The following is a 138,299-nucleotide window of genomic DNA, read 5'->3' on the forward strand; positions in this document are numbered from 1 at the left end:
AGGGTCTATTCCGTGCCTCCCCGTCACAGCGCCCGGTGTGAACAGGACGCCCAGCGAGGTGACAGGGGCCAGTCCCCCTGTGCTTTTCTTTGCCAAAATAGCTCTGTTGGCCGTGGGGCCGGGAAGAGAGGAGACAAGGGAGTGTGGATCCCCTCTGTCTTGTTCTTCCTGGAGTCTCTCCCGAATCCCGCCAGCTGTTTGAATGCCACATCTGTAAAGAGGACAGTCTTTCCCCTTCCGCCCACCCCTTCCTCCATCTCTGGGGACATGAGCTTCTGAGCTTTTGGTGGTGGTCCCCAGGGGATAAAAACAGCGATTTCCAGGAAATCAGACTTCACAGCAAGAAAAAAAAAAAATACTGAATCGGGTGGGAAACTCAACCCCCAGGACTCGGGAAGCCTCGGACAGCTGGTGAGGCCGGTCGCCCCGCAGAGGCCCGGGATGACCAGACTCCAACCTTCAGGGAGATCAGAAAGAACCACCCTATTTCTTTAAGAAACAGTCGAGTCTCCGATGGCTGCTGACCTTCTGAAATCTTTCCGCGTTCCAGAGAGTAAACAAAAAATCCACCCCGAAGCCCAGGGGGACGCACCCTGGGGCTGCCCGTGGGAGACCCTCCGAGGCAGGCAGGAGGTCAGCGGCCTCGCTGGGGAGGCCGGTCCTGCTCCGGCTCTGGCCCCAGCCTCGGACCAGGCTGCAGGCTTGGCGCTGCCTCCCGCCCTCCCCAGAGCCTCCCCTGCCCCGTGCCAGGGGTGACTTCAGCGCGGAGACAAAGGGGCCTTCATGTTCAAAGGCCGCCAGACGGTCCATCCTCCATCCTCCACAAACCAACGGGCGGCTTTGATCTGGGTGGGGGTGGAGGCAGCAGCGCCCATTAGGAGATGAGCCCGTGACGGGGCTAAAGAAAGTTTGTAATAAAATAAAGGATCTAAGTGGCCGTCATGAGGGGTAAGAGGAAAGCTGTGTCCCCTGGGATCCTCTCCGAGCTGCCCCATTTGAAGTGGCATTGACCAGTTGGTATGAGCGAGGGGACCAGGGCCCGGCCCCCGGGGCCTCTCCTGGCCTCCAGCGTCATGTCCATCCTCGGGTGGGTGGCACTCCTGGGCGCACATACGGGCCACCAGAATGGACAGCGGGACCCTGTTCCCGGAGCAGGCCCCACACCCCCCCGCCCCGGCCACAGCAGGTGCAGCTCCTGGCTCCACGGTGGCCACCCGCTCCACCTGGTCTGTGTGAGTCCAGGCCATCGCGGTCCCTCTCCTTGGGGAAGGTGCTCCTGCTGCTTCTCCCCAGAGTCTGCTCTTGTACCACACAGTGCTTGGGCTACTTCCTGCTGCAAACTTGTCCCTCAAGGACAAGGACTCTTGCGGGTTAGGACCAGCTTGTTCCTTTCTCACTTCCACGCCCGCTGTCCTCAGGACGGGGCGTAGGTAACATCTTTGAGTCACAGTCCATGGTTGGTTATGTGCCTTTGCACAGAGGGAGGCACCCGGATGGCATCTCCAACGTGCTGATGGCTTTATGCTTGTCGTCAGGACGGCTGGGTACGGTTGCTCAGAGGGTACACTGCACAGTCCTAGGGGATCCATTTACAGTCCATGCGTGATTCTTTCCCTGTCTCCATTCTCCTTCATGATCATGGGCCAGGCAGCCATTTCGGTTCTCAAATGGAGAAACCAAGGCTGGGGACTGGGGGTGGTGAAATGATATCCCCCAAACAAGATGACTGAGCCTCCTGGGCCCTGGAGCTCCTGTGTTTCCACCTCTTCCAGAGTGTGGATTTAGTCCCTGCCATTCTGCGGCTTTATGTATATGAAGCCGCTGAATCTTTATGCATCCTGGTGAGGTGGTTACCGTCATCACCATCTCCATTTTACAGATGAGGAAGTTGAGACAAGAGCGGAGTTCAAGCAGCTGGGCTCCCAAAGCCCGTGACGTGAACCGCTGCACCAGCGTGGTAATACCTCGCTTCCAGTTACTAGACCTGATACGTTGTTGTTTGCTTGTTTATTTATTTACTTATGGGGGGGCCTGGAGATTGAACTCAGGGGCACCCCACCACTGAGCCACACCCCCAACCCTGTTTTGCATTTTATTTAGAGACAGGGTCTCCCTGAGTTGCTTAGGGCCTTGCTTCTGCTGAGGCTGGCTTTGAACTTGCCATCCTCCTTTCTCAGCCTCCCGAGCCTCTGGGATGACAGGCGTGTGCACCTCTGTGCCCAGGTTACTTTTACCCCCTTTAAATTGGAGCTTCCATTCACCTGAGAAGCCTGGGAAAAGATGATTTATTCTGTCCGACTTCAAATTGGCTCCACGTGGGCCAGGATCCCTCGGCAGCATCTCCCTGGGGTGCTGGGGTCCTCCTGGTCAGCCCACCTCTCCCAGGAGCCACCTCCGATGGGTCCTGCGCTTCCGAGGTGGCAGGAATAATCCTCATTCCCTCTTCCTCCCTGCACGGGGCCCTGCTGCCAGCCTCCAGGGACGCTGCCCGGGGGCAGTCCGGACCTCCCTGTCCTATCTGCTGTAGAGGAGGGCCGCCCTGCCTCTGCATGGGGTTCCTGTGTGTGGGTCTGATTATCGGCTTCAACTCACTTGGTTTGACTCAACATCCACTGTTTCCAAATGGCACCGAGTAGAGGTTGGGACGCGGCCTTGCTCCTGTCTGCTCAGTGACGGAAGAAGTGGCTTTTTTTATAAGGAGAGACAAAGACTCCCAAGAACCGTCTTGCATCCTCCAAGTGCCGGGGGAGGGCAGGGGACCTGGAGCAGGGCAGTCTGCACTTGTGACTCTGATTCAGCTCTTAGAGCACAGCCCGGGAGGTCAAGCCAGCCTCATCCGAGCCGGGACAAGCAGATCCAGGAGGGCACCCTGGAGGCGACTTCTAAGGTCACATGCTTCGGAGTTGGGTTCATGGAGTCACACCTCTGCCCTGCTCAAGTGGCAACTCTGTTGCTGGATTAGATACAAGTAGATTGATTAGATCAGATACAGGGTACAATGAGGGTCCCTGCCCTTTCTGGCAATCTGGAGGGTGGTCAAGGCTCCCTTGTCTGCAGATCTAAGCTGGTGCTCATCTCGTGGGGATCTGCCTACGCAGCCCCTGGGATAGCAGCAGCTAAGAGCTACAAGCGCTTGCTCTTCTCTTCACAAAGGCTTCTAAGCTCAGACTCCAGATCAGGTTGAGATCCTGGTCCCAGGTCCCACACGCTGTGACAACGAGGGCAGCACAGAGGGCCTCTCTGAACCTCAGTCCCCTTTTTTGAAAAAAAGGAGGATAGTGATCAGTTCCTACCTGCGCAGGGTCAATGTCATGATTCAATGTGGTGATAAGGGCGAGACCTTAAGCAGTTGGTCGTCCTGTAAGCACACAATGAGTGTCACGCCCGGGCGTCAACGTTACCAGTATTATAGGCATCTCACGTGCATTCGACGCACCTATACATGCCTGGCCCCAAACAGGACAAAGTGAAGAGGACACTGTGTGTCCAGCATGGCAGTCACAGAGCTGCGCCCCTGGGCTCCCTTTGAGAGAACCCCGGCCCCAGCTTCGGGAAGCACGCAGCAGGCGCCTCAGCGCAGGGCCTAGGATTGGCCTCCGCTCTCAAGTCAGGCCTCATCCTTCCCAGGAGGCTCCTGGCCAGTGGCCAGCTCCCTTAGGGGGCAGTGTTTGGAGTTGGCTGAGACGCTGTGGCTCTGCGTGGTGACCGAGTCTCCCCGGCCCAATCCTGCTTCCTTCCCTTGCAGGTGCGGCCGGTGGGCATCCGGGGCCTCCCCAGAGCCTGCGTCCCCCCATGGACCTTCCAGGACATGTCCCCTGGCAAACGGTGTGTGCTCCTGACTGCAGTCCAGCTTCACTCCCTGGGATGCCCAGTGACCCAGAGGGTGAGACGGAGAGACACCGAGAGAAGAGGAGGACGGAGGCCGGGCAGGCCGAGGCCGTCCGCAGCTCCGCGGTGAGGCCCTGCCCAGCAGGTGCGAGGCTGGAGTTTTTAGCTATTTTTTTTTCTGCCGCCACTAGACACCTGACAAGAACAACTTTAGAGAAGGGAAAGTGTATCTGGGGGCTCCTGGTTTCCGAGGTCTCCCTTCCCCGGGTGGGCTGGAGGTGACGTAGGACGTCATGGTGTGGCAGAGGAAGCGGCTCACAGGACCATCAGGAAGCAGAGACTCCACTCTCCACATACAAAATGCATACCCCAAGCCACAGCCCCGACGCCGCCTCCTGCAGCCACCCCCACCCGCCTTCGGCCCCCACCCAGTTACTCCCACCCCGGGGTCGACTCACGGACTGGGCTCAGGCCCTCACGACCCAATCATTTCTCCTCTGCATGTTCTTGCACTTTCTCACTCAGGATCCAAACCGTCACACCCGGGATTGTCCCCCGCACACCATCCCTCCAAAAAGGAAGCGGCAGTGGAGAAGCCTGCGCTCCAGAGAGAGCGCGAGCACAGAGCGGGTCCCGCCCTGCCTGAGTGCGGCTCCTGTGTGTGATCACAAGGCTGCGTCCGCGGTAGGCGCGGCGGTTCACAGAAACAGAACCAAATGCACAAGTAAGGAATCACTTCACACAAGTGGAAGGCGGAGGAGCCGGGTGCAGATTGGTGGTGTGCAAACTGGAGACCCCGGGGGACCCCTGTGTCACTCCAGTCTGAGCCTGAAGACCGAGGACCAGGAGAGGCCACGGTGTGGGTGCCAGTCTGAGAGCCAGCAGGCTCGAGGCCCGAGGAGAACCGATGATTTGGTCCAAGTCTGGAGCCAGGACGTCCAAGTCCTCAGCCTCTCTGCTCCATGGGGGTCTCCACTGATCGGACGAGGCCCACCCACACTGGGAATGGTGATCTAGCCACTCAGCCCACCGAATCCTGGGCTGATCTTATCCCACCCTCGCAGCCACCCTCAGAATCATCTTTGGTCTCCTAGAGGCCACCGTCAAGTCCTGTACCCACCAGCGAGGTCCTCATGGGGAGGGATCATGCGGCAGAGGCAGTTATGTGCCCCTCGGGGGCATCTGAGAATCTTCTAGAGTAAATCTGTTCAGCACCGTCACCGTCCTTGTGGATAGCACATCCTTCACCCCCGAGTCATCCCTCCTGCATGCCCCACCCCCTCAAGGTGTCCCCTCACTGTCACATCCAACCCCGGGGCCTTGGCCCTGGGGGTCCCAGACCCCCGCACCCCGTGGTGGACACCCGTCATCTCCTGCCTGCGGAGGCCACTCTCTCATCTTGCCTGAGCTGCCCGGGTGCCCCGTGCCCTTTCCCTGGAGAGCCCAGCACGTTGGGACTGGCAGAGCGTTGACGGAGGAGCGGCCTCCCGATCCTCTTCTCCCTCCACCGAGGTGGGAGCTGAGCGCTAGATGAGAAGGGACTTCCCAGGGTGGCTGCCCAGGCCCTCGGGCCCTGGTCTTCATGTGCGTCCCCAAGGGACATGGACGTGGCCAGGTGGTGAGCAGAGGGCGGCGGACTGGGCGGTGAGGAGGAGGATCTGAGTACCAGGTGGGGGCCGAGTGTGGCTGTGGGTGGCGGCAGCGTGCGCACCAGCCCCCCGCAGTGACTCAGGCCGTGGAGGCTGCATTGGGAAGGGCCCGGCCGTGTGGTCAGTGAACAAAGCCCCTTCTCCAGGAGGCTCCTCATGAGGAGGCTGCGGCCTCCACCCACGGGTCTCGGCGGCTCTCACGCCGACCTTGCTGGGGCTGGAGTGGGCAGTCGTGCGTCCAGCTGCCCTGGGAGGGCTGGGGTGGGTGTCCAGGCCCTCCTGTGGCCGGTGCCCGGTCTGCAGAGCCCTCTCCAGCTGTGTGCCGCCCCGGGGCTCCCCCCGTGCGGGCAGAGCTTCTCTCTTCTGCACCAGGAGGGGCCCATGGGGCTGGACGCGTTTTCCAAACAGCAGCCTCCGGGCCAGCCTCTGCCCCTGGCCACAGAAGCCGGGAAGCGGAGGACAATGCGGTGAGCTGTTCCTAGCGCTGAATGCCCCCATGCTCCTGAGGCACCCTTTCTCCCTAGATGACGTCCTTCCTCTTTTGATATTCAGATGCCCTCTCAAAGGTCACGTGAGAGAAGTCCTGTGGGCTCGCGTGTGTGTGCGCACGTGCGTGTGCGCACTTGGGTGCTCGTGACAAAAGGCAGCGCTCGTCAAAGCGTGGCCTGGGAATGCCGGGAGGTCCCCGCGCCCTCTGGGGCGCACAGGCCAGGGGTGTTTCCATCACAATGCCCAGACGGTGTCTGTCCCTTTCCTGGGGTTCATAGCTGCCAGGGCGCAAGGACAACGGTGGGCACAGCTGCTAGTGTGGCAGCACGTGTCAGGCTGGGGTGCTCCTGCCGTAAAGCAAGACCCAGAAGAAGAGGCAGTGTCCCCTGAGATGTCCTCGAGGCAGGGACATTCAGGAATGTGTTCATCACTCCACGCTCGGGGACCGTCTGTGTCTGTGTTCTGTGGGACCAAGAGGTGGTGAAGCATTTCCCTGCGTCCCAAAGGAGGACCGTGGTCCCTAGGAAGGGACCGATGGCTGTTGGCTTTCGAGCTTGACCGGACCCGGTGACCACACACGCTGTCACTTGGGCGGCGGTGGGAAGACTAAGAAAAATTCTGACCTTCCCTTTCAGGCACCGCCAGGCGTTTCCTCAAGAACGGATGAAGCGCCTCGGTCACTTCAAGGTTCGTTTTCAGTGCCAACATCCAAGCTCTCAGGACCGTGGACACCGGTGCCTGGACGGAGAGGGAGAGCAGTCAAGGCCATCGCTCCCTGCCTCGCCTCCCTGCCTTCCCGTCTGCTTGGTGGAGATTAGCCCCCGTCCTGCCTGGTGAGGTGTCTGGTGTGAGATGAGGAAGAGGCGCTGCCACAGTCAGGGACAAGGACAACCCTCCAAGCCCAGCCACAAGGTAGAGCATTGTTTCTTATGTGTGAAACTCCAGGGAGTGGTCTGAGGGGGGGTTGACTCCAGTGCAGTGTGTCAGGGACTCAAGTGAGATGTGCAGGGGGTGGCCGTGGTGAAGGGTGGAGGGAGGCCACGCAGAGTCCCAGGGGGTGATCTTGGCCCAGTTCCCTGGGGGAGCTCGGGCCGTGAGTGACAACTCGGCTTCTTGGGTGAGGAGCAGGGAGCTGGCCTGCCGTCTCTGAGGTCTCCTGGTGCCAAGCGAGGCCCTCGGGCCGCGAGACTCGGGCCCGGCGGTTGGTGTCAAAACACGCCCCGGGGAAAGGGACGGAGGAGATGTGGGGGAGCACCCCCGGGTGTCACTCACCCCCAGAATGGACTCGAGTGGAAAATGGCCTTCACAGGGGAGGAGGGCTGGCATAGGCGTGCTGGCGGGCTTCGCGACCTCTCCCTTCTGAGTGAGCTCGCCCTCTTGTCCAGGGCGCTCTCCTTGGAGCCGCAGGTTTACTAAGCACTTCTGCGCACCCAGAGGCCGGCACACCCAGAGGCCGGCACACCCTGGGGCTCAAGACGCTCAGCTCCAAACCCGGGAGCTCTGGTTCACAGTCCCACCTGAGGATCAGGATTCCCACCTGGAGATCAGGATTCCCACCTGAGGATCAGGATTCCCACCTGGAGATCAGGATTCCCACCTGGAGATCAGGATTCCCACCTGGAGATCAGGATTCCCACCTGAGGATCAGGATTCCCACCTGAGGATCAGGATTCCCACCTGGAGATCAGGATTCCCACCTGGAGATCAGGATTCCCACCTGAGGATCAGGATTCCCACCTGGAGATCAGGATTCCCACCTGGGGATCAGGATTCCCACCTGGGGATCAGGATTCCTACCTGGGGATCAGGATTCCCACCTGAGGATCAGGATTCCCACCTGAGGATCAGGATTCCCACCTGAGGATCAGGATTCCTACCTGGGGATCAGGATTCCCACCTGGGGATCAGGATTCCCACCTGGAGGTCAGGATTCCCACCTGGAGATCAGGAGTTCCACCTGGAGGTCAGGATTCCCACCTGGAGGTCAGGATTCCCACCTGGAGGTCAGGAGTCCCACCTGGAGGTCAGGATTCCCACCTGGAGGTCAGGATTCCCACCTGGAGATCAGGATTCCCACCTGGGGATCAGGATTCCCACCTGGAGGACTTTGCACGGGGCATTTCACCAGCAGGCGCCAGGCTGGCCAGGCCCCGTTCACCAGCCCAGGCTCGCGCAGTGGGGGGAAGGGAGTGGTTTTCCTGGTGGCCCCCCTGGGAGGGTTTAAAGGCAGCTGGGGGTCACCGCGGGCAAAACTCCCACCTGCTCGGTCGGGTCTTCTCTGCTCTTCTGGACCCTGAAAGGCACCGGCGCTGACCTCAGCCCTGGGGGAGCCTCGGGCCTCCCACAGCTGCGGAGACTCCAGTTCCTGCTCTGTGTCAGTGAAAACGGGAACCCCAGTGTGTCTGGGCTGCTGGGTGCAGCTGGAGATCAGGGAAGGCCTCCCGGAGGGGGTGGCTTTCTAGCTGGTCAAGAAAAGGCCTGCATTTACTGAAACAGCTACCGAAGGGGCCTTAGTGAGCCCTGGACTTAGAAACAGCACACTACAGGGACACAGCCTCATCAATGTTTACAGCAGCACAATTCACAGTAGGTAGACTGTGGAGCTAACCTAGATGCCCTTCAGTGGATGAATGGATAAAAAATATGGCACATATACACAATGGAATATTACTCAGCAATAAAAGAGAATAAAATCATAGTATTTGCAGGTAAATGGATGGAGTTAGAGAAGATAATGCTAAGTCAAGTCAGCCAATCCCCCCCCAAAACAAATGGCAAATGTTTTCTCTGATATAAGGAAGCTGACTTATAGCGGGGTAGGGAGGGGGAGCATGGGGAGAATAGAGGATCTCTAGATCGAGCAGAGGGGTAGGAGAGGAAGGGAGGAGGCAGGGGGGTAGCAATGATGGAGGAATGTGATGGACACCATTGTCCAAAGTACATGTATGAAGACACGAATTGGTGTGAACATACTGTATATACAAACAGAGATATGAAAAAGTGCTCTATGTGTGTAATAAGAATTGTAATGCATTCTTCTGTCATGTATTTAAAAAATAAAACCAATTTTAAAAATTAGGATATATTTTGTATACTTATTTGAGAAAGATTCACATGGCACTGTCTAAGAGTCAGCAAAACTTTGAGCTTTACATCTGAACTCCGTTCACACGTGTAGGTAAGTGAAGCTTCGGGGGGTGTCTGTGGGGATTTGGGCTAACTGGCACGTGACCAGGCCCCTTCAGGAGTTGTGTACCTGCTCTCTTTCCCCACGATGGCCAGGATGTCACAGGGCCAACGGGTGCTTCCCTTCCCAAAGAAGCAGGGAGAGCTGGAGGTCCCCTGTCTGCCAGCAGTGGCTTCAGGATCCAGTATCAGGTGTGCAGCACCCAGGTGTGGCCTCTCTTTCCCCCATACCTGGGACCTCTTCTGGCCAGGTGCCGGACTCTTACTGCTCTCTGACCATTTTCTCAGTTGGATTTGACAGCCACCTCTGTGTCCCTTGGCTGTGAGGGTTGATCAGGGTTGGGGTCGGTGTTAGCACCCAGAACTGTGGTTCAGAAGCTGGGAGATGACGCTAGACACACACGGGAGCCAGACCTCAAAAGCACTTGACTGGCGGACTGTTTTTGGATTTTCTCTTTTGTCTCGTGGTTCTTGATCAGGCATATGCTTCTGGCCACCTGCTGTATCAGTCAGTTCTTATTGCAGTGATGCTGCATAACAGGTGATCCCCTGCCCCAGGGCCTGTAACAACAAACATAATTTTTCTCACTACAGGTCTGCAAATCAGTTGGGGTGACTCCAGGCACCTGACTAGTGTTGGTTGAGTGGTCCAGGACAGGGCCTGGGTTTAGGTCTATTCTTTATGTTCCTCATTGCAGGACGCAGGCTGAAGGGGCAGCGTCTGTCTGTGGCAAAGTCTTTCCAGCAGAATAGCAGGAGTGCAAGAGGGAGGAGAGGAACTATGCAATGTCACCTAAGGCCTCAGCTTGGAACCAGCACTGTGTCACTTCTACCCATAGTTAATTGAACAGAATGAATCTCATGGCCAAGTCCAACATACTGGTGTGAATGTCCCTTCTGCTCATGGTAAATCATAGAAGTAGACTAGGAAGAATTTTGGGCAAGTAATTTAATCTATCATGCCATTTTTTCCCCTCCACTACTATTTATTTTTTAATTTTTTTTGTAATCTGATACCTTGACCAAGTCTTTAAGTAGAATGTCTGTGTTCGGAAAAAAACCACCCTGGTGGTTCTGATGTGCATCCATGGGGGTAAAGACTGTGCTATGGACCACGAGAAGCCACTGGAGGCTCATGAGCAGAAGAATGATGTGATCGGTATTGGGCTTGGAAGAGAACTCTGGGGACGGGTGGCCGCGGGGTGGGGATTAGCTGGTTGGTAAACTGTTGTAACTGACATGGGCAGTGGCGAGAACTCGAACCTGGCATTCTGACACCTGCGGCTGTGTAGCCGACCACCACGAAACTCAAGGCTTCATGCACACCTGTTTTGTTAGCTCTTGTGACTTTGGGGATGGACCCTTCTCAGTGGGGTAATTCTGCTCCACGTCACGTCCCCTGGGACTGCAGTCACTTGGTGACTCGTTGGTGCTAGACGTCCAAGACGGCGCACTCCCGTGGCCAGCTCTGGTTGCTGGCTGGCTGCGGGGAGTTCATTTGGGCTGTTGACTGAAACACATCGGTGACTTCCCCACATGGCTTGGACTTCCAGCACAGCAGCTGGGATGTTCTGAGAGGGAATGTTCCAGAAATGGGCATTCCAAGAGGGAGGAAAATAAAAGCTGCCTTTCTCAGAGGCCCAGCCCTCGTTCAGTCTCACTTCTGTCATGGTCTGTTGGTCTGGTGGTCCCAGGGCCAGCCAGACCCAGGGTTCCACAGGGGGTGTGACGAGTGATTTAACTACTTTAATAATCACACCTGGGGAGTGGCCTACAGAGGGAGGGGATGCAATCCAAGAGGGAATCGTGCAAGGAGAATCGGGAGGCCCTGAAAGTCTCAGCATGAGGGCTTTTTTTTCTTGGATGGACACTTCAAACCCTAGAGTTAGCTGTGGGGTTTATGGGGTTCTAACATGGACAGCCCCTCTGTTAGGTAGTAAATTGCTTCCTGTGGGGGAAGGCTGGTCAGCACCTTTGCCCAGGATGCTAACCATCACCCAGTATCAGCGGTCAGCCCAGCTGGGCTTCTCTACAACACCAGCTGAAGAGGACAGGTAAGTCTGCTAGCAGAGGAGGCAGAAAGGGAAAGAGCGTTCAGAAGTCAGGAGAGGGTGCAGATGAACTGATCGGGAGATGGACGGAGACGGGCCTCTGGTTACCCTGAAGAGTTAGTTAAGCTCTTGCAGATGTCCGTGGAGAGGGAATTGTTCCCCCTTCAGAGGGCACTGGCCTCCTCCGAGCGGCGTCAGGTGATCCAGGTCAGTCTTGATGGCACACCCCTGGCACGAATGATTTCCTTCTATTCTTGGAGGCCCAGGGCCGTCTGGTGAAGGAGGTCCTCTGGTTCCACTTAATGGGTGAGAATCCAAGAGCCATCCTCCTGAGCCTCACTGGGGCTGGCCATGGAGGGCGGTCACCCTGGCCAGAATCCCTCAGACCAGGGGCTTTTGGTCTCAACGTCACCCATGTGTCAGGACCAAGGACGGTGGCTAAGTTGCTCCTCAGATTGTTCAGTGCCTCCTTCCTTTTCCTTGACAAGAGTCAGGGTGAATGGTCAGGTTCACCCAGTCCAAGACCGGAAGACCAGCTTGGTTCTGGGTGTGGGGGCGGGGCAGGCCGGCGGCCGGCTCCACTGCGGGAAACATGAGCACGGCCCCTGGTTGGTCTTTCTCCGTCTTTGGGGAAACTGTGGGGGCAGATACCTGCAGATTGAGCCCTTGCAGGGCCACCACTAAGAAACCCTGGGACCCTAGGCAAGCTCTTCTCTAGGTTGAGACTTTCCCTGTCCACCAATGGGGCTGATACCTCTCAGACAGACCCCGAGTCCTGTGCCTTGGAGGCGTCCAGTTCCGAGGACCGTCGGCCTTCCCACTCCCTCCTCTGGGGCCCTTGCTCCTGCTCATCCAGTGCTTGGTTGACGCGGGGCCCATCAGCTCAATCTAGCCACAGGGGCTGGGCATCTGATTCAAGTTGGACCAGTCAAACTCTTGTGGTGATTGGCCCAGGAAGGTGCGCATGACCCAGACTAGACCAATCAGAGTCCTTACGCAGGATGCTGCTCGCCAGAGCTGGGGAATAAGGGTTCTCATTTCATTCCCACGGCGAGATCGTTAGGTCATAGATCTGAACTTTTCCATGACGTGCCCTGACAGTCAGGCGAGCCCAGAAAGTTCCTTTTTGCTTGGGTCAGTTTCAGTTGACTTTAGTCACTGTACTTTATGACCAAAAAGTCACCAAAAAATGACGCGTTAACTGCACATAAAGATAACAACCACTTTTACTTCACGCCTGCTCTTTTCCAGACTCTGTGCCGAGCACTGCATACCTTGGCTCATTGTTTACCCTGATCTGAAATATGGGGATGTGTGCAAGGTAGCACCTCCCCGCTGCACCTAATCCCCTCAAGGTGGGGTTCATCTCGGCTTTGCTGTAAGCACACCCCGTTTGGTCCCTGCAGAGATGCCTGGAAGCTTAATGGAAGCCCCTCCCAGGGTCCCCCGTGTGAGGTGAATGGGGGTGTTCAGTGCAGTCATGGTGGGTACAGACACAGAGTGGGTCCTCTGGTCAGGGGGCTGTGGGGAACGAGCAGGGTGGGGAAGACCTTCTGCTTCTGCTAAACCCCGTGGGGAGCAGGTGGGACCTGGTCAGGGCTCCATCTACTGGTGGGGGGAGAAGCGGCCTCTCTGTGGGACTGGGGGCCGGAGGGAGTCAGGATCTGGGAGAGCAGGTTGGGGAGCAGCAGAGAGAGGACACGGACTCTGGAGGCAGCTGAGGGGCTGGCCAGAGGATGGAGTCCAGATGAGGGAGAGAGGGGACGTCCCGGCACGGGCTTTCGGTATTCTAGCACATTCCACAGTTTTTTAAGAACCGAAGAACTGGCGGCGCTTTCTTTGGCAATTAAAAAAAAAAAATTGAAATCTGAATCATTTTCATCTGGAGCTGGAGACACCAGGGGTAGGAAAAGGCTGAGCTGAGGGCAGAGAGCGCTGGTTTGAAAGGGTCTGCCGCTCTCCTGCTCCAAGCCCTGCCGAGGTCCCTCCCTGCTGTCTGGTTCCCTCGGTGAGGCCGAGAGCCTTTTCGAAGGTTGTCTGGCCTCCGTATGTCCCCCAGAGCTTCTTGGGGTCCCCAGGGCTCCAGAGGACCCTGACTGCATCCTCGGACAAAGAGGAAGGCTCAGGGTTTAGGGGAAGGGACGGAGCTTCACAGGGAGGACCCAGGCCCAGTCTCAGCCCTCCCCCGCCCCTTTTCTTTCTGGGGTCAGCACCATTCTTTTAGGGCTTGACCTGCCCGACCTTCAGATAATGCCCGGGGACCAGGCCCTGCTTCCCCAGCACCTCCCCTGGAGAGGACCGAGGCCAGGAAGGGGTCTTGACCCGGGCCCTGCCCTCGCTCCCTTCTCCCCGGCTCAAGGCACCGGCAACTGGGGATGGACGGGGCAGGCAGTGTGGCCCGTCTCACTTTAATGTCACTTTGCTTCTGTGTGGCAGATGCTTCTGGAAAGGTGGGCTGTCCTGCGCAGCCAGTGAGTTCCTGATGCCTAAAGAAAGTGGGAGCCATGGAAGTTTGTAGGCAGGCAGCCCCCCCTGAGCTCGGTTCCCTTTGTAGGAAGTCATCGAGATGATTATCGTGACAAGACCACACTAAGGCAGCGGAGCCTACTGAGAACCCACGCGGGACCATTTCTCAGCCGAAAGCAACGAAGGTGAGTGGCTGGCCGAGGTCAGCCAGCTGGAGGGTGAGGAGTCACCCACCGTCATCGCTTTGCTTAGCCTTGAATCGCTGACCTGTCATTTCAGGCAAGTTTGGCTCATTTTCTAGCAGTAACCTGCGAGGATAGTTTGATGGGCCCCATTGACAGATGAGGAAACCGAGGGCAAACGGTGGAGCCGGGAAGTGCCACTCTTCTTCAGGTTCTTTGCTTCTCTCGGACACTTGGGGGAGGCAGAAGGTCTGGCGAAGGAGGGAGGAATAGGTTTCTTTGCCAGAAGCAAAAGACCTGCGCTGGGGGGAGGGATCTCTGGGAAGCCCCGCCCCCACAGCTGGGGGGAGGGATCTCTGGGAAGCCCCGCCCCCACACTCGGAGGCTGAGCCCCAGGGCTTGCTATGCACCTTGATGGGGGCTCAATTTGTTGTGATTTGTCTGTCTGACCACAGGGTTGGCATCCAGGTTGACAGATTATGCACAACTGCAGGAGTTAAGTGGCATAAGGCTGAGTAATCCATCTTGCGACCTATGGGACAGTGGTCAGTGGTGGCCTTATTTGAGAGCTGGGCTGACAAGCAGTGGGGTTAGGATCTGGTCTCTGCTGCTTGGTTGAGACGCCTCATTACTCTCCGTGAGTCCAGTTCCTCGTGGGCGAGGTGGGGACGGCAGGCTAGTCCCTTCTCCCCTGGGGTTGCTTGGGATAACAGACCACGTTTAGCACCTCAACAGAGCCTGGCCCTAGTGGCCCTCAGTACCGCTTAGCTTCTTGTACGTCCATCTTCCTGGGTGGACCTCACGGTGCCTGCACCCCCTGTGCCCAGCCCCGCCGGCCCTGCTGGCTCGGGGGCGGCACCAGGCACCTCTCTGTGGAGCCTGGTGGAGCAGTGGAAGGCAGCAGGGTCCTAGAGGGACAGTGGGCAGCAGGTGCCAGCCTGGTATTGTCACGCCTATGTGGCTCATCAGCCTTCCCTGCCCCCAGGGGCAGCTCCCTCGAGCAGCAGGCAGAACAGTGCCCGGAGCTGGACGGTGCGTGTTCCGATGATCCACACCTCGACTGCACGTCTTCCTCACTCGGCTGCCAGCATTGGAAAATGGGGGGTGGCACTTAGGAAACTGCATTTCCAACTGCTCTTGAGAAGTCAGAAGACGGGGCAGCCGTGGGCCCTCAGCTGGTAGCTGGTATTCATGTTCCTGACGCTGGGCCGACTGTCACCCGGTCCATTACCAAGTCCCTGGCTTAGTGTCCCACCCCTTGTGGGGTGACCTTGAGACTGCTGGCGTGCACTCCTTTATGAGGGGTGCTGCTGACCTCTTGGGTCTCCGCTCGGCAAGTCATTAGGATGCCCGGGTCTTCACCTGGGGAACGGGGGTCCCTCACCAGGGAGAATCCTGGGGGTGCCCTCCACACGTGCCCACGCTCCCGACCCAGCCTCGGGGGTGCCACCTACCGACTCTCTCTCCCGCCCCCGCCTCCGTGGGCCCGCCAGGCTGCTGCCTTGCTTTGGGACACAAACACACGCGTTATTAGAAGCCCAGATCAAAGCCGGCGCCCCACAGCCCGCCTCTCAATGCTCCCTTTGTGCAGACGGAAGCCTGCTAGAGAGTTAGAATCCAGGGAGGGAGGGCGGGGGCTCGCACAAAGATACTTGTCACCCGGAGAAGTCGCAGAAGATGAGGTTAAAGAGGCTTCAGGTGGAGGACGCACCCGGGCTCCCTGCTGGGAGGTGCGAGTGGAGAATTCCTGCTTCTGCAGAGGAGAAAACCCTGTCCCTCTTGGTTTCAGAGGAAACGGATGACAGGGCCCGGGGGCCAGAGCAGCAGCCTCTGTCTGCCCTTCTGCCCTCGCCAGGGTGGTGTGTGCGACTCAGGCACGGGCAGCTTGGAGTGTGTGTGTGTGTGTGTGTGTGTGTGTGTGTTGGCGCAGGTGCTTGGGGGAAGCCCAAAGATGTCACAGGCCATGGTGTCACCTCTGGCCAGGCCTGTGGGTCGGCCCACTCAGAGCGACCTTTCCAAACCTTTCCAAACCCCGCTGCTGTGTGCCCGGCAAGGTGGGCACCGAGGGGAGGGACCTGGGGTCGGGCCCACAGTGCAGGGAGGGATGCTGCGCTGTGACCTCCGTCAGAGAGAGCTGGCACCCAGCCCCTGCGGGCGCCCCGGGTTCCACACACACATGGTTCCTCCCTCCAGCGCCACTTGGAACAAAGAAGCACCGAGACTTCAGATGGGCATCCAGGAAGCCGCCTGCCCAGGGGCTGCGGGAGGAGAGGGGTGGCCTGTGGGTACGGGGAAAGGGCTTCTCCAGGAGGGGACCCACGGCGACGGAATGCTGGGTAGGAGGCCACTGTCGTGCTGAGCTGCGGAGAAGATGGGCAGCGTGGCTGAATGGACCGGCGACATCTCCAGCCTTGCGGGGTCCCAGGGCTCTATTCCCACTCCCCAGGGACCACTTCTGGGGTCTGGATGTAAGTCCCACCTACAGCTCACGACACCTGCTGGCAGCGTGCTCCTAAGCAGCTGCAGACCCTGCTGCCCGCTGCTCACCCGTGCTCTCGGGGGCTCTGGTCCAACATGGTGGAGCTCTTCATCTGCCCTGCCTTGTAAATTGGCTCCCCCGACAGGCTTCTTCTGCTCAGTTAATGGTAACTCCGCCCTTCGGAGACTGGTTGCTCAGTCTCCAACCTGGGCACTGTCCTTGACTCCCCTCTCTCCCACCCCAGGTCCCACGTACTGCCTAATCCTGTAGCCTCCAACTTTAAGGCACATTCAGCACCTACTCCTTCCAGCCCCTCCGAGGTCGTCACCCTGGTCTAAACCATCATCATCCCAGGCCTGGCCTCCTACCATCACCCCTCTATCCACCTTCTGTTTTCAACGCACCAGTCCTGTTGCTCCGGGTCCCAACCCTCTCACCTGGGTAAAGCTAAAGCCTTGGCTGAGCCCATAGGGCTCATGACCTGATCCTGCCACCCACAGTCTCATGCTCCCCTCCACGCTCCCAATTATTTGTTCTCTCTGCTTCAGAACCAGTGGCCTGAATCATTTATGGCACGTGCCCACCCCAGGGCCTTTGCACTTGCTCTTCCCTGTCTGGACCTGCCTTCCCCTGCAAAAAAACGCCTATCATTCTTGGGTCCTTCCTCCCCGACTGCTGGCTCACCCTCACCTGCCCAGTGCTGCCATGGACACAGCAGCGTAGAGGCAACCCCATGACCTCGGTAGCTACTGAGAGAAGGCTGACCTTTCCAGAGCCCCGGGATGCAGGTGGTCGGACTCACCTGGGTCTGGTCAGGAACGCAGCCTCTCGGGCCCTGCTCACGCCCCATTTCAATAGGCCCCAGTGACCTCATGTTCAGTTCCAAGGAGCCCTTGACAGGCTACTTGACCACCAGCCCAGACAGGAGGACTGTGGGTCTATCAGGGACCCTTATCTGTCTGTCCACCTGGCTGGCCGTTTCTGTCCCCACCCCTGCTTCCTTCTGTTCGCTCATTACCCATGCGGACCCCAAGTGGCCGTAGCCCCGGGACTTCCGCAGGCCCTAGGCCTATTAAAGTTCTGCAAAGAGACTCTGACCATTCAGACTCAAGACCAGGGATCCCTCCAGCTGAGGCCGGGGGTGCAGGGGTCAGTGCTGCCCACGCGGCGGAGCCTGCTTTCCCCGCTCCTCCAGCCGAGGCCTTGAGAAGCCCCAGGGACTAGCCCAGAGGCAGTGTCCAGCTGCCCAGAGGCCTGGGAGTGGACACCTGTGCCCTCAGACGTGTCCAGGAGGCCCACGGGGGTGTCCACCTTCAGGGGGACCCTCCAGGCTGCTGTCCTCCCCGCTCTCCTTCCTTCTGGGCTCTCGGTCCCGCTCCTGGACTCACCCTTGGAAGGGATCTTAGAAGTAAGCCACCAGGTCCAGCCCGTTCTGAAGCCATTCCACAGAACACTGTGGTCACTGGAACGTCCCCCGAGGGTCTCCCCGTGTGGTGAGTTCAAGAGACCCTGCCAGGATGCTTGGTGGGTCACCGAGGCCCTCGCAGGCCTTCAGGAGAAGAGCGTGGCTCGCTTAGGCCAAGCCAGGGCTGCCCGGCGCCTCTTTCACATCACGGCACATCAGGGCACCGGGAAATGCCGACCTGCCGGACCCTTCCTTTGATATCTGGACGGCGACAAGGTGTGACGATCAGGCTGAGGTCAGGTGCACATAACTGGGAAATAAAGGCTTAAAAAGATAGTTTTTTGTTTTCTCTTTGTGAAACAAGTCTGGAAATAGACAAAGATGGGTACGTCGGCTGGAAGGGTCTCCTCGCTGAGCCCAGGAAGGCTGAGCTCCGAGCCTGTTAACAGCGGTCTCCCCGGGGCGGAAGGCTGGTGCCATCAATATCCAGTCCCACTCCACCAACATCTGGAGGAAGGCGAGCGGCTCTCTTCTGCCCCCCCCCCCCCCCGAATGCTCCAATGGCGCGGCTTGGGGATCCCCGGCGCCTGGCCTGGGGAAGTCCAACCTCCTGGCCCCCATCTCCAAGGACGGATGCAGGCAGTGTCACCCGGCTGCCTCCTGCACCCGCTTCCTCTCATGACCAGCGGCCCTCTGCAGACGGCTTGTGGCCCTAGCCTCCTTCGATGGCCTGCGTGGGGCCATGTTTCTGATTCCTTCATTCTGTCCTGTGCCACTAAAGCCGGGGACGTGGCAGGACTTTGCTGGGGGTGGAGTAACCGGGGCAGATTACTGCACAGAGCTGAGCCAAGGGCACCAGAGACCCCGCCGCCCTGCGGGTGCCTGGGCTCTCCCCACCTCCCCGGACGCACCCCTTCTCGCGCCCTGGTCTGTCACTCGCTCCCCACACTCCTGGGGGCCTTGAGAACTCCCTCTTCCCTTCCCTGGCTGCCGTCCCCCAAACCCCGCAACCTCTGTCACACAGAGCCATTTAACTTTCTTCTCCTCACCCCAACCCGGCTCCCAGGCCCCTTAAGGATGCCCAGGCTCCCAGAAAACCAGGAAATGGGGCACCTCCAGGGACTGGGAGCAACAACTCAGGTTGGGAATTGTTTTTTTTTTCTTTCCAAGAACAGATTTGGGTCTGGAGGCTCAGCATCCTCCTGGCCTCTACCCACCAGATGCCCACGCCCATCGCCCTCCTTGGCCGCTCTCCTACTGTCTTACTGACACCTTGGGGCTGAGGCGGACGGACAAGCAGGTTCCTCTCCTTCCCAATAGAGAACCCACCATGGGTTGGGCCCTGCAGCCAGCGACGCTAGTCACGCAAGCCCTTGCCTCAAGCGGGTCTCCTGGAGGGAGGCCTGGCCTCCTCATTTTGGAAAGAGGAGGCCAATAGGTGCTGGAGAGGGAGAGCTCAGCTGTCCAGAGCCGGGAAGAGTCCTTCAGGCTGGAAGCCGTGTCTGAAGGAGCCTGACCTGGTGGCTGGGCATGGGGTGGAAGCGTCCAACCAGGGTGATGTGGTTTTGAAACAAAACAAACCCCCCCCCCAAAAAAAAACCTCCCACTCTATATCTGACAGCTCTCACCTAAGCTGGCCTCCGTCCCCAGCCCCACGCAGCCGTTTGTTATAATCTCTCTCTCTTATCTCTTCCTTGCTTCCTCTCCCATTCTCCTCCCCCAAAGGATGGGAAATCTTCAAAGAAAAAGATGTGTCACTGTAAGTCTCCCGCCCAAGAAATGGGCCAGATAAATTATTAAAACACATAAAAAGAGTGAGTGGCGGGGGGCGGGAGGCCCTAGAGGACCAATAGCCACCCCAGTTGGACGGTGAGCTGAGGGCCTGGGGGGAGTCCGTCCTCGGAGTCCTGCACAGGCTGACGTGTACCTGGACGCTGGCTTTGTGACCCCAGGGCCAGGCCTAGGGGGCATCACAGTTCCAACCGCCGAGGCCCCCGTGTCTGCTGGGCTGGGGAGCCAGACCCCAGGTGGAGGGGCCTCTCTGTCTGGGCTGGACATTTGGGATCCACTTCCCCTAAGACTCGGGCTGGTAACTGCAGTTTTAGTTCTCGCTTTTATCTCTTTTTGAACTGTGAAAAGACATTCCCAGGGGGAAGAGGGGATACTGTTTTCTCATGAAAGAAGAAAGCCATGACCGGTTTAAGGAAGTAACCAACTTTCCGAGTGCAGTGAGACCATGCTCAGAGCTTTGCTTTGATTCCCAGGCGCCGGGTACCCGTGGGGGTGGGGCTGCAGGAGACAGCCACCCCAAGTGAACTCCCTTCCCTTTAGAGGGCGTCTGCGGGAAGCGCCCACTCTCGGCCGGTACCCCCAAGCCCCTGCCGGGCCTACTGTCTTATTGACCTCTGTTCCTCCATTTCCCTGCGGCTCCTGGGTTCTCGCTTGCCCACTTCTGACATCTGGGGCCAGACAAGTCCTTGGGGTGGGGTTGTGCTGGGCACTCTGGGATGTTCAGCAGCACCCTGGCCCTCTACCCACCAGATGCCCATGCACATGGACAAATGCCCCAGTGGGGGTGGGGTGGGGTGGGGCAAACCGCCTTCCAACTCACCGCCTTCCAACTCACCCCACTATGGACCCATTTGCGACCTCCCTTCCACCCAGCAGAGGGTGAGCTCCGTGGGAGGGCAATTGTCCATTTTATTCACTAATACGTCTTTGAAGTGCCTAAAGCCATGCTTGCCACAGAGCTAGCTGGTGCTTAATATTTCTTTCCAGATGGAGGACTCTCTCTCTAATGGTGGGCCACTAGGTTTGAAATGTTGTTGGGACAACCTGATAGAGTGAAATGAGCATGATTAATGGAATCAAAAGACTTGGGTTGAGTTCCTAACTGGGTCACTGATTAGCTGTGTGACCTTGGGCAAGTAACATCACACCTCTGAGCCTATTAGGCTCCCTCCTTTCTATAAGTCTGTATCAGAGTGACTGTGCTATATGTGGCATAGGAAAGTGGCATGTAAGAAGTACAGGATAAAGAACTGCAATACGTGACAATAGGAACGTTTGGGTCATTCCAGCACTCCTCCAATGAAAGCACTCTGCCAACAGCATCCATGTACTTGCTTATAAGATAAGGCTTCATTTTGTGCCAACGGTGTGCATAAAAGGAAGACAATATTGCTGTTTGAAGAGGTTCACAACTCTGGAGGGCATGAAGTTCCCAATGTTCTTTTGGGACACACATGCTCAGAGCTGTGCTGCCCAAGGCAGTAGCCACTCCCCACATGCCAAGGATCACCTGCAACGTGGCCAGTCTGGGTTGAGCTGTGTTTTGAGTGTCACCTAAACACTGAATTTTAAAGATAGTGCAAAATTAAGAATGAAATGTCTCATTATGTTGAAATTATATTTCGGTTATATTGGGTCATATAAAACATTAATTTCATCTGTGTCTTTTAACTTTTAAAAAATGTGACTGCTAGGAAATTGGAAAGTACCCACGTGCACGGTTACATTTCTGTGGGATGGAGGCGAAAGAGCAGAATTGAGTCTCCATTTCACAGACCATAAAACTGAGGCTCTCACAGAGAACTCAGGCAGGACGGGGTTGGAGGAGTCTTTTCCCACGCCCAGGTTGCCCGACATCAGGGCGAGCTTAACACAGATGCACGGTGTCCTGAGCAGAGCCGGCGTTCTGAGAGCCACGAAGGTGGGGTGGAACCCCTTGATGTCGCCCTCACCTCCGCAGAGACCTCCCCAGACAAAACAAATAAGCCTTTGGGTCTGACGAACTGCAGCGGGGAGCGGAAACCAGGAAAGATCAAAGACCCAGCGGTTTACCCCCTTCCGGGCGGCGTAGCTTGGCAGCGCGCCCCGAACCCCGGCGGGCACCCACGGGCCCTGGACCAGGAGATTCGAGGGGCTGGCGGACGGCTCGGGGCTTCTGTACACTTGTCGCCGCGAAGCGTCAGCTGGATACCCACCTTAGGGCGCAGTGGGGGCTTCTCCTGGACTCGCGACTGAAACAACTCAGGAGTCGGAGGAGGGACTTGGGAGGGAAACGCACCAACGTCTGCCACAGAGGGCAGATGGTGGGAAGAGGCCGCGCGGCGGGAGTGCAGGGGACTGGCACCAGAGCAGCGGAGGTCTCCACGCCTGACCTCAGTTTCCCCACCTGCAAATCGGAGCCCCCTCCTTGATCGCTTCGAGGAAATACCGAGAGGAGGAAAGACGCGGTCCCGTTAGCGGGCGGAGAGAATGCTCTACTGAGGGCAGCACCCCCAAAGGGTGTCGGTCCCCAAACGCCTCCCGATCACAGTCTCCGCACGGGTCCCCAGCCCCCGAGACCCCGGCGGAAGATCGCCGGGGCCATCAGGGCTCGCTGGGCCCCTCCCGCCCGCGCCGCGCCCCGCCCCCGGCCCGCCGGCCCCGCCCCCGCCGCGGCCCGCCTCGCCTTTGATGCGCCGCGCCTGGCCAATGGGCGCGCGGGGAGGCGCGGGGCCGCGGCGGCGGGCTGGGGGCTCGGCGCGCCCGGGCGTCAGTCGGGCCGCGGCGACAGCGGCAGGAGCGCGTCCCGGCGCCGCCTCGGGCTGCGATCGGCTCTGGGGCTGCTCCGGGAGCAGGGGAGCGAGGCGAGGCGCAGGGCCCGCGGGCCGCGCGCATGGCTTAGGGACGCCCCCGCCTGCCGCGCCCCCAGCATGGGGAAACTTCACTCCAAGCCGGGTCAGTGTCCCCTCCCGCGCGCCGGCCCCCTGGCCCCGGCGTCCTCCCCACCGCGGTCGCTAACTCTCTCCCTCTCCTTTCTTTCCGGCTCCCGCCGCCGCCGCCGCCGCCGCCGCCGCCGCCGCCGCCGCCGCGCGCGTTGTGCCTGCAGCCGCCGTGTGCAAGCGCAGGGAGAGCCCGGAAGGTAGGGGCGCGCGGGGCACCGACCCGGGGGATGGAAGGGGGAAGCACCGCGGACGGCTGCCAGACGGCCCAGCCCGCTGGATTTCATTACCAGGGCCACCCCAACCCCCAACGCCAGCGACCAGTCCCCCCAAACAGCTCCTAGAGCCATCTTCGGGCCCCCGCCTCTGTCCCGCCTACCCCCTCCCTGTGGTCCTGCTCTCCCACTTCTGACCCTAAAGCCCCACCCCTCCTGCGTCCCCGCCCTCTGGGCTCACAGCGCCCCTTCTTCAGACCCCCAAGTGCTCTAGCCCAGGATCCCGTCGTCCTCTTTCTGGCCCCCAGCCCCTTTCTTGGCTTCTGCGTCCACTGCTCCCCCTCTCCTGACCCTCAGCCCACTGCTGTCCTGGCCTCCTGATCCCCAACCCCCTCTTCCCCGGGTTCTGCCTTCCCTTGCCCCGGATGGGATCCTTGCTCTTGGGGTTTTGCTGAACCTGGTTCTCCTGATTCCCTGCGTGTCTCTTGGATCTTGCCCAAGCTCTTGAACCCCCAGAGAGTAAAGGACCCCTCGGTGCCTTTACTCTCTGCCGCGCCCACTCCTTCTCCTACTCTCGGGGAACTTTCCGGCCTGTGGGGGGCCCAGACTCAGAGGCTTCGTGTCATCCCTGTCCCAGGTGACAGCTTCGCCGTGAGCGCTGCCTGGGCTCGGAAGGGCATCGAGGAGTGGATCGGGAGGCAGCGCTGCCCAGGTGGTGTCTCAGGACCCCGACAGCTGCGGTTGGCGGGCACCGTTGGTCGAGGCACCCGGGTACGGTCCCCACCCTGTCCTCTCCCCTCACCCCTTTCAGCCTCAGAGATGGGTCTTCACCCATCCCCACTTTTAGCACCCTCCTGGCACGGTGTCCAGGTCTGAAAATCCTATCTCTACGGTCCCCTGCCCCAGCAGCACAGCCCTGTGCCCCCTGCTATGGGGAACCTGAGAGGTCTGATGGGCCAGTCTCCTGCCCAGTTGGGGGCAGAGGGCTGCCAGGAGGCAGGTCCCGGGTGAGGAGGTGGTAGAGGTCTAGTGGACGGGAAAGCTGGTCTGTGCTAGTGGGGTTTGGGGGGCTGCTTTGACTTCTACCTTGTTTCTGTGACCAGCATTCACAGGGGCGTTGCTAGGGGGAGGGGAGGCATTGGGACTATCTGGCTGGAGGGCAGGGCTGTGCTGGCCCAGGGTCTTATGGCCACTTCCGAATGTGTCTTAGTGTCTGTGGCATTCATTAGTGCCATCTGCCATCTGAGTGGAGAGCTTGGGGGCCACTGGGACCCAGCGTCACCCTTAGTGAGGCTCACAGGGCGGGAAAGGCCTCACTCACTCTGCTGTCGCCTGGCACGCCCCCGTGCCTGCAGCCCGTGGGTCCAGGAGTTGGAGTTGTTCCTGGAGGAGCAGTGATTGTGACAGGGGAATGAGTGAGTGCAGCCACAGCTCCTGGCCTGGGACTGGTGTTCACAGATGTCGTGTGAGCTCCAGAACTCTGCACGGGGCTTTCAGATGGTCTGCGTGGAACTCTCGCAAGCAGAGGATCAAAGGATGAATCAACTTTTTGATGTGACATTTAATTTTTTTTTTTTTAAACTTGGAGGGGAACAGACTGAGTCTCGGGTCTGGTTAGTTCTTTGGTCTTGCCCATGGCTGGGGAGAGGCTGGTGGAGTCTTCAGATGTGTGTGTGTGTGTGTGTGTGCATTTGGGTGGTGGGACCTGGCAGTTAGATTGCAGGGGCTGATGTTGGGGGGGGGGCCTGTGCATGTGTGAAGTAGCCTCTGCGGGTGGAGGAGTTCTCCCCCCTCCCCGCTGCTTAGCTGGGGGCTTTCTCTCCTCCGTTTCTCCTCATCTGTTGACTGGGTTGGAATCGGAGCTGCTAGCCCCTAGCAGAGGTCAAAACTTGGTGGGTGGGGGGCATTGCAGTCGGGCCCTTGAACAACACAACTACAAACTGCTTTTTCTCCCACCACTTCTAGCGTTTGATCTACTTTTTAAATTTAAAGGCCAATGAAAACGATCCAGTTGAGCCATATGAACAAATGTATTTGCAGCCTAAGACAGAGGCCAACTGAGTGGGTTTCCATTAATCAAGTTTTGGGCTTTTTTTTTTTTTCAGCCTGTTTATTTTTACAAACTATTCCTGCAGAATGACATTTATTTGCAGTCCTTTTTTTTTTTTTTTTCCCCTTCTTAACTGCCAGGCAGCTCTTGCTCCATGCTAGAGGGGAAACTTGAAATACAGCGAGGGCTTACTTCAATTGACTTTTATCTTCAAAGCCATAACAAATGTTACCCGCATGTTTTTGGTGGGTCTCCTTGGCATCCAGTCTGGGAGGATGAGAGGGAGGAGGAAAGAAGGAGAGGAAAACAAAAGTCTGTCGTTTTTAATTAAATAGTAGTGTTCCCAGCAAGAGGAATGCAAGCCAGTAAAGTTGCCATTGGGGGAAATGAGGGAGGGCCGGGAGGGGGCCCCAGCTTAAGTTTGCGGCTTTGGTGAAGTCACGGAATTTTGTTGCCTGGTTTCTTCCCCCCAGCGGAGGACAGTATGGGATGCTGCTTGCTCCCCTCCCTTCGTCCCTCGCCCCCCTCTCTCAGAGAAATGCTGTGGGGTCATTAATATTGGTTCAAAGTGCTTTTAAAGATGTGAGGCATAGAGCCATCAGTGGGACATGTGGCGGGTGGGCTCAGCCGCTGGAGATGTTAAGGGGTGGGGGGCGCTGACTCCCTGGGAGTTGTTCTTAGTGACTGGGATTTGGATTTCTGGGTTCTCACCTGCCTTGGTCCAAGATGGCCCAGCTTCTGAATCTGCAGAGGTGGGGCTGGTGAGTCCCCGTGGGAGATGGTCAGGGCACCGTCCAAGGTGTGGAGCAGCCGTGTGTGTGTGTGTGTGTGTGTGTGTGTGTGTGTGTGTCTGCGTGTGTGTGTGTGTGAGGTGTCTGACATAATTTCAGGTGGCACCTGAGGGAATATTTTTAGTCTTAATAGTTACTTCCCCCCTTATTTTTTTTTTAAATCAGAAAAGATAGCTAGGCCATGGAACCATGCTATCACAGGGTATTATTATTGCTTAGGATGAAGCCAAGTTAAAAGCGATAGTCTCACTTCAAGTTGATTCAGAGAGAAATACTGAGTGCAAGTGGTCAAAATTATGAATGTGAGGATGGGATGCCCAAAGTTTGGGGAATGCTGAGATTCTGCACCGGGCACCCGGGGGGGGGGCACCTCAGTCCTGTTTCATTTCTCTGTCCCCACCGGCGCGGAAGGGGTGGCTGGCAGGTTCCTCTGTGATATCACCAGGATGTAGGAGGGTGTGTGCTCCAAAGTCTGCTGGCTTCCAGGCCTGGCAGCGGTCCTCAGCCTGCCCCAGGTCTGTCTTGGGGATGACTTCTGTCTGCACTCCTTCATCTGGCATGTCACCAAAGTGGCTGGGGACACATGAGTGGCTTATCCAACTAGCGTTCTTATTATTGCAATGATAGCTACTATTTATTAAGTGCCTGTGTGTGTGTCAAGCTTTGCTTACATTATCTTAATCTCCCGTAACCCTCTGGAGCTCCCAGCCAGCTGGTGTGCCCTCTCTTCTGCTGTACTTTCTAGGAGAAAGGAAGTCGTGTGTGGTGAAGCCCCGTACAGAGACCACTGCAAGGGCACTCATTTGACTCAGTCCTCGGAAGGGGGCTCGCCCGCCAGCTGCCAAGCACTGTGAGCTGAGCCGAGCTGGTAGAGGGGCCTGCATAAGCAGAAGGGGCCCTCGTCCTGCTTCCTCCTCCCTGGTGGGGTCTGAGGAGCTTGGCCAGTGTTTGGGGAGGGTCTGAGTTACCCACAGGACCCCGCTGTGTGAGGGGGTAACCGTTTTGGCACTAAACTTAGCCTTCCTTCCTAAGTCCAGAAATAACGAGGCCCCGCTGTGCCACAAGAGCTTGTCACCTTGTGCAAGCCATTTTGCCTTTGGATACCTTAATTAGCTCATCTGCAAAATGGGTGCAGTGATATTCTCATCCCTGGCAGAGTCAGGGCTGATAACTCCTTCAAAAGAGTCGAATCTGGGAATTCTCTGGAATGCTGAGGTATCTGTAGAGGGGAGAGGGGAGCCCACAGATAGGGATTCTGGAACCAGAGTTCTGCTCCCCGCTTTCCTGTTCTTCCACAACAGGCTCCGTTGCAGGGAAACAGATTAAGGCCTAGGTTCTGCCCTTTGCATGGGCACATGATGAAGTCCAAGGGAATAGGAGCTCACAGGAGAAACATAATGAGAAATGAGAGGCATGTAAATGCTCTGAAAGAAGAACAATAGACCAAGCCATGTACATGCCAGAGGACCCTGGGCTAAGCAGAATGAGAAAGCAGAAGAAGTAGAATCATCTCCAGGAGGTCGCGGAGTGCTTTGGAACACGAAGTAGCAGCAGGCAGTTACAGAAGAAACCCATCAGAAACCCTGGGTGTGGGACCCGCAGTGGGGGGGGACAGCAGAGCTTCACAGGTGGATGGACTAGCAGGGCGGACGCAGGTAGGAGGCCAACTTGGAGAAACAACTTTGGTGCCTCTCTGCTGCTCACGTGGCGTGTACACACGTGCATATGTGAATGTGCACAGCCAGATTTAAAACACACCCCCCCACCAGCTTGACCCTTTTGTTCTTTTATAGCAGAGCTGCCTGGAGAAATAGGCCGTGAGCTGCGGGGCAGGCGGGCCCTCCTCTAGATCAAAGGCGGCTGCCAGGCGGTTGGGTAATTTGATTAGGGGGTACCTAGTGCATTTTGATATTTGGGGAAGATTAGGAGGGTGCAGGCCTGGTTGGAGCCCCGGGGGACGTGTGGGGCTGGGTGATGAGATTGGAGGCTGGCCCAGCTGCTGCCCGAATGCTGGATTCCAGGGGAATTACCCTTGAATGATACCAGTTGGCACAATTAAAAGGTCCCAAGTCCTCACCATATGGAAAGTGTTAGTCCTCCTGACGTGGTTTCAAAGCTATGTGCCGGGAGGTGGACTTGACATTTGAGGTACAGCATAAATTAAATATTTGGTGTTTCAGAATTAAAAGATGATTTGCTCCAAGGCTTGGGGAGGACTCGGGGCGCAGCCGTTTGAGCCCCACTCGCTGGCATCTTTGAGTTCCCCCAGGGAGGGTCTCCTCTGCCCATGGGCACCGAGGGCCGACTTCGCTGCCCAGCCTGGATGATGTCTGTCCCTGTCCCCTGGGGAATGGACAGGAGAGTCTGGGAAGACCCCCGCTGGATGAAGAGCAGGTGGGGCTTTGGTCTCCTCTAGGTCTGGGCCCGTCGGAGTGACTGGTGGGCAAGGGTGTCCTCTTCGGGAGACTCTCCTGCATCTGGGTGATGTGGTCTCTGGTAGGGACTCCAAGGACTGTCTTGTCCTCCCTCCGAGACTTTTCTTATTTGAGAAGGAGGCTGGGTCCCCCTGAGCCCGGGCACGTGCGCATTTCCATTTCCTAGAAGTCAGGAATGCCCCTCTGCTTTCACATGTTGGAGGAAACGCAGGGAAAATCAAATCCAAGAGGCACCCACGGCGTGACCTGCCAGGACCTAGGACTTGGGGGTGTTTTCCTTCCACTCACCCAGCGGAGTCCTCAGAACGGGGAGGGAAGGGGGGGTGGTCAGGAGTGTTCCTGTTTGTGCTGAAAAGCTCAGACACCCTCTCCGGGACCACACTGTCCCCTGGCCTGATTCAAGACGAATCTGGCAGCACCAAGAGGAGTCACTGAATGAAATCTCCTCCCCACGGTATCCCTGCCCCAGCACAGAGTAGGCCCACAGACGGATGGGCAGGATGAAAAATCAGATGATTGATGCCCTCGCTGTCCCCTTCCCAGCCAGCGTCTCCTCTTTGCTCCAAGTTCCTCCTGTCCGGGGTGGAAGAGAAGAACCAGGCTTTTCTTTCAGGTGCTGAGCTTAGTTGCTGAATGAGGGAATTGCAGATTTTAAAAATGAGTGACGATTCATTACTGACGATAATCAACTGAGGCAGGCACTGGAGACACAGTGGAGAGTAAAGGAGACCCGCCCCTTGTCCTCCTGTGGCTTCCAATCTTCCAGGAGACCAAGAAGCAGCAAGTGGACAGGTGTGACGACGTGGTGGCCCGAAAGTCAGCGAGGGAAGACGTGTTGGGGGAGGGGATGTGTTCCTCCTGGGAAGGGCTGCTGGAGACCCCCGCCCACTCTTGTCTTTAGAAGGTGGGCTGGCTGGGTCGCTGGGACTGGATGATTGTGCAGGGACTTGTCTGTGCAGGGACTTGTCCTTGGGGACCGGGAGTCTTTCCTGGTCCTTATTCTTTCCAGAAGGCCCTGACCTCCAGACAGGAGTGTGGGGTAGAGGAGGGTGGGCCGGTGCACCTCCAGCGGCCAGCGCACTCCTGGAAGTTGATTCGTGGGTAGCATCGTGTAGGAGGACCGGGGACGTGACCCAGCTGTTTGAAAGGGTGGGTGGCCCCTGGAGCCCTGTTGGAGGAGGAAGTCAGCTCCGGGCCAGGAGGCTCAGCTTTGGTGGGCTCGGGGGACTGAGGGCTGAGATTGGCTGCTGAAAGGCACAGAGAGGAACTTCAAGGCAAGAGACGTGACAGCCAACCCCAGAGGGAGCCCTAACTCGCCCAGAGCTGCAGTGAGGGGGGGGGAAGAGGCTCCCTTGCCTGGGTCAGCAGAGCCGTCCAGTCGAGGGGTGGGCAAAGTGACCTCGAGGCACCAGGGCCTGTGCAGTGATGAGCCCGGAGCCCAGAACCTTCCAGCTCAGGGCCCCTGCAGCCTCACCGACAGGCTGTGGATGGATCCCTGCTGTGTTTAGGTTTAGAGACTTTTTGGAATTTTTAGGTCTCTAGTTGGATTCCAAAACAGGCACTTCCGGTGGCTGCCCCCTGACTTCCCTTTCTCTCTCTCTCTCTCTCTCTCTCTCTCTCTCTCTCATGTCTTTTGGTAGCTCCTGCCTCTCCCAGACAGTCTTCCTCTTCCTTGCCCTGGCTCCCCCTCCCTTCTCCTCTCTTCTCCTCTCTCCCTCTCTCCGAGGGAGAACTGAGGCAGGAGCCCAGAATTCCCTGGAAGGTCTGCCAGCGGGAGCTGAAGGCCTCACTTGTTGACTCTGGAAGGAGGGCTTTGATGTCACCCTGCTCCGTTTATCCTGGGAGGCTGCCTGCTTCTTTATGGCTTTAGACTCTCCGCAGGAAGAATGGCCCAGGGGCCTGGAGGAGAGGCCGCTCACTCCCCAAAGGGCAGCCCAGTGACGAGCTCAGCCCCTGCCAAGCCCAGGTGGGGTGGGGAGCCTTCTCTAAACACGCCCTTCTGGAGGCATAAGTGACCCTTTGATAGCTCACTGGGCAAGCGGAAGGGGCTGTGGATCCGTGTGGGCACCAGTCACGAGGCTCAGGGAGGAGAGCCTCCAGTCCGGCCACTGAAGTCATCCTTCGCCCCAGAACTGGGGCGTGCACGGGCTCCGGCCAGCCAGCCCACTCGGCCTACCGGGGCGGACCCCTGGCGCGTTGCTCTGAGGCCTCTGAGGAATTCGTCTGGGCTTTGCTTCCCTTCTCGGTGGCCGTGGCGCGTATGGGTGGTCTTGGGTGTGGCTGATGCCTTTCAGAGGGCCTCAGGGTACCAGGTGGCTTCACAGTGGTGTGACATCAGCTGAAGGGCCCCTTTCCCCCTGGGCCTTGGATTCTTCAGCTGAGGAGCAAGAACAATCATTCTAACTTCGCGACTCTGTATAGATGTCGCACGTCCCAGTTACACCTGCCCTGTCAACAGAGGGCAGGCCTCGTTTTCGTAGGACTTAGAATCTAGTAGGAAAAGAGAAATATTAAAGAACAAATCATACAATTGAAGTGGTGATCCGTGTCTCAAAAAACTAGTGGGTGCTCTTCGAGGGGCCAGACCTCATGGCTGGGGCGTGGTTATTCATTTCACAAATAGACGTTTGCCTTCTGTTTGCCAAATGCTGTGCACAGGATGTTGTGGGAATTATAAGGAATGGGACGTGATTCTTGCCTCACAGAACTTTTTAGTGGAACTAAACTCTTATTGTTGCCTCTCATCTCTTTTTCTTCTCCTATTGCATGGGTTAGAGTCTCCAGTGCTGTTTAATAGCCATTAAGTAAGGTGTTTGTTGTTTATATAGTTAAGAAAACATTCTTCCGCTGCTGGCTTGCAGAGATATGTAGTTTCAGGAATAATTATTGGCTTTTATCAAGAACTGTTGGGACATTGATGGAGCAGGTCATTCTTTGCCATTATGATGTAGGATTCCTATGCCTGGTTCCCATTGCTGGATTTCCTAGTGTCCAACGTTTTCTCCCTCCTGAACTGAACCTCTCTTTGTCATGAGAGATTCCATGACGGACTGTGGCATAGGCTGCATCCATATCCATAGGTTCTATGTCCACGGACTCAACCAACCCAAGTCAGAAGATGTTTGAAAAAAAAAATTGCATCCATACTGGACATGGACAGACTTTTTTCCTTGCCATTATTCCCCAAACAGTATAGCTCCATTATTCACACAGCATTTACATTGTATCAGGGATTATATGTAACATAGACAGGATTTAAGGCACACAGAAGGAGGAGAGGAGGTTTTATGCAAACACGACACCTTGTTCTATAAGGGCCTTGAGCACCTGTGGATTTGGGGATCCACGGGGCTCCTGGAACCTGTGCTGTGGATACCAAGGGACGACTGTACTCTTTTTAAATGTTTGATACGCAGGAATTTTGCTTTGGATCTGGGTATGGATATTCGGTTGGCTCGTGGTTTGGGAAGAGGGGTACTGAGTGACATTGAGGGAAGCCTAGGGTCACAAGGCTCTGGGTCTAGAACAGGCAGAGTCTATGCCCTAGGGTCCCAGGTGGTCTTGGAGGAGATGTTGAAGCTGAGGTCCAGAGGTGGGGGAGGGGCACTGTCTGTCTGGCAGGTGGAGTGGGCGCCATGTGTGGGCAGCCCTGTAGCCAGGAGGGCAGACTGAGGGGCTGACCGTGGGTCTGTTGGCTGAAGAGGGGTCATGGGTGGGCCTGGAGGCCTCCCCAGCCACATTGCGGGCCTTGGTCTTTGTCTAGAAGGGAGCGAGGTAGGCAGCAGGCTCTGAGGGAGAGGCCAGGGGGTCGAGGTGAGCCATGCTGCTGTTTGGGGGAGGAGGAATGTGGAGATGGGTTCTCAGTCGTAAAAATACTTGGGAGGATAAAGAGGAATCAAGTGACAGACTGTCTTCTCTGGGCTCAGCGAGATTCCAGAGTGTCTGTTTTGGGCTGGCACCACACTGGCTCTCTGGAGGCCATCCGGGGACCCCAGAGGGAGACCCAGACAGGCAGGTGGAGGGCCAGAAGAATGAGCAGAGACCCCTGGGTTAGAGAGCAGGGGCTGGGAGCCGGCCTGGTGCCAGACCTCAGGGTCAGCTCGGGGTGCTGGTGGGAATGGCCACTCTGCTCCCAGAGGTCTGAGCAGGGACGGGGGTGTGGAGGCAGCGAGGCCCGAGCCACAGTGAGAGGTGGTTACTGGTCCTGGATCAGGAAGAGACGGCGGGGATGGGGCTGTGACTGGTCTTTGTAGGAGCTGCTGCTGCGAAGCCGGTGACAGGGGGAACAGGCAGAGGTCAGAGGCATGGAGGAGGAACTGGGCCAGAGCCACGTGCCGAGGTGGTGACAGAGTGGGCAAGAGACACCCCAGCTTCTCCTCTCCCCACCTCCCTGTTCTTGCCAGGGCTTCCCGTGCGCGGAATCCAGACGCTAACAGGCAAGAAAGGCCCAGGAAACGGGTGCCCAGGGATTGGCTTCCTGGGGCCCAGAGCTGCGAGGAGAAGGGGAGGGAGTGATGGGGTGCAGCTGGCCATAGAATCATCACCTCTGGGCCTCAGGGTCTGCATCTGGAGAGTGGGGGGGTGGTATCACTTGCTTCCTACGGTGGCTGCGAGGTCCCCCGCTGTAAAGTGACCTGGCACACAGAAGCGCTCAGTACACGTTAGCTATTAAAGTTGCAAAGCCACAAGACACACCCGGGCGGGGATGATTCGAGAGGACCTTTTTTTTTTTTTTTTTGTTTTTCAATTGGGAGGACTTTTGAAGAAAGGGACATGTGGATAGGGCTTTGAAGGACGATGTGGCAGATTAGGGACCTCCAGGGACCAGAAAGGTCCTGTGAATGAATGCAGCAGGCTGGGAGGGGGGACATCGGGGAGGAGTGGGGAGTGGGGTGCCCTGGGAACTCCTGCCCTGCCTCAAGGGGGCAGTGCTACTCAACCCCACCCAGCTGCTGTCACCTGAGGATGTGGCCCTGGCATTGCGACCCTCTCTGATCACCAAGGGAATCCACCTATCTGGATTTTTATGTAAAACCTTGCTAGTTTAAAAAAACGCTCAACTCATTAGTTTTTTAGACAGTGCTTGCTTTGGGAGATCCAGAGGCTGGCTTTGACCCGTGGTGTCCTGGCTTGTGGTCGCTAGTCTGGACCTGGAAGGTTGTAATGGGGTGACGGTGGGGTGTCACGCTCTACCCCGGGGGCTCCTGTGGATGACGCCTGTGGTGTGTGGATGAGGAGACGGGCTCGCTGAGGGCCGGCCACTGGGCCAGCCAGGGAGAGCAGGATTCAGGCTGCAGCCGGAACCGAGGGTTCAGCCTCGGCAGAGGCTCGGAGCTGGGAAATGGACAGTAGGTTTCGGTGTGGAGGAGAGCAAGATGGGGGCTGGGGCGCGGGGGCAGGGGTGGACAGTGAAGGTGTGGTGGGAGCTGCTTTCTGCTGAGGAGCAGCGCGTGCACAGAGAAGGGCCAGAGGGGGCTGACAGCTTGCAGCTTCAGACTTCCTGGGCCAGGCTCCAGGTGCACGTCCGTCTTCCTGTGGGGTGGATGGGCCAAGTGGACTGAGGCCCTGGTCACCGTGGAACGGGTGGAGGACAGTGAGTTAGTGAACGTGAGTTCACTGCCGCAGCTTGGAAAGTGAAGCAGATCCAACCCTCCTGCAGCTTTCTGGTGAGATTGGCTAGGGGTCACCCCCAAGGGTGCTCAGTGCGTGACCCCGTGGGCCATGAGATGCAGGGGGAGGACAGTGTGGACGGAGGGGAAGGGCGGATTGCACTTTGGATTGGGGAGTGACAGTGAAGTTGTGGAGACCCCAGGAATAAAGAGGGGAGAGCCTGGCGGTGACAGGATGGGTGAAAGCCTTCTAGGTCAAGGGCGTGGAGGGACAGAGACAGGGCGTCCAGCCCACGCTTGGTGTCTGTCACCTCCGAGATGTCAGGGCAGGACTCTGGGCTCTAGCTCAGGGTAGGTGGCACCTGCTGGCCCTGAAGGCTCCTGGAGCCCTACTGGCCGCCAGCCCCCCGAGACTCCAGATGTTCCCCTTTCTGCATGGGCTGGGAGGCAGGGTGAGGGCCCTTGGTCAGAACTAGTGGCACCTTGGAGCTAGCAGGTTGGCCTCCTGTGGGCTCGGAAGCCTCCTTACCCTGAATCTGGAGCTGGCCTCTGGTGAGAGTGGGGCAGAGCATGAAGGTTAGAGAACGGTCCCGTCCACACCTGGGCAAGGCCAGAGCCTCCCAGATGGGCCCCAGCCCAGGACGGTTTTCTAAAGTGGCTTCGTGGGCTGCTGGGCCTCCCTCAGAGCCCCGGCGGTGGGGGTTCAGGGGTGTGGGTTAGGGCTGCACTGGTCACTCCACACCTGGCTTCCAGGGGGTGACTTGTTAGAGGTGGTTTCTGACCTTGAGTCTGCTGTTTGGCCTTTGTCTCCCCAGTCATCTAGACAGACTGCGAGAGCAAAGAGGTGGTTTAAGAGAATAGTCATAAGCCAGGGACAGGCTGCTGTCTCAGTGGGCGCTGGGCCTTCTTTTCTTGGGGCTTTTTTCTTCTTGCTCCTTTGCTCTGGGAAGTCCACAGAAGCTCACCGGCCGGCGGGGCTCTGGGCACGCGCCTCCTTCCTGGCTGCTCGGTGGCCACAGCTCCTGGGTTTATTAACCGTTGCCTGTGCGCACAGCCCCGTGTAGAACCGTCCCCAAGACGCAGGGGGTCACAAGGTGGTCACAAGGTCATAGGTCTCTGCCCCTGCGCGGCCCTGAGCCCCGTGGCCAGCTTCACGGCGCCCTTGGGAGGTTGGTGTTACCCTCTTGCCCACGGGGACACTGAGGCTTGAAGAAGTCCACTACCTTGCCCGAGGTCACTCGACTTGGAAGTGAAATCTTGCTCCAGCAAGATCCAAATTCCACTCCGTCGATTTTAGAGCCAGGTGACGTTAGTGTCGGCTCGCTTTTCCGTTTTCCAGCCATCACCCCGTCACGGCTCACGAAATCAGCCGAGTGATGGAAAGTGAAATGGGAACAGTACAAAATGAGCAGTCGGCACACACGGCCATGGAACCGGGCTCTGCTTCTGCGGGTGCGTCTGCGCAAGCCGAGAAGGTCGCAGCTCGGAGGGGTGGGCCTCGTCCTCCAGGGTGTCGCAGAGCCCAGCGGCTCACCACCGGTTTCTCCCTCTTTCTCGGTTCTTGTGAATTCAAAGAATGAAGTCCACAGACCAGGAGGCGTGAGTGCGAGAGTGGGATTTACTGAAGAACAGAAACAGGAGAAGAAGCTTCTAGCACAAGAGGGAACAGGACAACAGGGATTCTCCCGAGAGTGTGCTGCTCCAGGGGCTTACAGGGCACTTGGCTCATGGATATGGGTCCAAACTCGGGCCAATTAGGTACTTGGAAAAAAGTAGCAATGCTATTGGTCCAAATTTATGCTAATTAGGGTTCGGAAACATTCTGACACTGTCATTGGTCAGTGCTTCAGTCCAGGCTTTCATTCAGGTCCGCCCCACTTTCGTCTTCTTGCCACAGGTCAGGAAGCAGGAGGTTGAGGCCTGTTGGATGGGGTTGCGTCGAGTGGGCTTCTGCAGCAGGCGTCCATACCGTGCCCAGGCCCTGGCCGCCCAGGCCTAGCTCACCAGGGTGGCATGTTCCACGGGGCCGTGCTTGCTGCCCATGCTCCAACCCACTCACGCCGCTGTCTGCTACCCCTTGTTGGCAGGGACGGGTAGCATGGGGAGCTGTGTTGGTGGGAATAAATATTGTTTCGAGTTATTTTTTTTGTGTTGGTTTAAATACATATACATTTAGACGTCAGAGCATATATACAAAAGCCCATTATAAAACGTAATTCTTACTGTAGGTCATCTCACAGTGTTAGAAAAACACTGGTGTTTGGTCACTGGTGCAGGCTCTGAGCTCGAATGCCTCATTTCAAGCCTTAACTTTACTTTTCACTTGCTGTGTGACCTTGGACAAGTTTCCTGACCTCTCTGTGCTTCCATTTTCTTTCTTGGCTTCAGGGCCTTTGGGCTATTTTGGGGGAGGGTCAGAGTAGACTGCTGTGGGTTAGTTCTTGCTGACCTTCCCCTTTGGCTTTGGGGTGAAAAGAGTGAGGAGGCCCTTGGTGGTCCTCCTGGCCTCACACCTGAGAAACTCTTGTCTGAGCATAAACAGTGGCAGCACCGTCCCAGGAGGAAGATGTGGCTGGATCTTTGGGGCCTGGGTGGCCTGAGAGTGGCCTAGCTTAGCTGTCAGGGCCTCCTCAGGCCTTTGGTTTCCTCTCTCAGATCCATGCTAGAGAACAGGGGCGTGCTTTCCGTTTCCATGGAAAAAAGTCTGAAGTGCAGCGACTGAACCATTTTATGATTTTCTTCAGATGATGCCCCTGGGTAGAATTTGGCCGGCAGCCGGCCTGTGGCTCCGGGGCCTGGAGGAGGTGGTCGGCCCCCACAGCTGCACTTGGTGATGTGTCTGCAGCCTGGCACCCCTCAGGGCCTGCAGGCCTCACCTCACGGCCCGTGGGCTTCCCCGGAGCACCGTGGTCTCCGGTGGCCAGACTTTCATGGTGGCCACAGCTTCCCCTAGAGACAGGAGCGGAGGCGGCAGGCTGCTAAAGGCTCGGCCCGGAATAGACACCACCAGATTCCCTCGGCAGAGCAAGACCCAAGTCCAGCCCAGATCAGGGGAAGGGACCGCGCAGGGGTGCTGGGAAGGGGGTTCACTTGGGGCACCGTTGTGGTCTGTCAGAGGGGGTGTTGTCGGAGAAAGGACCCGAAGGAGAGGTGGCCAGGGAGTTTGGTGGCACTGGATGGTGGTCCCAGTGGGTCCAACAGGAGCGGTCCTGGTGAGTGACAGCAGAGGTGCGATTACAGTGGGTGAGAAGGGACCAAGAAACACTGGCACGGGAACAGCGGCACAGAGTTTCGGGAGCGCTGGTGGCGGTAGTGTTTTGAAGAATGAAAAATGGGTGACAGCTAAAATGTCCATGTATGAGGGGATGCGTGAGGGCATGGCCGTTTACGGATCTCTGCAAGGGGTCAGAGCAGGGCGCCGGGGTCTTGTGGGCATGTGGCAGGGAGGCCGGGGCACCTGCAGACAGGCAGAGTGTCACAGTGCGTCCACTCTCTGTCCCTGCGGCCTCTGCATCTGTGAGGCCGACCAACTAATCTATAATAAATCAATAAACCATAGGCCCAGTGTGGTGGCGCACACCTGTCATCCCAGCAGCGAGGGAGGCTGAGGCAGGAGGATTGCAAGTTCAAAGTCAGCCCCAGCAATTTAGCAAGGCCCTAAGCAACTCAGCAAGACCCTGTCTCCAGATAAATAAATGGGGATGCGGCTCACTGGTTAAGCACCCCTGCGTTCAATCCCTGGTACAAAAAAAGGAACCCCTACAGGCGTTTTGATCTTGTCGTCATTCCCTAAGCAATACAGTGCAGTGACAGTTTGCGTGTGCGAGGCATTGTGTGTCGAGACGATTCCAAAGGCACCAGGTTACATGCAAATCCAGTGTCACTTTATTTAAGGGTCTTGGGCATTGGTGAGTCTGGGTACCCTTGGGGGGTTCTGGAGCCGAGGGACAGCGGTATACAGACGTCTCGGCAGGTCTGTGTCTGGGTGTTTGCAGGTGCGTGGAGAAAGATCTGTCAAAGACTGAGGAGGGCAGGATTCCCTCTTTCAGATTCTCCATTTCCACGTTGTGTGACTTTTGAAGACGGGAGCAGGTACTACTTTTTGTGTCTTTCAAAGCCGTTCTGTGCACAGTGAGAACGAGGGATGGGGAGAGCCACAGCTGCGGGCAGCGTGCGGGGCGGTTCACGGGGGGTGGGGAGAAGACAGAGGCCGAGGGGCGGTGGGGTCGTGGGGACGGACTCAGGCCGTGTCCCAAGGACCACCTGGCCTGACCCTCCTGGGTGTGAGTTCAGAGTGGAGACCCCGTCTCCCGTCTCGCCACCTTCTGGATCCAGACCTCCCTGTAGGGGCACGGCCTTGGTAATGGGTGGCCTAGGGAGAAGCTCGGTTGTCCCTCTGCCTTCCCGTCCCCTGGCAGTGTCTGCCCAAGCCTCCTGGGTGCTTGACCCTCGCTGCCAGTTATTGACAGCTGCCTGCCGATATGGGGCGCTGTCTCTGTAACGGGCCACCAGGCCCCTCCTTTGAGACCTGGAGGCAGGAAGGGGATCCGCGAAGAACAGAGGGACCGTGTGGCCCGGAGAGCTCTGGTGACGGCAGTGCTCCTGGTCCGTCCCGTCCTCTCCGGGAGCCATCATCTGCCTGCCCCTGAGCCCTGGAGGTGTGACCGCTGTGGCTGATGAACGGGGTTTTAAGAGCGTTTTATTTGAAAGGATTTTCAGAGTCAGTTTGAGGAGCCGGCTGAAGTTGGTGGCCACTGCACTGAACAGACAGCTGTGGACCCGGGACCCCCCATGTGGGCAGAGCCTGCCTGTGGGATTCCTGGGTGGCGACTCATCCCCTGGGCCCTGGTCTGGGTGCCAGAAGGCAAAGCCCCTGCTGGGCCCGAGGCCACAGCCCTGAGGGGGATCAGACTTTGTCCTGCCAATGTTTATCCAGGGATTTGGGATTTGCAAAGCTTCCTCCCCGCAGCCACCTGGCCAGAATCGGTGATCCCACCCGGAACGGAGGCCAGGCTCAGAATCCACGGGGTGGGCGGGTTCTCTGCGACTCACCCTGGTAACCGCAGGCCCTTGGCACTGCTCAGCACTCGACAAGCTCCGAGAACATTTACCAGGAGGATGAGGCTTAGAGGGGACAGGGTTCAGGTTATGTCCCTGCCGTCCCCATGTCGTCCCATGGAGCCGCGCGCTGTGTGCCTTTGAAGAGAGCTCCTGCTCGTTCCCCTCTGCTCTGCAGAGAGCGCCTCCCGTGTTCCCTTGTGGTAAGTTAGGTCACGCACATGGTTCAAATAATCATGATAAACAAAAAGGAAGACAATCCAAGCTCACCGTGAAGGGTGCACCGTGCCCAGGAGCCTCCCTCCCACCCCTTCCCAGGGCTCTTTAGATTCACCTGCTGAGACGGCTCCTGGGGTCCCTCTGGCCTTGCTGAGTGTCCCCACTTGTCCCTGTGCGACGGTGGCAGCCCTCCCGGCCCCGGAAGCACTGGTGTTTGTAGGTTAACTGAAAAATTCACTCAGGTGCTGTATACGGGTCTCTAGAGGGACAGAATCCACAGGGGGTTTAATCATAAGAAGGGGACTTATCAGGTTGGCTTACGCCACCAGAAGCTGGATGGTCCTCAGTGGCCGTCTGCAGGCTGGAGAGCTGGGGGAACCAGCAGCTGCACAGTCCAAGAGGCTGAAGCCCAGAATAGGAGGGACCAGTGGAACCTCCCTAGTCTAAGACCCAAGGCTTCTGGGGAATCGCTGGCAGAGTCTGTTCTGGAAGAGGGAAGAAGTGAGAGTCTGATGTCCTTAGATGGTTGAAGCAATCAAGAACCCCTGCAGGAAGAATGGAGCTTGCATCTGCCGCTGCTTCCTGTTCTCCCAACTTTCATTCCATCCAAGTCATCATCCTATTGGTCGGTGCTGCCCACTCTTAGGGAGGTCTCCATTTCTGTTGGCTAGCCCACATGCCAATCATTCCTGGACGCACCCAGGAGCCCTGAATCCTCGACATCTCTTCATCCAATCAAGTGAACAGTTCAAATTGCCCATCACAGGTGGAGAGTCCAAGACACTGGTACAGACCCGGAGCATCTTCTTGTAACTTGAGCTGCGTGCCATGCGCCTGTCCTGCACCTTACTTTTCTAGCTTACCGGTGCATCTTGGAAAGGATTCCATGTCAGGACAGGTCATCTTTGTGTCCTCCATGGCTACTGAGCTTCCCCTTATAAGGATGGACCCTAATTTATCACACCGATCCCCCTCCTCTTGGACATTTGGACTGCCTTTATTTGGCTTCAGGTCCGTGGCACGTGTTTCTGTAGTGGGGCCAGCCTTCCCTGTGCCCCTGCCCCATGCTGCACACCCTCCTGTCATTTCCAGGTGTGGCTCTGTGACTTTTCTGCCAAAGCTGGAGTTTCTCTGCTTCTCTGTGTGGACTTTGCTTTCAAGCCATCTCAGCTGTGTCATGACAAGCAAGTGATTGGTTCATGAGCCATGGTGTTGGCTTCAGGTACAGCTGGATCCAGCCGTGCCCCAGGACGGTGATCTGAGTCTTCAACTCTGGTTTCTCTTCGATCAGCCTCGTTCTTGGGCAGAGTCTACCTGGGTTGGGGCAGTTTGGCTCATAGAGGTTCAGCCTTCTGTCTTCAGTTGGAAGAGAACTTTCCATCAAAAACTCAAAACCGGGCTTCCGTTGTTTTGATGAAGGTCACGTTCTTACTCTAGAACCAATCCCCATGTCCCTGAAAGTCGCGGGTCACCTGCTTGCTCCCCTGAATCTCTGTAAAGAGAAACGCCTCTTGGGGAGAAGGGAGGCCACAGCTGCGTGTGCCTGGCCCCGGGGGTGAGGCTCGCTGAGGGAGGCTCCAGGCAGAGTGGCTGGGAGGAGCCAGGTCTTGCCATGAGATCTGGGAAGAGCCGGGGATCTGCCTCCTCCTCCAGGTGGCCCACGGGGTTGCAGCCTTGCTTTCCAGCTCCCAGGCTCCCCGGGATGATGATTATTGGTGGGTCCTTCTTCACCATCAGGGGCCTGGGAGTGAGACCCGGGAGTTCCCTGAACTTGATGGTGTTTTCCTCAGATCCGTGCTGCACACCTTGAGCTCCCAGGTGAGACTCCTGCTGTGGTGTGTGGATCCAAGTGGAGCTTCTCCCAATTTAAGGGGCACAGAGCTTTGGACGTGGGCTTCAGGCCTGGTTTACCCTGAACTGTGTTAGAGTTGGATCTTTATCACCTGTAAAATGAGGAGCTGGATCCACCCCTTGGAGTTGTTTCCAGGAATAAATGAAATAATGCACTTGGCCTTTGAAGGCTCAGCTGCCGCAGGCGCTCAGCAAACACACCGGGAGCCCTGCAAGGGTCCCAGTCCACCCCGTCCCCGTTGGCCAGGGGCTCCGTCGCTGTTTGAAGGGGAAGAAGTTCAGAGAGGACACCTCGCCTGTGGACGCAGGGGCTGGGCCGAGCGAGTGGCTGAGGCTGGTTCCCTGTCCCCCTGCCCCCCGGGTGTCTTGAGTGGGTTTGTTTTAGTTGCGGATCCAGGACACCCCTCACTTCTCGTCCTTGGCAGGGCCAAAGCCACAGAGATGGCGCACCTGTGCGCGGCGACCCCTCGCAGGAGCCCCTTGATCTCAGCTGAGTCCTTCCTGGCCCCTCGGCCGGCCGCTCTGCCTGGCGGGCCCCCAAGGCCAGGGCGCTGGGATTGTTCTGGTGGAGACGTGAACTGGGGCTTTGCTTTCCGCGCATTAAGACACAAAGTCCTTGTGGTTAACAGCAAATTAATCACCGCGGCAAGGAGGGACCGTCCCGGGTAGACATGACTTCATGAGCTTGTCATAACGTCTGCCCCTGCCGTATTGCACTCTCCAGGATTTTTGACTTTCAGAAAAGGAACCGCAGATAGAGTTACCAAAGTTTTAAGGAAATATTTTTCCTGGGCAGAAGATTGCTTTATGGTAAGAGCCAGTTATTTCAGGAGACGAGCAAAGAACCCTTTATTCTCGTGTTCTGTGGGAGGAAAATATTAGGCTAGAAAGCCTGCTTCTGGGAGGGGTCATTTGAGAAGCTGGGCTGCATTTCTGGAGTCAGGAGTGGGTGCCATTGGAGGGCTCTGGGGGTCCCTGAGCAGGCACCCACCCTCGGTCACCGCTCCCCGGGAACTTGGGGCTTATTTTGCAGGCAGCAGGGAGCCTGAGGTATTGAGTGGGGGAGGAGGGTGATCAGAGTCACCGAGGAGAGAGCAAGAAACTGGGGGCCAGGTGCAGCAGTGGGGAGCCCCCCAGCGGGAGAGCCAGGCAGTTTGTCCATCCACCACGTACATCTGCCTTTTGCTGTTTGTCACTTGGGGACCACAGCACACCTGCCTCGTGAATCCCGAGGGCCAATGGTGACTCCCACGTCACACACTTTCTCCTGCTTCCTTCTGTTCTACCAGAAGGCTAGAGCGGTCAGGAGGCAGGACACAGCCTCAGTCCATCCGGAAACTTCCTTCGCTTGTGTGTGGGGTGCGGGGGTCCCACGCAGGTGGGAGATTGCAGACCTGGGCCACCCTAGCCATGCATGGGCCTCGTTCCTCGGGTCCCCGGTGGTTAGTGCTTCCATCACGGAGGGGACTGTCTCCCGGGGCCTTGGGAAGGATGTCAGCCCGACTGTGCTCAGGAGGATGGGTCTGGCCTCCGGGGTGAAGGCCGCGCCCCTCCCTGATGCGGAAGGAGGCTGCCTGCCAGGACTTTTGTTTGTGTCTGGAGCGGCCCGTGCCTGATAAGGACTCGGCAGCGCTGCTCCCTGCTCGCGGCTCACCCCGATCCCTTTTAAGTTGGGCGGTGGGGAGGCTTGATTTATTTCCTCCCCCCCCCCAGCTCCCTCTCATTATTTAGAATGCGAGGGAGAGTTTATCTTGTTCTCTGGGAGATCTATGGTGCGGGCTCTGGAATGGCATCCAAGTTTACAGAGCGGAGCCTGGTGCCCAGAGCCTTCTGGTAAATATTTGGGGAAGTTGGATTCCGCTGGCATCATGGCCCCCGGGATGGGCAGGGGTGAAGGGGCGTGGGCTCTTCTCCTACAGCCTGCAGGGCCATCTCAGGGCCAGGGACTCCCTCTTCTGCCCCTGGCTGCAAGGATTCCCAGTGCCGCCTGTCCCCTGGGAACACACCCAGGGCCTCTGTGCTGCCCACCCACGCCTGCACCCCAGCCTTGTCCTCGGAACCTCCTTCGGTCTCCCTCTCCCGCCGCCTCCCGGGCACCCAGCTCCTGAAGCCTTCCCTGAGGTGGCTCCCGCTGTTCCCGACAGCCAGCACCTTGGTCTGCGGGCACCTTCTTTTTTCTCCTCTGGATCTGGCAAGACACCCAGGTGGGCCCTGGGCAAGATCCAGGCTCTCCCAAGCCTCAGTTTCCTCATCTATGAAATGGACCGGTCATAAAGGAACCCACATCCTAGACTCAGGATGAGGATCAGAGGCGGCCATCGTGGGGGGAAGCCCAGGGCCTGTGTGCAGGGGGGTGTGGCAGGGACGCCTGTCCCTTGGCACGGCAGGGAGTGGTTTCCAGGAAGCCCCCCCAGATGCAGATGCCCAGACTCACGATGCTCGAGTTCCTGACGTAAAATGGTGTAGCATTTGCATTCCGCCTGTGCACCCCCTCGGGCGTTCCGGAAACCATCTCACTTAGAGAACCCAGTGCAATGTCAGCGCTGCGTAAGCCCTTGTTGGGCTTTATTGTAACGGTAAAAAAAAAAGTCTACGTATCCAACACAGGTACAGTCCCCCCCCCACCCCGTTATTTTCAATCCCCAGTTGGTCAGGTCCCGTGGCTCTGCTGGATTCTGCTCCCCCCGACTTAGATCCTAAGCTGGTGGAGGGCAGAGGCAGCCCCATCCCTTCCTAACCTACTAGGTCCTGAGAGCCCTTCCCTGCTGCCGGGGAGTGATGGAGATTCTGGAAGGTTCTTGTGTGGAGAGGTCCCTGGGAGCTTCACTGTCAAGAGCTTCGAGGGAGATCAAGGGTGCTGCTTTAGCAGAGTGTCCGCCACGGTGGCCTCTGTGCTTGGGAGGTGACGAGCTGTGACATATGGCCAGTCTGGCTTGCAAAGGCACGGGAATTGGAAAGCTTTAGTGTGGGGGAAAAAGAAGGCACAAGTTCTTATTTATTATTTTTTTGTGTGGCTTTGTACATATGATAATAATGTTTGGGGATTTGAGTACTTTGGGTATGTAGCTTAAGTAACATTATTAATTCGAATTAACAATTTTTAAGCTTTTTAATGTGATTGCTAGAAAATTCACAATTACCTGCATGGTCTGTAGTCTGCTCCTTCTGCACAGCCCCGGTCCTGACTCTCTGGACCATTCTCGGTGAGGATGACACCATCCCCAGGGGAGTGAGGATTTATTCTTGACACTTTAAAATCTTAATCAGATGCTGCCTGTGCCAGTTACTAGCTGTGTGACGTCTGGACAAGTGCATTAACCTCTCTGTGCCTCTGTTTCCTCACCTGGAAAGTGGGAGCCAATGAGCAGGCCCCAGAACCCCCTAGCTCAGTACCTGTGTCCCAGAAAGCAGTCCGTTAGGGGGCAGTTGGTCGCTCTAGAGGTAACTCGCTTGGCTTTTGAAGGAAGTTCAGAGAAGGAGTCCGCTTCTGGAATTTGCAGTGACCGCGAGGTCTGTCGGCCTCGTCTCCCACCTGGGAAGTGTGTCCCCGGGGGGCTGTGACATCTTTGCAGCGCTTCCTGCTGAGGGTGGAATGTGGCAGGAGGGTGAAGAGCCAGACAGCCCCCTCCTCGAACCTCAGCAGCACCGACCTGGCCTGGCCAGCGGGGCCTTCAGCGGGCTCCCAGCGGACGCTCCTGCCTGTGTCGGTGTCCGGCCATCAGTCAGGGAGGCCTGGGTGCAGTGGGTGGGGACAGGCTGCCCACCCACCACCCCACGTGGACAGTCGAGTCAAAGGTCCATTTCAAGGCTCAGAAATCGCCAGTGACTTGGAGCTGGCCCGGGGACCTCAGGCACAGCCCTTCACTCAGACCCCGTCTCCCGATTCTGCGCTCCCCGTGTGGGAGACCCGGGGCCGGGCTCTGTCACCTGGGAGAAAGGGTGGGCCAGGAGGGCGGCCGGCCAGCCGGGCCGTGTGCGCGTGGTGGCTTTGGGGCTGGGGGGCCTGGGAGCCTCACGTGGTCTCAAGTCCTGGGTGCCCACTGCCTGCCACCACCTGATGTCCTCACCCGTCACGTGGCCTGTCGGGGACACCTCCTCCTCTACCCCCAGCCCGTCCGGCCAGGCCCGCCCTGCCCAGCGGAGGCCCTCAGTGCACCTGCTGCCCCGACCAGGAACCCGGGGCCATTCCTCGTTCCCCCAGCTGAAGAGCCAACAGGGGGACATCCTTTGTTAACTCTGTGACTTTGAGAAGCCCAAATTTGTCATTCCCCACTCTGGTCCCTTGCTGGTCTTCAGCCACCATCCTATTTGACCTAGATGACTCCAACCGGCCTCTGAAATTTTCTCCAGGGCTTCAGCCAGGCTGCTGTTACAGCAGCGGTGAGATCACTAGAATCTCCTGCGACTCCCCACAGTGCTTCAGGGGACGTCTGAATTCCTTTTCACAGCACCCCCTGCCCCCTTTCCTGCCCCGCAGTCCCTCTGTCCCAGGTACTCTGGTTCTTTTTGGAGCACGCTGTCATGTTTCCACCCCAGGGCCTTTGCACATGTGCCCTCTGAGATGCTTGCTGCTACTCTTTCTATTGTGTTGTCCCGGTTCACCCCACGGTGAAGTCTCGCGCAGAACTGGCTTTGGAACTCCTTGCCACAGTCCCTGTCATCATGCTCTGCGTCTTGCTCTTCCTTGGATGGTCACAGCGCTGTTCACTAACAACTACTCATGTGGCATCCAGTTATTGCCCGTCTCCCACAGGAACGTCAACTCCATGGTGCTGGGGGGCAGATTATCGCCACTAACCCCCGGAGCTCCATAATCCAGCACGGTGCCCGACACATAGTGGCATCCGTTCACACATGGAGACAAGTACCTTTCCCTCTCTGGGCTTCCATTTTCCTGTCTGTTAAATGGGGATGGGGTGGGGGCGTTCCATTAAGGCATTTCTGAGTGGCTTCCATCTTGGATTTTTGTGGAGTAGATGTGACTCGGGGCTGGCTGGCTGAAGGGGTGGGGTTGTTTACCATACCTTTCCTTTGTACCCCCGCTGGGGGGGCTCAGGGAATCGGCTGTGGAATTCTGGGAAGCAGGAATCCTCTGGGCACCCGCTAGCCCGTCCCTAGAGTGGGTGCTACCTCTCCCGCGGTTGTTCTTCACCAGCGTAGGCGGGCACAGCCTCGTGGCTCGGCACATCTGAGACAGACGGACCCAGGTCTCTGCTGGCTTCCCGTGTGGAGGAGGCAGGAGAGCGGGCTCTGGGTCAGTGGGTGTGGACCTGGGGCCTGCTGCCCACCAGGCCCGAGCCTTGGGCAGCTCTTCGGGGCCCGGCCCCTCCTGTGGGAGACGGGCCTGCCGTGCACCCTCCCTGGGTGTGTGGGCCCCACGGCCTGGCGTGGCCGGGGCTGGGTGAAGCTGCCCCCACCAGGGGCAGAGGAAGAGGCTCCCGGCTCTGGGCTTCCCTCTCGGCTGGAAACCCTCGCCCGCCCCATCCCTGTCCCTCGGGAGCCCACTGCCCCTGTCTGGATCCAGGTGACTCTGTCTCCAGCTGGAGGGTTGTCATGGGCTGCCCTGGGGCAGGTGGACCTTCCCGCTGGCCCCGACCGGGCTGTTCCTGCCCCTGATCCGCCTGCAGCTTGGGGCCAGGTGCTCTGGGGAAGAGCCGGGCTTTCTGGGGTGGGGTTGGAGCTCTGCTCTGTGCCCCCAGGTCGGGGAGGGGGTCCTATCCTGAGTCCTGTGGAACCCGAGACCCTGCAGATGCGCAGCTTCCTGGCGCCGTGGCAGGGTCGGGCGGTCAGTGCCCTCTTAGCCCAGCCCTGGACCCTGGAGCTTTTCTGGTGACTGTGTCCTGGGCCTGGGGACAGGCTGGCTGCACCCGGGTGACTCTGAGTCGGAAGGTGTCTGAGGGGGTTATGGAAACTGGTCAGGCCTCCGCAGCCACAGGGTGAGACAGGGAGAGGTGGCCACCCCAGGGGACATCTGGAGTCACTACCTGGTAGGGGTGGTGCCGAGCTGGTCCTGGACGTGCCTGGAGGGGCTGGAGGCTCTTCTTCAACACGTGCACACACCTGTCCCCACGGGGACTTCAAGAGTTCCGCGGTGTCTTCAACAGGCACTTGTCCCTCCGTCTTGTACATGGAAAACAAACTGGTAAAAGTACCTTTTTATTTTAAGGCAGGGTCTCACTGAATGGCGTAGGGCCTAACTAGATTGACCGGGTGCCCCCTCCAGGTCATGTGGGTGTCCAGGGATAGACGTCGATATCAGGTCCAAATTTAGGGCCCCCTGCACATGCTGCCTTGATGCTGTTGCTTTGGGGACCCTGTGGCTTCTCCTGTCCAGTGGGTGGACTTGGAGGGTGGACCTGGGACTGGAAACTGGGGCGCAGGATCAGGCTGGCAGCCGAGGGGGGCCTGCTCAAGGTGGGGGCTGGGGTAGAGTGGCCGGGAGGGCCTGTGGGTTCAGTTGACATTGCCAAGGAGGTCTTGGTGCCTGGCTGTCCTTCCCTGGGGACTAAAGTTAGGGTTCCTGGGGTCCCGGCTGGGCCTCGTCTTGGCTTTGGAAAGTCTCCACTTGGTTCTGCTGCTGCTGACGGCGGGCGGGAGCCCCGTGGCAGCCGGGTGACAGTTGGAGCTCTTCTGGCCTCAGCTTGCGCAACGCTGCCGCCGTGGGCCTCCTCGGAGGGAGTCGGCAGCCGGCCTTGGAGACCTGGCCTCCAGCGGGCAGGAGGAGCTGTGCGGGGCCTGCCAGGAGCCAGGGGGTCCCTCCCCACGTCCCTGCCCGGCTGCCGTCGCGGGCGGGGGCCCTCCGAGGGCGCCCTGGGGTTTTCTTTGGCTCGGCCCGAGCCCACGGCTCCGGCTCCCTTTTCTTCTGAGCCTGTAAAAATAAGAAGTTAAAAGACCCTGACGTTGGAACAGTAAAACCAAATACATGAAACCAAGCTGTTTCCATGTGGGGCCGGCCCGGTGAACCCCCGGGTCTGAAACTTCCTCTCCTCGGGATTTGGGGAGGCCTTGCAAACTCTTCCCTTTAAACATCAGCCTGGGCTCGGGGCGTTCTGGAGCCTGACCCCGCTGCCGCCCGCAGCTTGATGGAATTCAGCTTGCACACAATAGGACTTCTGAGCCGCGCTCTTCAGAGCGCCGCGCTGCGCCTCGTTTCATGACACCAGTCAGTAGGTGTGTGTGGTTTTTATTTTTTTCCCCTTCTCCTTTTGCCAAGAAGTATATTCCAAGATTTATTAGACTCTCCTCTGCCCTCCCCCTAGTAACCCAGATTCTCGCTCCAAGGAAAGGAAAGGAAATTGGCTCAGAACACGTTCTGAAGCCAGCTGCCGGGAGCGCGGAGGGCTGCTTTTCTGAAGGGGGCATGTTGTCACCAGGAGAGCCCCTGGCGCCCAGGAGGGAGGGGGTCCTTGGAGGTTTGGCTTCCTAGACCAGGACTGGCTCAGGACGGAGCTGGGAATGTCACCAGGAGCGCAGTGGTGTGTGTTTGGGGAGAAAGAGGAGCGCTGTGATGGCACCTGGAAAGGGACTCGGGGTGGGAAGGAAGCGCCCCTGGACAGGTGAGGGGACACGCGGTTTCCCTCCCTGTCCCCACCCTGGTGGCCCTCCTCACTTGACAGGGCCCTTTCCCTGGGCCTGGAGTCCTTTTGGGCTTGGGGGAACTCGGGGCCACACACGTTAAGAAGGGGTTAGGTCCTTTATCCTTCTGCCATCTGTACCTGGCAGAGGGCTGGGGGTGGCCAGTGCCCTGCACCCACGTTTTGAGGCCCCCGGGGCACAAAAGAACTTAGGCAGGTGTCAAAACTCAGGAACAGACATTTGGCCTGTGGAAACCCAGATCCGAGAAGACACTGCTGGGCCCTCGGAGCAGGGGTTCTCGGTGGAGCGTGGGTCATTTGGTGACGTCTGGTGACTGAGTGGGAGGTGACCCCGGCACCTCGTAGGTAGCCTCCAAGGGGACTCCCAAACATCCTGCCGTGGACAGGACAGCCCCCCGCAACGGTGAATCACCCGCCCCCACTGTCCACTGCTGAGGTTGAGAGACCCGGCTGTGAGGAAGGGAGCCTGTGGGCTCCAGTTGGTGACCAGCCCACCTCTTCAGAATATTCCAGAGGATTCTGTGTTCCTGGGAGTGACTGCCGGCTTCTCGGCCGACCCTGGCCTTCTGTTGGAAGCTGGAACTGTGTGCTAATTTGCCCTCACTTCCCCCAGGGTCCTGCCCAGGCCCTGAGCCAGTCTTGCACTGATGGACGCCCGGTGGCCACCCCAGGTGCATATTGCAGATCAGAGCAGGGAGGGCAGCCATCGGCACCCCCAAGTCCAATGACAGGAAGACGTTTGGTCACCCCCCACCCTGGGCACCAGAGAAGATGCCAACCCAGGAGTTCCTGGTTAAGGGTTGGTGACTAGGGACTAAGAAGATCCTCAGTGTGACCGAGTGGTGCCCAGGTGTCAGCAGGCCTGCCCGCCGTGACGTTTCTGACCGTCCTGTGTGGAGAGACTGGCCTAGAGAGTGGCCTGGGGCCGTGAGCCAGGGTGTTGGAGGGACACCACCTTGGCCCAAGGGGGCTGCAGGTGCGCCTGTGCTCCCTCCCCGGAGAGAGTAATGAGGGACCCCGTCCCCTCTGTGCACCCGGAGGCCACACTGATAGCCGGAGCGCCACTTCAGGTGGTTCCCAGGCTAGTGGGGAGGCCACTTGTGTGGCCTGGACAGGCTGAAAGGACTGTGGGACGAGCAGGAGGGGCTGTGGGAGGCAGCAGGGGCTTGTGTGAAACCTGGGCTCTGCGGGTGTCTTGCCCTGGACAAGCGCCCTGGCCCTTGACCTCAGAGCTCTCCCCGTCCGTGGGGTGGAATGATGCCTTCCTGGCCTGTCACTGGGGATGTGGCAGAGTAGGCTTGGTAAATAGATCCCCCCCCCAATTATTTTTACACAATTCATTTAGATTTTAAAAGTTGCTTCATAGAGATTTGATTGGCATTGGAAAAGCCGTACTTAGTGCTTACAATCCCCGAGTCTGGGGTTAGGATACACCTGTGAAAGCCACCATCAAGGCCACGGGGTGTCCGTCATCTTCCAGCACCAGTGGCCGCGTGTGAGCGCGGGATGTGAGCGTGTGGGCTGCCCGTGGAGATGGGCGGCTCCCGCTGGGCAAGGTGAGCTTCCTGTGCTGGCTTTACCTCCATCTGCTCACGCAGGTGACGAGCTGTCATCTGGACCCGTGACAGTTTTCTCTTTTTGCTCCTATTTTAGGTCAACTGATCCTCATGGTGCAAATAAGCCTTGACACTGTAGTGGCCCCACACACTGGGAGTTTTACTTCTCACGCACCGGTCCAGCACGGGAATCTGATGGGGAGGGTGAAGGTGGTTGGGGACGCCCAGGTGCCTTCCATCTTGTGGCTCCAAGGTCTGAAGGGCCTGCTGAGTGTCCCTCTTCCAGCAGGTGGAAGGGGATGGCGGAGGGGAACGCCCTTCCCACCCGCCGAGCTCCCCGGCTGCCAGGCACACGGCTGCTCCTGCTCATGCTGCCCGTGTTCGCGGGTGAGATGAGGCCAGGGGTGCTGGGAAATGTCCCATGTGGGAAGCCACCTTCCAGGGACACCCACTGTAGGAAGAGAGAGCAGGGGTCTTGAGGGCCCAGCAGCCGTCTCTGCCACAGCCCTGGCTCGGGGCCCGGCTCCCTCTGCAGATGCTCTGGTGCCTGAGCCTCCTTCTCAGCCCACGTCTGCTTCCTCAGCTGGTGGACTCTACTGCACATTCCAGAAGCTTCTACCTCCCTTACCGTCTGGAGTGGCACCGCTGCTGGGGGCTGCGGGTGCTTGGCCGGGAGACTCAGGCCCAGCCTCTCACCACGTGCCTTGCACTCCTTGAGATTCTGAGAAACGACTGGGGCGCCCCCAGTGGTTCTGAAAGTGCCCGGAGCCTCCTGCGGCCTGTGGTTTCCCGGGCAGCCTGGGAGCCAGCCCGGTCCGGGGTGGTGCGGTGGTTAAGTGGCAAAGCCTGCGTCTTTGGGAGGCCCTCAGTGCGTTGGGCATCGCAGCAGGTGTGCAGGGAGAGCCCCGTGACGGCTCTGCAGCCACACGGCACCAGTTCCCCCAGAGCATCGTGGCCACCGATGCTCAGGGTGAGGGGGATGGCACTAGTTCCTCCGTGCTCAGGCCACCCCATGGGGCCGAGATTGCAGCCTGGTGGGCTGACTCTTGCCCTCACGAAGGTCTCGTGGGACCTACAAATTTTTAAAGATGTTGAGCCGATGTTAATAAAACTTGGGGCTTTCATAAAGAAGTCCAGATTCCAGACTTCTGTTTAAAAGTGGGAAACCTGGTATCCTGGCCTCAGTTTCTTGGCCAGGGCCCTGTGCCTGTGCCTGTGCCTCTGGGCGGGGCCTGTGTCCCCTTGAGCTGCCTGGTGCCCACCAGCCCTGTGTCTGCTTCTCTTGCTTTCCATCATCCTCCTTACAGAGATATTTTTTTTTTTAAGAAATTTCTTTTAAGATATTTCTCTCATAGAAAAAACAAATTGCTACCAAAGACGGTTATGGGGGAAATGAGCCAAGATGGTTCTTGAAGGAAAACGAGAGGGTGTTTCCGTGCACCTCCTGTGCAGACCCCAGCCCCGACCCACTCACGTCCAAGGAACGGCTCTCATGGGATGGCACTTTGTGACATCTACCTTGCCCAGACGCAGTCTTTCTTAAAGACAGTATTTCCCACGTCTGTTGTCCCGCTAGATTCTGGGGGGAAAGAACCTATGCAAAACTAAGTTTGGGAAACCGTGAATCCAGTAATCAAGGAAACAGGTCTCTGGACTACAGGACTCTCCAGAGCCTTTATTGTGTGGATATGAAATTGTGAATCTCAAACATGTGGCTTCAGTGTAACTCAGTATCCCACCCCACCCCACCCCATTTATCGAGCAGTTTCCCAAGCTTCTCCGGCCAGGGAGCCCTCTGGGAGACCGTGCTGTGGGGTTGGAGCACCCTTGACTCCTGGGTGCTATCTACTGCATTCAGATTTGGGGTTCTGCTCCCTGGCTGCCCCTGCTGCCATCCCAGATGCACTGCCCCCCCCCCCCCCCCCGAGACATGGACTTTGCTTCTGCCAACTTTTCACTGAGATTTGAGTCCTCTGCACCGTATGGGACCCTGGCCACTTGCTCAGAAGCAGCTTGGATGGAGAAAGCTGGCCAAGCAGCAAGGGCCTGCGATCTGGGGTGGGTTTGTGGCTGTGGGTATTCGGGGGGGGGGGGGGCTTCCCCGGTTCTGAAATTCATTCCTCTGTTCCAGGATGATGTGCCATTTTGCAGCGATTCTCAGTTGCTGTGAGCTTACAGAGCAAGAGAAGCGGTACCTGGGGAGAGCAGGACCGTGTGTGTCGGTGTGCACACATACCCTGGGTCCGTGCCCTTTATCGCTATGAGTTTTAATCTGGAGGGAGCTGGGTAGTGCAGGAGGCAGGGGGCATGTGCCTCTGACTGGCAAGAGTGAGGAACTGTTTCCGCGAGTCGAGTGTTGCAAGGATGGGTTCTTGGGGGGTCAGTAGGGAGACGCTTGCTGCTCTCTCTAAGCTGGACACGCGGTATGGTGTCCTTCTTGCCTAGGAAATGCGTTTGTCTCTTGGCCCAGTCATAGGAAGGCAGTTCCTGGACCAGCTGCCAGCCTTGATCTTCTGAGCTCCCTGGGCTGTTTCTGAGAAGGCCGGAGTGTATTGCCCGCCCAAGGATGTCTGAACTAATTAGCCCATTAGCGCCGATGGACCTCACATCATGCATTTGGAGCTGTCTGCTAATTAGGCCTTGAATGTGATTTTAGTTAAACGATTAGGGGCTCTCCCAGGGCTGCCCTCCCTACAGCCGTCCCTCAGGCCTGTGCCTAGAGCCCCAGCCAAGACGAGATTCGCCAGTGTCCTGGGGAAGAACGGCCTTCCCCCCCCAGGGAGCAAGGGAGTTTGGATCTTGCAGGTGCCCATTTCCAGACCGAGGTCTTCACAAAGACGGTGACTGCCTTACACGTGCCAGACGCCCCTGGGTGTGAGCAGGGCGGGGCTGGTTGCCTCTCACTGGAAAGAGACTTTGATGGGTGTCCTGGGTCCAATGGCTGCTGCGCAGGGAAAGGTGCCTGATGCGGTGCAAAGGCCACTTGCTTCCTGGATGCAGCAGGCTGCAGACCCAAGGCCGGCCAGCTGCCAGGTGCGGATTGGGCCGTAAGTGCACTGCCGCTCCCCTTCAGGATTCGTGCGCCTGCTGACTTGGGCGTTGGCTGAGTGGGCTGCATGAGGGAGGTCACGTCTTTGTCACCCTCTCAATGAGAGGAAGCAGTGTTTATTCTCTGACCTTGAATCTGACTGGGTCCCAGCACTGCTCTCACCAGTCGCGGGCAGTGGAAGGGGCACCTAAGAAGGCCAGGCAGCTGCCTCTGTGCTGTCAAGACCCCGAGGCTGCCCTAGAAGTCCAGCCACCGTTGCTGGTGAAACAGAGGACACATGGGGCGGGGTGGGGGGCTCAGAGACAGAACGGAGCAAGAGAGAGACCCCATCATCCCGGCCTGCCAGCCGTCTCCACCAAGGTGCCCTTTGGTATTCCAGCCCAGGGGAGCTCCTGATGATGGTGGCCCAGCCTTCATCTGCCTGCTCCCATGCATGACTCAGGTGTGACCCGCAGAGCTGTCCGCTTGAGCCCAGCCACCCAACAGCATCATGAGAGATAATAAGGTGTGGTTTTAAGCCTCTGAATTTGGGGGTGATTAGTTACACGACAACGGACAGTTGAGACAGAGGTGTAGCTTAATGTCAGGTGGCACGGAAGACAGACTGGGTGTCCTTGGCACATGGTGCAGCATTGCCTCCTAAGTGTGTAAGAGAGCAGAGCAGGAGCGGTAGGGAGTTTCACCTAAGGGACACGGTGTGCAGGTGTGGTGGGGCAGGTCTGTGGCTGCAGTTGTGACTCGATCCCTTTGTGGTGGAGTAGGTTCTAGGATTCAAACCCAAACACGAGAACTCCTCCACCATCCCTCACTCACGTGGGTTTCCCATTCAGATGAGAAATGGGTTTAATCCAAAAATCTGAACTCCAAAATGCACCAAGATATGAAATTTTCTTAACACAAACCTGATGCCATAAGTGAAAAATTTCACATCTGACTTCATGTGGCAGGTGGCTATTAAAACACGGGCACTAAAAATATTGCATAAAGCTACTTTCAGGCTATGTGCATAAAAGTGTGTATGGAGCATAAGTGAACTTTGTGTTTAGATTTGAGTCCCCTTTCTCCAGGTCTCTTAACATGTATGTCAAATATTCCAAACTGGAAAAGGTGAAAGTCTGAAACACTTCTGTCCCATTTTGGCTAGGGAGGGCTCAACCTGTGGTAACGACTTACCCTGTGAATGCTCAGAAAGTTTTTTTCCAATGTCAAAAGAGAACAAGCCACCCCAAGACTTAGTGACTTCAAACAAACACTTGTTATCCCTCCTGCGTCTTTGGGTTGGTTTGCACCTGAACCATTGAACTAGACTGGTCCAAGGAGGGCTGAGCAGACCAGGATTGGGCTGAGCTGAGCTGGGTTGGACTCAGCTGATGGGGGTTGGGTTGAGCAGGTCTGGGTTGAGTTGAGCTGATAGGGGTTGATCAGAGTTAGGCTCGGCTGATCTGGGTTGGCTCGGCTGATCTGGGTTGGGTTGCGCTGAGCAGGGTTAGACTGAGTTGATCAGGGTTGGTCTCAGCTGAACTGTGGGTCCCCTGGGCTCGGCTGATGTGCATTTGGGTAAACCAATGTAGGCTGATCTGGATCGATCTAGGCCGATTAGGGTGGGCTTGCTCATGCTTCTGGGGACAGTTGACAGGTTGGCTGGTCTAGAGTAGAGTCAGCCTGGATGAGTTGTCTCTTCTTCATGAGGGTTTCACCTGCGTCCCACAGGCAGCCCAAGCCCGGGCGTCTCTCGTCACAGTGACAGGCCTCAGAGTGGAAGCGGTAATCCCGAGTGCTGTTTCAAGTGTTTGCATCTCGGGTACCCCTGTCCCCTGGCCAGAGCAGGTCCAAGCAGCTAAGCCCAGACTCAAGGTGGGGAGAACACCACCAAAGGATGTGGGTTTCCGGAGGCGTGGACAAACTGGAGCCACCGTGGGGTGGAGCAGGAGTCAGGCGGACTCCCGTGGAGACAGCCGCTTTTCTAACGTGTAACTCTGGGCAGTGTTTATCCTGTGTCTCGACTTATTTATAAAATGGGCATTATCGCTGATCAAAGGAACGTCACAGGAACTAAAAAGAGGACAAATAGAAAGCATGTGGCGCACGGAGTTCGGCACAGAGTAAACGCTTGGTAATGTAGCGAATTTTAAAATGTCAGCCATCTCACAGGTGACCCTTGGTCACAGGTGTGATGGGGAGCGCTTCAAAACACACTCCACATCTGAATCCCAATCAACGAGAGCTCTATTGGCCTGGCCAGGGACTGTCACCCGCCCGTGGAGACTGAGGCTCTGTGGGAGAAGAGCAGTTTCCTGGCCTGTGTCCTGGGAACCTAAAACCACAGCTCAGGGGCTTTCCTTAGCGCCACGCAAGCCACCCAGTCACAGGCGCTAAGGCGGCCGCGAGCTCAGCACCTCACCCTCGCAACTTGGGTTTGGGCAGGTGATAGACAACCGTGTCCTGAGCAGGTGGTTAGCGGGAATGAGAATCCACTTCAAAGCCTTGGGTCTCCAAGACCACCACATCCTGGGCTGAGAGTATTTTTTTGGGTACAAACTATAGAAAACAATATATTATAAGAAAACAGCTTTTATTTCAGTTTCTCAGAAACAGCTCTTGTAACATTTTTTTTTTATAGAAGGCAGCAAAGCAGAGTCTTAGGCCTGTCTAGGACAGTCCTTGCTTTATAATTGTCTTATCTCACTTATCAAAATCTTATATCTATATATTTCTTACTAATCTATAACCTATAACTTAACATTCTTTTTTAATTTTAATTTTTTGTAGTTGTAGATGGGCAGAATGCCTTTATTTTACTTATTTTCATGTTATGGGGTGCTGAGGATGGAACCCAGTGCCTCACCATGCTAGGCCAGCGCTCCACCACTGAGCCCCAGCCCAGCCCCATTCTTCTTGATGGTGTCTTAACAGTCCACACCACCACGACAGGCACAAGGCACAGGGATTATTGGTAGCTGGCTACTGGGGCTGTTGGTTTCTTAAACCTTCATGGATAAAACAAGGGTCTGTGCCATTTCAGGTGGCCCCTGATGAGCCCTTTCTCTGTGACGGTGGACAGCAGGGGCCCCCAATAGCCCTTCCCTCTTGTACCTGTGGATCGGAGGGCTCTGCACTTTCGTGTGCCAGTGATAGCACGTCCCAGGTGCCCAGCCTAGGCTTCCAGATGCAGATCCAGGTGCACAGATGAACTCAGAATCTGTCCCTTCAAGTCCCTTCACTTCACTCCTTGGAGGAGGTCCTGGGGGGCTGCAGGGAAGCATCATCAGATTCAAATTGCGACCACCCCATGCCTCCCGCCATGCCGACGCCGCGGGCTGGAGCAGGGTTATAAAGTCCTTCGTGTTACATGTTTAGCAGGAGCGGGGGCTGGGAACGCTGCGGTTCCAGGTCTGTGTGCTCAGGAGCTGGCCCGGGCCTTGGTGGGAGCAGAGGAGCTGGTGCCCACAGCTGGACTCTGTCAGGATCATGGAGACAGGGTCCCTGCCTGCCAAGGAATTCTGGCCTCAGTCTGAGAGGAGGCTGCTTTGGAAGCACATCCCGGGCCCTGGAAGAATCCGAGCACCCTGGGCAGCGGGCCCGAGGAGGACTCGGCTGGAATGCCAGGAATCAAAGCTGGCCTGACTTCTGAGGCCTCCGCGCTGGCCCTCTGGAGCCTGGTGGCCTCCAGATCCAGCCGCCAAGCGTTTATCCCAGCAGGGCCTCCCCCTCCCCAGCCTGCGCTCAGCCTCACCCGCCCCCCGTACCCAGGCCCTGGAGCTGGACACTGAGGTCATCCCCCCCCCCCCAGTTAATGGTGGTGAAAACGATGTCAGGAGAGCAGGAGTGACAACAGCTGCCCGTTAACAAGGGACTCCCAAGGGTCCCCGACGCCCAGCGCGAGCTCCGCCTCTCTCTGAGCTGTGGCTCTGGCCTTAGTCCAGTTGGTCTTTTGAGTTCAGGACTCTGTGTCCACTTTCCCCGTTCATCTACCAGGTGTGGTGCTGGCGTGGCGCGAGGCGCCGTTCAGGGACTGTGGCTGTGTCTTCACGGTCCAGACAAGAGTCGGAGGCCCAGCGTGGCCGGGAGTGGCAGCTGTGATCCCAGTGGCTCAGGAGGCCAGGGCAGGAGGATCACGAGTTCAAAGCCAGCCTCAGCAACTTAGTGAGGCGCTAAGCCACTCAGTGAGACCCCGACTCTAAATAAAATACAAACTAGGGCTGGGGTGTGGCTCAGTGGTTGAGCACCCCTGGGTTCAATCTCTGGTACCAAAACAACAAAACTTCTTCCTGGACTTGGGATCAGAGGGGAAAGTCCACCACATCAGGCTGCTTTCCTGGTGACCTAGGAGTCTGCTCCAGTGCATCGTATAGGGAAGGTCTCCCAGGCTTTGGTTGAATGCCTCCTGTGACGGGGAGCTCACTGCCTGAATGGGTGGCTGAACTCCTGCAGTGGAACATTTGGACCCTTCCTGTTGTTGGTCCTCCTCTGCCTCCCAGAGACACCCAGAATGGCCTTCTCCTTCTGTTGAGGGGTCTTTGTTCCCCTGGGAAGGCAGGGACCTGGCTGCTCCCACCCTCTCTCTCAGATCATCTAGGTTCTCAGCTGATCCTAATAAAGTTCCCTCTCCTTCACTGTAATGCTACCCGCTCTGCCACCAAACTGTGTGCCCTGGAGTAAGTTACTTAGCCTCTCTGAGTCTTAGTTTCTTTATAAAGAGGGCACATCCGTGGTCCCTGCCTCAGACTTCTTGTGAGGACTAAATGAGTCGATGCATGTAAAGTGCTCCCAGGTGTTCAAGTCGGGCGTGGGACATGCCAGGTGTAAAACAGCGGCTCCGATGATGCAGTCCTTCCTGGTCATCGGATGCGGATTCACATCTGAGTCACGGGAAGAACCCCTGATCTCATGTCTTAAGTGGGGCCCGAGGCGGCATGTCCGACGACTTCCCAGACCGAGTTCAGACCACGGGCCTTTCTTCAGATGTGGAGCTGTGTCTTCCAGCCGGGGTCCGTCCCCTTCCCGTGGTGGAGCAATCGTCCCCTCCCACGGTGCTGCTTAGTCCTCCTGACGTGACCTTGTGCTGTCTCACCCAGGGGACATCATCCTGGCTGCCCTGATCACCTTTGTCTTCGGGCTCCGGAGTCTCAGCAGTCCCTTCGGGAGACAGTGCCCTGCTGTTGGCTGCATTTCGATGGCTCTAAGGGACCCTCAGGACCCTCAGGTTCTCTGGGGGAGATGGCTCACCTCGAGAGGGTCTCCCTCCACTCCAGGTCTGGGGATGTGTCCTGTGACCCAACCCAGCGCCGAGTCAGCGCATCAGAGGTTCCTTAGTGCAGAGGTGGCGGACGTGGCGGGGCAGAGAACAGGCGGGCGGCGGCCGGGCGCTCGGGGCTCCTGGGTTCCCCAGTTCCAGCCGACATGGTGCCTGGGAGGGAGACCTGGACCCTAAGCTTTGCTTCCTGCTCAGTTCATCCGACTTACGCCTCCCGCGGGAGGGATCCGTTCTCCTTAGATATTGAAGCGCTGATCACAAGTTTTGTTCCTACCAACAGTTGGGACTTAGAATAAAAGTTTAAACTGATGATCTAACTGCAGATCTAACAGTTCTCAGCTTCTCAGAACCTTACTGTTACACCTGCTCCAGAGCTGAGGTGGGGGCCAGGCGCCCTGACCTGCTGTTTCTTCATTGTTTCTGCGTATTTTTTATTTGTGCGTTTTAGTTGTGGGATTTGTTGAGATGTGTTTGTACATGGACAGTGTCGCCATCTGATTTGGTCCATATCATTCCAATGTTTCCCTTCACTTCCTGCCTCCCCCCTCCCTTTCCTCCATTCTGCTGACCTCCCTTTGATTTTTATGAGATTCCCCCACCTTTCTTTTCCTTTTTCCTCTCTAGCATCCACAAATGAGAGAAAACATACAACCCTTGACCTTGTGAGTTGGTTTATTTTATTTAACATAATGTTTTCTGGTTCCATCCATTTTCCTGCACAGGACCTAATTTCATTTTTCTTCATGACTGTATAGAACTCCATTGTGTATAGACACCCCCCCACCCCGTTCTCTATCCATTCATCCACTGATGGACACCCGGGCTGGTTCCATAGTCTGGCTATTGTGAACTGTGCTGCTGTAAACATGGGTGTGCCTGTGTCACTGTAGTACGATGACCTTAATTCTTTAGGAGAAATACTGAGGCTTGGTACAGCTGGGTCATACTGATTTCCAGAATGATTTATAGTCCACTCACAGTATAAAAATGTCCCCTTTTCTCTACGTCCTCTCCAGCATTTATGATCGCCCGTGTTCTTGATGACTCTCATTCTGACTGTAGTGAGACGGAGCCTCGGTGTGGCTGTGGTCTGCGTTTCCCTGCTCGCCGACAGTGTTGGACGTGTTTTCGTGGATTGTTGGCCACTGGTGTCTCTGCTTGTTGTCTCTCTGTCTGATCCCACAGGTCCCCCTGCAGCACACGGGCGAGAGGGCACAGCCTCGTGCACCCAGGTGGCCTCGGTTTGGGTCCCGAGGCTGCCGCTTGTAAGGCGCTTGGTCAAGTTTCTCAGCTGCTCTCTGTCTGCCTCAGTTTCCTCCTCGGTGAAGTGGGGCAGTAGCAGCGTCCACCTCGTGGTCACTGTGACAGTGAATGACTTGGTGAACACAGAAGACTGAGGCTGGCGTCTGGCCCGGGGTCGGTGTGGCTCCCAGGGGGTTCCGTCTCTTTCTGATTTGCTGGGACCTCACTCACGGTGCCTAGAAGAAGTCCAGTCTGCTCCCACCTGGCACCCCGGGACCCTGCGGCTTCTCCCTGTGGGTTCAAGTTCAAGTTCCCGTCTGTCTCCTCGCTAAGCTCCCTTCCTTCCCCGTCTCCCCACCTTCCTTTCTTTCCTATTTATTATTAAAAAAATTCAGACACACACAGAGCTACAACACAGAGACGAGTCTTCCTGCCCCGCCGCCGCGGTACAGCTACCGTAGACTTCCTGACTTTCAAGCTGAACTTCCTCGTTCTCTCCGCGGGGCCTCCCTGGGCCCCTGTCCCTGGAGCCAGTGGCTCTGAGGACATGGTCAAAGGCAGGGCGTTGTGCCCTCGCCCTCCTGTGGATTCTTTGGCTTGGCTGCTCTGCCATCCACCGTGCCCCGAGGGGCCGCGCGGTGGAAACCCTGTGCCCTGCCACTCGCAGTCGGCTCCATTTGCTGGTCAGGGGCACTGCCCAGGCAGGGCTGCGCCTTGCTGCAATTAGGGGGGCCCACTCTGAGGGCTGGAGTCTGGGTGGCTAATGCTCCCCTCTAAAGGCATCTGGCCCCTGGATCACGTGGAGCCCGCCCGGTGTCAAATGCTCTTTCGACCTTGGGATTATAGGTGACCTCTCCTGCTGGTCCAGCCCTCCGGTTCTGGGGAGAGGCCCGACTTTCATCTCCTCGCATGGATCCTTTTCTGCTGGTACAGAGAAGACCGAATGCACGGGTCCTCCCTGTGCCACGGCACATTTCCAGCGGGGGACAGAGATACCCATGTCCTGGGCGCATGACCCACACAGACGGAGGACGTTTTGAAATGGCCGCCCTTTTTCTGGGGATCCCCCTTCTCTCGCCTTGGGGGTACGTCTGCCGGCCACTCTCTGTTCACAGTACTTTCCAAAGGTCCCGACAGCTCCAGAGGTAGGTGTCACATTCCTGATGTGGAGGAGGAAGCTGGGACCCCAGGAAGTCCAAGAAGCTGCCCAGCTCCGGGCAGATGGGAAAGGACAGCCAGCCTGCAGCCCCTAGGGGTCAGGGCAGTGAGGCCCCCTCGCCCCTGGCAGGGCTGTGTTCCGTGGTCTCCTGGCCATTAGGGTCCTACCCACTTTAAACTGACCTGGTCATTGTTGGGTTTTGAAGGGCAGATTGCCAGGCGGAGGCTGGGAAGGTTTCTCCTGGGCCACGTGCAGGAGAGCTGGCCGTCTGTCCCGGCAGGACAGGCTGAGCTCACCTAATCTGAATCTGAAATGCTCCAAGGTCCAGAAACTCCTGAGCGCTGCCCGGGTGCCAATATGGAAAACCCCCTGCATGAAGCTCAGCTCTGTGCACAGAATTACTTAAAAATATTGTAAGAAACGAACCTCGGGCTCTAGGTCACGGTGTCTGTGAAACACAAACAGGTTTATGTTTATGTCCCCAAGATGACCTCATCCTGAGCAGAATCTGAAATCCAGGAGGCGTGTGGCCCGGGACATTTGGACAAGGGATGCTCACCTGCACCCATCGCTGTCCCTCAGTCTGCCCCTCGGCTTTTCTGTCGGCAGCTCCTGGTGCAGGGATCCTGGGAGGGCTGGGTCTGCACGTGGCCGGGGCCTGGTGCAGGGAGGCGTCAGTCCCCACCCTCCATTTCCTCTCCCTGAAGTGCTTCTGCCTCCTGAGACAGATGGCCCTGAGGACCGACTGGGGACTTTGTGAATGGGTGGTGGCCCCTCCAGGCCACTGAAGACACGGAGGTCTGGGGCCTGGCTGAACTGACCCTGTCGTGAGCCGGGGAATCGTGGACGATGGCAGCGGGAGGGAGTGTGGAGACGCGCTGTGGCCCTTTCTCCTCCCTTGGTACAAGGGGGCGACTGAGGCGGACCCCCCAGCCCTCAGGCAGCGTCCCCCCCACCATTAGCCTCTTCTCCTCGCGGGCGGGCGGGCCTGGAAGGGCCGGGCAGGACCTCAGAGGGTTTGGGCTGGCTGGAGGAGCAGCGTGGAGGGCTGAAGAGCAGGAGGGATCCTGTGGAACCAGAGAGGGACCGTGCCATCTGGCCAGCAGTGACGGCCAGGGCGCTGACCTCAGGTCTGGCTGGACCAAGCGCTGGGGGGGAGGCTGCCCTGGTGTAGGCGGGGGACTGCGTGGGAGGGGCCGGGCCACTCCAGGGGACGCTGTCTGCACGGTGGGTGGAATGGCCTGGGCCGTGGTGGGCGGGACGGGATGGGATGGCCCCGGGCTCAGCGTGGGGGGTCCCTTTGCACCTGCCCAATTTGCATTCTGGGCAGTGACTGGCTGCTGCCGAGGACGGTGCTGGCAGGGGCTGCGGGAGGCACAGGGCCTGGGTTTGGAGCCGGAGCCAGGGCGGGACCAGGCGCTGGTCCAGCCACACTGGCCTTAGATCAGTGGGAGCTGTCCTGGGGCCAGCGGGCTGCCGAGTGGGCGGGGCCTCCCAGGCCACTGTCCCTGGAGCCAGTGGCTCTGAGAACATTTCAGCATGTCCTGGGCCCCCAGGGAGGGGGTCCTCAGCTGCCCTCTCCTTCCCCGCTCTGTGGTTGTCCCCGTCCCTGCTTGGCCTCTCACCCGGATGGTCTGCTCGGCCCATGGAGAAGGGTCAGAGCTGAGGGACAAGGGGCTGCCGTCAGTCTGTCTGCCCGGTGCGCGTGCCAGGGCGGAAGGACTCTCAGGGAGGAGATGTAGGGGACCTGTGGCCACGGGGCTCAGCTGCGTCAGGAGACCAGAGACCCACAGGGTGCTGGGGGCCACGGTGGGGAACCCAGTGGGGACCTCAGTGAGACTGAATGGCTTCTCTGAGAGGGGACACTAAAGTTGACACTGACTGAGGAGGTGGCCACAGCGGGAGAGAGCTCGCGGGGCCAGGGCAGTGGAGGGGGGGGAGGGGGGAGGGGGGGAGGGTGGAGGGGGGGAGGGTGGAGGGGGGGGAGGCTGGAGGGGGGGAGGGTGGAGGGGGGGGAGGCTGGAGGGGGGGAGGGTGGAGGGGAGGGAGAGCCTGGTCACGGGGCCGTGGGGGTGGAGACGGCGGTGGACGGGTGGTGGGCAGTACTCCTGCCGTCCAGGTACCATGACTGTTCCGGTCACCCCCGTTGTCCTCTCAGCGTGTTGGGTGGAGGTCATGGGGGCCTGCTGTGGTCTGGATAAGTGTCGGGGTTCAGTGCTGAGGCCCTGTCCCTGGGGGCCCTTGGGAGGTGACGGAAGCTCGCAGAAGTGGGCAGAGTTGGAGGGTCTTTGGGTCATGCGGAGTGTGCCCTCCAAGGGACCCCCTCCCTGGCCATGATGTACGCAGTATTGATCCACCGTATGTCCCCACCAGGGCCCCCCAGAAACCCCTCCTGAAGCCCAAAGCCATGAGTCTACCTGATCTTGGACTTGAGCCTCTCAAATATGAGCCAAAATCACCCTTTTTTCTTTATATGTTGATTGCCTCGGGCATGCGTTACAGTGACGGAAAACTGACTGAAACAGAAGCCCAAACATAGGAAGGTGTCTGTGTTTTCCAGATCAGGAAACCAGGCTCACAGAGACTTGGGTTGGTTGTGAAGAGCTCTGGAAGGGGAATGGGAACTGAGCCTGTCTGACCAGAAAGCCTACGGTTTCCCATAACCCCATACTATCTGCCACAAGGGAAGGCTAAACCTAAGTGTTTGCTGAGCCTGGACTTTGTGTCCAGCATTATGCTAGGGGTGGGTGCCACAGTCCAGCTGCAGCAAAATAGCCGGGGGGTGACGAGCAACTTGTGTAGATTGATGCAGCAGGAGTGGGAGCCGTTTATTGTAGGACAGGAGGGGTATATATACATTCCACACAGCTTATCTTAATTAGCATAAACTAGATACAGCAGTCCACCAATCAGGAATCTCCACACTTAATGGCTCGCTGGCGCCACCTCATAAACCACTCCCTCTGGCAAAATGCCAGGCGCCATCTTGACTTGTTTACAGACCCTAACAGGTGGGCACAGTGGGTGGGCATAGACTGAGCAGAACTCATTCAGTGGTCCATGGCAGGAACCAGGCTCAAACTGGCATAAGCAAAAAGGGGAGATTTAGTGGTTTCCCATCATTGAAAAGTCTAGGGGCACTAGCTTCAGGGATGGTTTGATCTAGGGTCTTAAGTGATGTCATCAGGACCTATTTTCTCTTGCTTCACTTTTTAAGTCTATTTTTGGGGGGAGTGGGGTGTACCAGGGATTGGACTTGGGGCACTCAGCCACTGAGCCACATCCTCAGCCCTATATTTTGTATTTTATTTAGAGACAGGGTCTCACTTACTTGCTTAGTGTATCGCCGTTGCTGAGGCTGGCTTTGAACTTGCAGTCTACTGCCTCAGCCTCCCAAGCTTCTGGGATCACAGGCGTTCGCCACTGCGCCTGGCTACTTCTTCACTCTTTCTCCTCCGTGTTGGCTTATTTCTTAGCGAGGATCTTCCTGTGAAGAGGTGGAATGTTCTCACAGTGTGACATTCCTACTTACAAGAGCAGATGTCCTGGGACTGTATCTTTTTAACCTGGCTTCAATCCTACGCTGACCAATTCCTGGGCCTGGGGCTGGGCAGAGTCCTTCCTGGTCAGGACTGGGTCATGTGCCCGCCCGTCCTCCTGCCTGTGCCCGGGGATGAGAGTTAGGAGGGGTTGATAAACGGTGGGACACACAGAACGTTTTTGTGATGAATCGATCGTCTCAAACCCTGTGCTCCTATTGAGTGTGGGATGTGCTTGTCCAAAATTCACATTTCACGAGTGTCCTGCGTCTTACGGGTGAGCGTGGCTCTCCAAGGTGGATGGAAGTATTCCCAGAAGGACAGGGGTAGGGGAGGGCTGTTCCGAGTCACTGATGTCCAGGAGCAAAGAGAAGGACAAAGAGCTCTCAGCCTTGGGTCCTTCTTAACCGTGCAGTCTGTGAGGTTCCCTGAGAGCCGTGGGTGCTCCTGGGTGGGGAGGTGGGGAGGGGGATTCCTGCAGGGGTGTCGGGGGCGTGGGGTGGGAGAGAACGTCTGTCTGTCCATGCACCTGCCAGGTGGAGCCTTTAGCATTAGGCCCTTGGCCCTCACTGGGTCAGGCTGGCCCCATGTGACTGTTAACAGGCTGGACCACGGTCCCCTGGGTCTGTCTGAGAGTCAGCTGCTGGCCTGCCACTGGCCCATCGGCTCCCCGTGAAGTCCCCAGGTGGGTCGGGGGTCCTCCCGTCCCCGGGTGCTTCAGTGGGAACCTGTCCGAGGTCAGGCACCCCAGGAGCAGAGCCTGAGGCGGGGTCATGTGCAGGTGCTTCATTAGGAACAGTCCCAGGGCAGACAAGGGTGGCCGAGCAGGACACAGGATGGGGAGGCCAAGCCCAGGTGCCACTTCGGCCCCGCCTCGGCTCCGCCCTGGCCTGCGGGGAGCTGGGAATAAAGGACGCCTGGGCTTCGTCCAGATTCAATGAATGGGCTTCAGCCTCCTGCACGGCTCGGGGCCACCTGTGTGAGTAGGGGAGGAGACACACGCAGTTCTCTGAACCTGTGGGCAAGGAGGAAGGCGCACAGGGAAGGGGGGAGGGGGCACCTCCGGGAGGTGGGCCGCAGTCCCAGGCCTCGCCACCCAGGGAACAGGCGCCAGGTGAGAGCTGGTCACTGACGGTGCGGGAAGCCCTGCCCCCCGGTCCCCAAGGCCATGGGCCAAGCTTCCTGGCCACAGGGCCTCGTGGGCAGCTCCTCTGCAGGCCAGGCTGCTGTGGGGCTGGAGGCTGGGGCTGAGCCTTCTCTGGTCTTCTCTGGATCCTGACTGTGGCCCCGCGGCTGCCCTTTGGCTTTGCCATGGACCTGCAGCGGGAGGTCCCGGCACCCGGGGGTTGACCTGCGTGTTATTGTGTGGCGTTTCCTGGAGGGTGGCCTTGGAGGGGTCAGAACCCCTGGCCTGGCCCCACGCCACCTTTGGCCTTCGTTTTCTGAGGACCTCGCCACTGTCCTGGCCTCCCGAGAGCCGACCCTCTCGCAGGACGCAGCACCCCTCCCTCCTCAGGTGTCCCCCTTTAGACCCTCAGTCTCCCCATCTGTGAAGGGGGACAGCTCAGCTGCCGGCCTCTGGGGGGCAGGTCCGGGACGGAGGGCAGTCACTGCCACAGGTGCCTTCTCATCTTCAGGCCCGGGAACGGCCTCGGGCCTCCGCGCTGGCCCCAGAGCCTCCCCGGGGGCCGCTCTCGATGACGTGGCCCCTGACGTGGGTTCTGCCCAGACCCACGGAGGGGACAGCTGCTTTCCGAATCCCACTGCTTTCTTCCTGGAGCCGGAGAACAGTTGGTGACCAGTGGTGGCCGGGAAGGGGACGGGTGATCTGCAGCCCGCAGTGCCCCCTCGGCCAGCCAAGCCCTGTCTGCCGAGTGTGACCACAAAAAGGGTCTTGCAGCCCCCCAGCTTCCTGTGTGCGGCACTGAGGGCGCGGGCAGGCAGGTCGGGCAGGGCTCTGGGGCCCTGTGTGCCCCTGTGGCTGTGGCAGAGCAGGGGCCCAGGTGGCCTGGGGCCTCTGCTCCCCTCCCAGCTGGATCAGAAAAGCATCCGGAAGTTGCGAAGCTCGCCATGGAGATAGAGTGTTCCACTCAGAGGGCCTGGGAAGTGCAAAGGCCCTGAGGTAGGCATGGGCCAAACATGAGAAGCCACAAGGAGGGCCAGGTGACTTCAGCAGGGTCGGTGTGGCGGGAGTCAGGGAGGAGGCCAGGGAGGTGGTGGGGTGGACAGACTGGGTGGGGCCTTGTGGGACATTGGTAGGACTCTGGAGAATTGGCCATGGAGGACGTCGGGCAAGGGCAGTGCTAGAGTCTGGATCTTGAAAGTCACCAAAGGCTCATGATGAAAGGACTTTCTCTGGACTTTGGTCCACCGGGCAGTGGCGGGACCTGGAGGAGGCAGGGCCCAGGGGGAAGCAGGTGGGTGTCGGGGTGTGCCCTGGATGGAGACTGGGACCGGAGCCCAGGCGCCATGAGGTGAGCAGCCCCTCCTGCCACACACTGGCACCGTGACGGGCCACCAAGAGACTGGGGTGAGCCACCAAAGACAGAAATCCCCGGAACCAGGAGCCAAAGTACCCTCTCCCCATGAGGTGGGTCACCTCCGGGATCGTCACAGAGAAGGGGACAGGAGGAAGTGCGTGTCGTCCTCCTGGTGTGCGGGGACGTGGCCTGGACCCAGGGCAGCTGTGGGGCTGAGGGAGGTTGGTCGGGGCGGGTCCTGCGGGGGCAGCCGAGGGCAGCTGGGCTGGCCCCACCCTGGGCCTGTGCACATCCCTCCCCAGGGAGGGGCCCGTGGGCTGTGGGGCACCGTGTGGCAGGTGACAGCGCTGTGTGCTCCAGCGGCCGGAGCACACAGCGCTGTCACCTGCCACACGGTGCCCCTGCAGCCACGGGCCCCTCCCTGGAGGTGTGCACAGGCCCAGGCCGGTGCCAGAAGCTGCCCTCGGCCCCTTTGCCCCTGTGGCATGGGTCCTCTGTGGCATGGGTCCCCGGTGCTCCAGTGTGGCGGGCCAGCGCCTGGCAGGTCAGTGGCATGATGGACGCTGGAGTGACAGGGCCAGCAAGAGGGGCCGCAGGGAGGGCGGAGACCGACTGAGTGCTGGGTGCAGGCCGCCGGCCCGAGATGGGGACGTGGGAGGCCCTTGGGGTGGCTGCGGCCGTCGGCTTTGCCCAGCCGCCTGGTCCTGAGGATGATGGGGACAGGAGGGGGGGCCCCGGGCAGGGAGGGGTGCGGCTCCTGGGCGGGCCGCACGGGCGGGGTGCTGGGCACATGCTCCTGTCCCCTGCACAGCCACCTCCCAGGTGGGCCTGTGCCTTCCATCTTGAGCTGGGGTCACTGAGACGCCAACGGGGGGGGGGGGGTCTTCTGCACAGAGTCACTCCCGGGAGAGTGGCCGAGCCGGGCTCAGCCCAGGCCTGCTGCCCCCCGCCCGGCCTCCTGCCCCCCTCTGGCCTGCTCGTCCTCCGGCCACAGTGGGCGAGGCCAGGGCCCCCTCAGGGCTGTGGGTGCCGTTAGTGATGCACTTCCAGTGCCCTGCAGAGGACCTGACCAGTAACTGCTGGCCACTCGTCACCGAGGTCGTCCTAGACTCATGGCCTCGGTTACACTGACCCCTCGGCAGACCTGGGGCTCCTGGTTCCCGCCGTAGGAGGCTTTGAACGCTGCCTGTGGGAGAGTCCCAGCCAGGCCAGCAGCAGTGTCCGAGCCCTGGCCTGCCTGGATGCCCCTGCACCCGGCCACCTCCGGAGAGCTCTGGATGCCAGCAGTTTGAGACGAGAGCACTCTGGGCAGTGCCGAGACTGACCGTTGTGTGTGGACTCTGGCTCCCCACCCCGTCCGCCGTGTTCCTCCAGACTTGGGAGTCACATTCCTCCACACGAGCCTCGAGAGGGCCCGTGGCCAGTGGGCAGAGAGCCGGGCCTCCCCTGGTGCTGGCCTGGGCCTGCCCTCCTTCCAGTTGGAACCAGCCTGACCCCGTGGGGGGCACAGGACTTTATCACCAGGCTGTTTAAGTGACACCGTTCCCACCGGGCACCGTGGCACACGTCTGAATCCCAGCTGCTCAGGAGGCTGAGGTGGGAGGATCGGGAGTTCAGAGCCAGCCTCCGCCACTTAGGGAGGCCCTGAGCAACTCAGTGAGGCCCTGTGTCTAAACAGAACATTGAGAGGGCTGGGCTGGGGCTCAGTGGATAAGACAGTGCCCCTGGGTTCAATCCCTGGAACCAAAAAATAATTAACAAATAAATAAATCATGTAGTTCCCGAAGTTTGGTCCATGCATGTGGACGGGAGGTGGTGAGGGGTGCCATCTTCTGTCTCGGGGATTTTTTAATATGAATCATATTTAAAAAAACAAACCCAACTAGGACTCCTATCCAGGACCCCACTGGTCTTGCTGCTTATGGGAGGATTGGATAAAAAGGGAGATGGAGGGAGAATAAGAGAGCAAAGCAGTGTAGACGAGGAGCGCGTGCTCAGGGTGGCCCAGGTGGAAGATGGACCGTGCTGTGTAGATTCCCACAGCTGGCTGGGGCGATGGCCCAGGGAGTGGACCTGATGGTCCCTTTGCTGCCTCTGGGTGGCTTGTCCCCAAAATGTGCAAACCCATCCCTGGGGACTTGGCCCTCAGGGGGTCTCAGGCCTGGGGGTCTGGCGTCCACCCTGCTGAGTTCTGCTGACCCACCTTGCTGGACAATGGCTTCCCACCAGCAGCCCCTGGGGCCGGGAAGCAAGTTTGTGCTGGGTCCCTGTGTGGAGGGAGCCCCGGCTGGGGATGTGCAGGGAGGCGCAGATCGGTGGCATCTCAGGCAGATAAAAATAGTCAGGGAGAAACGTGAGGAATTTTAATGGCTCTGTGTCTTTGGGGGCTGGAAGTCCACTGCCCCAAGGCCAAGGCGAGGGGTCCGCCGGCCAGTGGGTGGGGGACACAGCACCGTGCTGGGGAGGACAGACATCTGTCCCCACGGCCCTGGGTGTGGCGGGGAGTGGTGACTCTGGCTTCGGAAGTCTGCGGCTGGGTTCTGGGGACGATGGGGCCATGGCCTGGGCTTCAAGTCATGGACCCTCCCCACGAGTTGCTGGAAGGACGGGGCAGTTGGTTCCGTGGTCCCTGGGACTCATTTCAGGACAGGCCGCAGTGGGCCCTGGACTTGCTCCTCCCGCAGATGCTCTGAGCACCCCTCACGCAGCGGGCACCGTGCCAGAGCCCGCAGGGGGTGCGTCCTGAGGCTGTCCCTGTCCAGCGCTGGCCTCTGCCTGCTCTCCCCTGTCGCCGTGGGCTTCCTCTTCGAGGGAGCCAACTCCGGAAGCTGGAGGAGGGAGGAGACTCCATCCTGGCACCGGAGAGGGTGCCTCCCGCAGCTCCGGCGAGGACGATGCTGGGGAGGACCCTACTGGCCTGGCTGCCGTGGGGACAAGTGCTGGGCAGATGGGACCAAGGACCACCACTGGTGACCTGTGGCCACACACTCGTGCTGTCCTGGGGAGCGGCTCAGGCCTTTGCTCCTGGGGGGGCGTGGCTCTTTGGGGGCAGCCCTGGAGGTCTGGGTTCGGATGGTGTCGGGCGGGAGCTGGGATTCTTCCTGCCCCGAGGGGAGGGCGTCCCCCGCTGCCCACCACTGAGCCAGGACCCCCAGGGTCCTCCAGCGAGGCTCCTGGGCCCATGTTGGTGATCGGCACCTCGCCGGGTGCTGCCCGTGGCTGGGCAGGGGTGGGCCGTCCCCAGCACCTTTGGCCTGCAGTGCCCAGGAGCCAAGTGGGCTCTGGAGGCCAGAGAAGCCCGGGCAGAGGGAGCAGGGCCTCAGGTCCCAGGTGCCTGTGAGACGGGAACCCAGGCCAGAGTGGACTGGGACCCCCAGACGCCCGCCCCACAGGGACCCGAGTGTCATCTTGACGGCTGCCCGTTCCAGAGCCGCTGTGGCCGAGGCCCAGGGACTCTCCCCTCCTCTGCCATCTCCTCGGCTCCTTCTCTCGCCAAGTGGGTCCTGGTCTGGGCTTCGGTCAGGTCACGTTTCCACGACCAGCAACCACACGGACATGCAGGTGGCCCGGGTCCCTGGGTTCCAGGTTCGCAGACAGTCCCCAGTGGGTGGGGACTCTGTCGACCCCACGCAGACTCCCATCCCCTCGCCATTCCCTGACAACAGGGCCTCGGCCGCTCCACAGCGTTTACCTTGGGGATGACCAGTCCCCGGGAGAGGATGGACGTCTGCAGGGCGGCGCGCAGCTTCTGAGCAGACTCTCTGCCGTCACAGAAGGGACTCGGGCAGCGGGATTCGGGTGACCCAGAGGTCCCGGCCCCAGGCCTTCATGGACACTAGGAGACCACAGTGGGCATCTGTTCAGGGTCAGAGCAGCTCTGACCGGGCCAGTGTCTCGCCCCTCCACCTGCTGCTTCTCCTCCAGTGTCCCCCGGGGGACGGCCCTGGTGGTCTCTTCCCACATCTCCGCCCACTGGGTTTCCTAGACGTCCAGGCAGCTCCGGCCTCTGCGTCTTCCCGCGTCCACGCGTCCACTCTGTCCCCCGTCCTGTGTGGGGCACCGTCTGTGTAGCGGGATGGACAGGTCGGCCTCGTTCTTCTGAACCACAGAGCGGTGCTTTGATGGCCCTCGGGGTGGCTGTGACCGCTGGTTCACAGGAACCGCGTGGCCCTAGACGTCACTGAACTTGAACGTGCTCCCGACACACGTGCGTGGAGCTGGTTGAGTGGCGGGGTGTGGGGATAAGCTGGGAGAAAGTTCCGGAGAATGGGAAGAGCCCGTGGCAGCTGCCCACCTGGGTGTCCCCGTCAACTCATTGGTTCCTCCGTGACAGCTCTAGGTCCATCTTACAGAAGAGGACAGTGGGGGCCAGGGAAGGGAGGTCAAGGGCTGCCACTCAGCTGCTGTGGGTGGCGGGGCCAGAGCCGAGCCCACCCAGTGCTGGGGAGCGGCCTGCCCTGCCCGCCCAGTCCTGGGGGTGGACAGGAGGAGGGCCCCACCTGCTCTCACTGGAGTCGGGGGAAGGCCTGGCCGGCTGCTCCCACCTGGGCTGGGGGAGGGCTTGCCGGGCATCTCCTGGGTGGCCCCAGGGCAGGCCACTTGGACCTGAGGGTCCCGGGAGTGGCCTGCGTCCTGCTGGCGGGTCCCCGCCCTGCCGTGTTCCAGGGGCACCGACATCTGTTAGCGCTTAGGGAGCGGGAAGATTGACGCGGGCCTGCTGGGGCAGGGTGGGGACCGAGGGCCGGGAAGGAGGCCTCGGAGACAAAGCAGAACCCCACCAACCCCAGCCCTCCCCGGCCCCGCTTTGATGTGGTTTCCCGTCCCCGGAGCCTTATAAGGCGTTGCGCCTGCGATTCTGGGCCTGGGCTGGTGCTGGCCGCACACCCAGTGCCCAGAGGAGCTGGCCTCTTCCTGGGGCCCAGCGTGGGGCAGAGCTCAGGCTCCGGGGGCCAGCAGAAGGGACAGTGCTGGGACTCAGAGGGGAGGCGTGTCTACACTGTGGCCAGAGAGGCCACCAAGCCAGGCCCCTGGGCAGGAATCCTGGGCATCCAGGGAGGCTTTTCATCCGAACCTGGAGCAGAGGCTGAGGCTGACAGTCCCAGAGACCCAAGAGAAGGAGGCCTGTGGCCTGGGGGCCCGAGTGACAGTGAGTGGGTAAATCAGGGGCAGTCACGGCACGGTAAGGGTCCCCTCCAGGCTTCTCGTACATGAATGCAGCAGTGAAGGGTATTGCTAGCTGTGGGACCTTGGGAAAGTCACTTAACCTCTCTGTGCCTGTTTGATCTCTATAAAGTGAGCTTGATAATGGCAGTCCTCTGGAAGGCCTCAGTGATCGCCACGAGTGTTAAATACAAAGCACAGCCAGCAGCGTGCCAGGCAGGGGGGCACCGTGAGCTGCCTGGGCACCTGTGAGTCTCTCAGCTTTGCTCAGCCATTGGGGAACAACAGAGGAAGAGGAGGTGACCCTGGCATGGCTCTGTCCCACCCACGGCATAGGCGCTGGCTGAGCGCGTGCCCGTGGGACCTCCTGACTTCTTCCCGCCACCCCAAGACCCACGAGTGGGAAGGGAGTAGAGTCCCTTCACTGGGCAGCCTGGCTGGCGGGGGACAGAGCTGGCGTTTGCACAGGGTCTGGCCAGCTCCTGCTGCATGCCCCCTGAGGCCAGCTCCCATGGCACCTGCTCACGGCCCGGGGAGGGAGTCTCCCCTCATCAGGCCCGGGGTAGTCGGAGTGCTTTTCTCTGGCTGTCCCTGAGGGCCTGAGCCCGTCTGTCCCCGTGCCCCACCCAGTCGGGCAGCGTGAATGTCGTCAGAGCCCCGTCTGGCCTCCTGGCCCTGGTAATGATCACAGCGCTCGCTTTACAACCCGCCAGTCGCTCGCTCTGAGAGGCAGGGAGAGTGGGCTGCGGCGGTGGCCAGAGGAGCCCGTGGAATACAGCAGGTGCTCGGCATGGAGACGCGCGGTGAGCGCCCGCTGTTTGGCTGTGGTGTGACTCTTCTCGGGTGCCCATTTCATAGGCCAGTAGACTGAGGTCCAGGTGCACAGGAGGCCGTGGGGCCCCAGGATCCTGAGGGTCCGGAGCTGGCTCTGCAGCGCAGGTGGCCTCTGGGTCTGGTGGAGACCACAGGCCCCGGCTCGTCCCCGCGTCTCAGCATGGAGAGGGCTTCCTGCTGTCTGTGGGCTCGCGGTGTCCTGCAGAGCCCGGTGCAGTTCAGGGGTGAGGGTGGCCTCCGGACTTGCTCTGCTTCCCCACGGAGAGCGCGGAGGCCTGGCCTCAGGGGCGGGCTGCTGTGTAGCCTGCGGGCAGGGGTCGACACAGGGGCCCCGCTGGTGCCTTGTTTGGGGTGGCCCTCGGAGGGGGCCAGTCAAGGTCCAGGGCACTGGCGGCTCTGCGGTGGTGTGGGAGGGCAGTGCGAGGTCAGCGCCGAGCCCCTGTCTGCGGAGGACCTCAGCGCGACGGGTCTGTGCTTGCCCTGGAGGATGGTCACCTGCCCTGTAAGAGGCGCTGCCCGCGGGCCCCCTGGGGAGGCGGCAGCGAGAGGCAGGCGTTGGCTGGCTGCTGGGGTGCCCTGGCCATCTGGCGGGGCCCCCTGTGTGCGCCCTGTCCTGTCACTGGCCCTCAGCCCCGTCTCCCAGCCCGGGAGAGGGGGTGAGGAGTGTCGTGACAGCGAGGAGGAGAGGGGGCCGGCCAGGACTGGGGGAAGGAAGTCGCCTGGTTCTGAAGTCCACGGGGCACCCGGAGCCCGAGTGGCCACCTGGAGCAGCCCTTGAGGGGCGCGGGACGCCCTGGAATGTTGGAAAGGAGACCGTCCCCCGCCACCAAGTGGGAGCTGCTGGCCTTGGAAACAAAGCGGTGGGAAGCGAGCATCTGGCGGCCAGCTGTGGCCCGACGGGCACCGCGCTGCGGCCCTGTGCGTGAGGCGGGCGCGAAGCTTCCCCTGGGCCTCAGAGGTGCGGGTCCCCCACGGAGAGGGTTTCTTCCTTTCTCTTTTTTCTTTTCGCAAAGAGAAGCTGGTGACAGCTGCTGCCTGGGCCTTTTGATTGCTCGTCGTTTTGTGGGTTCAGGAAGCCCTGCCAGGGCATCGCTGGGGACGGGAGAGAGGGGGCAGGACACCTCCAGCCCCGTCTGTCCCCCGAGAGGACTGCTCCCCACAGAGCATTCCTGGGTATCTGACTCTCATAGGATGCTTTTTTGGGGGGCGGGGGTACCAGTGATGGAACTCAGGGGCACCCGACCACTGAGCCAAGTCCCCAGCCTGTTTTGTACTTTATTTAGAGACAGGGTCTCCCTGAGTGGCTTTGTACCTCGCCATTGCTGAGGCTGGCTTTGAACTCACGATCCTCCTGCCTCAGCCTCTCGAGCCACTGGGATGACAGGCGTGTGCCACAGTGCCTGGCTCACACCATGCCTTTGAAAGGCAAAACCTCGCGGTCTGCACGGGCTGGGAGCCGGCAATACACATCTGCACACGGAGGCTCCCGGTGCGAGAAGCACAGCCAAGGCCCTGATAAGTCCTGCAGCAAGGGGCCTCGCGGAAGTCTGTCTGACGCAGTCTGCTTTGGTGGCAGGACTCCTCTTGGCAGAAGGCCAGTGAACACAGAGGCCGGTTTGACCAGCCCTGGCCTCACTTCTCCGTATCTCCAGTCATCCTGCTGCGGTGGGCAGATAGAGGGACAGGGCCTGAGTCTGTGGACATCCTGGACGTTTCCCAGCCTGTGGACCAGGCAAACTCCCCTGGCCAGCCTGAGAACACCTGAGTGGCCGCCCGGTGAGGCTGGCCGGGGGGAGCCCTCCATGTGGGCACCAGACCAGACGGGGTGGTGCCCGGGCCAGGCTAGCAGTGGGAAGGTGGGGGTCGGTGGAACCTGGGGGCCGGCGAGGGCTGCTGCAACCTGGGTCCCGGGTGTTGGCTTTGGGTGCAGGACGGGGGAGGGGTGGCAGGGGTCCCCTGTAGAGCACGCCGGGCCCAGGGCTGTTCAGACCCCCCGGGGCCTTGACCGTTGCGGAGGAAGGATCCAGAGTGAGGTCTCGTCCTGTGTCCCGCGGGGGGGGGGCCGCCTTGGTGGGGTGGGGGACACTTGCCTGGCCCTGGCAGCTGGGGAGGGGACTTCCCTTCTGAGGGTCCTGGGTAGGGTCTCCTGGCTTCCTCCTCTCTCCCGTCAGAGACCAGCCCAGCCCCGGGGGCTCCTGCCGGCCCCCCACCTCCCTAACGCCCCGGCCTTTGTCTCCCCAGGAGCTCGTGGGCGAGGTGCTCAGAGACGCGCTCAGCGAGGAGGAGGAGGAGGAGGACTTCCGTCTAGAAGGTACTGGGCGTCTGGGTGTGGCTCCTGCGGGAGAGGTGGGCAGGGCCGGCGGCCGCCTCCGCCCCTGGAGGCAGGGGATGGGGACGCGCAGCCCTCCAGGGCTCCAGGCCCAGGGGGAGCCCCAGCTGCCAGGGCCCGTCCGGCCTGCGCCCATCCACCCAGGCCCTTGTGAGGCGCTCGTAGCAAGGCCAGAGCCACACACAGCTGGTCACTTTGCCCAGTTCTTCCTGTGCATCACCTGTGCACCTGGAATGTGTCGCACACGCACCCACAGGCACACGCGCAGCCAGCCTCCCTCCCTCCTCCCTCTCTCCCTCTCTCTGTCTCTCTCCCTTTTTTTTTTCTTTTTTTGGGGGGAGGGTACCAGGGTTTGAACTCGGGGCACTTGACCCCGAGCCACATCCCAGCCCTGTTTCGTGTTTTATTTAGGGTCTCACTGAGTTGCTGAGGGCCTGGCTTTTCGCTGAGGCTGCCTTTGAACTCACGATCCTCCTGCCTCAGCCTCCCAAGCCACTGTCATTATGGGCGTGCGCCCCGGCACCCAGCCCCACACTGTCCCTTTCTCCAAGAGAACTGGCATGCTGTGGGGAGATGGGGACACCCGTGTGTGGGTCCCTGGCCACTGACACACAGATGTCACTTTGGCCAATAACGTCACCTTCCTGGCTTCTGTTTCCACATTCATGATGGGAACTAGGGCCTGGTCCCAGCATGGTGACCGCTGGCTTCCTGAGCTGAGAGCATTTGCTGAGTGGGACCGAGTTCCATTTTTTATTCAGAGAAGAGAGTGGCCGATGTGGGGCGTCCAAGGACCCCGCCGGGGCCAAGGTGGGCAGCCGGCCGGCTGCAGAGCTGGGTGCTGGGTGCAGGAGGTCCCAGGAGGTCCCCAAGGATTTGCCTTGGGTCCTGAGGGCTTCGATAGGGAGCAGCGAGAGCCACAAAGCTCTCTGGGGTGCCCGGGCTGTGGGGGTCAGGCCCCGTCTGGCCTGAGGGCTGTGGCCGGTGCAGACCCGGCTCCCTGGGTTTGCTGTGTCGAGAGCGATTTCAGGAGTCACCAGTGACACTGTCCCAAGCTGCAGCAGCCTGGGGATCAGGGGTCTGCACACCTTGCTCCTCTGTGAGCAGCCCCCGGGGGGAGCGCAGGGCGCCAGGGACTGAAAGCCCCGTCCAGGCTGCGGCGTGTGCCCGGGCGGTTGTCGGTGGCCTGGCCCTGGCGCTCGGGCCCCGGGGCTTCCGACCTCGTCTTTCCCTGGGTCCCTGGAGCCGCAGTGGCCCCGGGGCTCTGTGGAGAGAGGCTGGGATCAGGTGCCCGCAGGACGGCCGGGAGTCAGGGGAGGGCTGCGACAGCTGGCCCTGGGATCGAGGCGCCTGGCCCTGGTTACGTGGGTCCAGGCCTCGTCCCTTGGTCTGCTCGGTCACCCCTCGTGGCCATCTCACGGCCCCTGTGCGTGTCCTCCCCCTCAGCTGCCCCTGCCAGCTGTGCACTCCCCACCCAGTCCCCCACGGGTCACCCGCCGGTCCAGGGCCCACCCGCCAGCACTCCATCCCCTGTCCGTCCGCTGCTCACCCTTCACCCCACCCTGTCCGTTCATCTGACGGCCACTGCCGCGGGTCCGCACCATCCGTGGGCATCCATCCTTCAGACGCCTTCCACTTGTGACCGTCCTCTCTCTGGGTCTTCGCGCTATCCCTGAGGGTTATTTTGTGGTGCGTTTTGGGTACCAGGCGTCGAACCAGGGTGCTCAACCCCTGAGCCACATCCCGGCCCTTTTCTTATATTTCATTTCGAGACAGAGTCTCACTAAGTTGCTGAGGCTGGCCTTGAACTCCCGATCCTCCTGCCTCAGCCCCCAGAGCTGCTGGGATCACAGGGGTGCGCCCTGTGCCTGGCCTTCCTGGGTTTTTGATTCCTGGTTAGAGCCCACCCCTGGGACTTTTCCGTGTCGAGGTGCTGTCTGGAGTCGGGTGACTGACTTCCAAAGCGCTGTCCACCTGCGAGCAGACGGAATGAAGTGAGCCCTGGGCCGGCTCCCTCCCAGTTCAGGCCTGGCTGGCCTTGACCTCTGGGCAGGTCTGTTCCTCTCCGGCCTCCCTGTTGTCCTCTGTGGCGTGGTGAGTGGACACGGGGAGCTGGACTCGATGGGCGCTCACCACTGTTCTGGGGAGGCTGCTGACAGACACTGATTGGCAGGTGGGGGAAACGCGCGGGGCCTGGGGGCCTGGTTCTGCCAGGGCACCGTGGCGGGTTGGCAGCCCTCGCTCTGACCCGAGGCACACCAGTGGCCCATCAGGCTCGGTAGCAGCCTGGGGCCTTTCCAGCCATTGCGGGACGGCAGCTGACCGCGGGAGGAACTGAGGTGGCAGGGGGAGGCGGAGCGAGCCGCGCCGTCATCTGGGGCAGTCACACAATCCTCCCGAAATCAGGACCGCTGGCCGCGGTACTGTGGTACCGGGGTGACGGGGCGACGGGGACTGTCCTGCTTCCCCGCAGGATGAGGTCGGGACATTGGGCGCTCGCCGTGGCAGGCACCTACAGCGGGGTTTATTGAAAAGGGGGACACAGACCTCTCCCGGGAGGGAGCGGGGTCCTGGCTGGGGCCCGGGTGTCCCCCGAAGCCGGGTGTCCGGCCCTTTTCTGTGTCCCAGGCTTCCTTCCCCTGCTCTCTGTCCTTCCTGCTTATGTGACAGGCCCGGGGATGCTGGGGGGTGGCCCACAGGTGGCACACAGGTGGCCAAGGGGAAGGGCAGGATGGAGCAGCCCAGGACAATTAATTGACAGCCCTGTGGCTCCCTGTCGGGGGAGGGGTCCTGGGACAGGTCACCGTGATGACAGGTTGGTGACAAGGGTGGAGGAGGGGCTCCGAGGGAGTGCGCATTTCAGTCCTTCAGGGGACAGTCCAGGCTCCAACTCACGGGCCTCACTCCAAGTCGGCCTCCTGGGCCCGACCCGACCCGACGCTTTACCTCTCTGTGCCCCCGCTGTCTCATTCTGGCTTCAGCAGGACTTAAAGTGACACGGCGGCCACTAGTGAAGCCGGGACCAAGGCTGCTGTGGCTCCAGCAGGAGGTCACCTGGGCCTGTCCCACCACTGGGTCCCCGAGGCCCTTTGGAAGGACCCGGGCGCGGTGACCATCTCTGGTTCTCCAGCCACCCTTATGTGGTGGCCGGGGATGGGGAGGTGGCCGAGGACCGCAGGCCCCTGCGTGGCCATCACCGGGCCATCACCTGGGGCTGCAGGAGTCCTCTGGCGGTCGGTCCCTCTGTGCCCCTCGCTGGCCCAGGGAGAACCCGCTGAGCCCTGAAAGTCTCCTTTGTCTTCCTCTGGGCCAAGTTCACTGCCTCTTGGCGGCTGGAGAGCTGTTTAGGGGAGAGAAGGGCCATCTGAGGCGTGAAGATGAAAAGAAGCCTCGGGGCCGTCCCGGGAGGGCGCTGGGCCGCGGTTCTGTAAAGCCGCCTAATCCCGGGTCTCAGCCACCGTAACGGGCCAGCTGGGAGCTGAGAGGAGATTAGGGCCAGCAGCGCTGCCAAGCTCCTTTTGAACTCGGGGACTGAACACAGTAAACATCAAAAGTCCCGGCTGCGGGGCCGGGGGCCAGGGAGGCTGCGGGCCTGGGAGGGAGCCCTCCTGGCCGACCCGCTGGGTCCCAGGACGGGGCAGGGGTGGCTCCCCCCCCCAGGGCCCCGCAGCTGGGCAGCAGCCAGGTGGCGGCAGCCTGTGGCTCATGCCCCAAGGTGGAACTCGGGTGGCCTTCTGCAGACCCACGTCACCCCAGTGTGGCCTACGGCACTCTGTCCCCAGATGTCCCCCTGCTGGAGGGGCAGGTCTCGCCAAGGTACCCGCCGGAAGGGAAAGACCATAAATGCTGTCTCCCTCTTCCTGGCCCACCCCACCCGAGTGTCCATTCCTCGCGCCCTCGGCGTGCTCCATGGGGAGCTGGCCCTGGAGAACGTGGCCTGCCTGCTGGACCCCCCAGCAGGCCTGTCCTGGGTCCCCCGCCGCCCCACTGGCCGGGCCTGAGTGTGGACATGGCAGCTGTGGGAGGGTCTCCTCTGGCCGAGGGCCGAGATCCCGAGGAGCTGCTTCTGTCCAGTAGGATGGGGCAGGGGTCCTCACCCCCCAAAGCCTGGGGGTGAGCTTTGGGGCTGAGCCTGGGGGCTGAGGACCCTTCCAAAGCTCAGGACTGGCCCGGACGCTGCTCCTTGCTCATCTAGGAGGGGCATCTCTTGCCTTTATTCTGACTTTCTAGGAATGTCTAGGAACTGCCTTTGCCCCAGCTTGCTGTGTGATCTTGGGCAAGTCACTGAACTTCTCTGTGCTTCGGGTTCTCTGTGGGGTTCCCCGTAGCACTTCTGCTGTGGGTTGTTGTGAAGACAGGTGACTTACGTAAGCCCTGCGCGCAGACCTGGGATGGGGTAAGTGCCAGTCTGCTCGGGCTGTCACGGTCCTCGTCTCACGGGTCCGGTTTTCTTGAAGGGCAGCGGCCCGCCCGTGTTTATGGCCATTCACCTCGTCCACATCAAAGAAGGCCTGCTTTCAAAGCTCCTTTAATCCCATTAGGGTCCCTGAATGCCTCCTTGTGCTCCCAGTATGTGGCGTGACACTTGGCACACGACGTGAGTGCTCCATAAATACTGGAAGAGCGCAAGTCAGCACCAGGAAGCACCGCCATCAGGGACTTCCTCTGGTCCTGTGCCAGTCCGTCCAGTCTCCCAGGTGTGAGGGGTCAACTAGTGACCGAGCGGAGGAGCCCTGCAGAGACCCTTAGTCCCTTTCACTTAGGGACAAAAGTAGTTGAAGAATGGAGGCCCAGAGAGGGGAAGTAACCTGTTTGAGATCACAGAGCGGACTGAGACTGGACTTGAGGCCTCAGCCTGTCCTCATTTAGTATTTCTTGAGCGCCTGCTATCCCTGCGGGGCTCTGCTGTGAGTCCCTGGGCCAGGCAGACCTGGAGGGAGGTGGGCGTGAGAGTGAGCAGGTGAGTTTCCAGCAGTGTTGCTCTGCCTGGTGGAGGGTGGAGGCAGCTGAGAAGTGGAGGCCAGTAGGAGCCAGCTGTGGGCCATGTGGGGGGCAGCAGCCAGTGTAAGGAGCCAGGCCCTGCGGCCCAGAGGCACTGAGCGTGGTGGGGGGTCCCACGGGGGTCGAGGAGGGAAGGGCAGGGGCCACAGATACGCCTTTTGCTATGCTTAAGAAACTAAGGGCCCTGGAGGCCGAGGCAGGAGGATCGCGAGTGCAAAGCCAGCGTCAGCGACTTAGCAAGCCCCTGGGGGCCTCCAAGGTCCTGTCTCTAAGTAAAATACAACCAGGGCTGGGGACGGGGCTCGGTGGTGGGTCACCCTGGGTTCCATCCCAGGACCAAGAGAGAAGAAAGGAACTAAGGGCGGGGGTCACTGTGGAGGTGGACTGTGGGGGTGACCGCAGGCCCTCTCTTTAGACCTGCTGGGTCCCGAGGCCTGGGCTCCTCTCAGGAAGTGGCCTCAGGCCCCTGTTGGGGAGGGGTTCTCCCTGGGGTGCAGGCGGCCCCCCTCGGGCCTCCCTCCCTCCTCTGGGTGGGAGCCCACCCTGTGGGGGGTCAGCAGCCCTGCCGTCCCCCCAGAAGTCCACCCAGAGAACAGGCGGGCTTTGTGGCCGGCCGTTCCTGTCCTCCCTAACATGGCGGCGTGGACGGTGGGAAGTGTGACCCGCAGACCGCGGGCGGGTCGGGGCTGCCAGCAGCTCGGGGGATGGTTCAAGTGGGTCTCGGCACACGTCCTGGCGGGAGGGCAGGCGGGTGGGGGGGCACGATATGTTCAGCCCTGAGAGCCCCCTCCCGCCCGCCCTCCCCCTGGAGCAGATGGCTGTGGGTCCAGAGGGGACGGGCCTCCCCAGGTGACAAAGCCGGAGTCCTCTCTGCTGGGCAGCGTCTGTCCCCCGCGTCCGAGTCCCCCGTCCAGTGACACTGTCCCTTCATCGTGGGGAAGCGCACGCCCCGGGGGGTGGGTTGGGAAAGACCCTGGGGACCTCTCTGGGCCGCAGGAAGGGACAGATATGTGCTGGTGCCAAAGGCCGGCAACTGCCCTGGAGAGTCCGTGGGGCAGCCGCGGTTCTGTCCATCTCGCCCAGGAGGCCGCGGCGGCTCCAGGGGACGGTGGTCGGGTCGCGGGTCCCTGGAAACTCGGCCCGGCCTGCTTCGGCTTTGGCCGATCCAGTGGGGCAGGACGGCCTGGCCGGGCCCCGGGGCAGACCGCGGCGCTGACCCACGTGTGCCACCCGTGCTCACTCCTGTCCCTGCCATTCCTCCCTCTGCCCTCTCCCGAGCCGTCCACCTGCGGGGCTAGCTGAGCACTTCCCCCCGCACCAGGGGCAGGCCGGTCCCCCCCGCCGGCTCCTCTCACTGAGTTCAGAGCCCGTCCTGTGCGGAGGGCCCTTGACCTGCTCCACTGGCCTGCAGCACCTCCAGAGGCCCCAGTGTTGGCTGTGACAAAAGATGTGGCCACTCTGGCTCCCAGCTCTGGTCCCTCTGTCCTGAGAGCTCAGCTGCCTTAGGTAAAAGGTGTCTCCCGAGTCGCGGTGTGTCGTGTTTGAATCCTGTGATCTCAGTGACTTGGGAGTCTGAGGCAGGAGGATTGCAAGTTAGAGGCCAGCCTGGGTAACTTAGGGAGGCCCTGTCTCAAAAGATCAAAATAAAGAAGGACGGGAGAGGCAGAGGACGCCGCTGCAGCTCAGGGTTAGGGCACCGGGGCTCAGTTCCCAGTCATGTGCACACACGCATACACGCACACGCACACGCACACACACATGCACAGACACGTGCACACGCACACACACACGCACACGCACACTTCATCCTCTAAATCTAAGTCAGGTGTCCCAGCCCGGCCTCCCCGAGCTCATTTCCAGGAGCCGTGTCCCCCCCAGGCCACCTGTGTAGGAGACGCCTGCAGAGTCACAACAGAAGAACAGCCCTCCTGACTGATCTGGGATAGAACAGCTGATTTCAAAATGTCACAAAGCATCCAGTCGGGCACATGCCGGGGCCAGGGCAAGGCAGGGACCCGGCTTCCCGCTTCGCCCGGCCTTGACCTGGGGCCACACGGGGCCATCAGGATGGGTGGTGGGTGCTGGGCGCAGCCCTGCTGGGAGTGGGCGGCCCTCCCCCCGTGCAGGGGTCTGGGGGTGGGCGGCTCGGCAGGGCAGGGCAGAGGCAGATGCTGTTACTGGGAGAGGAGAAAGGCCACCCGCAGGCGGGAACAGGTGTCCACTGCTGTCGTGTGACAGGAGAACCAGGAGCCAGAGTCAGGAGCCTGCTGGCATCGCAGCCTGGTTCTACTGCGTGTTGTGGCTTCGTTTGGATGTTGGTGACGACGATGGTGGTGGCCGTGGCGGTGACGGTGGTGCCTCCGAGCGGGGCCCCTCCCCCAGCCCAGGGGGGCTGCGCGGAGCTCTGGGGGTGGAAGGAGAGGGTGCTGGGCAGGGGCGGCCGCAGAGCCGGGGACGGTCACAAAGCCATTCCTGCCCGTGCGGGGGGCCTCAGGACTCCTCGGGACAAAGGGAGTCCCCGGCAGGTTGTCATCGGGAAGTGGCTGCATGGGTTTTGCTTCTCGAAGTTTAGTTTCCACTTTCGTAAAGTGCAGATAGTAGCAGCCTCCGCATGAGGTCGGGCGAGGTCACCTGCAGAGCTCGGTGCCACCTGCCCATGCCACCTGCCCATGCGTGTGACGGCGTCAAAACCAGGTCTGGTGTCTCCCACCCCAGGAGAGCCCGGTGCAGGTCACGCTGGAAGCCGTTGGCCAGGGCACCCGCGGTGGCTCTCCTTCCTGGCAGCAGGGCGACCGCCTCATTCTATTTGGCTGATATCAAACCCCTCTGCCCTCCCTGTGGGGACGGGGACCCAGAAACGTCCTGGCCGGCCACCCTGAGACGGAAGTGTTCGCAGCAGATGATCTGAATGTGGGCCATTGTCAGCAGGACTGGACCCGTTAGGGCGCGTGTCCCCGCTCCCAGCCCGTCCTGCCAGGTAGCCGTGCCTCGAAAGGCGCCCACCGGGCACTGGACACGGTGACCATCTCTGCGCCTCCCTTAGTGGGGCCCACTGAGTCCTAACTGTGGTTCAGATCGTCCCTGTTTGTTTCAAAGTTGACCGTCAGCGGGCTTTGCGGATGGGGTTGAGATAAGCTGGCGTTGGCCGATAGCATCCGAGTCTGGATTTGCGCCTAACGTGGCGGCCTCCTTCCCCACGTCCCCAGGCGCCCTGCAGAATTCCTGGCCTGTGGGTCGGTCGCCAGCCTCATGCATTGCTATGCGGAGGGTTGGCGCCATCCGGCGAGCCGTGTGGCAGAATCTCTGCCCCGTGCACCTGCGGGCAACCCCGGGGCGGTAGCCAGCCAGGCCCCGGCTCCCCCAAAACGTGCGCTCTGGCCGCGCAGCCCTCGGAAGCTCCCAGAAAGACCGTGCAGACTCGCCGTGACGCTGCACAGAGGCAGACACGCCCCACGGGCTCCAGATGCATGGGTCCCGACGATTATTAGAGGCTGGTCCTCCTCAGACACCTGCCTGCCATCTGTGGAGAGATGTCAGAGCGAGCCCGACAGACCTGTGCTGTCTGACATGTCAACGGTGGGTGCCTCCTGGGGTGGTGCAGTGCCTACCTGCCCCTCAGAGTTGCCTCCCAGTGACCCCAAGTGACCCCAAACCACAGGGAGACAGCCCCGAGGTGTGCTGGGTGGCTGGGGAGGGAGGGGCCGCGAGGGACGGGTCTGTTTCCTTTCGCAGCCCTGTCCCACCCCCGCTGTCCGGTCCCGTCCTCAGCAGCTCTGGCTGGGTGGGCTGTGCTGGCCTGCTCCCTGGGTCACTGCTGTTTGCCAGGGTGAACAGTCCCCAGAAAGTGAGCATGAGGCTCTCCCAGCATGCAGCCCCAGATGGGCCTCCGTGCCCCCCACTGGGCCCAAGGGGACAGGGCTGGAGTACAGACTGTGATCAGAGTGGCCACATTCAGGTGTCTCCTCTCTTTCTTCCTCCTCCTCCTCCTCCTCCTCCTTCCCTTTTTTTTAAACTGGGGGAGGGGAGAGGGGAGAGACTGTCTTTGATCTCAGTGGAGGAAAAAAGTCTGTTCTGTTCAGGCTTTTGGCTAACACAACAAACAGTGTTTAAAATTTAACTTTGCTTAATTAATTAGTGATTCTGTTTAATGCTGTCTGATCTCCCTCCAAAAGGTATTCTGAAGCTTGAGAAGGGAACATCAAAGCGAGCTGGGTGAAGATGGTCAAGTAATGCATTTAATCTGGCAGTTGTTGGGGGTGGAGAGCAGCCAGGTTGGGAGCTAATGTGGGAGAGGATTGTCATTTGGTAAACACAGAGCGGACTCCTTGTGGCTGGGGCTGTGGTGGAAGGAAGGATAGGGAGCAGCTTCCAAAGAGAAAGAGCTCCACAAACTGTCCCCAGACTCACTGGGGCTGAGAATCAGTTTTAAGAAAGCAAAGTGGGAATTTTCTATCTTCCGTGGCCACCGTGTATGGTTGGGCAGGTTGTGTACTGCACAAGGATTTCCGGCTAAAGAAGAAAAAGTTGTAGGTGAAATGCAGTTCATCAAGCATGCACCCTGGTTGGGGTGGAGGGCTGCATTTGCAGAGAGCAGCTGTCCAGACTCTTCTGCAGAGAGCCAGATAGTACCTGTCATTGGCTTTTGTGGGCCACATAGTCTCTGATGTGACTGCTCAAGTCTGCTTTTGTAGGGCAGAAGTCACCAGAGACAACGTGTGTGATTGAGGCTGTGTCTCAATAAAACTTTATTCAAAGACCAATGCAGTTCCCGGTTGGTTTCTGCACTGTTGCAGGAAGTGCTTCCTAGGCAGGTGGAAGGCCTCTTCCTCCCCTCCTCTCCCTTCCCCTCCCTTCTTTTTGGATCAGAGGCAGAGGGTAGAGGAGACTCAGATGCCGAAGTCTATCTCAACAAAATGCTGTTCCTCTGTCCTGGCTGGTGTGACCACGGCCTGCGTGAGCACCCTCGCGGCCTGCCCGGAGCCTGCCGCGGGGTGGGTTCTGCTCTGCACAGGGTGCCCTGGGGACTTCGGAGGATCCCCTGTGGATCAGCCTCAGGGACCCTGAGTCCCAGTCTCTGCCCCTGGCTTGGGGCCTGGGTGGCGTTGGAGGGTTCTCTGCCTCTGCCTCTTGGGTGGGAGACAGCGAAAGGTGGAAAGGCTTGGGGTGGGGACAGGGGGATGCTGATTGTCCTTGTCCCTGACCCTGGGTCACAGTGCTCCTTCCCATGTGTGCTGTCCCGGCCTGGGAGGGGCCTGGCAGGCTAGGGACCCCTGGCTGCGAGGTCTTCGGGGCTGGGATGAGGTGCAGAGAGGACGAGCGGCCAGGCTGGGCTCTGGGGACGCCGTGTGAGGGTGGGGGGCACCCACCGGGGTGAGGAGAAGGGAAGGGGACAGGGAAGGACCTGAGGGGACACAGGCTCTCCTGGGCGTGGCTGGGGTGGGTGCTCCAGGGAGGACGAGGACGAGGATGGAGGTGGACCGTGAAAGGCCACACTGACCCTGAAGGTGCCTCTGTGATAACATCCCTTTGAACTTGAACTTGGGTTTCGAGAAGCCTGCCCACTGCGTCTCTGGCCCCGGGTGGAAGCCGTGACTTTGAGGACGGCCGGGCGGGCATTGTCTTTCTTTCTCCCCCACCCCCACCGCCAGCCCCGGGGAGGGGGCATGGAGGGGGCGTGGAGGGGGCTGTGGCAGGCCACCCTGTCTTCCTGGTTTTACTCAGTTGGGACAGTTTTGGAACAAGGGCATCATGTGGATCTGGGCTCAGCCACATCTTTTCCAAAGCCAGCATCTATTGAGTGCTTACTGTATGCCAGCCACTGCATTCAGGGAGCAGTCTCCTTGTGGCCCTCTCCCAGCAGCTCTGGGAGGGAGGTGCCTCAGCCTCCACTTTACAGAAAGGGGACTGAGGTCCAGAGACATCAAGGGCCTCGTCCAAGGCTGCCCAGGCCAGAGGTGGCAGAGTCAGAAGGTCATGGGCCCCCAATGTGCCCTCTGGATGGACACTCCTGCCCAGCCCCGCTGCACCTGCGGGTTAGGCGGGGGGCTTCACTCAGTGCTGGGATGGGGCACCCCCAGCTCCCCGACTCGGGACGGCAGGAGGGCCACCTGCTTGGTGGCCTGGTGGAGGTGCCGGGGCCTGTGAGGTGGCAGCTCCGGGGGCTTGGGGACCCTCTGGAGTGGGGCGCCCTGCCGTGGGGGTTGCTTTAGAGGAGCAGGGGTGAGGGCTTTGTGCAGCGGCCTGCCCCAGCCTCTGTCCCCCGGGGCAAGGGCGCCAGGCCCGGCCCTCCAGGGGGACGCTGCTGTTCTTCTAGGTCAGCGCTCGGGTGGCCTCGTCTGTGCAGCCACAGCCCAGGAGCTGGTCAGTTTCTGTGCCCAGTCCCCCACGGGGGCTCCCGATGGCTTTAGGAAACTGTCACCTTGCCGTAGGGGACGGAGGGACAGAGGCGCTCTGTGCTGGAGTGGGGGAGACGAGGACGGGGCCGCGGGGAGCTGGGGAGGGCCGCTGTGGGTGCTGCGCGGCCCTCCTGAGCCGCCCGTCTGCGCCAGCTCCAGCGCCCTCCCGCCTGCCCCCAGCCTGTTGGGTGGATCGAGGCGCCTCCTGACTCCCCGGGGACTCCCGATGGCCTGCGTCCCCTGACCTGCTGGGGCTGGACCGTGCGCTGGCCCGGCCTCCCGGCCCTTCACAGTCAGCTCATGGCGTCCTCACCCGAGTCCCCTGGGAAGGAGCCATTAGTGTCCCTGATTGACAGCTGGGGAAGTGACACCCGGGGAAGGTTCAGGACCCGCTGGGGTCAGGGTCAGCGCTGGGAGGACCTGGCCCCGGGCGGAGACAGAGCGCTCCCCGGTCAGTGGGAAAGGCCGGCGGTGACCTGCGAGGTCTCCCGAATGAAGCTGTGAAGGGCTCCGCGGGGCAGCCTGGCAGGTGGCCTAGTCCCATCCCTGTCCTGTCCCCACCTCACCCCTTGGCACCCCAGTCCCCTGTGGGAAATGGAACTAATGGAAGGACCTGCCTCACCAGGCCCGCGGGGACCAAGAATGGCGGGTGCTCCGCCGTGTGTACAGGGCCCGGGCATGGTGGCCTGGGCATGGTGGCCCGGGCATGGCGGGAAGGGTCACTGAAGAGAACTGCTGGGAAGAGCGGCCACCTCAGGACAGGAGCTGGGAAGGGCTGTGGCCCTGGCCCCACGAGGGAGCCCAGCCGTCCCTCCCCCAGCTGCTCGCGGGGCACGTGTGCCAAGCTGGGTGTGCAAGCCCGTGGGGGGCCACGTCCCCACCCCGCTCCTGGCCTGGCACCCATGTCTCCAGGTTCCTGCCATTCTGGGAAGTCCAGCCGTGCCCTTCCGACTGATTAGGGCCCCTCAGCTCCTCACAGGGCTCCTGCCAGTCTGGCCACCCGAGTCGGGATGGCCAGGGGAGGTGCCTGAAGGGGACCAGGAAATGGCGGCCCAGGGTCAGCAAAGGGGATTTAAGGAGGGAGGGGCTGTGGGCGTGTCGTGCACAACAATCCAGTCTTCCGCTGCCAGGCAGGGCCGGGACGGGCAGGAGGGGCCGGGCAGGTCCTGATGGCCTCTGAAGTTCAGATAGGGACTTGTAGCCCGGGTCCTGGGTCCAGGTTGGGGGTGCTGCCCAGAGCTGCCCTTCTGCTGTCTCTCGGAGGTGACCATAGGGAAGAGGTGCCCGTAGGTCCTCCTCCTGCTCTTGAAAGAACACAGAGAGCCAGGCCCTCGGGCAGAGGGGGACCTGGGCCAGCAGAGTGGGCACACAAGGCCCAGGGCGAGCAGCCCTGGAGACCCTTGGTGTGAGGCGCCGGTGCGCCTGTCCCTTTGTCAGTCAACCCAGCTGAGCTGTCTGCCACTCAGCCTGTCTGCCCACTACCGTCCATATGCCGGGCCAGGCAGGTGGCATCTTTGAGAAGGCCAGGACGTGAGCACAGGAGGCAGCAGGACAGTGCGGGAAATGGCCGTTGCCCCTGTGTTTCCTTCTCTGGCTCCCGATGCTCCTGTGCCCTCATCCACCTGCTCTGTGGCCTGAGCCTGCCCTGAGTGGCCATGTCCCTGTGGGGCACCAAAGTCACAGGCTGCTTTACCTCAGCTGCAAAATGTCAGCGAGTGGGGAGCCCAGGCCACAGCGGTGCCCTGAGTGACTGGTGTGGACGCACCCTGGAGGGCCTCTGGGCAGCCCGGCCTCCCCGGGGCCAAGAGTAAGGGCAGCAGCGCTGGCCAGCGGGCAAGGCAGGGTGCGCCGGGCACTGTGGTGAGGGTGTCCTGCACTGCAGTCCCCGGGACAAAGCCTTTGCAGCCCCCCAGCCCCCCCCCCAGCCCTCCCCTCATGCTTTCTCCCTCCCCCCGCAGTGGCCCTGCCGCCCGAGAAGACCCACGGCCCAGGCCCGGGCCCAGGCCCAGGCGGCGGAGACGGGAAGAGGCTGGAGAGGGGGAGCGAATCCTGCCCGGGCTCCAAGAAGCAGCTGAAGTTCGAAGTGAGTGTCCCTTGCTGGGGCCGAGCCCCGGGGAGAGGCCGGGCCGTCCCTTCCTGTGTGCTGGGCAGACGAGAGGCCCTCACCTGAGGAGCCGCCACGGCGAGAGACTCCTGCTGCCACCTCAGGGCGTCCTTGGCTCAGCCCCAGGACCCCGTGCTGCCCGTCCCTGGCCTCGCCGTGTGGGCAGGGCCAGAGCACCAGGGAAGGGCCTGGGGTGGTGGGAAGACAGGCTGTGACCCTGTCCGCTGCGTCCTCTCTGGGCCTGATCCTTGGCCTCCTCGGCTGCCCCTGGAGGCTGCCTGGCACACAGGTGGGGCTCTCAGGTGGGGGGTGACCAGGCCTCAGTTTCCGTGGGCTCAGCCTAGGCACGTGTCCTCCCAGAGCTCCTGTCTGCGAGGCCTGCCCCTGGCCTGACCCCAGCGGTGCCCGAGGCCCGTCTGCACACGGAGCCCAGGGCCAGGGGTGGAGAGCGGACCCAGCCGCTGCACCTCTGGGCCCTCCCTGTCCTCCCCCGGCCTCTGCTCTCCACCCCAGGCCCCGGCCAGGGCTTGGAGTCGGCTCTGTGACTGTGGGCAAGTCCTTAAGCCCAGCCTCCCTTGCGTCACCTGGGCAGTGGGGATGGCCATGATCTCAGCACGCAGGGAGGCTGTGTGGCACCCGCTGCTGAAGAGGGTGTCCCTCACCGTCCGCACGTCCCTGCCTTCCCACCATTGTGGGTTGGGCGCCTGGTGGTGGCCAGGGGCCCAGCAGTGACCTGGGCACAGATTTTGCCCTGACAGAGTGAGCAGCGTGGTCAGGGGGACAGAAGAGGGACCCCGACGAGTGGCCGCACAGATGAGATGGGCATCTGAAGGGCGGGTGGTCACCCAGTGGGCAGAGGTGGGGACAGGGGTACAGGAGGGGTGCTTTGGGCGTCTCACACCGCGGTGCCTGCGGAGGGGCAGTGTGTGGCAGGTGGCACTGGGGCTGCGCCTCTGTCTGCAGGAGTAGGTTTGGGGCCAGGGTGCCAGGGAGCCCTTGGGACAGTAGGGCCCTTCACGCCCAGCGGCCAGCAGGAGCGTGGGGCCTGGAAAGGCCCCGCCTGGTGTGTGGGATCTGCTGAGTGGGGGCCTGCCCAGGGGTGGTGGGCCTGGGGGCAGTGGGGGAGACAGGCCAGAGGCCCTAACTGCAGGGCTGAGGGGTCCAGGCAGGGTGTCCATGCGGGGCTAGGGCTGCCCCCTTCTCCTGGAGCTCAGCCCTGTCCTGAGCCACCTGGGTCCCCACAGGGTCTCCTGGGTGCCTGGCACAGCTGAGGGCCAAGGCCAGCAGCCGGAGGAAGGTCCAGACCCAGGCGTCTGGCTGCTGGAAGCCCCAGGGTGCTCTGGGACTGAGCCGTGCGTGGCCCGTGGAGAGCGCTCACCTGAGAAGCCCAGGTGGGTAGGGCGGGGCCGAGCAGGGCGCGCACCGCGGCGGCCGGGCGATGGCCGCACTCGCCTTCCGAGGGCCTGGTGTCACTGTCTGGGAAACGGTGGACGCTCCATGTGGTTAGGCCTGTGTGCAGGTGTATGTGGGCACAGGTGTGTATGCGGGTGGTGTGGGTGTGGACGTGTGCAGGGGTGTGTGGGCCGGCATGGGTGTGGACATGTGTGTATCGGTGTGGTAATTAGGCGTGTGTGGGTGTGTGTGAGGTGTGTGGATGGGTAGGGGGGGTAGGCGTGTGTGGGTGTGTGTTGGTGAAGGCACATGTGTCGTGACGCCCTTGGAGAGCAGGGCAGGCCTTGGCGCGTAGCTCAGGACTCGTCAACACTGAGGAAGGCCGACATTGAACTCGGGGGGCCTCCAGAGGAGCAGACAGCTCTGGGCAGGGAGGCCGGGCAGGGAGGCCAGGCAGGGAGGCCGCGCTGAACATACTCCTGCCAGCCTACGCAGGCCAGGTCCCCCTTTGGGGGTAGAGCCTGTCGTCCTGCCTTGTGAGCATGTGGCATGTGGCAGAGGAAGGACAGGTGGAGTGAGACCCTCGGGGCACACCTGTCCTCAGGTGTACGGAATCTGGCGGCTCTTGAGGGCCTCTTTCCCCAAGTGGCGCTCGTTGGAGCCCTGTCCCTGTGATCCCAGCTGGCCTCCGCCTACAGACCGTGGTGACGGAGCGCACCACCTCCCAGTTCGGGTCCCTGGAGTTAGACATGGGCGCTGCCAGCTGCGGTGAGGAGCTGGGTTGACCGTCAGAGCAGAGGACAGCCGCCACGGACTGGCTCCTTCTGGGGCCAACTGTGTGCTGAACGCAGAGTGGGCCACCCGTGCTCCCCGTCCCTTCCTGCAGAGTGGACCTTAGACCAGGACATGGGGATGGACGGTGTCCTGGAAGGGTCCCAGGAAGAGGTGCTCGGGAGCAGGGGAGAGAGGCTCATGAAGGGTGGGGTGACACACGGGTCCCCTCCACCGGCAACCGGGGCTCTGTCCCTCTGGAGTCAGAGGAGCCATACAGCAAGTGCTCAGTGTGTCCCATGGAGAGGTGAGGAGGTGGGTGTTCGTCCCCTGCCTCCTGTCCCCTGCCTCCTGTCCCGCCCCTGTCCAGGGTGCCTCTGGGGTCTTCGGGGCTGCGCCAGCTGGTGCCTGTGGTGGGAGGTGGACGTGCTGACCGTGCTGCGGCTGCGGGGGGAGTTTCCTCTTCTCAGCAGTGTGACGGGCTAGAGGCTGTCATTCTCCGTGGTTTATGGAGGGGAAACTGAGGCACGGGGACACGGTGGCTCCCGTGTCCACAGCTGTGGAGAGCCCAGCTGGGCGAGGCCTGGTGGAGCCTGGAGTTTCAGCTGTCCCCGGCCATCCTCGGCTGCCTCACTGCTCAGGTGGCCCGTCCTGGGTCCTGCCTGGCTTCCGGTTGCCTTCCAGTGGCTCCTGGCCCTTGGTCCAGGCTCAGCCTCCCTGAGGCCGCGAAGCCTCCTCCCAGATGGCGTTCCCTTGCCTCTGAAGACCCAGAGGCCGCTGTGCCCGGTGGGTCTCTCCCTGGTCACATGTGGGTCATTGTGCCCCTCTTTCCCTCAGGGTCTGGGGAGGCCGGGGGCTGCCCCATGGCCTGGCCTCTGGACCCAAGACTTCGGCCAGTGTCTATGTGGTGGGTGACCAGTCCTGTCCGTCCGTTTGTGTCCAGGAGCTACAGTGTGATGTGTCCGTGGAGGAGGACAGCCGGCAGGAGTGGACCTTCACCCTGTATGACTTTGACAACAATGGCAAGGTCACCCGCGAGGTGAGTGCACCTGTGGGGTCTCCTGCCACCGTCAGGCCCCTGGGCCTGGGGACCTGACCCTCCGCCCATGCCAGTGTGCTCCTGAGAGAGGGTGCAGCTGGCAGGGGCTGGGGTTGGGGGGTGGGGAGCGAGGCGCCAGGAGCTTCGGGGAAATGCAGAGGCCCTCCTGGTGCCGCAGGGACGCGGGGAGAGGTGACGGGCAGGAAAGGGCACCCAGGCCCTGCACTGAGCCTGGCCAATGCTGCTGGGGAGGGCCAGGAGGCCCACAGTGGCCTGGAGAAGGACCAGTCCCAGGAGAGTCCTGCCTTGTTTACTTTTCCACGTCCCCAGCTCTAGGGGCGGGGCCTGGCCACCCCAGGCCACTTCCGGTGCCCCGGCTGTTTGGTTCAGGAGCTTGGGCAGGGCAGGCACCCCAGGCCCCACGGTCCCTCCTGCATTGTCACAGGAATGAGCGGCCCTGCTCTCAGAGCCCGGCACGTGGCTCTGCAGCCACAGCTCTGGTCACAGCGTGCTGCCCTCGCGGTCTCCCTCGTCCTGCCCCCTCCGCGGGGCCACCTCTCTCCCCCTCAGAGCCCTCCTCCCATAGCTTGCTCCCCCAGATTCCTCTCCCCTTTCTCCATGCCGGTGGCACCTGCTCCACGCCAGCTGCAGGACACGGCAGGGACGGACAGCAGGGCTCCTCACCTCTCGGCTCTGAAGACTATTTTAGGATGGCGTCAGCCGCTGAGTTCTGTGGCACTAGCAGGGCGGTCGGTGGAGCCTGCAGGGAGCAGAGAGGGCTCCCTGGAGGAGGAGCTGGGTGCAGGCTGCAGGGCAGGGAGGGGAGGCCGAGCTCGAGGCCGCGGGGGAGCTGAAGGAGGCCGGCTGCCTCACAGGAGAGACACAGCTGGGCGGGGGTCTGCGGGGCCTGTCCACCAGCTCCAAGGCCCTGGAGGGCAACTGTATTTGACTGTCCATGCCAAAGGGACCTGCGGGCGGCTTGGTGCCATTCCTTTGCTTCCTGTGTTCTGGATCAGCACGGCTGGGCTCCTCACCTGCCTCTGGTCCAGCTCGGGGGACTTCGCAGTGTCCCTGAGAGGCTCAGCTGCTTTATCTCCTCCCGGGTCAGGGAGCGCTTACAGTAGATGTGGTAGATAGATTTATGGGCAACGGTGCTCGCTGTCCGTGGCTGTCACAGAGCAGCAGACGGACGGCTTGTCAGGAGAAAAGGTTGTTTCGGCTCAGAGGCTGCAGGTTCTGGTCCGTGTTTGGTTGGCCCTGTGGCCTGTGGCCTTGGGCCTGTGGTGGGTGGCACCATCTACGGACAGAACCTCTCACCTCGTGGCTGGGAAGTAGAGACAGAGGACCAGAGCTGGAGTCACACAGTGCCCTTTGAGGACACACTCCCGATGGCCCAGAGACCTCCAGGAGGGCCCCACCTTGGTCCTGGGGACTTTGCAGAGCGCAGGGTCAGGCCCCTGCTGCATGCCTGCCCCCTGCTCCCACGGGCTGCCCCTCCAGGTGGAATTCCTTGTCCTCGGCCCTGGATCAGCCAGGACCTGCTGGGGCCACAAGGCGGGGCCGCGCCCTCTATGGCGTCTGATGCTTTGGGGATGCGGGGGGTGGACCTCGATGGCTCCACCTTCCTGGCGACCCCTCCTGGCTTCCTGGCTTCCCAAGGTGGCGAGAGAGAGGGTGACGGGACTGTGCAGAGCGGCTCAGGGAAGGAAGGGAGGGGCAGGTCCCCATGGGCCTGGCCCCAAGAGCCGGGAGAGTCGGGGGACCCCGAGTGAGGGCTGGAGCCTGGCTGTCACCGGCAGCCCCCCCAGTTCAGTCAGACCCCCCCACGTGCCATCTGGTCCTTCCGAGGCTTGAGTTAAACACTAAAGCGAGTTGTCCATATCCACGATTCCGGGGATTTTACAGAAGGTTCTGGATTTCTGGCTTCTCTGAGATGACCCTCAGCCCACGGGGTCAAGGGGCAAGTCAGCTGAGCTGAGGACTGTCCTCCCGTGGGTGGGACGGGCTCCAGACTGACCCACCACTCAGCTCCCCCGCCACACGCCCGGCCTGGGGCTCCTCGGCCTCCTCGGCCTCCTGGCCTCCTCGGCCTCCTCTGCCTCCTCTGCCTCCAAAGGAGGAAAGGGAGGTGGAGTCTGTCGGAGCTCACGAGCAGAAAACTGTCTGTGGACCTGGTGGACGGAGAGGAGAGATCCTTTCCAGAAGGTTCCAATATCATTTCAAGCAGGGAGCTGCCCTACAAAAGACCCCAGCGGGTCCCAGAACCAAGGGAGCCTAGCCGGGGGCCTGGGACCCCCACCCTCTCAGAGTCTTTGAGGCACAGGTGCTGCTGGAGACCCAGTTAGGGCTCCGGGGTCACCGAGGCCCGGAGAGGAGATTTGGTCGGGTTCTCGCAGACTGTCTTCTAGGGACGTCTTGGGCAGCTCAGCTGCCGTGACCGAGGGCCGCAGACTGGGTGGCTTTGACAACAGGATGGCGGGAGTGGAAGCTGGAGACCCTGGCTGACCTGCCCTCCCGCTGCCTCCTGTCGGCTCTGCCGTTTGCTCCTCTTACAGGGCACCAGCCCTGGGGGATTCGGGCATGACCTCACTGGGCTTCGATTTAATTACCGCCAGCCCTGGACAGTCGGCACAGGACGGGGAGGGCCAAGCCGGGGTCCCAGCAGTGAGCGCCAGGCAGGCCTGTGAGGGCGCCGTGCTGACCCCCGGCGGGTGTCGCTTGCTCCCCGCAGGACATCACCAGCCTGCTGCACACCATCTACGAGGTGGTCGACTCCTCTGTCAACCACTCCCCGGCCTCCAGCAAGACGCTGCGGGTGAAGCTCACCGTGGCCCCCGACGGGAGCCAGAGCAAGAGGAGCACCCTGCTCAGTCAAGCCGGTGAGGGACCCTCCGTGTCCAGGGGGCAGTGCCTGGAGAGGGAGGGGCTTCCCGGGCTCCGCGGGCAGCCACCCTGCACCTGGGGGTCTGGTGGGTCCTGAAGGGCTAGGGCGGGGGCGGGGAAGGGGGTTCCCCAAGGGAGGCCCTGCTCTGGCCAGGTGTGCGGGTGGCCTGGGCCGGGCAAGCAGCCAGCAAGTGGAGCTGGGGACGGCAGGGGCTGGCCTTGAGGGCCTGCTGAGGAGTCCCAGCAGGCGGTCAGTGGGACAAGTAGCTGCGAGACCCCTGTGTTTAGTGTCGGCTCAGGGACCCTTCCACAGAGTGGTGGCAAAGCTGCTGTGGGCAGTTTTCTGTGGCTGCGTGCCAGGCAGCCCCGGGCAGGGCCAGGAGCCAGCCACTCATGGATGCTTCTTGTGCTGCGGGGGGACTCAGACCTGCAGAGCTCCAGGCCCAGAGCAGAGACCAAGCCGGCCGAGGAGCTGCGGAGCTGGGAGAAGAGGCAGCGAGCGCCCCTCAGGTACGGGAGGCGTGCACCGTGGCAGCCTGCTGCTCCTGACACCTATTGAGCACCAGCTGTGTGCCTGCACCTGAGAGATGCCGAGCCAGAGGCTCCAGTCTGGCTCTCTTCAGGGGCTGAGGATCTCGCACACAGCTCCACAGTCAAACCTTAGAAGGCTGAGGAGCTGTGGCCCGTGTTGCTGATGCCGAGCCCCGTGGCAGTGCGTGGGGTGGACGCAGCGTGGGCTGGGTGCCTGCGCACCTCCCCTCCCTGTGGACGGGCTTGGGGCAGCTCCTGGGACTCCGCGTGGTGGTGTCCCTGCTGGGTGAGGTGGCCTGTTCCCATGCAGTAAGACAAAGCCCAAGTGCCTCTCCCTCCCTAGGGTGGCCTGGGACACGTCTATTTTCAGACATGGGGGGGATCAAAATTGTGGTAACAGCTCACGAGGCTGCAGTTATGTCACCTCTTGTCACTTCTGCACCTGCAAAGGGGATGGGAGAGGCTATTTAAGGACACGCTTTGAGTGACAACAGAGCGGCAGGTGTGCAGCCAGTCACACCTGTGGGTGCGCAGCATAGAAGCACCTAGAGGGGTCAGTCCTCTCCAGGACGGAGAAGGCAGCTGGTCAGAGCAGAGTGTGGCAGGCAGAGGCTGGGCCAGAGGCCAGCGGGGGGGGGTGCTGGCCTGCAGGAGGTGGGCAGACCACAGTGGAACTGGAAGGAGGAGCAGGTGGCCCAGCGTCCTGCAGGGGAGGAAGGAAGCCTGTGCCGGCACACTTACACACACTCACACACTCAAACATGCATGCACACTCACACACAGCTATAGACACAGTAATGTGCACACATGTGCACATCCACCCACACACCATACCCACACACACTGTCACACTCCTGATAGTGCACGCTGATAGAATACACTTGTGCACATGGCCATGCACACAAATGTAAGCACATGTGCACATGCACACACTTGTGAAAACACATATGCAGGTGCACACATGTACAATAACATACATATTCACAGATGCAACCCCATACAGACACACACACACAAGCACCCAAGACATGGAAATACACATACACAATGTAATCACATGCCCACACATAGTTACATATATGCAAACATCCATCACACTTGCACACCACACATGCACACATGTACACCCACACCTGTACACACACCCAAAGCACACGCACATGCACACATGTACAGATACATATGCTCACACCCAATGCACACATGCATTTGCTCACTCGCACACACTCACTCTACTACCCACACGCACATATGTGCTGGTGAGGCCCTGGGTTTGGGCAGGTCGTGGAGTCTGCCAGGCTCAACACCAGGTCTGGGGGTTCCGCTGCCCCTGCCCCCTGGGGAGCCCAGGTACTGGCTGCCTGGCTGCAGTGGGTACCTGTGGCTTGAGCCGGGTTTGGAGTATCCTTGAATTCTCACCAATAACTCTGCACTCTTCCCAGCAACCGCAGGAGGCTGGCAGGGGGCTGTCTCGTGGGCAGGGTGGAGATGGAGACAGAGGTGGCAAAGAGGTCCCGTCCTCCCGTCCCCTCACTCCAAGACCCAGAGGGACGATCCAGGGGCCCAGTATTTGTCCCGTGGCCTTCTGGCAGCCTTGGGGTGTCCCCCGGAGCCCAGTGCCTGGTCCCTCACAGGCCCCTCACGGCAGGTTCCAGGGCGACAGCCGCCCGGAGCAGGCCGGCTGCTACCACCACTGCGTGGACGAGAACATCGAGAGGAGAAACCACTACCTGGACCTGGCAGGGATAGAGAACTACACATCCCAGTTTGGGCCTGGTAAGGGACACCGGCATGCGGGCGGGTGCAGAGGGCCATGGCCAGACGGGTCGGACGCACCATGTCCAGTGCTGGTCACTTCCCCCGGGCTTTGTGGGGAGAAGTGGCCTTTACTAGACAGATCAGAGACTCTGTTTGGAGGAGGGGACATTAAAACATTGTCAGATTTAAAGTGATACATGCACAGATTGGTACAAAATCGAGTGTCTGAGGACTCAGCAGGTGATAAACAATAATGGCTCCCTGCTCCGTCAGCCCCGCCCCAGCTCTGCTGCCAACGTGGCCACTGTGGCTTCTGGTGACTCTTTCCCTACCCTGCCAACCGCCCATCGTTTCCCTCCTCCGGCTTCTCTCCCCTTCCCCTGCGAGAGTCCTCCACAGGTCCCCTCTGGGTAATTGCTTGGAATTCTTTCCTGCCCCAACAACCTTATTATCTCGTCTCTGTCACCATCTCTGTCCCCCAGCCCTCTCCCAGGGAAGAATTATTAGTTTTGAAGACCTACTGCAGAACCACTTAGCAGATAGGAGGTTCCATTCAGTGTTTCCCTTCAAGGCAGCGAGGGGCATTGGGGTGGGTAGCCCTGATAACGGAGAGCGGGCCTTTACCATTCTTGGGGTTCTGGGGGGCTGGGGGGTAGCCCCCGCACACTGTAGGTGCTCATGAAACGTCCGTGGAATTGGTTTCCAGGCTCCCCGTCTGCGGTCCCAAAGTCAGAACTGCCCCCCCGCACCTGCAACCCCGCTCGATCTCGCTCCCACGAGCCAGAAGCCGTCCACGTCCCACACCGGAAGCCCCAAGGCGCGGACCCAGGCTCCTTCCACCTCCTGGACACCCCGTTCTCCAAGGTCTCCGAGCTCCAGCAGCGGCTCCGGGGCGCCCAGGATGGGAGCAAGCACTTTGTGAGGTCCCCCAAGGCTCCGGGCAAGAGCGTGGGTGCGGGCCACGTGGCCAGAGGAGCAAGAAGCAAGCCCCCTCTGGCACCTGCTGTCCCCGTGGTGTCCCCCTCGGCCCACCCGGCCACCAGTCCAGCCCTCCTCCCCAGCCTGGCGCCCCTCGGGCACAAGAAGCACAAGCACCGAGCCAAGGAGAGCCAGCCGGGCTGCCGGGGCCTGCAGGCGCCGCTGGGCGCAGGCGCGGTCCTGGGGCGGGAGCACGTGAGGGAGCTGCCCGCCGTGGTGGTGTACGAGAGCCCGGCCGGGCAGGTCCAGAGACACGAGCACCACCACCACCACGAACATCACCACCACTACCACCACTTCTACCAGACCTAGGCCCCAGGCCCCTGCCCAGGCGTGATCCCATTAATTATTGTTATTATGACGACGATTGTTATTAATAATTATTGCTACTCCACTAATATCTAGCTAGCCTTCCTGTAGAAGATCTATGGAAACACAGAAGGAAATGTTTATTTATATGTTGTGGGGACCGCGTAACACCCCAGAAACGACTCGGGGGTTTGGGAAGGGGCCCGCAGACGGGGCAGGCTCCCTGGGGCTCACGAGCTGCGGGGTCCCTGAGGATCGGCCCACACCCTTCCCAGCGCCGCGGGAGCCAAAACTCCACCCCACCCCAGTCCCTCCCTCCCAGGAGAACACCCTTCCCCCGTCCAGCTTCAGAGCGACCCACAGCTGCTACCTCTTAGTCTTCTTCTGATTCAATTTTGCCCTTAACCGGTGGTGACATGCCACAAGGGATCTCAGTGGACTGCAGACACGCGACCTCCCTCCTGTTGTGCTTTTATGTCCCAACCTGGAGACCTTAGCGCTCCTTTCTGGAGTTTTCTTTCACGCCTTCCCAGTGGGATTCACACCCTCACCCCCAAAAGCCCCCTCTCTCCTGCCAGGCACCACATGAGAATCCACTCCTCCTCCTCCGTCCCCCTTCTCCTCGATTCTTTGAAAGACAGATGTCCACATGCTTAAGGACCATCCCTGAAACCAGCCTTCGAATTTTGGAAACCGCTAAAGAGAGAACCAGCCACGTAAACAAGTCGGTTTTCCCAGACGGAGCAGTCGGTGCGGTGTTGGCCGTGGGGACCTGGTGTCTCACCACTGGCACACACCTGTGCACCTGCGGGGTCCTCTGACAGCCTCCGTATCCATAGGGAGACGCCGCCTCTCCGTGTCCATGCACCGTCCTATAAGTGCGTCTCAGATCCCGCTGCTGGTGTGCGGGCATCTGGTCTACCTCTCTGGATGCTTCCTGAGACCAGACGTGAGCCTGGTGCCTGCTGTGGGGCTGATGGCCATCAGATACAAAGAGCCACTTGCCGCATCGGAGGTCCTTTTTCAAAATTTGGGGTCTCTTCCGATTGTGGAGAGACTGCTGGGGCACAGATGCTTGGAGGGGAATAGGGACTAGGGCCTGGGTCGGGATCCTGGGGCACTGTCCTCTACAGAGAGGAGTTTGCTGGCCAGGACCTGGGAAGAGGAGGAAAAGGACCACTGTCCACCAGGCGGGGCCCGGCCCAAAACATCACATACTCAGATTCGGCCCTTTGAGGAGAGTTTGGAGAAGGGGTTATTGACAGAGTGAAGACAAGCACCCGAGACACTGCAGAAGCCCAGGCTAGCTCCCGGGGCCACCCCACCCATGGGCCCGAGGGAGGAGGGGCCATCCTTGGCAGAGTCGGGGGGCTGAGGGGACACCTTCAGGGGACATGACCGAGGGATGCTGGGGCCTTCCGGGGGCGTGAAAACCTGACCCACATTCCTGCTGCTCTGGGTTCTGTCCGGGCCCCGTGGCCGAGATCACCAGGAGCAGGGAGCCTGTGGACGTGGTCACGTGGGCATTCTGGAGAGGGGACAGTGAATCTGGACTCCGGCTCCTCCTTCCTGCTGCTTTGTCCTGTAGCTGGGGTCCTGCCTCCAGCGGGGGTTGGTGTGGTAGGGAGCAGCTGCGGTCACCCTTTCAGTAGTGCTTCTAGTTACTCGCGTCCCCGGGACGGAAGAAGACCACCCTCAGGACCACCCTCACAGGCAGGCGGTAGAGGCTCAGGCACCCCATCTGGGGCTCAGAGGGGTTAAGTGACTCTCTTGAGGCCACACAGTAAGAGGCGGGGCCGGGGCGCCATCTCCCTCAGAGTCGGGGGTACCCACTGGAGAGGTGAGCCCCCGGGGTCTTAGATTCCTTGCATGAGGCTGTGGGTTCTGTTCAGTTGGGACCCAACTCAAACTGAGCTGAATGTGACCAGACATGGGGGAGGCAGGGCTGGCTTTGAGAGGATGGCGTCCAGGTGTGACTGAAGCTGAGAGGTGTCCTTCCCTCTCTGGGACTTGGACCCTGAGACTAGCTGTGGTCCCAACTCTTGGCACTCGGGGTTCCAAGACCAAAAGGAAAGTTCTCTGATTGGCTGGGCTTAGATCAGGTACCCACCCCTGAACCAACCCCGTGGCCCCCTGGGTCACATGTCCACCGTGGCAGGGTCCTGGTCAGCACCGGAAGGCAGCAGGGGAGGAGTGCTGAGCAGAGGGGCACTAAGGACCCTCTGGCCCAGAGGTGCCAGGACAGTGACACTGGCCAGGGAGCCGGGGTCTGTGGTCTTGGAGCAGTTCCGTGGCCTCTTAGAGGAGGCCCCTGCTGCCTCCTCCCGCCCCTGCTGCCTCCTCCCGCCCCTGCCCGTCAGGATTCTGTGGTTGGTAACTCTGATGGGCCCAACTTTAAGAAATCATTTTAGAAACAGCAACGTGCACATGGTAAACAATTCAAGTAGTACCAAAACAGCAGACTGTCCCTGTGGGGACAAGTCCCTGTCCCATCATCCCAGCCACCCAGTCTCTGGTGCAGCTTCCTGGAGCCTCCAGGACCGAGCGTGCGGTAGGGGTTGTGAGCACAGACCCGGGTGCTGAGCTGCTGGGGTGGAGTCGGCTCTGGCTTCACAGCTCTGGCTTCAAGTGAAGCACTGGGCTTCCGTTTCCCTTCTGTGAGCGCTGTTGAAGGGGTAGCTGACCCTCGTTGCCAGAATAAATGCATTTATGTAAAATACCTCCCCACTCAAATTTTGTTAATTTTTAAAATTTTGCAAATGCAAAGTTTGAAACAGAGCGGGTACCAGAAACTGAGCGCACCTCCAGAGTTTGCAAACGCTGCCGATCTGTGATCTTTATTTCAGATCTATTTTTAAGAAAACCCTTCGGTGACTGCTGACCCCTCCGGGCCCCGCCCTTTTATTTTTACACAAGGTCTGGCATACTGTGCATGCTTCTGTCCTTTCCCCCTGCGACCTGACGTGTTTGGAGAGTCCCCACGCCCTCTGTCACTGATCCTGGTTCCCTTCTCTGGAACAGCTGCTTGGCCTCGTCTTGCTTAGAGGTGTGTCGCCTCCTGGAAGCCAGCATGTGGGCCGTGTCTCACCCTGGGCTGTGACACACACACTGCATGGAGGGTCTTCTGTGTCTTGTCTCGGTGTCCCCCCAGGAGAGCCCTGGTGTCGGAAAGTGACAGAAGGTGTCGACACGGAACTGCTGAGCTCAGGAGCGATGTGATTTCAATTTTGATGCCATTGGAAGTGACCTCTTAAAGTGGTCGTACCAGTTAGTTAGAAACTGAAGGGAGGAGAGAGAGAACGGGAGGAGGAGGTAGGAGAGAGTAGGAGCAAGAGGGAAGAGGAAAAGCGCGTGGACCTGGGGTCGGGTTTGGAGCACCTCCTGCAGGCTGGGTGGGCACGTCTGACCCCAGTCCAGAGGACACTGCTGCTGCCCTGGCCCTGGGTTCCGAGCATGGGGCTCTCCTGGGGCCAGGGGCAGCGGTAGGGAGACAGGACTCCTGGCACATGGCACAGCTGGCTGGCAGGAAAATGCCATTTCCTCTGACATGTCACTGGGCACAGAGGACACCTGGCACGTTCAAGTAGGTCCCAGCAGGGAGGGTCGGAGAGCCCAGTGGCCACTACACAGATGTCCAGCCATGTGGTTCCACTTTTTTTTGGCAAAGGAAGCAGCCTGGAGCCATTTCTTTGGCCCCCTGGTCCCTGCCCCTTTCTCAGCATCCAGAGCTGGCACCGTGGCTGAGCAGGGGGTGGGCAGCCGCACACAGAGGTGGTCCCGGGAGGCCCGCGCCTCAGCACCAGTTGTGACAGAAGCCGTGCTAATAACCTGGGAGGCTGCGGGTGCTCTGGGGCCTGAAAGGGAGCCCCTAAAGTGTGCTCAGGGCCCGCAGCCCACGAGGCCCGCCCAGCACCCTCAGCGCCTTGCTGAAGCTGGGACCACTGCCCCACAGCAGATCCGGGGACGTGCCCTAGGAGACCCCACAGCAGTCTGCGCTTGTCCGCTCCCGCTCCCCAGCCGGCCTCCTGGTGCCTGCCCACCTTGGCTTCCCGGCTCCGGGAGGGAGGGTCAGGGAGCCCAGTGGCCACTGCACAGATGCCCAGCCATGCAGGCATCTGTGTAGAGCTCACAGGCTCGGCGCTGAGTTTTGCAGAGCAGACAGATGAGTCAGCCACCTGCTCCTAAGTCCTAAAAGCCACACCCAGAGTGCCTCCCGTCATTACCTTTATCACCTCCCTTGTTGGGGGTCATTAGCGCCTCCCTTGGTTGTCTCCCCCTTTGTTGGGGACTAAGGTCTGGTCTTGGTCTATCACCTCTCCAGCCACCAGACCTGTGAAGCCACCCCTTCTCAACTGCGATTCTCCTGGTGATGAGTGAATTTGCCCACAGGGTCATCCTGCAGCCACATCTTCCTCTGGCATGAGAAGGGGGGTGAGTGGGACCCTCTTTCCAGGAGAAGCAGCTGAGGACGAAGAGGCAAAGGCTGCGTAGGTGCCTTATCCCCCCAGCTGGCCGTGTGGATGGCCCCCTCCCTCCACCTTTTCCCGTGATAGGAGAATCCTGGTACAGTTAGTCTACGAGTCTGGCAGAGGCAAGAGGGTCCCCTCTGGACGTGTGACCCCGGGCGTGACTTTGGCATGGAGCGGTCTGTGGGCAGTAGGTGGGGGCGGCGGACCAGGGTGCTCACACCGGGAATTCTCATCCTGTGTTTCCGAATCTCCTGGGGAGAGTTCTTTTGAAGACCAGCACCGGGTCCCACCTCTGTGGGCGCTGATTCACGAGTCCAGTGAGGCCCAGGCGTTGGGGCGTATCAGTCTCCCGGTGACATCCCGATGGCTAAGACCCTTGCCCTTCCCCAGATGACCTCAGGACACCCTTTTAAGAAAACACCCAGCTCCCCGGGCGGTCAGCGTCTCCCAGAGAGTAGACACCCAGCCCACCCAGAGATCAGGTGGGTCTGGGGATGGGGACGCAGTGACAGTGCTTTAATAAGCTCCCTGTGCCCAGGAGACGGTGTTGCAGTGGGCCCATGGCCACAGTCCGAGGACCCCAAGCCCCTGTCCCTTGAAGCAAGCAGGATGGGATTCGGACTGCGCGGCTGGAATGTGGCGGGGAGCCGCGAGTCCCTGGCGCTCCTCCACGTGCTGGCCTCCTCTCTCCCCAGATGCTCTGCCGTTGGCCCCTGAGTAACCCACGTCTCCCCCTTATCACAAACCCGCAGGCACCCCAGGGAGCCAGAGTCAGGGAGGCTGGACGTCGTCCAGCTAGGTGGCCTGAGTGACCCCTGGTGTGGGGACCACCCAGTCCCCACCCTCCCTTGGCTCGGACAGAGACCTGGAATAGGGTGACGTGGCTGAGCTCTGGCGAACCTCCCTCCCCAGTGGCTCGCGGCCTTGGGGGCCCGCCACGGCCAGCGCTGGGGAGAAGCTTGGCACAGCCGCCAGGGCGCCCACCTGGCTGCGCCGCACGTCCAGGCTTATGGGGTCCTGCCCTGCCACTCTGGGGGTCTGCTTTGGGGGTCACCTCTGCACCCCGTTCAGAGAGCCCTTCCCAAGCCCCCATCAGCAGAGAGGGGCAGTTGGGGAGGCCATTAGAGGCTTGGGACAAACAGCCTGGGAACACGCACAGCGAGGATGACCGGGACCCCCCACCCACCCCTCGCCGTCTCTGAGGCCACAGGGTAACAAGCGGAAGAGGACCATGGCCTCAGGCCCCCCTGCACTGAAAGGATGGCTTCTGGGTCCCCCTGGGCCCCCGACCAGCTCCCCTAGATGTGCCTGATGGGAAGATTCTGGGTGAATTCATCAAGACTATCTCCACGGTCTCTCCTCTGCAGCGAGGGCCGGGAGCCATCTCATGTGCTCAGACAGCGGGTGGCAGTGGGCGGGGGGGATCAGAGCCCTGGTTTGAGGGGTACCTTCCCCCTGGCCTGCAAAGCCCTGCAGGAAGGACCCCTGGGGGAGGCTGCTCTTTCCTGAGGGTGTGGCATACAGTAGGTGGTTAATAAGTGGAAGAGACAGAACGGGAGGGGAAGGAGGTGGGAGGGACAGGGTGGAAGGGTTTATCTCCTGGGTGGATCAATGGATCGTGGGGTCATGGCGCCTTCCTGCCTGCGAGGCCTTGATCTAGGGTTTCACGGAGCAGGAACGTTTCAAATGCAAGTTTGGAAAAGCAGCACCACCCCGCCGACTCCTGATTTTGTTAAATAAGGACACGAAAGCAAAGAACAACTCGCAGTCTCTACTTTTTCTTTGGTACCTGGGATTGAACTCATGGCACTCGGCCACTGAGCCCCGTCCCCAGGCCTATTTTGTATTTTATTTAGAGACAGGGACTCTGGGGTCTCAAGTTGCTTAGCGCCTCGCTGTTGCGGAGGCTGGCTTTGAACCCGCCATCCTCCTGCTGCCAGGACCCCAGGAGAGCCCCACCGCGCCCGGCTTATAGCCTCTTACCGTTTAGAGAAAAACCTCATTAAAAAAGGAAGGTCTGATTAGTTTTATTTAAAAAGAGAATGTCCTCATTGTGTTGTTCAGTGTCCCCCCACCCCCCATTCGGTCAGAATCTGGTCAGGGTCATTGTGCTTTTGAACAAGGAACTGGATTGGGCCAGGATGACTCTGGGAGAGATGGGTGACCGGGGCCTCGGGAGGGGAGTGGCCCAGATGATGACGTCCCTGGGCTTTGGGCTCAGCCTGGTCCACTCTAAGGTCCCTTTCCAGCCTGTGGCCTCAGTTACCTGCTGAAGCGTCTGGAGTTGGCTTCCACGGCCCCTGTCACTGGTCAGGCCTGCAGAGGCCACGGTGGTCCTGCTCGTATGGGTGGACCCAGCGGCAGCAGGCCGTTTGGGTCCTGTGTGCTGGTCCAGGGGTTGACCACGTCCCTTGGTGCATGGCAGAGCGGTCAGGGCAGGGTCGGGGCAGGGCTGGGGCCAATGTGCCCAGAGCCACTCTTTCCAAGACGCCACGGGGTCTGGGACTCAGGTCCACCCCTCCCCTTCCCGCTGCCCGCCCACTGTCCCCCCCCCCCAGGAGCTGGGGCCACTCTCGTTCGGCCCCTCGACACGTCACACGGGACCTATCTGGGGCTTCCAACGCTTTAAATGAATTTTTGAATCCGAAGTTCTCGCCTGAAAATCTAGGTTGTTTTTACTTGTAAAATTCAGAAAATAAGATCCATTTCCAGGGTCACGTTCATGAGAACTGTCTGCAAGACCCAGCCCCTTCCTCCTGTCCACCTGGGTCCTCCTCAGCCTGGCCCCGAGGCCTCTGGGTCATGGCCCCTGGGTCCCTCACCGCTAAGCCTTTGGGGGTCAGGGGCAGGGATTTAAAACGGCCAGTTCAGGGGAGGGTTGTAGAGACAATGGCCAGGGGGGTGCTGGGGACATGGGAGGACTTGCGTGGGAGGGCTTTGGGGAACGCCCTGGGGTCCCCGCCTGGGTGAGGCCTGCCCCCCGTCCTGCACAGGCACACGTGGGGGAAAGAGTACCACCAAGGACACCTGGAGTCCCTGAGGCAGTGCCACTGGGTGAGCTGCTCACTGTGGCGGTGGCTCCCGCCCTGAGCCTCAGCTATTTCCCTGTAGGTAGGTCTGATGAGCCTGCGGGGCTTCAGCTCCAGGGTCTTTGGAGGTTTGATCCAGGCAGGAAATGTGGGAGGAGGTGCCGGCCCGTGGCGCTCCGTGGACGGACGCCCCGCCACCTTGGGAAGGGAGCAGAGGGACTGCTGCTCTGGGAGGCTCAGGGTGCTCACGAGGGGACCCAGCACCGCCCTGGCCAGGTCAGGCACGGGCTACGACCCCTGCAGACCCAGGAGGACGCGGCGCCACACGCCCTGGGCCTGATGACTCCCGTCCTGCATGTGTGGCTCAGTGGTGAGAGCCTGAGGCGGTGACGGACCCAGAATAGAGGCCTGGGTGACATAGAGACTCTGGATCCTAGTTCTGCCAGTTACAAGCTAGGTGACACTGGACAAGGGGCCTGACCTCTGTGGCTCCAAGTCCCACTTTTGCACAATGAGATCCCTTGGGCGGTGAAGCGGGACCGTGGGAGTCCTTAAAGGGCCCGGCAGTGGGGGCTGCCTCTGGAACTGTCCCGCTGCCCGACACCTGGGACTGGCCCTGCCCTCGAGGAACTGGCCCGGCCCTGAGCCCAGGAGAACTGAGGAGTCTTGACCGCGGTGTGTACCGCTAAGGGCCACCTACTGTGTGCTCGGCGTCCGTCTCACACCTAAGGACAGCCTTGGGGGACACCCAGGAGACGGAGCCTCAGGCCGGCTACCAACACCATCAACGCACCGGACCCTGGGCTGGCGCAAGTCCGGGTTTAACACAGGTTGACACCTGTCCATGGGGACAAGCTCTTAGCCACCTGACCCTCCTTTCTCATAAGCCAGTGGGCACTGACAGAGATTGACAGGGAGGTGTGAGAGGGGAGCCCGTGAGCTGCGCCGCTGGCCGGGCTGGGCCCGGGGTTCTCACGGTGCCCTGCATGCACGATGCCAGCCGTGGCTGTGCCCGTGGTCGCTCACTGGGGGCAGGTGTTCTGAGGGCTGCCCTGGAGGCTGAAGTAGCGAACACCGAGCCACTGCTCCCCAGGGGAACACAGGGCGAGGCTCCTGCCAGCCTCTGGTCACAGCACTGTCACCAGGCGGTCGCTGTGTAACCTGGTTTGAGGTGGGCTGTCTCAAGACCCCTTGCTCGGTGGCCGGTGTCCCCCTCACGCGGCTCTGTGTCCTGCCCGCCGAGCGCATCTCCCTCCCGCCTATTCTCGGCAGGGCACCGCGCAGCCTCCTGGCGCTCAGGACACCAGCAGCACCTCAGCCCAGGCCTGGGGCCATCTTAAGCAGCAAAGCCACTGGCACAAGGCACAGCGGCACTACATGGGCCACGAAGAGGACGTTTGTTCATGAGACTGACATTGTGGCCCACCTCGGCAGGGAACGTGCCACCGGGCGGTTAGAGGTTTCAGGCTCTGCCGGGCCTGCGCACAGCCGTGGGAACCCACAGCCACTGAGTTTGGAATCGCGGAGACGTTCTGGAGGGGGGTCCATCTCGGCTCCTCTGTGCGGACTTGTGGACGCCTCTTGATGACCTGGTTTCCACCAACGCTCCAGCCTGCTGCCAGATCAATTTGTAACCCAGGAGCCCAGTGCAGATGGGTGCCTGGGAGCCACTCGCTCCTGACGTCCAGTGCCGTCCTCAGCCGGCCCGGCACCTGGCCTCTGAGGGCAACCGGCGCATCTGGCGACTGGGTTTATGAACGCAAATGGGAAACGCCACGTCCCCCTCACGGGATCCCAGTGCCCAGACTCATTAGCATGTTGACGCCACCAGACGGGAGTAGCAGTGTTTGCAGTGACTAAAATCCCGGGATCTACTGGAAACTTCTGGGGATGTGGAAGAAAGGGAGGGCACGGCTGGGGTCGGCCCTGGGTTCCCAGCAGTGTCCAGGGGCAGGGGCCTGGGTGGCCTGGAGTGGCTCAGGTCCCCTGGCCAGATCCTCTCCAGATGGAGGGGCCCCTGGGCATCTGAGCCAAGGTCAGTCGATTGCATTTCCTCTGTCCTCAAAAAGCAGCATCTGATTGTGATTTGGCTCAGAAATTCTGGCCAAAATATTTCAGTGTGACCTTTCCTCCCTCCCTCCCTCCCTCCCTTCCTTCCCTCATTCCTTCTTTGGGGGAAAGAATTTGGCCTTCACACGCACCACTGCTGTGCAAGTCAGTCTGTGGAAGGTGACCACCCCTGGCTGGAGGAAGCTACCAAACTGAGCTTCTCTCCCTGGGCCGTACCCATCCCACGTCCATCTCCACAATCTTCTGCCCATTCATGGTTTTGAATATTGAGTGACCAACTGCCATGTGCTCAGCACTAAGCGAAACAGACCTCGTTCCTATCTACCAGGAACTTGCAATCTTACACAGGGACCGCTGTCACACAAAAGTCACCTTGTTATCCACTGTGATCCTTTCTGGGGAGATATGTGAGGAAATAATAGAGGGGACGTGATTGAGATCAGAAACAGGACAGGGACGCTCTGGGGAAGCAAAAGTTGAGGAGGAATTAGAGGTAGAGGGGACAGCTTATGCAAAGGCCCTGAGGTAGAGGAAGGATGAGGCATTGGATGAACAACCGGAGGCCAGGTTGGCAGAGCGCAGGTGGCAACAGAAATGCCCAAGGTGGACAGGGCCGTGGTGGACAGTTGACTCTTTACCCCCAGAGATGCATCCCAAAGTTGGAGGGTCAGCAGGGGGAGACCGGATGTGACACTCTGGCCACTGTGTGTAAAAGAAACTGGGAACTGCCACTTGGAGAGGGGGCTCCCATTCGAGGACCCTACAAGGACTCGTGGGTGTAAAAGTTGTGTGTGGCATCCTTACCCCCTCACGTGTTCCGGGCCCACTTGTTTGTCACCCTCTGGGATCCGCAGCGTGTCCCCTGCCGTTGAACAGCATCTTGAATCAGGGAAGGGGGGCAAAGGCAGACACGGGAAGGGAGAGGCCGGCCTCGCCTCTGGTAATTGCTGAACTGGCCCTGGCGGAGGCAGGGGGGGCGCTGACTTCTGTCCCTCCGCGGGGAGAGGGGAGGGAGGCCTGATATTGACTTAAACGTGGGGGATTTAAAGGCCCCGTGCTCCCACTTTGAGCTGCCTCCTCACAGACAGCCCGGGACCTTTGAAGTCGGCCGGGCCCAGTGGGGAGCGGCTTCTGCGGAGACAAGATGCTCTGGGGCGGGGCCGGCCGGGGCGGCGTGGCTCTATTAGGCATGCTCCAGCAGAAAGGAAGGCGAAGCCAGTGATAATGTACATCTGTTTCAGGGACTTTATAGGCTTTGAACATTTTTTATGGGCAGATAAGTGGGTCCTTTTCTTACCATAACTTAGAACTTCAAAGCTGAGTGTGTGGATAATGCAAATTGCTGAAATATGAGATTTTCCCTACAAAGAGGTTTCCAAAAAAGACGAGGAGGAGGGGGGCGAGAACGGAGGCTAATTGATGCCACAGTCTTTCATGTTCACGGCGGAAACGGGACAGAAATTGATTTTTATGAAATAAGAAATTGATGGGAGAGACATGAGGCGGCGGCCTGATGCGGCAGGTGCCGGGGGCCGGGGGCGGTCGAGGGGCCCGGCTGAGGCTCTGCCCCAGAGACACAGCCTCCCTCCCCTCTCTGGGAGCCCGCCCTGGTAATGGGGGCACAGAGATGCTTCAGTGCCAGCCAGGGCAGCGTCCGCGCAGGGCTGGGAATGCCCAAGGCGGCCCCCGGATAGGATGGCTCCTCTGGGTTGGGGGAAACCAGGAGGGGCCTCCTGGAGGAGAGCGGCTTTGGGGGGCAGGCATGATGGGGCAGAGCATTCCAGAGGGCACCCCCTGGCTCATGCTTAGGGACATAGTAGACGCTCAATAAATGAGGGATGACTGAGAACCGGTGAGGAAACAGGACCACTTGGCACGGGGGCAGGGGACCCACTGTCATCCCACGGTCTTACACCCCCACAGTGGAAGGCTCTTCCGGGAAAGGGGAAGGACGTCCTTGTGTTCCTGGCCCTTTCTGACTGGAGTCAGCCAGGCTGGGCAAAGCTGCCACCTTCACCTGGGATGGGTTCAGAAAAAGTCACGGGACCCTGTTCCAGCCTAAAAGACCCCCAGAGGACGCTGAGGAACTTGTAAGATGGCCATCCTGCCACCAGCCTGAGGACCGCAGGGTGGACGGAGAGACCGGGGCACCTGGGAGCCCCCACTCGTGCAGGACATGGCAGTTTGGCTCTTCTCAGATGCAGATCCTGAGACGAGGACCTGGACCCAGGCCCTTTATTTTGAGGGGAAACCCCGGGGGGAGACAGAAGGAAGGACTCGACTGGGCACTCAGCTGCCCCCTGCTGCCCCCAGGGCTCTGCTGCCACACGGCGCAGACATCAGCCCAGCCCACCAGCCCCAGAGGGGCAGCCCCCGCAGCAGGGCACAGGGCGCTCAGTGCCTCTTTGGCAAAGAGTGGCGGGTCCCAGCAGTTAAAGTGGGACCAGGGCCCCAGTGACAGGGGACAGGAGCCAGCCGCGGACCCCACTGTGACTTGGACGGCGTCCTGGGCTGGGCCAGGCCATGGTGGAGGCCCTCAGGGGGAAAGGGGAGCCGTTCGGACGTTTCCGGGAATTCCTGGGGAACCGTCTGGGATCTGGGGTCTGGGGTCTCTGTGGCCCTGAGAAGGTTCCAGGTCTGTAGGCAGCAGAGTGGGAGGCACTTGGGGGAACTCTAGGGAGGCTCGGCCTTCGCCGCTGCCTGACGCGCTGCCCGACGCGCTGCCCGTGTCCTGGGAGCGCCCCACTCAGCCTGGCCCCCAGGTCTCAGTGCGGTTACAAAGTGACACCTCTTCTATAAGCCCACTTTTCCTTTCTTCTGTGGCCACTTGCCGCAGCCTGGCTGGGCACAATTCACCAGCCACTTGTCAAGCAGAAACGAACTTTATTGTTAGAACACAGACGCCCACCACACGAGCTCTTCAGGAATTCCCTCAGAGCCCAACTGCCACCACCAGCTTCCAGCGAGCCTCTCAACCCCAACTCCTCCCGCTCTTGAGGCCGATTGGCTGGGTCATGTGGGCGGAGCCAAAAGAGTTCCCCAATGAGCAGCTCCGTGGTCTGAAAGGGCTGGGAAACAGCCCAATGAGCATCACCGCAGAGGAGCCAATCAGCTGGCAGCTGGAAGTTTGCTGGGGCTGCTGTGAGCCAATCAGCTGGAAGTTTGCTGGGGGGCTGTGAGCCAATCAGCTGGAAGTTTGCTGGCAGCTGGAAGTTTGCTGGGGCCCCTTTGGCTGTGGCTCTCAACAGCCACTCACTCTAAGGGACCACCCCTCTGTCCTCTCACAGCCTCTTGGCTCCTCCCCACCTGCTGCCTCCCCGTTGCCCACCGTCCACTCTGCACCTCCACTTCCTGCCCATTCTGGTGCCAGGTGTGGTCTGGATCTCCACCCTCTGCTGATGCCCAGTCTCCACCACCTCTGGCTCTCTGTCCCACCCACCTGGAAAAAGTGGACTCCCGGGCTCTGGGGTCCAACGGACAGTTGTCAATAGCCCACCAAGTGGCCCTTGGCTTTCTTGTCCCTAACTCCTCTGGACATTCAGTGGCTACTTTCCTTGGCTCGCAGGCTCTTTTTCAGGACCCCCTTTGTCCTTGGCCTTGTGCACGGGCTGCTAGTTGCCCCCGTCTATGTTCCCTTTCTCCCTGTGTAACAGTACTTTTGAAGAATAAAGAATATTCTTCTCAGACTCTTGCAACTAAATTCTGGTCAATATTAAGTGTCTCGTGGCAGCTCCTGGGAATCTTCCTCAAAAAGAGCTATTTATGTCTGTTGTGATCTCTTTTCTTCCCTGTTACTTCTTCCATTCTGCCATGTGAGAAGCAAATGTGATGGCTGGAATCTTAGCTACTGTTTTGGACCATGAGGATGAACATGTACTGACTACCACCCAGTTGTGCTAGGTCGTGCAGTGGGACAGGTTGCCAAGAGACCAAGGAAGACACCTGGAGATGGGAGGTGAGATATAGGGTTTATGGAGCCACAGGCTGGACAGGTGCTTCCTCAGGCAGTCCAGTGGGGATGGGCTGAAGGTGCACCTCTGTTGCATGCACTGCCCCTGGAACCGTGCTGGAAGTAGCTCCTGGGTGGGACTTCCCTCTCCGTGGTGCCATCTGCAGGACCTTGCTGTGCTCCTGGTCTGAGCAGCACCCAAGAAGCCGCTGCCCTGGCACTGCCTTGCCTCGCTCCCAGTGCACCTGAGAGACCGTCAGCGTCCTCCCGTTGACCAGGGCCTCCTTCCTGCCCCTGGCCTGCTCTCCTCCTTCCCCTGCCTTGGCCAGGTTCCTGGGGACGAAAGGGGCCTTCCAGGGACATGTGTCTCTCTGCCCTTTCCTTTAAGGATGAAACAGAAGACAACCCTAGAGGGGGTCAGGTGGCTGGAGAAGCCCCCGTCCCTGGGGACCTGGAGGGACAGGGCCTCTATTCCAGGCCTGGACAGGGGGATCCTTGGAACCGTTCTTGCTGCCAGACCAAGTCCAAGGGGAAACTGCCTCCCTGACTCCCGCGGTGAGACTCCTCCAGCCTCTGGGCCACTGTTGGGGTAGCTCTGCCTCGTCCTGCTTTTGTAATGGCGTCACACCTGGGCACCAGGGACCTCTCTGTGATGTCTTTGCAACTTCCCGTGAATCTATAATCACTTTAACATAGAGAGTCTAAAGAACAGGGACCTTGCTCAGATCTTGTCCCTGCCCCCCACCCGCCCCCCACCGCCATCTTGTCTGTGAACTCACCTCCTGGGGTCCCATCTACTCCCAAGGCCCCAGGGCCCCTCTAAGCTGTCATCAAGGACACCCGACTACCTGCCCCACAAAGCCCATCATCCACCCCCAAACCCGTTCTGCAAGTGGCATGAAGATCTACTAAGTCGCCAGACCAGAGGCTGGGGTTCACCCTGGTCTCCCTCCCCCACATCCCCAGCCCTGGGACCAGGATCTTGGGTTCCGCCACCTAAAGTGACGTCGACTCTACCAGCCCCTCGGTCCAGCTGCCCGATCTCTCCCAGGTCTGAGGGCAGCTCGCTCTGGCCGGGCTCCTACTCCTCGGCTGACCAGGCAGTCCCGTTGCAGACCAGCCTGCTGCCCTCAGGACCAGGGCCCTCCCCAGCCTCCTCTCGGTCCCCTCCCCTCTGTCCCCTGCCGGTCGGTCCTTGATCCATGGTGGGTGCTCGCCTGCGCCCCATCCCAGGATGTGCTGCTGGGTCCCAGCCTGGGTTCCCCCAGCAGCACCCGAGCGGGGCTGGGGACAGAGGGGATTGTAGAGCGGTGCTGACGGGAGGGGCGTGGGACCCAGAGCCAGGTGGCAGGTGTGTCGCTGAGGTCACTGCTGGAGGCAGTGGCCCTCCAGGACCAGAACAGGGTGCTCTGGGGGAAGAAGTGCTGCAGCAGTTTCTCCTGGTCCTGGCCTAGCCTTGGGGTGCCCCTGGGTGTCAGCGCCCCGCACTTTCCGCTGGGCGGCCAGAGGCCGTGGGAGTCAGCAGGGGGCTGAGGTGGACACTGCTGATGGGAGGACCTGCTGAGCTGCCCCTGGGGGCCACTGACGCCACCGTGTCCACGGTCACGTCCTCCCAGCCCTGCCTGACCTCTCAGTCCCATGTCACAGCCGCTCCCTGTCCTCAGTGCTCAGCTGGGAAGACCTTTAGGGCACTGTGGGAGGAGGGGACAGGGTTGAAAACTGGTGTGTGGAGCCAAGATGGCCGAGGGGGCTGCAGGCGACACACAGTCACTGACCGCCATGCAGGTTGAGTGCCTGGGAGGCCGCCAGGCCTGGCGTGAGGCAGGAGGCCAGCGCTTCCTTGTGCTGGGCTTTCTGAGAGACCCTGGCCCCAAACCCCAGCGACAATGTCACCCCTGGGCAGAGGGTGCCCATGTTGCCCTCGCTGCAGGCCCGGCCACTGATGAGGGGGCCAGGCAGGGAGGGCAGCGATGGCCTGAGCATTTACCCAATCAGGCCAAAGACCCCTCCCCCTCCCTCCCTCCCTCCCCCTCCCTCTCTCTCTTTCTCTCTCTCCCCCCTGCCCTCCCTCCTCCTTCCCTTTTCTGAGTACCTCTTGACCACCCAAGCAGCAGTGTCTATGGTGGCCATTGTGTCCACTCCCACTCCCTGGCCATAAAGGAATCACATGGCCAAGGCCATCACCTTGACTCCATCCCATTGGTTAAAATGAGCCACATGGCCAAGGGGATCCCACTGGCTCTCACCCCATTGGCCAAAGCGAGTCACATGGCCAAGTCTGTCACACTGGCTCTCGTCCCATTGGCCAGAGCAAGTCACATGACCATGCCCACAAGCCATGAGGCAGTGTCCCCAGCCAGGCTAAGAAGGTGAGGAGCCAAAAATCCCTGGTCAATAGTGCCGCCACTCATGCATGACCACTCAGGCCCACTCAGGCCCACTCAGGCCCACTCAGGCCCACTCAGGCCCACTCAGGCCCACTCAGGCCCACTCGGGGCCAGGCCCTGCTGTGGGAGGTAGACAGCCTCGTGGAGGCCCAGCGTGGCTGCCGAGTTGCCCGGTGGTCCTGAGAGATCCATTCTCCCTTTGTAAACCTTGGTTCGTGCCTCTCTGCCATGGGGTCAGTTATGCCATGAGCCGCTGGCCAGTACGAGCAGGGGAGGTCCCCGGGTGCCGACAGCGAGCTCGGGGCTGTACACAGGCCGAAGCTGTGTAGAGGGCCACGGTCATGGTTTCCATCCTCGTTGCCCAAGACACACTGGCTCAGGTGCAGCCTGACCAGGTGCCGTGGACGGCCACTGCCCAGCCCCGCGCCCTTTCCCCCTCCCTCCCTGCTCACACACACCGGGGGACACTCCTGAGACCCTCCGTGGCGTCCAGCTTATGGAGAAATGGAACTGGGCGGGGTTTGGAGGTGGCAGGAGGACGGGGGTCTCCCCATAACCAGTCCACCCAGCATCCCCTGCCCCGCCTCAGATGCAGGGATTGGAGACAGAGAGGACAATTTCCTGATGAAACAGAGCGGGCAATTACGCTAATGAAGGGCCATTTTGCTGATGTGAAAACTGTAATTAATAGGCATTCAGCGTGTTTAGAAGTCTAGCGCGGTGGGCCCGGGAGCCAGCGTCACACTCGGTGACTTCGTACGTGCTGCTAACAGACAGGCCCAGATGCGGCTGCGGCCCCTCAGGAGAGCCCGGTGGGGGCTGCTGGGTGATGAAGGATGCCACTTGATGTTCCGCTTTCCTTCGGCGACATCCTTTCGGAGATGACGCTTATCGTGTGTGCTTTCATCTTGGGTTAAATGGCACACGGCCCTGGCTGATTCAATCAGCGACTCAGGATCATGGTGGCAGTGGTGGCCCTTTGGTCCCGTGGTCACCACATCTCTGACTGGAGATGGTGGTGAGGGAGCTGGAGTCGGTGCAGTCTGGGTCCTGGGGGGCAGGACGGCCACCGTGGCCCCTCTGGGACCACCTGGACTGGGAGCCAGTTTCGGGGACGCCGTGGAGGCTGGCCGGGGCTGGCTCCTTTGGTTCTGGCTGCTCCGTCCGCTGACCGTAGGCTGCAGGAATCCGACTCACTGTGGCCATTATGTGAAGGATTCCCATTGCACAGAGGGGAAGGCTGAGGCTCGGCCAGAGGTCGGAGCTGAGTAAAGGTGCCTGTGAGTCAGGAGGATGGAGAAGGGGGACCGGAGACCTGGGGCAAGGGTGTGCCTGGTCCTCCTGCTTCTCTGCCCTGCCCCTTGCGGTGGCCTCAGACCTGAGCGTGGCCTCGGCTCTAGGTGGGTCCTCAGCAGGTATTTGGTGGGGGGACGGGTGAGCCAGGGGAGGTGGCAGAGGGGACGTCCAGTGGTGTGCCACCGCCAGGCAGAGTCTCCCGCTGGTCCTCCTCCTCCAGGGCTCCCTGTGGCCAGCCCCTGAGCCACGCGGGGCCGGGGCTGCAGGTGCCTGAGTGGACGTGTGTCGGAGCCAGCTGAGTCCTGTCTCCTTTCTCTGCCCCTAGAGCTCAAGGGACGGAGACCTGGTGACAGGCCGGATGTGGGAAGGAGCGCAGGGCTGGCTGAGCCTGTGCGTGAAAGGAGAGCTTCCGGAGAGGTGGCCGCGGGCCTGGACTCTGTGAGCTGGTCCGTCGCCGTGCTGAGGGCAGCCACCGAGGTTCCCGCTGGCCGCTGCTTTCACACTTAGCCAGCTGCTGGGGACCTCGCCCTGAGGCCCATTGCTGACCTGGAGTTAGGCAGCGAGGGAGGCAGGAGGGCTCCCTGGTGGAGGCCGCTCCCCAGGAGGCCACAGAGGCAGAGAGACGTGAGGGTGGTGGCCGGTTCTTGGAAGGAGGCCTCAGACTCCTGCTCCGGTCTCCAGCGGCAGGGGATCTCGGAGACACCCGTGGCGGCTTGCCCCGAGCCCCCCACATCTGCAGGCCACGGTGGACACCTGCCCTCTTCCCCAGGCACGTTCCGTTTATTTAAATGTCTCCAAATCAGTGCTGCTCACGCCTCCCTGGGCACAGGGTCACCCACAGGTCCCTGGGCACCCCCCTGAGGCCTGAGGCAGGGCGGAGAGTCTGCGTCTCTAACTAGCTCCCAGGTGCCGCGCTGCTGCTGGTCGGGGGCCACGCGTCAGCACCGTCGGTCGGAAGCACCGATGGCCTGGTTCTGGGAGAGCCCACCCCTCTTCCAGGGACCACTTGACTTGGCATTCATACCCCTCCTCGGCCTCCTGGTCCCTGTCCTCACCCTGCCAGCCCCCCCACACACTGGTCCTGGGGTCTCTAACCCCCCTAGGGAGCTAGGGCCAGCTGGGTATAGCTGCTGTCTCGCTGCACAGTCCCTCAGATTTGAAGGCAGTTATACAATCAGGATTCTTTGGGTCACAAGTGACAAACTCCCAGCCCAACCCAAATTAAGCCTGAAAGGGAATTTATAGGCTTCTGAATGGTCCAAGAGCTGGCTGCAGGAACTTCAGGCACAGCTGGATCCAGCAGCGTCCCGTCATCAGTGTCGTCGGTGCTCAGTCTCCTTTCTCCTGGTGGAAAGGTGGAGGGGGAAGTAGTGTGTGTCAAGATGAGGGGGTGCAAGTCGGGGTGTCAGATGTCTCTGGTCCCTACATGCCTCCCTCTGGAAACTGTGAAATGGACTATCGGGTTCAGGGAAATGACCAGAGTGGCGGGAGCCGCAGGGCGCCGAGCACTGTTGATGTGTCTAGGGCCGTCCCTGTGTGAGGACTTGTGCAGACAGGCACAACTGTGGAGGTGTGACCTGCCCCAGGACCCTGCCCTGTGGGTCCCATCTGGACTCAGGCCTGGAACAGCGGTTCTTCCAAAGTGTCGTGTCCTGAGCCTGGGCGCGGCGGAAATGAAGCCCAGCAGTGTGGCCGGATGGAGAAACCATGCCAAGTTCTTAGGGGACAAGAAAGGGGGCACTGTAGGAGGGACTGAGGTCTCTGAAGACACATGCTCAAGAGGTAAAAGACGAGTAGAGGGGAAAACCTCAACCAAGCCAAAGGCCGTTTGCTGATCCCCTCAGGTGCGGCTTGATCTAAGAGCTTAAGATCATCAGGACGCAGGGCCTTTCCGTTGCCTACTACATAATTTGGGTTTCATTTTCTTATTTCCTCTTGGGCAAGCTTCCTGGCAGCTCCAGGCTGGCGCTGGACAGCAGGAGCCGCTGGCTCCTGAATGATCCAAGGGCTAGCTCCAGGGCCTTCAGGTCAGACGGGATCCAGCAGCAGCCATCATCCATCAGGATCATCCCTGCTGATCTTGGATACCCCAGAAAGAGGTGCCCTGTCAGAAGTGGGTCTAAAAGAACCCCAGGATCGCTTCTCACTGGTCCTGGTTCGGCCACATGAGCATCTCAGAATGGACCGCTACGGCCAGGAGCGCGCGAGATTCCCAGGGACTGGTCTGAATCACACGCGGCCTCAGAGCCGGGGAAGGAGCCGGCCCTCCTGCAGCACCCGCGAAAGGGAGAAGCCAAACTGCATCCTGGGGGCCACCCACCCGATGTCCACTACTGGCCTGCCCAGGGTCCCCTCCTCTGGGGCTGCCGCACCCTCCCCTGGCTCCCAGAAGCCACCCAGACCCTGACTCTCCTTCCCCCAGGCAGAAGGAAGGGGCGGCAACCGCCTTCTCTCTCGCTAGTCTCTCTGACGTCTTTTGTCACCTATCAGGGGAACAAGCAATTCCTTTGATCACAGCAAAAGGAGAAAGAGTCTTTAAAACGCGGCCCGTGGAGACTTGCCGAGCACGCGGTAAAGGCTGCGCCTGGCAGTTTCAGAGCAGAAACAAGGTTCCCGGCTCCACACTTGCTTGTCTGAGCGCTGGGAAGGGGGGTGAGCCCCGGGTTGATCTTCTAAATGGGCCAAGGGACCCCAGGGGGGGAGGGGAGCCTGGGTGCAAGGGATTCTGGGAGGAAAGCTGCGGCCCCACCTTTGGTCCCAGGCAGGGAGGCCAGTGAGAGACCCAGTGTCACCTGAAAGGACTCCAGACGCGTCCCCATCCCTCTCTGAGCCACTGTGTCCCTTCTGTGGCAGGGCCCAACCCCCCCAATCTCCCTAACTTCCTGCTTTCAGGACCTCCTTCCCAATTTCCCCCTTTTCTTTCTAAGACATTTTTCCTACCTGTCCATGCACTGCGTAAGGAACACGGGGAAGAAAACCAGTGTCCGTCCACGATGAGAAAGAGCCATAAAAATAACGCAACAGAAGCCACGAGCCGGTCAATTCCAGCGGGAGACTGTGGCTATTGGCGGTGGCTCAGAGGGAACCAGATCCCTCTTAACAACAGGGGCCCCAGGCCTGGGGTGGGGGTCCATGGTCGAGCACCTGCCCAGCAGGGGAAGCCCAGGTCCACCTCCAGCACCGTCAAAAGGAGAAAGACCTGTAACCCCAGCAGCCCCGTAGGCTGAGGCAGGAGGATCGCGAGTTCAAAGCCAGCCTCAGCCAAAGCGAGGCCCTAAGCCACTCAGGGAGACCCTGTGTCTAAATAAAATACAAAGCAGGGCAGGGGGCTCAGGTGACTGAAGTAAGGATGGCCAGCCGGCCCCTGGCAGCTGTTACATGGTCTTATTTGGTAATGATCACTTGGGACTCTTGTTAAAAAAAATCTTTAAAAATTGAAGGTGGTGACAGAAAGAGCCAAGGTCTCATCAAGGGTGAGACCCTATGGGACTGCAGAGGAAGCATTGATCTGGATCCCAGAGGGTCTCCAAGATGATGTCACAGGGAACATGGGTGGTTAGTCAGCTTTCTGCCACTGTAACAACATACCTGAGTAATTGACTCATAAAGAAAAAAGGTTCCTTGGGGCTCATGGTTTCAGAGGCTGCAGACCATGGTCGGGCAGACTCCTTGTTTCAGGTTTCTGGTGAGAGAGCTGAAGGCAAGGGCAGGAGCAAGGAAGAAAAATCCCCCTCCCGGACAAGAAGCAAAAGAAATAAGGAAAGGGGCGGGGTCCCCCTGTCCTGTAGAGGGCGTGACCCTGGGACCTAAGGACCTCCCACAAGGCCCACCTTGGGCAGGTTTCACCATCTCCCAGCAGCGCCCCCCTGTGGACCAGGCCTGGAACACACGGACCCTTGGGGACATTCAAGATGGAAACTCTAGAATGGGCCATTAGACGGGAGGAGCCCAGGGGCAGATGGAGAGCTTGCCCGGCTGGGGAGGGGTGGAGAGGAGAGGGCAGGAAGGAGGCAGGTGAGGCCAGGTGAGGCCAGGTGTGGAGGCTGGGGAGGGGTCTGGGTGTTAGGGTCAGAGTCAGGGGGACCCCGGGAGCTCTGGGCTGGGGGGTGAGTGGGTCCTTTATGGTTTCCAAAGGCCTCGCGGACGCTGTGCGGAGGCTGGTGCGGAGGCTGGTGCGGAGGCTGGTGTGGAGGAGGCCGTGGGAGGCAATGAGGAAGGGGGTGGTGTCATCACAGGGAGAGCTGCCGGGGCTGGGGCTGGAGGGACTTGAAGTGCTGGGCTCCAGCTCACCCAGGCTACACGGCTGGGCACCAGGGAGGACCAGCTCCACCAGGGAGAACAACTGGGTGCTGTTTCCAGAAAGAGTCGGGCAGCAGAGACCCAGAGACACTCAACACGCGACTCCAGGCTCATGCTCTGGCCCCTCACTGGCCCGGGGATCCTCTGGAGAATATTATCACCTCTGAAGACACCTGCAGCAAGTCCGTCACCCCAGGGAAAAACTGTTCCAGGAGGTCCCGGCTCTGCAGAGGTCAGCTCAGGAGGGCTGTGCAAAGAGGTGAAGGGAGAGGAGGGCAGAGAGATGGCCCCAAGAAAAAGAGCCCACAGTCCCAGTGGACCCCAAGAGGAACACGGTGAGGCTGTAAACGAGGCCCTGAAGTATGAGGACTGGTCAGTTCTATTCTAGTGACTGTATGTGATGCTAAGGGCACCATTTCCAAAAATGGTGTTTTACAAAAAAGTCACAATTATGTCTTCATTTTGGAAGGCAGGTTTTTGTACCTACACTTGTGGCAGGAGGACGAGTTCAGAGGTGGGAGGTGGAAGATCTGAGCTCACGTCCTAACCCTCTCACTCTTGTCTGCTGTGGGCTTGAGCCTTTTCCCTCGGTAGAGTCACTGGACTTGGCCTCCGCTGTGGATCTCCTACGGGGCTGCACAGGCGGAGCTTCTGTGTTGGGCTCCTGTGTCAAATTCCATTTGGAGAGAAGACTGGAACTTGCAGGGGGTCAGCCTGTACCCTCTCCTGTCCCAGTGTCCCGAGCCTTTCCGTCCGAGTGACGAACGCTGTTCAGCACACTTTGTCCTGCTTGGAAGTTGTCACAGAGCTTCCTTTCTGCCCACGGGGTCCCTGTGGCCTCTGGTCCATGGGAATCGTGCTCTTCTGGACACGATGCTGCTGAGCATGATCTCCACGCTGGGCACCTCGTGGCCTGGTGGCCAGAGGCAAGCAGAGGGTGGGGGCCCTCTGCAGAGGCCCCAGGCTCGGTGTCTGACACCAGGGAGATACTCTGAGGGCGGCTGGCTGGGGTGGCAGTAGGACAGCACGTGGGTAAGGCCCGGGCTCTGAAGTCAGCTCCCAGGCTACCTCCTACTACATGTGCCTTGAGCTGGGCAGCTGATTCCCTCCCTGTTTCCTCATCTGTAAAGTCAGGGGTGGTCACAGCGCCTACCTCCCAGGGCTGTGGTGGGGTAAGTGGGGTGGGTCTGTGAGGAGTTGAACCCAGGGCCTGGCAGGAGTGACTACAGGCACCAGTAGTCACAGAGGGGATGTTGACATATAGGCCACGTGGAGCTTCTGAGAGAATCTGGGGAAGGTGAGGCACTGGGACAACTGGTGCTGGTCACTTCTCATCTAGGCAGCCCCTTTTAGGAAGCCCTTCCAACAAGTCCCTGGATCTCAAGGCTACCCACAGACCATGTATCAGCTAGCTATGTTTAGTAACAAACATCCCCCCACTCAATGATTTAAAACAACAATAACCTTGGAGTGAGTTCAGGAATCACCTGGCTGGGAGCAGGCTGGTCTTGGCCGAGCTTGGCCACATTTCTGGAGTTGACAGGCTGCCCGCTGTCTAGGCTGCCCTTGGCTTGGCTCCAGGTGTCATCTCATCAAGTGTCCCCAGCAGGACACCTGGAGCATGTTTTTCTCATGACAACAGCAGAATGAGGGTGAGTGAAGCCCACAAGGTCCCTCGAGGCCAGGACTTGGAGCTGGTCACCCGCCCTTCTGCCTCACGCTCCTGGACTGCTGGACTCAAGGGATGGGACACTGACCCTGTCTCTTCACAAAAAGGAACTGTCAGGCGACGAGGAAAATGTCATGGAGATGGGCGGGACCAAGAGCTGGGCCACCCCTGCAGTGGGCCACACGCTGCTGGTTGATGGAGGCACCTCTGGGGACCCACTGGTGCCTCCCCAGCTGATTGTCCTTCCCGATTTGTTCCTGAAGGTTGGGGGAAACTGGGGACCACAGTGAGTACGATGCCAGCCTGCAGGTATGACGTGCCTTGGCCCGGGTTGTTCCCTGGGCTGAGGCCTCAGGCCCCAGCCGTCACCTCCGCAGCCTTGTGAGGCAGCACAGCTGGGGGCGGAAGCCTCAAGTTCAAATACCAGCTCTGACTGCTGTGGTATACTCTACCTGTGTTAGTCAGCTTTCCGTTACTGTAACAAATACCCAAGAGAACCAGCTTACGAGGAGAAAAGGTGTTTTTGGCTCATGGTTTGGGAGGTTCCCATTTGTGGTTGGTTGGCCCTACTGCTTTGGGGCCTATGGCAAGGTGGCACAGCAGAGCAGCAGCATATGGCAGCACCAGTCATCTCATAGCTGGGACCTGGCAGAGAGGAGGCAGAAGGAGCTGCCCTTCCAGAGCATTCCCCAGTGCCTTAACTTACTCCCACTAGGCCCCGCCTCTTAAAGACTCTCCACCTCCCAATAGTGTCACGCGCTGGGGACGAAGCCTGAATAGAAATGCCTTTGGGGGACACCTATCTAAACCATATCTGTGCCTAATAGATATGGAATTCATAGTTGTTGTATCCATTTGTATTTTTATTAAAATATTTTTATTTTGAAATATGCCACACAGAGAGAAGAGCATGAATTGAGGTGTACAGCTTAGCAAATTATTAGCAAGCAAAAGGCCCTGGAACCATTACCCACGGCTGAGGACCAACACACCTCCCAACCTCCAAGACTCCCCAGTCCTTCCCCCATCAAAGCCTCCTCACTCCCCTGGAAGTAAGATCCACCATCAGGGCTTTCATTGTAACCTTTCTTTCTTGTTTCCTTAGATGTGTGATGGTTAATTTTTTAATGTCAACTTGCCTGGGCTACAGGATGCCCAGGTATGTGATGAAACATTTTTTTTCCCCCTGGGTGTGTCTATAAAGATGATTCTGGAAGAGACTGGCATTGCAACTGGTGGATGGAGCAAAGCAGTGACCCTCCCAAATGTGCATGAACATCACCCAGCCCTTCTCTCCTTATAAGGGCCTGAGAATAAAAACGTGGAGGGAGTTTGGATTTACCTCCCCGTGAGTGACTGCGAGCTGTCATCAACCTCCTGCCCTCTGCGGGCAGACTTTCCCCCTTCTTAGTCTCCAGCTTGCAGACAGCAGACTGGGATTCCTCTTCTGTAGTCATGGGTACCAATGCCTTATAGTAAATCAATCTCTCTCTCTCTCTCTCTCTCTCTCTCTCTCTCTCTCTCTCTCTCTCTCTCCCCTGTTGATTTTGTTTCTCTGGAGAACCCTGACTGATACTTGGACGGAAGTTTTGCCATCTAAGTAGAATTCTTAAACACTCACCTTGGCTTGACCTTGACCTTCATGAGACAGGATCTCACAGGGGCTGAGTGCAGGTCTGCCCTGCCTCCTTCCGTCCTGCCTGTGAGGTCCACCTTCCCACTGTCTGCACTTCTTTATACCCATGGCTGTGACCTACCTAGAGACCTTACACAACTTCCTCAAACCTTTCCTATGGGTGGGCATTTGGGCTGTGCCTGGGTGGGGAAGTTACTGGCAAGAGTCCTGCTCTGAACTTCCAGCTGGTGTTCTGGGTGGATGTGGTTGTCTCTGTGGGGAACATTCCTGCAGTGGACTCTCAAGGGCTCCTAGGGAGGCTTACCTCCCGGAGACGGTGCTCACTGGTTTTTCTTTTCTTTTCTTTCTTTTTTTTTTTTTTTTTTGGTCCCAGGGATTGATTCAGGGACACTTAACCACTGAGCCACACCCCCAGCCTTTTTAAAAAAATATATTTTATTTAGAGACAAAGTCTCCCTGAATTGCTTAGGGCCTTGCTAAATTGCTGAGGCTGAACTTGCAATCCTCCTGCCTCTGCCACCCGAGCAGCTGGGATTACACGCTGGCGCCACTGTGCCCTGCGTTAAGTGAGTTTTCTGAGGCTGTACCCATTCACACCCTGCTCAGCGCGGAATGAGATTTCTCTTTTCTGTTCCCCTGTCCCACCCCTCCCTCCCTCTTCTTTCCTTCTATGTACTTACTCATTCAGCCCAGGCTTGGGGACAGCCTGTGCCCTGGGCCTTGACAGGAGTGACCCCTGCGGGTGCTCTCCCCTCCCCCAGTGCACTAGGTAGAGGGACAGGAGCCCCCCCACCGCCACTATCCGGGTCCCCAAGGGAGGGAGGAGGGGGCTGGGGAGGCGCCTGTCGCACCTTCCTTCCGGGATGCCCGAGGCTCCCCGCGGGCGGCTTCCCCTTCCACGTCCCCCGAGGGTCCATGCAGCCCTGCGGGGCGGCCACTTCGCGGTGGCCCAGGGGAGGCACCCTGCATGCGCCCTATTCCCTTATGGGAGGTGGAGGCTGATGGCCACCCGACGGGGACAGCGGCCTCCTTCCTCCTGTTGGGGCTTCTGGGGTGCAGGAAAAGGACGGGGCGCGGGGAGGCGAGGTCCTGAACCCCCCCCCCCCCCCGCCCCGTGCCGGCCACCCACCAGCCACCGGGAGGCTCCTCTGCAGACCTGGAGGGAGCCTGCGTTGCAAGGGTAGGGCCTCGGCGCTTGCCCAGCCTTTCCCCCAGAAGGCATTTCTTCTCCGCCTTTCTTCAATCCCCCGCGGACGGCTTCACCGAGTTGAGTTTCGTTTTTCTTTTTTTCCGGAGAATTGCCCAATTCCCCTTCTTCCTCTTTTTCTTTTTCTCCCGCGCCCAAGGCTCGGGGAGCTTCGGAGCCGTCGGGGCGGCAGCGCCACCTGCTGGCAGCCCGGTGAACAGCGGGATCTAGTCCTGGATCCCTCCTGCCTCCGCAATGATTGTCCCCTGAAAAGGGACAAGGATTCAACTACTAAATGAGTTTTAAATCCGAGGATAATGGAAAACTGAAGGAATTGGCATCCCTCTCACACTTGTATGGTGGAGGAGTGAGTTCGTCCAGCCTTTAGGGAGAGAGAAGTAATATCAAAACCACTGAAAGTGTTGATCCATAAATACACACAATCTTTGTCAATTAAGAAATAAAATCAGGACTGGAGGTGAGGCTTAATGGTGGAGCGCTTGCTTTTACATATGCAGGGCTCAGAGTTCCATCGCCAGCACCATAAATTACAACAGATCCAATTAGTCAATAGATCTGTTGAAATATTTAGAAATTCAGAGATGCCACTCTGGAGACTGCTGTTAAGAGAACACAAACACAAAAAGGCACGAGAATCAAGATGTTTGCCGCAGTGTTGCCTGAAATAAGGAAAATGCAATATTAATGTATGGTTAGAGTAACTATGGCATATGCATTAGACTACCATGAAACCACCCAAAGTGGCCTGTAGGAACAGGATCTATTACAGGAAGTGTTCAGGATGTGTAGTTGCAATTTAAAAAGCTGATGACTAAACAATATGTTCAAGAACCGTTTCCGATCAAGGCCACCCTGAAATGCATGCTGTTGGCACTTGTGCATTGTGGGGATGGGGCTCCGCAGAAAAGGACAGTTGTGTGTTTCCTACACAGCCTACAGGTGAGGACCTCACAAGAATCCTGGACAGGAGAGTCCTCTGTTGCCAAGAAGGAAGCATGTGATCCCAGAGCTGCTGCAGCCATCTGGTCAACACGAGGAGAGAAGGCCAAGCAGGGGAAAGCAGAACTAGGGGGAAAGCGAGAGCGAGAGCGAGAGAGCGAGAGAGAGAGAGAGAGAGAGAGAGAGAGAGGGAGAGAAAGACTGGATGACAAAGTTCAAGTCCTTGGCTCCCACTTGGCCCGGAAGCTGGTCTCCGCTAGGACTCTTCAGAGAATAAATTCCTCCCTTGAGAGGCTGACTCTGGTTGTGCCATGGTGGCTGAGTGGTTCTGCAAGCCCAGACACAAGCTCCCCAGCTCCTTCACTTTGCAACGAGCCACTCCCTAGCCGGGGGAATGGCAGAGGTATCATGAGGAGCTTTCTTCTCTTGGCCTGGGAGCCCACTCTCTTGGTGGCACAGCCAGGTGGCACATCAGGGTGAGAGCATGTTCCCTTTCTGGGAAAAGACTCAGACCTGAGGTCAGAGGAGATTCCAGGGGGAAGCTGAGCTCCTGCTTTCCCTCTGCCCAGATCCCCACTCGCCGTGCGCCTGGGCTCTGTCGAGGGCCCCCTCCAGCCTGGAGTCTCCCTTAAACCCTCCTCCTGGAGTGGTCTTCTCTGGGCACCTGGCTGAAGGGCAGCACTCCATCCCAGCTTGGGTTTGCTCTGCGAGTGGCCTTCTGACACACCACCTCTGTGGAAGCCAGGGCCCGTCTGTCCTGGTCCCTGCTGTACCCCCAGCTCTTCCCGGGGTCTGGGACATTCTGGAAGTACCAACTGAAAACACAGCTGCAGGGCCTGGGGCTGTAGCTCAGTTGGTAGAGAGCCTGCCTCGCACGCACGAGGCCCTGGGTTCAATCCCCAGCACCAGCACCAAAAAAATAATAAAAAGAGAGAGCAGCTTGGGATGTGGATCAAGTGGTAGCGCGCTCGCCTGGCATGCGACAGGCACTGGGTTCGATCCTCAGCACCACATAAAAATAAAATAAAGATGTTGTGTCCATCTAAAAATAAAAAATAAATATTAAGAAAAAAAAGAGTACCTAGCTAGCTAGTAAGAAGGCTGTTCTGGGTGTTGACCGAGCTGGAGAGCAAGCAGGGCTGAGCACAGGGTTTGTAGTCTGGAGGCCAGGGCCCGGGGACAAGCAGCAGGCTGCCACATCTCCAGATAGTCTGACATGATGCTGTATCACCAGGACCACGTGGCTGGGAACTTATTTCCTCTTGCCGTATTTTCCTGTGTCTTTGGGAGTGAAAGAGAAGCCCTGGTTGGCTGATAACAGGTCTTTGCCTTCTGAACCAGGGAGCACCGGTGTCCTGTCCCACGCCGGGGCCTGCTGGGGTAGGATATGGTGGCAGGTTCCACTGCGGTTATTTGATAGCTACCTTCCAATTATAGCCAGTGACTCTGATTTTCCGTTTCGGGTAGTAACAGGAAGTTTCTTTTTCAAATAAATTTACATAAGTAAAAGGATACCAGCTACAAGGAAAATAGCAATTCAGTGACAAAACAGGTGGTGGCATTGTTAACAGGGCCCCAGAGGAAGGGGCGTGTGACTGAGCAGGAAGATGCCAGAAAGGCAGCATCTGGGGGAGTGGCCGCGCAGTCTGGCTCTGAACCCCAGAGGCCGCCGGGCCAGGGACAGGCCCCTGCCAGCAGGTAGAGTTGGTGGTCACTCAGCTGCTCCGAAGCAGCCTTGGCTAGTGGGCCGTGTGCTCTGAGGACAGCAAAGGGACGCTGGCCTCAGGGCTGCAGCCCACCCTGAACCGAGCTTCCACCTGGGGCCGGGAAGCCAGGCCTCAACGCGGACCCTGAGCCCAAGTCCCGCCGGGTGGCCTCGCCAAGGGTTTTCTGGAATTTGAACCTGGGATTATTTGGTCTGCCTTGCCTGTCAAAGCATTTGATGTGGATGTCCCACGTCTGGTTCTTGCACTGTCCCCTGTCTCCTGTGACCTTGAGTGACCCTCTGCAGGCCTCACTTTCCCCATCTATAAACAGAGAATATGAATTAAATGGCTTTGAAGGACCATTGAGAGGACGCGTCCCCTCCCCTCCTCTCCCCTCCCCTCTTCCAGTACAGGGCTCAATAAGTGAAGTACAGGCCGCGGGTCCCACCCATCTGAGCTTCATTTCCTGTCTACCAACTGTTAGCTGTGTGACCCCAGGCAAGTCACCTAGCCCCTCAGGGTGCCTGTGTCCTTCTCTGTGCATGGGGTGGGAGCAGGGCCCACACGGGGGAAGCCTGCCTGCAGTAAGAGCCCCCCAGCATCTCTGGATGCAGGTCTCAGCAGCGGCCGAGTCCCATCCCAAGGGGAGGCCCCAGGACACTGGCTCCTTGGGCATCAGGAGCACGTGCTCAGAGCACGTTCCAGGGAGAGGCTGGCATGGTGCCACCAGTGAGAGCCACCCGGGACCTGGGCTGGGAAGGGGGAAGGCCAGGTCGGGAGGAGCCCAGGGAAGTACCTGCCCGGGCTCTGGGGTGATTTTCCTCAAGCCCCCCCCCCCTGCAGTCAGTTTTCCCGACCGTCACCTGCAGGGGGCGGGAGGGGGTAGGAGGAGGGGTGATCTCGTTAAGGTGGCCATTCTGGCTGAGCAGGCCGAGGCGGGACTGAAGGTCTGCGTTTCCCCCAAGCTCTGGGAGGCTGCTGGACCCCAGCCCCACCCCGGGTCTTGAGGGCAGGCACTCCACCTCTCCTGTGGCCCAGCTTTTGTGAAAGCAGGAGAATTTCCGCCCATCTTCCTTCCAGCTCCCCAAAGCCCCCCGGAACAAGGTCTAAGTGAAATGCACAGTGGAAAGGGCCCAGGATAACGGGAAGTGGGGTATCCCCGTGGGTCACCGGGAGCCATGAGGGAAGCTCCCTGGGGCAGGGCCTGAGAATTCAAGGACTCATTCCCCAAACCCAAGAAATGAGCGGGTCTCTGGCTCCTGGAGCAGATGGCAGGTGTCAGGAAGAGATGGCCATCACGGTCATCCAGGACAACCCACCGTGGACGAGGACACTGCGCACATGACCAGCAGAAACTCCACCGGACCCACGGGCTGTGGCTGTGGGGAGACCTGGGAGAAGAGCAAGAGTGTCACGCGCTGGGCTCCCAAAGCTGCCCTTTGTGGCGGCTCCTGATTATTCAGGAGCTGGAGAATCACGTCAGGAGCCAGTCCTTCTGCAGGTGGTGGTGATGGGGGACACCCCTCTACGACTGTGTAGGTATTTCTACCCCATGTGGGTATTTTCTGTGGGTGTGCACGCCACACACTCACACACACACACACACACACACCCCATATATTTGTGACCTTTGAGATGCACAGCGTCTTCACCTTATGCTCCTTCTTGACCTAGATCCACGCTGACTTCCTCTAGAGAGAGCTTGCAACAGCAGTTGCAGGAACACCTCCAAGTGAAACGGCTTCGACACGACTGCTCTTCTGGAGCTATTTTGGACCACACTGTTGTACTCAGCCCCCAAACGTGGGTGAGCACAAGCTTGCAGTCCAGATTCTCTGACATCCCCCCCTCTACCCATGCCAGGCTTGATTCACGCCCATGTCCCCCTGTCCCTCCCTGCCCAGCAGGTGTCTTCATCCACTGTTACTGTTGCTATCACTGAAGAGCACAGACTGGGACATTTATAAATATTTACTCAACTCAGGGTTCTGGGGGCCCCACATCTAGGGGATGCAGCTAGTGAGGACCTTTCTGCTCATGAGGATGCAGAATCCCACGGCAGGGCGGGGATCACCAGGCAAGACAGAGCAAGTGGGTCAGCTTGGGTCTCTCTTCCTCTTTTAAAAGTCACTAATGCAATCAGGGGGTTCCCACCCTAATGGCATCACTAATCCTAACTGCTTCCCCAAAGTCCCACCTCCAAAAACCATAGATTAAGTTTCTACCCTCCTAATACCTCACAGTGGGGATTACATTTCAGCATGAGTGTTGGTAGGGACAGTCCACCCAGAACAGTAGGTTTCTCTTGCATTGACTCTCATATTGGGGACCTAACTCTTTGGTCTCCCAGTCTGCTGGAATCCCCTATGAAACTCTTCAGTGTTTTTTGCACTTGTTCTTTCTTAGTGAATATTTGGTGCATTTTACAATTGAGAATATTTTATAGTTGATGAAATAATTTGTAGTTTCAGTAGGATCTTCATAATAGCAGAGTCACGACTTTTATTTTTTTCATTCAACACTCTAATTTCCCATATGCCCTGGCTTTCAAGAAGTCCAACATATTCCTGCTTCCAGGGTCCTTCTCCTGGAGTAAACAGAGAGATAGGAGGGTTTTCTTTGTCCAAAGAGTCTGTGTTTTCCTCAGGAAAGAGCCGGGATTGGGCCACACAGTGGTTGCCACAAGGTGTCGCTGTTGAACAGACTCTGGTGTAGTTTAGTGAATGCTTGTCCACTGCTACCTTGACCTGGGCCATATCCCACAATGGCCAAAGTGGTGCCCAACATTAAAGTTTCCACATTCTGGCCTGATAGTTTTGGCCAGATAGTTTAATTTAGTTCTTCAAGGGCTTCCAGGCTCAGATACACATTGGCCCAATTCAGCCTGTACTGTTAGCTCAGGTCTTTGGTGTGGCTCTCCACCACACTCTGGTGTCCATGGTGTGAGTGAGTCCTTTCCTGATGGTAGACAGTAGGCCCCACACTATCAGAGAGGTTCCAGGAACTCTGTACCGCAAATGGAGAGCTGTTGAGAATTCAGTCTGTTTTCTACCCAGAGGCCCCACTGCATGTTCTTGTTCCCCCTCCTTCCAGGGCTGTATCTACATATCTGGGGATGTCATTCAAAGAACAGCGGCCATCTGAGTGAAAATCCACCCTCAGGCAATGTGTTCTAGCAGCCTAGCCGGAGAGGTCTTTGGAACTTTCCTTTCTAAAAATGCCTGTCATTGAATCTTAGGACATGATAGCTTTCTGGCCCAGCATCCTCCTCCCACCCTTCAAAGACCGGTGTACAACCTTCACCCTGGGGGCTCTGCAGGGGGAGAGGCTGTCCTGGAGGGACAACAGGAGAGCCTTTGATTTGCCGAGTGAGGTCTGCATGCTAAGGGGAAGAGCAAGAATATTAGGATAATGGGTGGGTCTTTATTTATTTATTTATTTTTGGTCTTGCAGATTGAACCCAAGGGCACTTGGCCACTGAGGCACATCCCTAGCCCTTTCTGGGGGGCCTCCACACCCGGCTGGGTGGGTCTACTTATAAGCATAAGAGCAGGAAAAAAAAAAAAAGACCCAGGGCAGTTGGAGAGAGCCCTCTGCCATGATTAGTCCATGATTCGTGATGCAAACCTCTCCTCCGGCTTCCCACAAAAACATCAGTAAGGTCACAGCACTCTCCAACATTTTTTTGCAGCTGGTTTTGTGGTTTGGAGATGAAGGGAGCCTGTCATCAGGAGACCTAAGCTAGAAACACAGGGGTCCCAGGAGCACCTCTGTTCTACACAGATCAGAGGGACTTGCCCAAAGTCACTCAGCAACTCACAGCTCCCAACAGGTCCTCCCGTGACAAACGCAGCCCACGCAGCCCACGGTGGCCCCTAGTCTCCCTGCCAGGTGCCCGGCTGGCTCAGGACAGATACTCCCGCACCGTGAGCTCCTTGAGGGTGAAGCCCCGGTGGGTGGGCTTCCGGAGCTGGCTCTCCTCCAGCCTGCCCTGCAGGGACACGAAGTCCTTGCCCAACACGTAGGCCAGGCGGATCATGGCGTCCAGCAGGGGCGCATAGTAGCGATGGCCCTCCCGGGCCTGCAGGCACCGCAGGGCCCGCTCCCCGGCGGCGAAGGCCTCGGCGGGGCGCTCCAGGTCGCGGTGGCACACGAGCATGGCGCAGAGCGCGGGGACGGCGGCCGTGGGGCAGTGGGCCGTGAGCTTCTCCTGCAGCGGCACCACGCGCACCAGCAGGTCGAGCGCGCGCGCGTACTGGCCGGCGCGCAGGCAGCCGAAGGCCTCGCGCAGCTCGGGCCGCGTGAGGAAGTCGGCGAACTCGCGCGAGCGGCGCACGCAGCGCAGCGCGTAGAGCAGCCCCAGGTACTCCTTGAGCGCCAGCTTGCGCTCGCAGATCATCTCCTCCGAGAAGTTCCCCGTCAGGCGCTTCCGGGGCAACACCACGTCCTCCATCTCCTCCCGGAACGTCTTCAGCAGGTTCTTGTGCAGCCTCTCGAAGTCCGAGTAGCGCCGATCCAGGACAGCCTTGTTGCTGTCGAAGCTCCCCGTCTGGATGACCACGATCTGGTACATCTGCGGGACAGGTGGGGCCGGGCACACCTTTGACTATGCGCAAGCAGGTGAAAAGGACAGAGCCCCCGCAAAGGACAGTGACAACGAGGATACCCTGCAAATGGGTCATCCTTATAAGCAATTCTGTTCTAATTGCCCTCGCCATCATCTGAGCTGTAAAGGGGCTCAGGACAGACACCACCCTGCAGTAACAAACACCGCACCATGGAGGCAGCTCAGAGGAAAAAAGATACAGGAACCAGCCCTCGCAGGGGGCCTGGGGACCCTTGTGGCTTTCCCTCATCAAAGCTGGGCCTCTGCGATCTGAACTGGGAAGTGGGTCAGAGCAACCTGCACACACACTGGTAGTGACGGTCCATCAGGAAATTATTGTTGGAATTCTCCTTCAAGAGAGTACTGGCGGGCTGGGGCTGGGCTCGGTGGCAGAGCCCTTGCCTCGCATGGCATGTGTGAGGCACTGGGTTTGATCCTCAGCACCACATTAAAAATAAATGAATAAAATAAAGGCATTGTGTCCATCTACAACTAAAAAAAAAAAAAAATTCCACACACACACAAAGAGTACTGGTTAAGGGTACAGACTCTGGAGCCAGACGGCCTGGGTTATAATTCCAGCCCCATCACAATCTAGCTGTGTGGTCTTAGGTAATTTATCCTCTCTGAGCCTCATGTTTCCTATCCATAAATTGATGATAGGAATAGTACCTACTTCAATCACTGGATGAGGATTAAATGAGTTAATGCACTGAAACCACGTGGAACTGCGCCCAGCATGCAGTCAGCACGCAGTGGTAGCTATAGTTATTGTCCTGGTTCCAATTAAGTGGAGAAGAGGGGTCAAGTGTGGCTCTTCCTAACACAGGCTGGAATTCCAGCCTCGCTAAGACAGCAGCCCCCAGGCACAGAGCTTTCCAAGGCCCTAGTAGCCAGCCAATTGAATTACGGTATTTAGTTTTCTTTGTTATTTACATTTGTAGTTGTAGTTCTTTATGCTATGTGATCTTGGTTTTCCATTTAAATATATTCAGTGTTTTAAAGAAGGGATCCAAGTTATGGTGGCAGATGCCTGTAATCCCAGCAGCTCGGGAGGCTGAGGCAGGAGGATCATGAATTCAAAGCCAGCCTCAGCAACTGTGAGGCACTAAGCATCTCAGTGAGACCCTCTCTAAATAAAATACAAAACAGGGCTGGGGATGTGGCTCAGTGGTTGAGTGCCCCTGAGTTCAATCCCCAGTAAGCCCTCCCCCTGCAAAAAAAAAAAAAAAAAAAAGAAGAAGAATTGATCCAATCTAAAGAAAAAAAAAACTAAATAGCAGTAAAAGACACAAGGTTAGGACAAAATCCAGTGGAGAGGGATGAAGATGACTAATCCGGGATCACCTGGGCTTCAGTGGGCTATTTCTTAGGGTCAGGAAGCTTGACTCCTACCTCTCTAATTTTCACAGAATCTAGCACAGTGCTCTTTGGCACTGCTCTGGAAGAACTCTGTGAGTTAAAGTCTGTCAACCCATTTCGTGGTTGGGAAGGTCAAGGTCTTGCCCAGGGCCATTTGAGAGGGGTTCCATCGTTTCCCCATCTCAGCTTACCACAAACTTGGAGACCTTTCCCTCCTCGATGCGGGCTGAAGCGATCTCAAAGAGCAGCTTGATGTGCTTCCAGCGGCACTTCTCGTTCTTCCAGTACTCCTGCAGCTCCCGGGTGGTCATGCTGGAGTTGGAGCTTGGACTGGGGTGGGCACCTGCAAGGACAGCCTCCTTAGGGATCTGCACCAGGGCTGTGCACTTGAGAGGCAAGGGCTTGGGGAGGTGGCTGGTCTGTCTTGGAAGGGGGCATCAGGATTCAGGAGGAGTGGTAATTATCCCCTCTGCTCACCCTTACATTTATGAAACTGAGTGTGGGAGAGGGCATCAGCCAGGTGCCTGCGTCCAAGCTGGCAGAACCCACCCACTGCTGACGACTTCAAGGAGTCAATCGCCGAAGCCAGTTTCCTGATAGTGAAATGTAGTGCGGGCATGTTGCAGAGGCCCTCCGGCCTGCAGATCAGCACTGTGCAGCCCTGTGCTGCTGACGGTACCCTGCCTTGTCTACCTGGGCACTGCCTGCAGCACTGACTGTCTGTGGCTGCCCCAGGACCCTAAGCACATGCCAGAGTGGTGGAGGGAGTTACCAAGATGCTGGGTTCCCCTCCTCACCCTCACTTATTGCCCACCGGCCTGCTTTTTCTACCATGGGCCACTTATCTGCTTTGAACCCAACCCTCCCATTGCCCTATCTGGAAACCAACTTTGTTTCTTTCTCTTTTTTTGGTGTTTGTAATCTTTAAAAAAAAATTTATTTATCCTAATTTGTTGTATATGACAGCAGAAGGCAATTCAATTCATATTACACAAATAGAGCACAACTTTTCATGTCTCTGGTTGTAACAAAATAGAGTCACACCATTTGTGTTTTTATAATGTACTTAGGGTAAGTCTCATTCCGCTGTCTTTCCTATACCCAAGCCCCCTCCCTTCCTCTTCCTCCCCTTTGCCCTATCTAAAGTTCATCTATTCCTCCCAGGCTGCCCCCAACCCCCGTTATGAATCAGCCTCCTTGTATCAGGGAAAACATTTGGCATTTTTTGGGGGCGGGGAGGGGATTGACTGACTTAGCATTGTCTTCTCCAGCTCCATCCATTTACTTGCAAATGCCATATTGCTGAGTAATATTCCATTGTGTATAAATGCCACATTTTCATTATCCATTCATCTACTGAAGGGCGTCCACAGTTTAGCTATTGTGAATTGTGCTGCTATAAACATGATGTGGCTGTGTCCCTGTAGTATGCTGATTTTAAGTTCCTTTGGGTATAAAGCAAGGAGTAGGATAGCTGGGTCAAATGGTGGTTCCATTCCCAGTTTTCCAAGGAGTCTGCATAGTGCTTTCCAGAATGGCTGCACTATTTTATAGTCCTACCAGCAATGAATGAGTGTACCTTTTTTCCCACATCCTCGCCAACACTTATTGTTGTTTGTATTCTTAATAGCTGCCATTCTGACTGGAGTGAGATGAAATCTTAGAGTGGTTTGGATTTACATTTCTCTAATTGCTAGAGATGATGAACATTTTTTCACATATTTTGTTGGTCAATTGTATCTCATCTTCTGAGAAGTGTCTATTGATTTATTGATTGGGTTAAGATTTTTGAGTCCTTTATATATCCTAGAGATCAGTGCTCTATCTGCTGTGTGTGTGGTACCAACTGTGTTTCTGAAACCTCCCTTGAGGCCTGAGCCCCTCTGAGAATCTTGAGAAAGCTTAGAATCTTTCTCCACTAAAATTGTGCAAGTAACTGTGATTTTTTTTTTTTGAATGATGTGGTCCCCAGAAGCCCTGGCCTAGTGTGTCCACCTGCCTACGTGTCACTTCAACTGCTCCTTGGCATTCCAGTCCTTCCCACCTTGTTCCAGCAGCTGTTTGTGGCACTTCTAATTGTTTGGCATGGGTGTTTCCCTGAGGAACCAGAGGCCAGTACCGCGGTTTGTTCTCTGCACTGAGCACAGCAGGTTTTCAATGGGTCCATCTTGAAGGACTGTCGGGAATTTTAGTTCCAGGAGGTGGTGCTGGCCGGGGCCTTGGCACTCATTGTCCTGGAACATGCTACTGGCTTTCCAGGGGAAGCACTGGACTCCCACCTTAAGGGCTTTCTGGGGCCATAGCGACAAGCGCAGGGGCCTCCCTCAGCTGAGGCAGGATGGGACTGCTGTCTCACAGCTCTGAGATAGCTCCCACCACACGCCCTCCTAGAAGATTCCTTTGGGAGTGAGCCTGTCACCTGCCCAAGTCATGGGCTCACTGGTACCCTGGGTGGCTCCCCACCCTGGTTTCCCATCCCCTGCCCTTGCCTCCTGGTCACCTACCACCTAAGTAACTAGCACCAACCCTCATCCCAGGGTCAAGGGGTGACCCAGGGTGAAAGAGCTGCCAGGCTGTCCTGCACCATTCGTTGTAGGCCCACGTTTGTACTTCAGGTGTCTTTAAACCTGTCCCCCTCACTGAGCCCCAAGCTGCAGGCTCACCTGAGTGTTCTCTAGGTCCTGGGCTTGGGAGATCTGGGTCCGAGGTGGGTGCTTCCTGCTTGGTCTTGGCAGCACACTGGGTTACGGGTCCTGTGCAGCCAGGGCTGCCAGGGTGCTCAGGACATGCCATGTTCCGAGGCTGCCAGGGCAGAAGAGAGATCAGTGAGTGCCCATCATGCTGGGGCTCCCAGAGGCTCCTGGGTCCCTAGGACACATATGGTACTGTCTGCTGGCAGCAGAGGGGAGTGACAATACTCCCCCCAGCTGACCCTCCACCCCACCCAGATGCAAGATCCACACCTGGGTCTGCCCTTCTGCTGGACAGATGGTTCCAAGGTGACGTAGACCTTCTGTTAGGATTATGATGCTTGTACTATCAAGTTGCTCTTGATTTTAAATGTGGTGACTTCAAGCCAAGATAATGCCTTTAACAATTATTTGGGAGAAAGGTGCTGGCTTGTCCAGTTAAATGCCCCATGCTCAATTTTAGATTACTCTGTGTGTATCATCTAACATCATCTATCTACTATCTATTATCTATCTACCAATCTATCATCTATCATTACCTATCATCTACCATTCATCTATCATCTATCATCTATCATTATCTATCATCTGTCTACCTATCATCTATCATCTACCTATCAAGTTACCTATCTATCATCTATCTACCAATCATGTATCATTTATCCTATCTTTTCTGTTTCTGTACCATCTACCTATAATCTATACATCACCTATCATCTATCTATTTATAAGGAAACTTTTACTGACAGCTTATTTGGCCCACTTCTTATTCACCTAGTTCTTCATATTCCTTGTCTAATTTACAGCTCACAGAAATCTATCATTTCCCGTAAATAACCAATGAGGATACAGAGGTCTAGCCCAAGGTCACGTGGCTGGTGAGTGTGCCCAGTGAGCAAAGTGGAACTTGTTTCCAACACTCGTCATCATGTGCTGGTGTGCACTCCGCATTCAATCCGCTCACTCTCTCACTTAACCTGACCACCATCGGAGATAGGGACTACTTTTATCTTCACTTTGTGATAAAAGAACTTGGATTTAGAATTGCCCAAGAGCAAGAGCTGGAACCTGGTGCCAGGACACACCCCCGCCTGGCTGACTCTGTCTTAGCCAGGCGAGTTGGGAGGGCAGCAGGCGGCAACCGAGTTCAGTGGATGCAGCCAAGTCCCAAGGCATCACAGCCGACCCGTCTGCACGAGGTGGGTGACTGTCAGGCAGACCTGGAAACAGCCAGTCAGGGCACACACACACACCAGGTGTAGTCATCCTGCTTTTAGGATCTGGTAGGTGCTGGATGCTTTGGGAAGTAGTTGTGGGATCAGGGTGTGAGCTGGAGTGGAATTCCACATCCCTGCACGTCAGAAAAAGGGGCGGAGCATTCGGAGCAAGTAGCCACACGGCTCAGGCTAAAGGATGCAAGTGACCCCCTACCAAGCTTCATCACTGTGGGACGGTGGCAGTGGGTGAGGGAGCTGGTCCTTGAACTCTGGACTGTTGGGTTCCAACCCCTGGGTCTGGACCTCCGGCTGGCCGCGCCTGGAATGAACCCTGGTGGTTCCCTGGGGTCCCTGCTCCCGGGGTGGGGGCCTCTCTCCTCTGGCCTGACCTGGGGAGGGTGAGCTCGCCTGGGACTGGAGCCAGGCTTCAGGGGCTGTGGAATCGAGCCCTGGCCATACTCCAGGTCCCCAGCTGGGCAGTTGTCTAGTGGCTGTCCCCAGGGCCCTTGATCCGACTTCTCCTTTCACAGATGAGCAAACTGGGGCACCGGGCAGGGGCCTGGTGGCCAGGACTGTGGGAGCTCAAGCCTGCTGCAGCTCACACACCTCAGCCCTCTCGTTCTGTCCTCAATGACTCAGGAGACCCGGCTTCCGTCCTGACCAACTGTGGCTCTTGGGCAGGTACCGTTTCCCCACCTGAAAAGTGTAGCCTCAAGCCCAGCCTTGCTGGGGATGGGTCCCCTACATCATGCCAAGTGACCAAGCAAGACGGCGGTGGTCCCAGGCTTTCCTATCTAAGGGACTCTTGGTAACCGGGAGTCCTCGGGGACGCAGTACTGTGGGCAGGCCTCTGCATGGGCCTCAGCCAGCCTATCTGTAAAATGGGTGACTGTGAATGGATTGGCCCCAAGGGTCCCAGGCCTTCCCGTTCTGCTTTCGTGATTGGGCAACTAGTGCCAAGTCAGCAGCAAGGCATGGCTTTCTCAAGAACTTAAAAGATCCCAGAAATGATGCCTTGGCTGGAAACTGCAGTAAAGACCCGAGGAAGCCGAAACCTGGGCTTAGAATGAAAATCAAATTGAAGAGCCAAAGCCGGCTCACTTCGGTTTCCTCTGTGGGGTTGGCTGGGTGTCAACCATTTAAAAAGGAGTAGAAAGGGAAAAGTCATGCACTGGTGCCACCATGGGGTCTTGGGCAGCTTCCCATCCATGTCCAGGCCTCAGTTACTCCATCTGTGAAACGGGACAGCAAAGAACTCTAAAGGTCTTTGGGGTCAGCCACATAAGGGATTCTGAGGACTCATCCCTCCCTTCCCCATGGCCTCTGCTGAAACTATTTCTAAACTTCACTATAAAATACTGAAGTGTAGGGGGGACAGAGCAAGAGCTGGTACACAGTGCCCAGACGCTCACCCAGCCTGTGTGCATCGCTCCCAGCCCCTTGGCCCTCTGGCTTGGTGTGTGTGACAGTCATCCTCCCCCTCCTTGACTCCCAGGTCCCCTGACCCTCACTCCCTGCTTTGAAGAGTCCTGCCATGTCCAGCCCTTCTGATGGGCACACAGGGCCATCTGCAGAGCCCACGCTTCCTTCCTGAGGGAGCGGCAGAGGCTTCTCATCAGGGATGAGTCTGCTGGAGGGCAGTAACGCTCCCTGGCCTGCCCAGGAGGGAGAAGAATTTGGGACTTTGGATGCACAGCTCCCTCACTGGAGAGAGGGTGGGCCCCACTGGACACCTGGA

The 138,299-nt window shown here is 59.2% G+C and overlaps 2 protein-coding genes, 1 long non-coding RNA gene and 1 other non-coding gene across 4 annotated transcripts in view; 3 read left to right on the forward strand and 1 right to left on the reverse strand.

The window, feature by feature from the left end:
* The first annotated feature begins 3,706 nt into the window (after positions 1-3,706).
* On the forward strand, positions 3,707-9,042 carry LOC144370851 (uncharacterized). The gene is made up of 2 exons (XR_013430869.1): positions 3,707-6,878; positions 7,352-9,042. It is a non-coding gene; the product is annotated as an uncharacterized LOC144370851 (long non-coding RNA).
* Positions 9,043-22,302: 13,260 nt separating this feature from the next.
* Positions 22,303-98,119, forward strand: Nkd1 (NKD inhibitor of Wnt signaling pathway 1). The gene is made up of 10 exons (XM_078032283.1): positions 22,303-22,460; positions 22,612-22,644; positions 23,297-23,430; positions 74,782-74,851; positions 88,224-88,348; positions 91,476-91,571; positions 94,303-94,450; positions 94,880-94,964; positions 96,634-96,761; positions 97,450-98,119. The coding sequence occupies exons 1-10, from the start codon at positions 22,436-22,438 to the stop codon at positions 98,031-98,033; spliced, it is 1,428 nt and encodes a 475-aa protein (XP_077888409.1). The 5' UTR covers positions 22,303-22,435; the 3' UTR covers positions 98,034-98,119.
* A 27,699-nt stretch (positions 98,120-125,818) lies between these two features.
* On the forward strand, positions 125,819-125,894 carry Trnaa-cgc (transfer RNA alanine (anticodon CGC)). The gene has a single exon. It is a non-coding gene; the product is annotated as a tRNA-Ala (tRNA).
* A 3,270-nt stretch (positions 125,895-129,164) lies between these two features.
* Positions 129,165-138,299, reverse strand: part of Snx20 (sorting nexin 20) — a 9,774-nt gene continuing 639 nt past the window's right edge. The window contains exons 2-4 of the mRNA XM_078032284.1: positions 135,318-135,456; positions 132,846-132,997; positions 129,165-131,259 (exon numbers count right to left, since the gene is read on the reverse strand). Of these exons, the coding sequence (XP_077888410.1) occupies positions 130,591-131,259; positions 132,846-132,997; positions 135,318-135,447 (951 nt within the window). The 5' untranslated portion in view covers positions 135,448-135,456 and the 3' untranslated portion in view covers positions 129,165-130,590. The remainder of the gene's footprint in view (positions 131,260-132,845; positions 132,998-135,317; positions 135,457-138,299) is intronic.

The sequence above is a fragment of the Ictidomys tridecemlineatus genome, chromosome 15, assembly GCF_052094955.1.
Source record: "Ictidomys tridecemlineatus isolate mIctTri1 chromosome 15, mIctTri1.hap1, whole genome shotgun sequence".
Taxonomy (NCBI): Eukaryota; Metazoa; Chordata; class Mammalia; order Rodentia; family Sciuridae; genus Ictidomys; species Ictidomys tridecemlineatus.

What these genes read in the sequence shown, in the direction of transcription:
- Nkd1 (XM_078032283.1), top strand. Translation starts at nt 22,436, where the DNA reads ATGGGGAAACTTCACTCCAAGCCGG. An exon ending in AGAAGCAGCTGAAGTTCGAA is followed by an intron (nt 88,349 to 91,475) that starts GTGAGTGTCCCT and finishes GTTTGTGTCCAG; the next exon opens with GAGCTACAGTGTGATGTGTC. An exon ending in ATGGCAAGGTCACCCGCGAG is followed by an intron (nt 91,572 to 94,302) that starts GTGAGTGCACCT and finishes TGCTCCCCGCAG; the next exon opens with GACATCACCAGCCTGCTGCA.